General features: G+C 53.6%; 2 protein-coding genes, 1 long non-coding RNA gene and 2 other non-coding genes across 5 annotated transcripts; 1 reads left to right on the top strand and 4 right to left on the bottom strand.

The window, feature by feature from the left end:
* Positions 1-24,773: 24,773 nt before the first annotated feature.
* Positions 24,774-28,131, bottom strand: LRRC3 (leucine rich repeat containing 3). Its single transcript, XM_002830764.5, has 2 exons — positions 27,979-28,131; positions 24,774-27,139 (listed from the first exon to the last, which is right to left on the bottom strand). The coding sequence occupies exon 2, from the start codon at positions 26,990-26,992 to the stop codon at positions 26,219-26,221; it is 774 nt and encodes a 257-aa protein (XP_002830810.1). The 5' UTR covers positions 26,993-27,139; positions 27,979-28,131; the 3' UTR covers positions 24,774-26,218.
* A 12,900-nt stretch (positions 28,132-41,031) lies between these two features.
* On the bottom strand, positions 41,032-132,541 carry TRPM2 (transient receptor potential cation channel subfamily M member 2). The gene is made up of 32 exons (XM_024239278.3): positions 132,287-132,541; positions 131,416-131,504; positions 118,330-118,498; positions 115,793-115,973; positions 113,456-113,622; positions 107,442-107,622; positions 105,720-105,781; positions 104,296-104,496; positions 100,502-100,604; positions 92,346-92,467; positions 91,746-92,099; positions 87,819-87,956; positions 85,858-85,987; positions 84,051-84,196; positions 83,125-83,237; positions 81,543-81,759; positions 77,714-77,832; positions 76,925-77,057; positions 76,270-76,441; positions 69,589-69,772; positions 66,680-66,861; positions 66,234-66,366; positions 59,624-59,711; positions 58,417-58,504; positions 57,525-57,682; positions 56,582-56,658; positions 56,208-56,309; positions 48,282-48,368; positions 46,542-46,647; positions 44,564-44,665; positions 42,846-42,962; positions 41,032-42,048 (listed from the first exon to the last, which is right to left on the bottom strand). Exons 1-32 carry the CDS (start codon positions 132,449-132,451, stop codon positions 41,923-41,925), a joined length of 4,512 nt encoding a protein of 1,503 aa, XP_024095046.3. The 5' UTR covers positions 132,452-132,541; the 3' UTR covers positions 41,032-41,922.
* Positions 44,622-44,697, bottom strand: LOC112130562 (Z6 small nucleolar RNA). Its single transcript, XR_002912809.1, has one exon. It is a non-coding gene; the product is annotated as a Z6 small nucleolar RNA (small nucleolar RNA).
* Positions 46,534-46,588, bottom strand: LOC112130561 (Z6 small nucleolar RNA). Its single transcript, XR_002912808.1, has one exon. It is a non-coding gene; the product is annotated as a Z6 small nucleolar RNA (small nucleolar RNA).
* Positions 57,789-69,097, top strand: LOC112130481 (uncharacterized). Its single transcript, XR_002912730.3, has 3 exons — positions 57,789-58,202; positions 59,874-59,979; positions 68,748-69,097. It is a non-coding gene; the product is annotated as an uncharacterized LOC112130481 (long non-coding RNA).
* Positions 132,542-141,963: the final 9,422 nt, after the last annotated feature.

Raw genomic sequence — 141,963 nt, 5'->3', positions numbered from 1 at the left:
CTTCCTAAGAGGAGGCGCACTGACACAGAAACCTGTAACATGCTGTGGTGACCGGAAGGACGGAGCCCCCCACCCGCACCTGGTGTGGGGGAGAGTGGTTTGTGGCAGACCACCAAGCTCTGCCAATCTCGATTCAAGTCTGGGCATTGCTACTAATTTGCCGTGACTTTGAACAAAGTCACTTGTCTTCTCTGGGCCCGAGTCTCTGGGTCTGTAAACTGGGAAGAAAGACTGGGTGGTCTCCAAAGTCCCTTTGAGCGCAGGCTCTCTGTGGGCTCGGGGGACTGAGTGAGACGGCTGAGAGCGCTGGCATGGCCAGGCTGAAGAGCCCCGGGGTCCTCTCCCCTCCCACTGGTGCCGAGGGAGGCATCGCATTGAGCTGCACTTTTGCTCACAACCCTGGCCCAGTCTCATGGCCTGAGTTCAAGTCCTGGCCCTTGTGACAAACAAACTCACCTGTCCACACCCAGAGAATGGACTCACAACCCGGAGAACAGCGAGAGTGAGACTTTTAATGACAGTCTTGCGAGATCGGGTGTCTGATGGAAAGGCACGCCCAGCCTGGTTTTGTTGTTGTTACTGTTGTTTTGAGATGGGGTCTTTCTCTGTCGCCCAGGCTGGAGTGCAGTGGCAGGATCTCGGCTCACTGTAACTCCGCCTCCCGGGTCCAAGTGATCCTCCTACCTCAGCTTCCTGAGTAGCTGGGATCACAGGCACTCACCACCACGCCTGGCTAATTTTTGTGTTTTTAATAGAGATGGGGTTTTACCATGTTGGCCAGGCTGGTGTCAAACTCCTGACCCCAAGTGATCCGCCTGCCTCACCTCAGCCTCCTAAAGAGCTGGGATTACAGGCGTGAGCTACTGCACCAGCCTCCAGCATGGTTTTAACAAGCACTTTATCCCCTAGTGTGCAGGTCCCTCCCCCAGTTCCTTATAGGCTGAGCACTATGGGGCCACAGTCTTCCCAGATGTCACCTATTGGTTGTTGGGCAGGGGCTGTAGGTGTCTTTTTAGGGTTGTCTTGCTGCATTTTGTTGCAGCCCACAGTGCATTGCAATCCCAGTTAGCCCTGGGGCTCTTTAAGTATTTGACTTATGACCTACGTAGCTGGCAGGCTGATAAGAACAGACAAAGCCAGCTATTTTGCAGGCTGGTAAACTTTTATCTTAGACTAAACTTCTTTGGTTCAGGTGAGGGCAACTATGGGGGATCCTGACAAGCAGGCATCGGCTGTCTGAGCAGGGGCCTGGGATATCCTGTTTCTTCTGTATTTTGCAGAGCTAAGCCAATTCAAGGCACTTTGTCTTGGAAATGGACCACCGTAGACATGATCTCCTTCAGCCCTGTTGTAGGTTTGCGATGTGAACTTGGGCAAGTCATTAGCCTCCCTTGAGCCTCTGTTTCCTTTTCTGAGAAATAAATAAATGAATGTGTCAATGCCCTCCAGCCCGAGAAAAATAGAGGGATAAAAACGAAAAAGTTGAGGGAGCTGGCTTCCCATAAGTATGACACTATCACTATCAGGCTAAGCAGGTTCCTTTGCAAAAGGAAGTAAGAAAAGTTAGATACAGAAAAACAGATTTTGACATACACACTCAAAAGCTAGTGGCATTGTGCAGTTTTTGACAATAGCTTAGGCCTTTGACTGTTTTATCAAGCTATATAACAAAGCACAGCGCTTATTAACCCCAGAAGTGTGGAAAGGAAGAACAAAGGAAGAAGCAGCTGTGTCTCATCTTGAATTGTAAGCCTCATAACCCTCATAATCCTCACGTGTCACGGGATAGACCAGGTGGAGGTGACTGGATGATGGGGTGGTCCCCCCATGCTGTTCTTGTGACAGTGAGCTCTCAGGAGACCTGGTGGTTTCATACACGCTCGGTAGCTCCTGCGTAGCTTCTCTTTCCTGCCGCCTTCTGAAGAAGGTGCCTTGCTTCTCCTTCCACCGGGATTGTGAGTGTCCCTGGGGCCTTTCCAACCATGCTGAGCTGTGAGTCAATTAAAGCTCTTTCCTTTCTAAATTACCCAGTCTCAAGCAGTTCTTCACAGCAGTGTGAAAATGGACTAGTGCAGCGACCACTCCCAGCCTGTTCCTTCTCGGTGCAGGTCCACATCTGGGATTTGAAGACTAACCAGACCCTCCTAGTTTCCAAAAGCTTTGATTTTTCCAGAGCCTCCTTCAGGCCAGTAGGTAACCAGGAGCCCTGAGAGGGCTAGTGGGGGCTGACCTGTCACAGCCTCCTCAGGGAGCCAGAAGAGCAGGGCCAAGGGGCCAGGCCAGAGGACCTGTGAGCATGAGGAACCCCAGAGGCTAGGAGAGCCCAGGGAATTCCATGACCTTAGAGGCCGCCCCCATCGCCCTTGCACGCACGTGGAGCATGGGGATGTGCCCAGCCCAGCCCAGCCTGCAGCAGAGGCCCCCACCCCCACACATCCCTGCTGTCGCCATCCCTGAGGCCTGGCCCTGCCCTTGCCTCTCCTTGGCCGGCCCTGGGCAGCCAGGGGCTCCAGTGTGTCTGGCCTGGAGTTGCTGGCCTCAGGAGAGGTGGGGCCAAGAATGCCAGATAAACATGCAGGGTGCCTGGTGAAATTTGAATTTCAGATGAACAGAGAATACGTTTTTTAGTGTAAGTATATCCCAAATGTTACACGGGACGTACTTACACTGAAAGACAACTATCGATCTGAAATCCAGATGTAACTGGCCAGCCTGCATTTTTATCAGCTCCATCTGCCCACCTCACCCATGGAGGAGCAGCCACACCTCTCAGGGCTGGGGCGCTCTGATTTCACTGGGGTTGCAGGTGGGGCCTGCGGGGCCAGGAAGGATAGGGGCAACTGGAGGAAGTGCAGAGACCATCAGGGACCTGGCCAGGCCCGTGGGGAGGCAGCTTCAGGCAGGGCAGGCTGGTCATCCTGGGGTACACCTGCTGGCAGAGCCCCTGGAAGTACCCTCAGAGGCAAGGTGGCCACACGGGGAGAAGGGGAGAAACCACCCAGGTCAGGTGCGCTGTGGGGACCTCTGAGAGCCCCGCCTGACAGCTGTGATGGTTAGTTTCATGGGTCAATTTGGAGTGTGTTTTTGGATGAGATTAATTTTTAAATCTGTGAACTTCGGGTAAAGCAGGTGGGTGGGCCTCATCCAATCAGTTGAAGGCCAAAATAGAGTAAGAAGGCTGGCCCCCTGGGCCAGAAGGCCTTCTCCTGCAGCCTGCCTTTGGGCCTGGCCTCACCATGGGCTCTTCTGGGTCCTAAGCCTGCCTGCCCACACTGCACAGGAGCCAATGCCTCATGCAAAGTCTCTGCTCCTCTCCACACATCCTAGTGGCTCTGTTTCCTTGGTGAGTCCTGATGAATGTGAGGCCCAAAGAGGCAACAGTCCCACACAGGAGTCAGGACATCTTGTGTTTAGTCCCACTGGCCAGTTCCCCATCCCTGAGCCTCAGTTTACCCATGAGGGAGGGGTGAATGGGTCATCCTCCCCGAGCACCTGAAGCTACACAGCTGTGCTCCGTGGAGGGACCTGGACATCCACGCACTTCCTCCCTGTGCTGTGGGTGTCACTGGGCCTCTGATTACGTCAGGAGCTGGCGCCAGGGAGGAAGGAGGCAGACAAGGTGCTGCCAGCACCCGGCACACGCAGGGGGCCACATGCACTCCTGCCCAGTGCACTCTGCTCTGTTTACGATCAAAGGGCACCAGCACTGCTGGGTGGAAACAGAACTAAAAACACCAGAACTTGTCAATCAAGATTTTAAAAATTCAGAATACAAACCAGAGGGGAAAATGCTGGGAACATCGGAATATTTAGCTCTTTCCAAGGTTGCTCTTCTGGTCTTTGTCTCTGCTGATAAACATTTACGTGGTGACAAGATGTGCCGTGTGAATCACGTGCAAGCCACTGTGGCCACATGCTCCAAGTTTCTGAAAACTGCAGGGAACCCTCGTGACAGCACTCTGGAGTGTCCTCGGCCAGGTGTCTTTTGTTCACTCGTGGGAGTTCTTTTCAACAGTCTCTAAGGAGCAAACACTTTAAGATCATTGTTGTCTATATTAGTTTCCCATTGGAGTTCCTTCTTTGGGTTCCTGTTTTCCCACAGGATCTTGGCAGCAGTTTTTGCCTCCACTCCTTGCTCTTCCATCTCCTCCTGCAAACCTGCTGGAGTCTCCAACCAGCTGGGCAGAGCCCCACTCGTCCCCTCAGCTGACAAGAGTGCCCTTTACCCGTTGCTGGTCATGCCAGGACAGGAAGCAGACGACTGCTAACAAAATGTTTTCACTGTGATCACTGCTACCTGCGTTGGGTGCAGGTGCCCAAGTGTCACCCAAGCCTCTCCCATGGTGCAGGTGCTCAGGTTACACCCAAGCCTCCTGTGAGATGCAGGTGCTCCAGGTGTTCCTGAAGCCTCCCCTATGCTGCAGGGGCTCAGGTCACACCCAAACCTCCTACGAGATACAGGTCCTCAGGTGTCACTCATGTCTCCCCATGGTGCAGGAGCTCCAGGTGTCACTCACGCCTCCCCTCTGGGGCAGGTGACTTAAGAGCACCTGTTATTAGAGTCCTATACTGATTATAAAACCACCTTTTAAAGGGGATTAAAATGAAGCAACAATTGTCTGTGTATGAGAAGTCTTAGGGCAGCCACAGTTAGACACAATTGACAAGGAAATTTGTTAATTTATACAATGTCTGACTTGGAGGCCAGCTGAGCAGACAGTTCCTTCAGCTCAGAGTCATCAGGGGTTGAGAATCTGTCCCAGGGCCCTTCAGCCCTCAGGGCAGTCCTGTTCCACTGGCCGAGTGTGGCAGAGGGGGCCAGCTGTGTGGCGCTTCCTCCCGTTTGTCCGACTGATGCAGTTTGCCTTCCAGTGGCCTGGCTTCCTGCAGCGATGGTGGTTACCTGGGAGGGTGTTCTGAGGGCAACCTGGAGGGGCGGGAGGGCTTGTAAAACAGCCAATAGCTGAGCCTGCCTCTTGTCCCTGCGTTTCTCCTTCTCCTTAGCCCTGTCCTCCTTATTCTGCTCTCAGTTATAAACAACTGAGGAGGCTGATTTGAGGATTTTTCTGCACAGGGACACTGGGTTCTAAGGTTGACTCTTATAATTTTCTCCCAGTTCCTTGTTATTACAAAGGAAAATGAGTTTTTTGTTTTAAGCTTTGGAGGATCAAACTTTTCCCAGTTCTTGGGGATGTATTTAAGGGGTGTGTCCTGTGGTATAGAGATGTGATTATCCAGAGAGAACAGAGGAGGAAAAAAAGGAAAAAGAAGGAGTCCTCTGTTATTTCCTTATTATCCTTTCTGGAACAGGGCATCCTCCATTCATCCTTAGAGTTCCAGAATGAACCCATTTTACCATGTACCCTTAACCTTGGTCCCATTTTGTCACAATTACCTGCATGAGAACAGGGAAAATGCCAGAATGAACAGGGGGCCCCGTGTTCATCCTTGGGGTTGTGGAATGAACTGGTCTGTGTATCCCTCACCTTGCCTTCATCTCTGTTCTAATGGTAATCTGATAGCCTGGGGAAAACCTTCATCTCTGTCCTATGGGTCTCTTGCACCTGCGGCCTTGGGCCGTCCCATATCCTCATCCCCATGACCTTATAGTGACTCTCACTTGGAGCATTCTAGCAACTAGGTGGTATCTCTTCTCAGACTCCCAGTTCCCATGTTCTTGAAGTAGATGAGGAGCTGTATTAGTCTATTTTCACACTGCTATAAAGAACGCCTGAGACTGGGTCATTTATTTAAAAAGGAAGTTTAATTGACTCACAGTTCATGACTGGGGAGCCCTCAGGAAACTTACGGTCATGGCAGAACATGAAGGGGAAGCAAGGCACAGCTTGCATGGTGGCGGGAGAGAGACAGCAGGAGAGGGACTGCCAATCACTTTTAAACCATTAGATCTCATGAGAACTCACTCACTATCACAAGAACAGCCTGGGGAAACTGCTTCATGATCCAATCACCTCCAACCAGGTCTCTTTCTTAACAGGCGGGCATTACAATTTAAGATGAGATTAAACCATATCAGAAGCCTTTTTTTTTTTTTTAAGCTAACTGCCACAGGGGATTGGACTCCCCTCCCTTCAAATATGACCTTGAAGGTCTTGGTGCATATTGAGAAGAACATGGAAGTGATTAGAGAAATGGAGGAAGATTTGTATTTGGGGTTCCTCGTCCTCCCGGGGTAACATGAAGAACAAAATGCTTAAGCAGATGGGACAATCCCTTGGCTATGGGAGGAAATGGGAGGAAGCGAGAGGAATATTCATGAAGGCAAAGCGTAGAGATCTCTTACCTCTAGGGAATGTATCCGAGTCACGGCACCAAAGTACGTCGGCACCAAAGTACGTCAGCAGCGTCAGCAGCGGCGGATCCATCTGGGCCTGAAGTAACTCAATTCCTCCCCCCTCAAAGGAAAGAACTCATCTGAGGGGCACAAGGCAGAGTGAGGGGCTGAGGCAAGTTTTAGAGCATGAGTGAAAGTTGATTAAACAGTTTTAGAGTAGGAACAAAAGGAAGTAAAGTACACTTGGAAGACGGTCAAGTGGGTGACTTGAGAGATTCAAGTGCACAGTTTGACTTTTGACTTGGATTTTTATACACTGGCATGGTTCCAGGGTCTGCGTCTCTTCTCCTGTGATTCTTCCCTTGGGGTGGGCTGTCACGTACGCCGTGGCCTGCCAGGGGCCTACATCTCTTTTCCTGTGATTCTTCCCTTGGGGTGGGCTGTCACGCGCGCCGTGGCCTGCCAGGGGCCTACGTCTCTTCTCCTGTGATTCTTCCCTTGGGGTGGGCTGTCACGTGCTCCGTGGCCTGCCAGGGGCCTGCGTCTCTTCTCCTGTGATTCTTCCCTTGGGGTGGGCTGTCACGCCTGCCGTGGCCTGCCAGGGACCTACGTCTCTTCTCCTGTGATTCTTCCCTTGGGGTGGGCTGTCACGTGCTCCGTGGCCTGCCAGGGGCCTGCGTCTCTTCTCCTGTGATTCTTCCTTTGGGGTGGGCTGTCACGTGCGCCGTGGCCTGCCAGCATGTGGGAGGGGCTGCATGCACAATGCGTGCCCTGAAATTGTACACACGCTCACTTGAGGTGCTCTTCCCTTGCCAGCCGAGCATTCCAGCGGAAGGTCACATACCAGTTAAACTTCACCACTTTGCTTCTTAATGTGCTTGAGCCCACTCGCCCAACTCCCGAGGTCTTACTGGGAAGCTGCAGATCACCAGCTTCAGGTGCTTTCTGTCTACTGGAAGACTGCCTTTTCCTAGTGTCAGCCGTGACCAACTCTTAACTAGTTTTTTTTGTTTGTTTGTTTTGTTTTTTTGTTTGTTTTCTTCTCTCTCAACTTTTAAAGGATAGAAGTAATCCGTCGGTCTTAGGAATCAAAAAATTGGTGCAACTCCAAATAAAAGTAATAAGTGTATTCTCTTTCATTCTAACTTCATGAATCTTATTGACTTTACCAACTGTGATAACTCAACCAGCACCTGTCGAGATAACACCTACCCAATTCAGTAAAGATGTCCACGGTGTGCAAACTTCATTACCAGAATTACCCCAGCTCTCATGTTTATTCACTCAGGCCAAGCAACTATTATCTAACACTGACCCTGAATAACTATCCAAACCTGAAAGCTCTCACTTAGTTTTAAACTCGATTATTACCAATAGCACTTTTTGTCACATGGTGATTTACAGAGTTCTCAATGTAACATATGCACTCAGATCCTAATACCAATCAATTCTTTAAATATCTACCCATATTTCTCACCATGCTGCTAATCCTAGTCACCGCCAACCATCCAGTTCAACTTTTATCAGATGGGAAGGAGTAGGTATTATATCATTTCCACCACCTGGCCGATGGTGTGGCCGAGCAGAGGCTAACGCAGCAGCCCTGCAAGCAGCTTCTACAACCTCATGGGAGACATCGGTTTCATTGTAGCATGATTTCCACTGTGCTCCAACACGGGAGAATTTCAACACACATTCATTCTCAACCCTAAGCTGATATTGTCCCACGAATCGGGCCCATGACCACCATCAGCCATGGAAGACATTCAAAAAAATGAGGGCCTATTCAAAGCCTCACCCTTGACCTCATCCTCGCACGTCACCGGCAGCCTCGTGCGCATGTGCGTGCCTTTCCTCGGGGGCACCTGCTCCAAAGACCTGATCGTCAAAACCGCAAACACACATATACCCACACCTGCACCCTCCTGATTCTGCCCCTCGCCTCCTCCCTCACAGCTGCCTTTGCACTCGAATGCTATCTTCCTGCTCTTAGAGCAACCTGGCTTCACAACCTGGTTGTGTCATCAAGGAAAGTGACCCCTTCTAATCAACTCAGTTGGTGGTGCCTCTGCCGGATTCTTTAGCTCCACCATCATGACTCCCATCTCTCTGCCCCACATCACCACACCCTCAGACCCACAATTCACAGCTCTTGCTGTGGCTCCTCAGCATTTACGGCGGCAATAGAATGCAACTTCGTCATACGTCATCTTAGATTTGAACCCCCCTTACACCCACATAAATTTCCAACCTATTAGAATATTTCCCAGTTGCAATTCACCTGGCCCGACACCACACTTGAATCTAACTGCCGGTCTAAACACAGCATCCCTCCAGCTAGACTTGATTTAATAGAACAACAATACCAACAAATGCAACGCAGCTCCAAACACTAACCTCAACAACTGTATCCAATCAAAAAGGCCTAATCAAACTTTACTTTCTCTCTTTCCTCACCCCACTTTCCTAGCCACACTCCTAATCACTTAATTCCCTTGAGTAACTTCAGTTACAATAAAAATCCTAACAAATAAAGATCAACTAGCCACCACCATCAACCAACTACCATAACTATATACCTGTATAGCTATACCTACAGTCTTCACCAAGAAGTCCTACTTCTTCATCCTCAAAAATCAGTTTCCTAGTTTTTTGTTTTTGATTTTTGTTAGTTTGTTTGTTTTTTGAGACAGAGTTTCGCTCCTATTGCCCAAGCTGGAATGCAATGGCGTGATCTCGGCTCACCACAACCTCCACCTCCCAGGTTCAAGCGATTCTTCTGCCTCAGCCTCCTGAGTAGCTGGGATTACAGGCATGAGCCACCACGCCCAGCTAATTTTGTATTTTTAGTAGAGACAGGGTTTCTCCATGTTGGTCAGGCTGGTCTTGAACTCCCTACCTCAGGTGATCCACCCGCCTCAGCCTCCCAAAGTGCTGGGATTACAGGCATGAGCCACCACATTTGGCCTGTTCTCCTAGTTTTTAAAATCAATCTCTACCTCATCATGCCCCGCTGTTCATGCAATTATAATTAACTCTAGCAACAGCTCCATCAATTAAAGCCCTCAAATAACAACATTAAACCCCAAGCCTCAGGATAACCCTCAGCAGCTGTTGCCATGGTACATCCAAACATCACTATCATTCCCCCAAATAAATTAAAAATACTCTTAATCCTATAAATGCACCACTGAACTTTAATACAATACCACAACCCACCCTTCCACTAATAATTAACCCAAACCCCCCAAAATTGGCAAAGGTTTGGAAGAAAAACCCACAAAACCTACAACAAACACTGTTCTTAATGAAAATATGGTGTATGTCATAATTCTCAGATGGCATTTAACCATGACTATGACGCAAAAAGTCATCATTGTATTTCAACTGTAAGAACTCTATGGCTGGGGCAGGCACAGTGGCTCATGACAATAACCCCAACACTTTGGGAGGCCAAGGTGGGTAGATCGTTTGAGCCCAGGAGTTGGCGACCAGACTGGGAAACACAGTGAGACCCCATCACTACAAATTTTTTTTTAATTAGCTGGGCGTAGTGGTGCATGCCTGTGGTCCCAGCTACTAGGGAGGCTGAGGGGAGAGGATCACTTGAGCCTGGGAAGTCGAGGCTGCAGTGAACTGTCATCGTGTCATTACACTCCAGCAACAGAGATACACTCCATCTCCAAAAGCAAAAAACAAAAAACAAGAAGTCTAGTGGTCAATATTTGAAAAACCCACCACCTAATAAAAATTATCAACCACTTCTTCACTGACTTCCCAGCACCATCAACTATCTCTGCATGATGGAATTTCGGCTCATTTTTGGGGTCTGCCTAGCCCTAGAAATCATTGCAGGACTTTTTCTAGCTATACATTATACATCAGATACAGTAACTGCATTTTCCTCTGTTGCACATATCTGCTGAGATGTAAATTATGGCTGAGTTATCTGACATTGACGTCAATATTCTCATCTGCCTATTTATAAATGTAGGAAGAGGCTTATCCCAGGGGTCCTACACTTTTCTGGAAACCGGAAACACTGACATCATTTCTGCTATTGGCAGTGATAGCAGCAGCATTTATAGGCTATGCCCTACCATGAAGACAAACGTCTTTTTGAGGAGTGACATGTTTTGGATTTGTGTCCCCACCCAAATCTCATGTCGAATTGGAGGAGGGGCCTGGTGGGAGGTGATCGAATCATGGGGGCAAATATCCTCCTTGCTGTTCTCATGACAGTGTCGACAAAAAGAGTCAAACTCTGTAAAATATCTGAAGAGATTTGTTCTGAGCCAAATATGAGTGACCATGGCCTGTGACACAGCCTTCAGGAGGTCCTGAGAACATGTACCCAAGGTGGTCAGGAGGTCCTGAGAACATGTACCCAAGGTGGTCGGGGTACGGCTTGGATTTATAGATTTTAGGGAGGCACGAGACATCAGCCAAATACATTTAAGAAATACACTGGTTTGGTCCAGAAAAGTGGGACAACTCAAAGTGGGGACTTCCAGGCTTTCGGTGAATTTAAACATTTCCTGGTTAACAATTGGTTGAGTTTGTCTAAAGACCTGGGATCATAGAAAGGAAATGTTAGTTAAGCTAAAAGATTGTGGAGACCAAGGTTCTTTTGAAGTCTCACAGTGGCTGCCCTTAGAGACAATAGATGACAAATGTTTCCTATTTAAATCTTTAAAAGGTGCTAGACTCTTAATCTCTTCAGGATTGGGAGGACTTGGAAGAAAAAGATCTAGCTATGTTAATACAGATTCTTTAGAGATGCAAATTTTCCCCCACAAAGGACAGCTTTGCAGAGCAAAGATATGTCAAAGAAACATGTTTTGGGGTAAATTATTTTGACTTTCTTCTTTGTCACATAATGTCATGGACTGGACAGAAGTCACAACATGTAGGGTTAAATAAAACCATCTCCTGAGAATTTATGGTTTGTAGGACATGTACATCCACATAGGATTTAGGACCATCTACATAGGAATTTGGGCAAGATAAAAAATAATAATAATAATAATGAGAGCTTAGTCCTCAGTAGTGAGCAAGTTCCCATGAGATTTGATGGTTTAAAAGCGTGTGGCACTTCTTCCCTTGTCTCTCTTTTTCCTGCTCCGTCATGTGAATAAGGTGCCTGCATCCTCTTAGCCTTCCTCCACGAGGCCTCACAGCCATGCTTCCTGTGGCTGAGGCAGGAGAATGGCGTGAACCTGGGAGGCGGAGCTTGCAGTGAGCCGAGATCGTACCACTGCACTCCAGCCTGGGCGACAGAGCGAGACTCTGTCTCAGAAAAAAAAATACAAAACATTTTAGGCATGGTTCTCCTCCCATGATGATTACCTGTTGCAGTCCTGTTTTAACCTGACCTACTAGGAGACCTAGATAATTGTACCCCAGCAAATCCCCTAACGCACCACCTCACATCAAACATGGCTGTTCACATCAAACAGCCCACAGAACTGTGAGTCAATGAAACCTCTTTTCTTCACCCATTACCCAGTCTCAGGTAGTTCCTTATAGCAGTGTGAGAACGGACTCATACAAGGAACGCTCACACACAGTAATCACAACCCTGCGGTCAGCTATTCCATGCACCGGCACCTATCTAGTGGAGTCAGTTGGAGACAGATCTTCAGTTGACAAAGCCACCCTGACACGATTCTTCACTTTTCACTTCACTTTACCCTTCAGGGTCGCTGTCTTGGTAGCTGTCCACCTTCTCTCCCTTCAGGTAATGGGATCCAACAACCCATCAGGAATTTCATCAGATGTGGCACAATCCCATTTCACCCATACTACACAATTAAAAACATTTTAGGGCTGGGCACGGTGGCTCATGCCTGTAATCCTAGCATTTTGGGAGGCCGAGGTGGGCAGATCACAAGGTCAGGAGATCGAGACAATCCTGGCTAACACGGTGAAACCCCATCTCTACTAAAAATACAAAAAATTAGCCGGGCGTGGTGGCAGGTGCCTGTAGTCCCAGCTACTCAGGAAGCTGAGGCAGGAGAATGGCGTGAACCTGGGAGGCGGAGCTTGCAGTGAGCCAAGATCGTATCACTGCACTCCAGCCTGGGCAACAGAGCGAGACTCTGTCTCAGAAAAAAAAAAAATACAAAAACATTTTAGGCTTGGTTCTCCTCCCATGATGATTACCTGTTGCAGTCCTGTTTTAATCTGACCTACTAGGAGACCTAGATAATCATACCCCAGCAAATCCCCTAACGCACCACCTCACATCAAACCAGAACGACACATCAACCCTATGCTCCATTCCCAATACTCAGGAGGAATTCTAGCCCCTGTCTTCTCTGTTCTCATCCTGGCCATTGTCCCAACACTTCACCTGTCTAAACAATGGAGCATCCATAATATTCCACCATTCAGCTAACGTCCATTTGAATTCTAGGAGCAGATTTTCTCACACATACGTGGATCGGGGGTCAGCCCATTGAACAGCCTTTCATTATGGTTGGTCAAGAAGCATCCATTATGTATTTCCTTCTCACTCTCCTTTTAATACCACTCACTAGCTGAATCGAAGACAAGCTACTGAAAGGAAGAAGTCCTTGTGGTATATTTATGTGACTCTGGTCTTGTAAACCAAAAATGGACAGCACTCCTCCCTATGCCAATTCGAGGAAGAAGCTACCTGCTCCACCACTGGTACCCAAAGCTGTGATTCTACTTTACCCCCTGACATTCATACTTGAGGTGCAATTAATTAATATTAACTGCCATGTCAGTATTGGAAAAACTCCTATAAATTATTACGATAACTATGAACATTGTGCATTGCCACTTTTAATTATGTACTGTGTTTGATCACACATTGTATGTTTATGTATTATTGTACATTAAATTGTGCCCTGCATGAATATTAAGCAAGAATATGAACTGTCATGACAACCTGTCGTACGTCAACCAGGCCAAAATCCACAAACCCAGTTCTCAAGTATGTGAGTATCAGCCAGTACAGATAATCCTTAACATTACATAGGACATGTAATTATAGATCATACATAGCACACGTAAGCCAGATCATTTCCCAACAACAGGCTTATCACCTCCAAATAAACTTCTTAACTACCAAGCGTCTAGAAATTAGCCACCATTTGGCAAGTATCCTCCTCCTTAGTCCAGGCCCGTAAAACTTGGGTCTTTTAGCCATCTGCAAAGTTCACCGCACTGTCCCCTTCCCCTCGTCCTACAGGAAGAGGATCTGGTTAAAACCGTCCACATGCCCTAGAAATAAGCAAAATCGGACTGCAGGACACAAAGACTTAGACAAATCTTCAAACTGATGTCCTAGCATTGTAAAATGTCCCACGTTAATATGGAGTTTCTATGCAATTCCAATCAAAATCCCAATGCAACCCCTCCCCTCCCCTCCTTTCCCCTCCCCTCCCCTCCCCTTCCCTTCTCTTCTCTTTTCTTTTCTTTTGAGATGGAGTCTCGCTCTGCCACCCAGGCTGGAGTGCAATGATCTTGGCTCACTGCAACCTCCACCTCCCATGTTCAAGTGATTATCCTGCCTCAGCCTCCCAAGTAGCTGGGACTACAGGCATGCACCACCACGCCCGGCTAATTTTTGTATTTTTAGCAGAGATGGGGTTTCACTGTGTTGGCTAGGCTGGTCTCAAACTCCTGACCTCAAGTGATCCGCCAGCCTTGGCCTCCCAAAGTGCTGGGATTACAGACGTGAGCCACTGCGTGCTGCCAATGCAGCCCTTTTCAATAAATGACATGAGTCACAAGAGAATCTCAAAGAATTACTAGGTAAAACTACTTAGGAAGGAATACTTGGCCTCCAGGTATTAAATTACACGAAAATGCTCAGTAAACAAATCAACCTACCATTGACATAATTTTTGGAAAGGTTAAAGTTACAAATGTTGGAAATAAAAAGATTCTAGAATAGAACTGTGTTTTTTTTTCATTTTAGGGAAAAACATTCTAAAGGTAAAACAATGGAAGTAAATGAAAATGGAAGATACCTATCCAGTGTGATCTATTTGTGAAATATATAGTTTTATATATTTTAAAATATAAGTAAGTAGATCTGGGCTGGGTACCGTGGCTCATACCTGTAATCCCAGCACTTTGGGAGGCTGAGGTGGGCGGATCACCTGAGGTCAGGAGTTCGAGACCAGCCTGGCTAACATGGTGAAACCCCATCTCTAGTAAAAATACAAATATTAGCTGGGCGTGGTGGTGGGTGCCTGTAATCCCAGCTACTTGGGAGGCTGAGGCAGAAGAATCACTTGAACTCAGGAGGCCGAGGTTGCAGTGAGCTGACCATTGCAATCCAGCCTGGGCACCAGAGTGAGACTCCATCTCAAAAATAAATAAATAAATAAATAAATAAATAGATCTGAAATACCAGCACAAATGCTGAAGCTACGGCACACCAAGGGCTTGGTTCACTCCAGTGGCTACACCCAGGCATGAAAGAGACCCAAGTGGTAGAAAACAGCCTTAAATCCTAAGTGATACCCACGAGGTACCAAGCGAATGCAACAGCAGCAGCCGAGCCCCGCAGGTGCGCCCGGGGCTAGACTCTGGACAGAAGTGTCCCTTCCCAGTCCTTGTCCCTGGGCTGCCAAACACCTGAAGACTGATGAGGCATCCCCTTTCTGGTGATGATGATTCGAATGACTTGCTCAGGAAACCTGTCTTTACGGCCCAATCATCGTGACTTCCACAGGCTCTGAATCCACGTGACTTCTCAGCTGAGGCCCAGGGCAAGGACTGGAGGTTGCAGTTTCCACCCCGAGCCTTGGATCTCGTCACCCCTGCCAGTGGCTACAGGGACATCAGAGGCACCCGGAGCCTGCGGAGACCTGGGTCCCGCTGACCGGGAGCAGAGCTGCTCTCGGGCGGCACCCTGAGCCCATCACCTGCGCCCGCCCACCCGCCTTGGCTGGGACTCAGAAGTGCAAGCTGTGCCCAGGAGGGTCAAGATGGCAGCTTCCACAGCATGCTGCCAAGCTGAGTGTGCGGACAGGAGACAGGGCACCCGTCCCGGGGGGCTACCTCCAGCTCAGCTGTGCGCATGGAGGGGGCTCCCTGGTGCAGCCTGGTAGGGGTCACATCGGGAGCTGTTCTGGGGCCCATCTGGCACCCAGACCCTTCGAAGCCGCGAGCCCCTGGGGTAAGCGCAGAGTGAGGTGACCACTGCTCACAGAGGCCTGTAGGGTCCGCCACTGATCGCCTAAAATCTGAACATGTATGCGGCCGGGGAGGCAGGCAATGGAGGGAGGCAGCAGACCAGGGCCCCAAGTCTGGTCCACTTTTGTCTCGGGCTGGCTGGCACCTGGAGCTGAGCACCTTGACACAGCGAGACTTCCCCCTGGACGTCTCTCCATCTCCTGCCTGGTCTGCGTGCTGCACCTGCCACAGTTACAACTTGGGCAAATGTGCAGTCACCGCATCGTCAGGTGAATGATACTTAGTCTTCTCGGGGGTTCTCACGCCTTGACTCTCTGGCGTCATCGCCCTGGCTGCTGAGTCCTCGCAGGTGGCCACTGGCCAACCTCCCTGTCTGCATCCCCACTCCGGCTCTCACAGCTGGTATCACCTAGGGTGAGTCATCAGGTGTACCTCAGTCTCCCCATCCAAAGGGCTTGCTGGGATCAGTGTCCTGACCTGGCTGTACTGGGGAACGGGTGGCTGCTCTCCATCTTGTCCCAGGCCATTGCTCCCTCTGCTGCGTTTGTGGCCCTTCCTCCAATGTCCCCACCTCTCTGTGACAGCAAGGCTCTGGGGAAGGTCAGCCTGGGTAGGCCTGTCTCCACAGCTCCCTGTACCTGAACTCAAGAGGTTGTGAGTCCACCCTGCTGACCTCTAGCTGGGCCTCAAAGCTGCAGGTGACCGGCATCATCCAGCGGCACCTGAGCGTCCACTCCATCTCCAGCCAGCATCGTTGCTATGGCTACGGGTGCAGAGCCCAATGCGCAGGGCTCCCAGCATAGGCAGCCCCGCTCCTAGCCAGCGTGGCCCTGGACACTGCTCCGCCTGGCACTGGCCACTCTCCCTTCTGGGGCTCCATCAAGGACTTGCCGATTTGTTTTGACAACTGCCATGGCCCAGGTTGCCGAGAGAGGGTCTCCAGGGCTGGGTGTCAGAGACCCCGACTCCAGCCCAGCTGTGCCCCAAACAAGCCCCGTCCTGAGTGCGTCCTTTCTCCCCTCTGGACCTCAGTCTCAAGTTTCTCATCTGAAAATAGAAATACGACCGGCACACCAGGCCCATGTGAGGATGAACTGAGGCCCCTCTCTAGCAAGCTTGGCCACGTGGGGCCATGGCTGCTGTCCCCTCCCAGGCGGGTAGCCCTCCCTGAGCCCTGTCACGAAGCTGCGGGATTTTGCTGTCACTGAACTGAGTCTCATCGGTCAGTCTATCGGTCCCCAGCTCAGGCGTGTAGGACAATGTGTGTAAGCGCGTGTGCTGGTGTGTGTGTGCAGTGAGATCAAGTGTGTGTGTGTGTACAGGGAGAGTGAGCATGTGTGTATGTGTGTGTACAGGAAGAGTGAGCGTGTGTGTGTGTACAGGGAGAGTTAGTGTGTGTGTACAGGGAGAGTGTGTGTATGTGTGTACAGGGAGAGTGTGTGTATGTGTGTACAGGGAGAGTGAGCCGTGTGTGTGTACAGAGAGAGTGAGCGTGTGTGTGTGTACAGGGAGAGTGAGCATGTGTGTGTGTGTACAGGGAGAGTGTGTGTGTACAGGAAGAGTGAGCATGTGTGTGTGTGTGTACAGGGAGAGTTAGTGTGTGTGTGTACAGGGAGAGTGTGTGTGTGTGTGTACAGAGAGAGTGAGGTGTGTGTGTGTACAGGGAGAGTGAGCATTGTGTGTGTACAGGGAGAGTGTGTGTGTACAGGGAGAGTGTGTGTGTACAGGGAGAGTGAGCATGTGTGTGTGTGTGTACAGGGAGAGTGTGTGTGTACAGGGAGAGAGCATGTGTGTGTGTTTACAGGGAGAGTGAGTGTGTGTGTACAGGGAGAGTGAGCGTGTCTGTGTGTGTGTACAGGAAGAGTGAGCGTGTGTGTGTGTGTGTACAGGGAGAGTTAGTGTGTGTGTGTACAGGGAGAGTGTATGTGTGTACAGGGAGAGTGAGCGTGTGTGTGTGTACAGGGAGAGTGAGCGTGTGTGTGTGTACAGGGAGAGTGAGCATGTGTGTGTGTGTGTGTACAGGGAGAGTGAGTGTGTGTACAGGGAGAGTGAGCATTTGTGTGTGTGTGTGTGTACAGGGAGAGTAAGCGTGTGTGTGTGTGTACAGGGAGAGTGAGCATTTGTGTGTGTGTGTGTACAGGGAGAGTAAGCATGTGTGTGTGTGTGTGTGTGTACAGGGAGAGTGAGAGTGTGTGCGTGTGCCTGTGTGTGTGCCCAAGTGTGTGTGAGGATCCAGGTGGCCAGCAGCATTGAGCCACCCCACACCACAGCCCCTGTCTCATCTGGGAGGGACGCTCCTGTTCTGCAGGGAAGCAGGAGAGGCTGACAGAGGCAATGTGAACTCCCCATGGTCACTGGGCCTTGGCGTTAAAGACACACTCACCCCCAGAACTCAGCCCTGGGGATGGTGCCCGGGGTGCCCAGAGGACGAGGGCCATCGGCTCTGCCCACGTGGGCAGCTCTCACTGTGGGGAGGTGGCTGGTGTCCTGTGGCTGCTGAAACAAATTGCCAAAAACTTGGGGTTTGACCGACGCCATGTATTTTAGAATTCTGGAGGTCAGAGGTTGGACACGGGTCTCACGGGGCTACAATCAAGGTACTGCCAGGGCTGGTTCCCTCTGGAGGCTCCAGGAGAGAACCTGTTTCCTGCCTTTCCCATGCCTGGCTCGGGGTGCCCCCCTCCACCTCCAAGGCAGCCGCACAGCACCCCGACCCCCTGTGCTCACAGCTCCCACCCCCCACTTACTAGGACCCTGTGAGGACATCGCCCATCTCTGGGTCCTGGATTTAATCCCATCTGCAAAGTCCCTTCTGCCACGTAAAGTAACATCTTCACAGGCTCCCAGGATGAGGATAGGGACATCTTTGGGGGCTGCGGTTCTGCCCACCATGGAGATGGCCTTGAAGAGGGAGGTGAAATGAAGGCGGAACCCTCTGCCTCCCGGGTGCTTGGAGCTGAGGTGAGGTAGAGATGCCACCGAGGGGAGGCGAGGGTGGGAGGACGGCACCTGAGTCCTGGGCCACAAGAAGCATCCACGGGCTGTTTGACCTTTCGAGGAGACAGACCAGGCAGGCCTGAGGGTCAGGGCTGGCTCTCGGTGAGCACCTGTCAAGTCCAGGCTGCGGATGCCTCTCCTCCCGAAAGAAATCAGGGCTCCCCAGGGCCAGGGCAGGAGGAGACAAGACAAGGACGCCTTGTCCCACCCAAGAGCCATGAAGCTGCGAGGACAACCAGGGCTGGTCATAAAGACAGAGCAGACACGGAGGCGCCACTGGTCACAGACGGGACGCTGTGGCTGCATTAGGGAAAGTAAGGCCACCAAATGTGTTTAGAGCCACGCAAAATGATGCTTACAACATGACTGTCACTGTTAGAGGAGGCAGCTCTTCACCCTGCACGCGGTGAATCAAGGAGCGTAGCCAGTGACCCTCCCGCCGTCCCGCAGGAACCAGGCACAGGGAAGGAGGCACCGATGCGCTTCCTGGAAGATTCTAGCTAACAAGTGAAGGGGGCTCATGGCCCAGCGGATCCTGCTCAATCACCCCGTGAATGAACAGCAGCTGCAAACATCCCTGGGAGATAACCGAAGACACAGCTGATGGGAGAGCGTGGCCAGCAAGCCCTGCGGGAAATCCAGCAAGCCCACGCATTCACAGAGGTGCGTGCACAGTGCCGTGGGGACGCTGTGGAATCCAGGCACGGTTTCCCCGGGCCAGCGGCCAGGCTGCTTCGGCAGAACCACGCGAGGGGAGCTGACAGCAGACAAACGGGGCCCATAAGCTAATAGACCTAAGAGGCCTTGGCCAGCGGCCTCGGTGGAGCACTGGGGAGACTCTGATTCCAGCCAGCCCAGAAAATACGATGAGACCGTCAGGGAGATGTGAGCACCGAGCGAGGAAGACTCAGGAACCGCTGGAATGTCATTTTCAGGTGGATGGTGGTTTTGTGGTTATATATTTAAAACAAAAAAGAGGCCCTATGCGTGAAGGGTTCCTGCTTATATTTACAGATAGGTTTTTTTCGTTTGTTTTGTTTTTGTTTTTGAGGTCTGGGATTTGCTTTTACTCGTTTGGAGGGAGAACGTAGGCAGGTGTGAGGATGGGAAGCCAGGTCGAGCAGGCGTGGATCCCGGCAGGAGGAGGCGAATGTAGCCCGGTACAGCACTCTCCACTTATTCCTGTGTGTGTGAAACTCACTATGATTGGATGTTACGATTTACACATTGATCGTGGGGACTAGGACACACTACTGCATCCAATGGAATATCAATGAACAGCTGCCACACTCAACAGAGGTCTCATGTACGACATTTCCCGAAAGAAGGTAAAACTACGGAAAACAGTGTCCTGCTTGGATAAAACTGCTCCCTTCCCACGGAGAGACGCCACCGGCTGCCAAAAGGGGAGCTGGTTCTCCGCACTCCGAGGTGAGCAGCCTGGCTTCTGCAGCGAGGCCCTTCTTGAGGGGCGGGACCCAGGATCTGCATGGCTGTCCCGTCCGTCTGCTTGGGAAAGGGCAGGGCCTGGTGGCGCTGCAGGGGGACTCCGTGACAGGTGGGAGTCGTTGCAGGCAGAAGGCGAAGTCTCCCCTCCCCACCCCAGGAACTGAGGGGCAGGGCAGGCTTGGAAAGCAGGTGGGCTGGCAGGGGCCAGCAAGTGGAGGCAGCCAGGCTATCCTGAGGAGACAGAGGGACGGGCAGGATGGCCGGGAGCACCAGGTGGTCAGGAGGACAGTGGGGACAGGCCAGCACCCGTGACTCTAGGACAGGCTGGGGCCTGGAAGTGGGGGCCGGGCTGTCGGGGGCCACCAGGCACCAGTGGGAGGTGGATCTAGTGAGTCACAGCCCTGGAGAAGCAAATTACATCCTGACCTGACCTGGGGGTGTGGAGGTCACACGGAGAATGTGTCCCCTGGCGCGAGCACCACACTCTTTTGACCAAGAGCCTGCACAATGGTGGTCTCTGGAGACCCTCGCCGCAGCCTGGGAGGCAGTCACACAACAAGGCCCCCCGCAGTGTGGGCTGGAAGACACTGACGGCCTTGGGGGGCAGGAGTGAGGGCACCCAGCGTGTTGACATTTGCCAGTTTCCTTGATGTAGAGACTGCTGCCATGGTCACGTACAGGCTACCATCATGATGTCAGCTGGTGCAAAAATGCCTGAAACCTTAACAGTTGGCTGTCAGGAGCTACATTTAACCATCCGCTGTCATGAGGCTGCTGGGAGCCTGCACAAGCTGGCTCTGCACCCTCTGCGGGGCTCACGCAGGTTCAGCTCCTGCAGCCCTTCCGGGGCCACAGCTGTGGATTCACAGGTCCCTCAGCTCCATGGCACTGCAAGGTCTGGGAGAGGGGGAGGCTCGGGGTTTGGGCCGGGCCGCAGAGTTGCCGACGACAGAATCCACACTTGCTGACTGAAGCACGAAGAGCTTTATTGAGGGCTCACAGAAGGGCTGAGAGACAACAGAATCAGACACTGGCACAGGCTGGGCCAGCAGCATGGCCCGCTCACACCTGCCTCTCCAGGTTACACAGTTCAGGATCCAAGTCCTGTGCAAACGCATCTGACTGGCGAACAGAAATCCCATCGAGAACAGCTGCAGGGAGCCTGGGGTCACGGTTTTCAGCTCCTGGCCACTGCGATCCAGGAAGGCTAGCCAGACGAGGCCTAAGCCAAGCCCCCACATCCCCCACGAGGGGACCTGCCAGGAGCGTCCAGGACTCTGGGCCGCCCTCCGTGCTATGTGCTGTGGGGCCAGCTGCCTCCCAGCTATGGGCCACACCTGCTCAGAGTTCCTTAGAAGCCGGGCTCCTTGCCTTGCTGCCTTGGCTCTGGCGACCTCGGCATTTTGCAGACCCCCGGGAAGAGCTGCCCAAGACGGCAGCCCCACTCCAGACCCTGTCTGATGGGCCGTACATGTCCGCACATTCCACAGAATGTGACCAGCTGTGGAGCTCAATGTGAATGGCCCTTTGCTGGCCGGGCCCTGCCTTCAGCCTGGACACTCGTCCCCATGTCCTGCCCAGATGACCTCTGGGCAGAGCCGGAGCTTCCTGGCTGCTTCGGTTACGAAACACATGTCCAGGTTTAGCCCAGCCTCATGTGCAGTTTACACCTCTCATCTACACTCCCTGTAGGCGAGGCTGGGGGCCCCAGGCTCTGTGGCGGGAGGTGGTCCCCGGTTCCCCTCCTGCGGGCAGCCCCTGCAGAGGAGGCCGGGGGTCTCTAAGGGCCAGATTCCGCTTCCCCAGGGCCCTTCATGAGAGGAGCCTCCTCACTCACCCACAGCTGCCAGCACGACCCACTCCCCACTGCCTGCCACGCAACCCCCAGCAGGCCCACGCTCTGCACCCATAGCCTCCAGCCAGCTCCCGTGGGGCCTGCGCCGTGAGTGGGCCTGGGAGTCTCCCTGCCCTCAGTGGCCTTCCTGCTCCAGAGGGCCCCACCCCACCAGGGACGGCCGTGTGGATCAGGATGGTTCTGCTGGTGGCTACACTGGCTCCGGGCCCATCCCCCACTGCTTGACCTCACCCCACACAAGGGAGCCTCTTGGCAGGCATCTGGGGCTCCAAACCCAACAGGAAACCAGCAGGGGGAGGGCCCCTGCCTGGGCTCGTCTCCTAGGGTTAGGAGTTAGCTTTAGAGTTAGAGTTAGGGCTGGGTTGGGTTAGGTTAGGGGTTAGCATTAGGGTTAGGGTGGGGGTTGGGTTAGGGGTTAGCTTCAGGGTTAGGGTGAGGGTTGGATCAGGGGTTAGCATCAGGGTTAGGGTGAGGGTTGGGTTAGGGGTTAGCATCAGGGTTAGGGTGAGGGTTGGGTTAGGGGTTAGCATTAGGGTTAGGGTGAGGGTTGGGTTAGGGATTAGCTTCAGGGTTAGGGTGAGGGGTTGGGTTAGGGGTTAGCGTTAGGGTTAGGGTGAGGGTTAGGTTATAGGTTAGCATTAGGGTTAAGATTGGGTTGGGTTAGGGGTTAGCATTAGGGTTAGGGTGAGGGTTGGGTTAGGGGTTAGCTTCAGGGTTAGGGTGAGGGGTTGGGTTAGGGGTTAGCGTTAGGGTTAGGGTGAGGGTTAGGTTATAGGTTAGCATTAGGGTTAAGATTGGGTTGGGTTAGGGGTTAGCATTAGGGTTAGGGTGAGGGTTGGGTTAGGGGTTAGCTTCAGGGTTAGGGTGAGGGGTTGGGTTAGGGGTTAGCGTTAGGGTTAGGGTGAGGGTTAGGTTATAGGTTAGCATTAGGGTTAAGATTGGGTTGGGTTAGGGGTTAGCATTAGGGTTAGGGTGAGGATTGGGTTAGGATGAGGGATGGTTTAGGGGTTAGCATTAGAGTTAGGGTTGGGGTTAGGGTTAGGGTGAGGGGTTGGGTTAGGGTTTAGCATTAGGGTTAGGGCGAGGATTGGGTTAGGGTGAGGGATGGTTTAGGGGTTAGCATTAGAGTTAGGGTTGGGGTGGGGTTCAGGCTCTGCCCTCCATGATGCCCAGGTAGGTTCCCGGGGTGAAAGTGGTGAATGGCCGGCATCGGGAAGCTAAGCCCTGCCCAGCCAGTCTGGCCGGAAGATTCTGGCTCCCCGGGTGGCCCAGGAGTCACAGAATACCCCCAACTTCCTATCCCCTCCCCTTTGCCTTGTCTCACAAGGCGGAGACCTCCACCATGTCCACACTGGGAACTGAGACATTCCCTTTGTCCCCGCCTCACCGCTGTCAACACTGGTGGCCTGGCTGGTGTGGGGCTGAGCCCACGGCCTCTGCAGATGTGGGAAACTCTTGCAATCAGTGCAGCCTGGAGGCAGAGGGGCTGATTTGGCCTGAGCGTCCCAACGGGCAGCAGGTCCCAGGGTGCACATGCTCACATGTGGGCTGCAAAGAACTGAGTCACAGGGAGAGGCGGGGTGCTCTGGGGCCAGGCAGCGAGGTCATCTCAGGGGTGCTCCGCCGCCTCTCCTTCTGCAAGTGTCCATCATGGGCTCCAGGCCTCGCCAGTAAAGAGGCTGCAAGATGGGAGGGGAGGGAATGGCAGAGAAAGGAAGTGGAGGGGAGAGCAGGAAGGGGAGGGCTGTACCCTGGGAGAGCTGAGGACTTGCAAGCACCCAGGGTGGGAGCTCCAATGAGCATGAAGGAGCTTTGGGGTCCCACAGTGTTGGGGTCTCTATGGTCTTCCTTAGAGGGGAGGTGTTTCCCCCTATGTTGGTGGGGCAGGGGACACAGTAAGGCCAGGACGGTAGGCAGCTTATGGACCTGACTGAGCTCACAGTGCAAGGGACAGGGCCTCTGGTGTCCTCCTGGTCCTCTCCCCATCTCCTCCTCCCAGCAGGAGGTGGGCAGGGGCCCAGCAGACCTTCACCAAGGGGAAAGCCAGATCCTGGGCTGGGGCGGCCCAGCAAATTGGGGCAGGGAGGGACGGGCCTGCCCCTGCCCTATGCACCTCCTGAAGGGCCACGTCTGGGTGATGTCCAGTCTCTGGGCTGATTCTAGGGTAAGGACAAATGAAGAGTCCCCCGGCAGCAGGGAAAGGGCCCCCCAAAATGTGAGATGGGACTGGCCACCACCCACAGGACACAGGGCTGAGAAGAGGCCCTGCCTTCACCACCCGGGCCTCGGTCCACACTCTCCTTGGGACCTGGAGTCACGCGTACTGGGCAAACACACCACAGGCACCCTGGCATGGAGAAGGGGTGGCAGGAGGACGCCAATCACCATGTGACCCCAGGCCTGCTGGCCAGGCCAGCAACAGTTCACCTGCTCCACCTGCATCTTTCAGAGAGTCAGGGATGGCACCAGTCATTCACCCACACATCCTTATCCTATGCTTTCAGCCACGTGTCCTCTGGAAGGAAATCCCCACGGGCCTAGGGCACTCTGCTGTGTCAGCACCCGCTTCCTCCAAACAGTGGAGCCGGACACCCCGCCACATGCTGGCCCTGTCTGAACCACGAGGACCACGGGGCCCCACACCAGCACGGGTGCACTCCCGGGGCTGGCACCTGGTTCTAGCTCTCACTGGAAGGGTGAGCGGCGCTGGCAGTTTCCGTGGAGGTCTCTGTCCTCCAAGCACGGCGACACTCAGGCAGCGTGGCGTGAGGGAAGCAGGCGGGACCTGGGGCTGCCTCTACTCACACACTGGGCCTGGCCCCTCACCCACCCCGCGTCTGCACGGTGGGCAGAGCAAAGCCTACCAAGCACCTCACAACACAGACACCCCCGGGACTCACACTGCACACTGGGCACATCAGAACCAATGCACACACCCTGGACAGGCTCTCACCTTCCAAGTCACCTGATACTTTCCAAACAGAAACCACTCGCAACTTCCAGTCATTTTTAAGCATCTGTTTGGGGAAGCATCTCTACATACCTACACTTCAGTCCACACACAATGTACACTGATCACTCATTTACACCCCCCCAAAAATACTCAAAGTACTTTAAAATATAAACACTCATAAAAAGGACAATAAAAAATAAAATTAGGAATTACTATCATATAGGTGGAGATAACATCTAACCTGAATGTGAAGTAAGGTTAGTAAATTGAGCACTAAATTATCTCTGAGATTCCTGGCAGCAAAGGTGAAAAGAGAGAGTTCCTGTTGCTGGAGAAAATGAAGCATCCCATTGACTGGCCTTGAAACATCAATCCCCAGTACTCCGGGCCTCGGAAAAAGAGCTGTTTTATATCTTAGTGAGTAGAAAAAGCAAGGCACAGGGCCGGGCGCGGTGGCTCACGCCTGTAATCCCAGCACTTTGGGAGGCTGAGGCGGGCGGATCACTTGAGGCCAGCAGTTCGAGACCAGCCTGGCCAACATGGTGAAATCCCGTCTCTACTAAAAATACAAAAATTAGCCGGGCGTGGTGGCACATGCCTGTAATTCCAGCTACTAGGGAGGCTGAGGCAGGAGAAGTGATTGAGCCTGGGAGGCGAAGGTTGCAGTGAGCCGAGATGGCCCTGGGGCAGGGCCTCCCGCATCAGGCACAGCCAGAGGGGCAGGAAGCAGGCGGGGCCCCAGGTGTGTGGCTGCTGTCTTCCCCTGGGCAAGCTACCCTGGACTTTTCCCAGGTCTCTCTCCATATCGTTCACCCCATTACTGAACTGAAATTTTGGCACTACGGTTACTCAAAACAAACATTGTGAGAATAAAAAAGGACAGGACAGTTTGTTTGAGCTACACATCCCACTTAGCTCTCTAGAAAAACCTGGTCTCTGCTACTTTGCTCTGGAAACAGGGCTCACGTTCCAATGTACTTGGAACATTGGAACAAGGCTCATGTTTACCTACAATGCACTTTGTAAGTAAACAAGGGCAAGTCAGCTCCTCAGCACAGGACTTAATCAGTGCCTTCAGCAGGTGAACCTGCACCCAAGCTCCCTCTGGTGAACCCTCACGCTCGTGGAGCACCCCCTTAGTCCTCTGAGTGCATATCCACAGCCTGCGGGGCCCTGTGTGGGAGACGCTCGCATGGTGGAAGGATGCGGAATGTCACGATGGACAGCCCGGGTTAAAGTCCCATTGGGATAATTTCCTGATGGTATCGTCACGGGCAGTCATTCCGTTCCTCTAAGCTTCAGGTTCCTCATCCGTCACATGGATGTGATGGCAAAACCACCCAGCCTGGAGGTGCTGCTGTGCTTGAGTGTAACAGTGGGGAGCACACATGGCTGTGACACCTGCCTCAGGGAAGAGCAAAAGCATCATCAGTCACCACCTACTACAAAAGTGACAGCAGCCACCGGCAGGGGTCTGCCAGAACAGGCGCTAGGGCCCCGGGCCGATGGGGTCCTTGGAGGCGGGGGCGCTGGGCAGAGACTTCAGGTACTCCAGGTGCCTCCGGGCATCCTCCTGGTTGTGGCGCACATAGTACACGACGTAGGCGATCACCATGGCGAACCAGCCGAACATGGTGACCAGCATGGCCACGTCTGTGGTCCTGTGGGGGACGCTGCAGAGGCTGGCACCCGCATCCAGAGCCTGAACCAGAGGCTTCCCCACAAACTCCTCCTGCACTGAGGTGTGGCAGGCGATCTCGTCCACGGAGTCGGGGTCCAGCTTCAGCTCCCACAGGGCCTCCTGCAGGGCACACTCACAGTGCAGGGGGTTGTGGGACAGGCGTATCTTGGCGCTGAGTTTGCCCAGGGCGTCCTTGGGGATCCTCTGGATGCGGTTGTAAGACAGGTCCAGCAGCCGCAGGCCCCCGGCCAGGCCCGTGAAGGTGGCAGGGCCGATGGCCTCAATGGCGTTGTGAGACAGATCCAGCTCCCTGAGCCGGTGCAGGTGCTGGAAGGCCCCGTCCGGGAGGTGGGAGATCTTGTTGGCATCGAGCTTCAGGAGCACGGTGTTGGCCGGGATGTCCTCGGGGACCTCCTGAAGGTCCCGCAAGCTGCAGAAGACAGCCACAGCCCCTGCGTGGTCAGGGCACCGGCAGGGCTGCGGGCAGGCGGCGCCCAGGCGCAGGCAGAAGAGGAGGAAGAGACAAGACCCCCGGGTGGAGACCAGCAGGAGCGAGGGGCGAGGTGGGCGCACGGTGCCCATCCTGACCTGACCTGGGGACGGGGACACGCGAGCCTCTGCTCGGGCCTGGGGATGGAGCTGTTTTCCGCCGGCAAGGCCTTATCCAACCAGACATGAAACCGCCATCCTGCCCCGCTGGGAGAAGCAGTGCACTCCACTCTGGCAGCTCTGAAAGGGAAGACGCAGGAGGGAGGCGAGAGGGAGGGAGGGTGGTCAGCACTACCGGCTGCGGTCACCTGGGAAACGCATCCACTGGTGGGGAGGGTCTTGAGGGCCCACTGAAGGGTCTGGGGTGGGGAGCACGCCTCCTTAAACAGCTCTGCCTGTAACTTACTCCTGGAGACTCCCAATGCGCCCCGGAGGAGCGTCCCACAAGTGCAGGGAGCTGGCACTGCCAGGGGGCTCCGCGTGGCCCAGTGGGTGGTCACTGCGGCCAGCCGTGGCCACCTACAGCGCCGCTGGGGACCAAAGGCCGGGCGGCGGGGTGGCGGCGGCTTGGGACCACCCAGCCCCTCCTCAGGGTGGACGCCAGGAGGACGGTGACGGCTGCAGCTTCTCCCGAACCTGGAGCGCGGGTCAAGCTGGGCACGTGGCCGGGCACCAGCGGGCGCTCGCGCGCCAGGGGCTACTCCCGCAGCCAACGCCTGGCTGACTCCGACAATCCCTGAAAACTGTAATACCCCAGCAAGCCCTTCCCTGCCAGCCCTAAAGGAGCCGCGGCTCGCACCGGGCACAGAACCGCGCCTTTTCTTTCAACTGCCTGGAGAAGGACACGGAGAAAACAGAGAAGCCAAGCCCTGTGCGCGCGGCCCGCGCTGGGCGTGGACGGCGGGGCCGCGCGCGGAGCCGGCCGGGAGAGGCTCGGACCCCCGGGACCTCGAGCCTTTAGACCCTCCGGCCCTAGGACCCCCGGAACCTGGGACCCCCGAGATCCCAGCACTCGCGGCGGGGGGACGGTCATGGGGTGGGGGGGGATCCACGCTCCCAGGGCTGGGCGGGGGCTTTACCTGCGCGGCGGCGGCCGGAGGCTGCTCTGCGCGCCGTTCCCGGGCCTCTCGGAGCCCGCCAGACCCGGCTCCACGCCTGGCGCGGCGGCCACCCCGCTGCCCCTGCGCCCGCGCCCGCGACCACTAGCTGGGAGGCCGCGACTCCGGCCTGCGCGGGCGAGGGGCGGGGTGGGGCGGGGCCTGGAGGGGGCGGGGCGAAAGGCGGAGACGGGCTGTGTCGAGTCCCCCGCGGGGGCGGGGAAGGGGCGGGGCATGTAAGGAGACCGGAACGGGATTTGTGGTTAGGCGGGGGCGGGGTTTGAGGGCGGGATCTGCGGCAGGGCGGGGCCTGGAAGAGACGGGGGCGGGGCATGGCAGGGGACGGTGGTGTGGCTTTAGATGGAGCTGGTACTAAGAACCAGGTCGCAGGGGCTGTGGGCGGGTTGTGGGCGTGATTGTGGCATGCTGGGGGCGTGGTTGTGGGGCTGAGGACGAGGTGGTGGGGGCTGAGGGCGTGGTTATGGATGTGGGCGGGGTCTGCGCTCCGGGAGGGGCTGTGGGTCCAGCCCCAGCCCCTCACTCTGAGCAAATCCCCTCTTCCCTCTGGCATCGGGACTTCTGGGGCTTGAAGACCCTGGGTCTGCGGGAAGCCCCTGCTGAGCGTCCCTCGCTTACCCCGTGGCCAGTGGGTGAGTAGGGCTAGGTCTCCGCCCATCTAGGTCGCCTCCTGCTCCAGCTCCGGCGTCTGACATCCCAAGGAAGGAATGCAGGGTGGGGGCATTTGAGCCGAACCTGAGCCATCCTCATGGTTTGCAAAAAGTAGCTTTATTGTGGTGTAATTGATAGACGGTAAGCCATATATTTTAATTTGATACCTTTTGACACTCGGATACTCCTGTGAAACCATCACCACAATCAGCCTAGTAAACACCCCGGGTTTCCTCTTGGTCCTGTCTCCCTGCCCTCCCTCGTCCCCAGGCACGCACTGATCTGCCTTCTGTCACTACTGATTAATTTGCATTTCCTATGATTTGCACAAATGGAATCATATAATATGTACTTTTTGTGTAGCTTCTTTCACTCAGCACAATTATTTTTGAGATTTGCCTGTGTCATTTGGTTTGTCAATGCGTATTTCTTTTACAGCTGCATGGTAGTCCAGTGTATGAATGTACCACAGTTTGTATCCATTCACCTGCTGGTGGGCATTTGGGTTGTTTCTGGTGTTGGCTGTTACAGATAAAGCTGATCCGAACATTGTGCACAAGTCTTTGGATGAATGCTTTTCTTTCTCTTGAATAGATGTCTAGGAGTGGAGTGGCTGGATGCCACGGTAGCCATATGTGAAACTTTTTAAGAAACTGCCAAAGCGATTGTATAGTTTTACATTCCACATCCTCCCCAGCACTTGGTATGGTTGGTCTTTTTAATTTCAAATACTCTAACAGGTGTGTGGTGATAGATGGAATTGTGGTTTTAATTTGCATTTCCCTGTTGGCCAATGATGTTGAGCATCATTTCATCTGTTTATTCTCCATCTCCTGTAGTAAGCGTTGAGTTCAAATCTTTTACTCACTTTTAATTGGGTTGTTTATTTTTTTATTCTTGAGTTTGGGAGTTTGTTTCATATTCTGGATACAAGTCCTTTATCAGATATGTGATCTGTAAATGTTTTCTCCGAGCCTTTGGATTGTGTGTTCATTCTCTTAACAGTTTTTTCAAAGAGCAGAATTTTTTAATTTTGAGGAAATCCAATTTATCTATGTTTTTCTTTTATGGATCCTGCTTTTGGTGTCATATATAAGAAATCTGCCTCACCCAAAGTCACAAGGGTTTTAGAGTTTTAAAGGTTTGCATTTGGGTCTATTACCTATTTTAAGTTTATTTGGGTTTATGGTATGAGATATGATTCAACATTTATTTTTTGTGTATGTGGATACTCAGTTTTTTCCAGACTGTTGAAAGGAATATCCTTTCTCTTGTTTGCTGAGAGTTTTTTTAATCAGGAATGAAAGTTGGATTTTGTTTTCTCTGCATCTATTGAGAATATTTTTGCGTGATGATCTGTTAATATGATAGAGTATAATGATCGATTTTAAAGTGTTAAATCAATCTTGTATTCTTGGGATAAACCCCACGTGGTCATGATGTATTATCATTTTTATATGTGGTTGAATTATTTAATGGATATACAACTGCTGAGTTTATTTTATTCTTGACTGAATGTATGTAGTTTGTATCGCTCAAGAAACTGCCCATCGCATATAAGTTGTTGAATTTATTAGCATAAAGTTGTTCATAATATTCCTTTATCCTTTCAACATCTGTGAAGTATGAGGTGACGTCATCTTTCTCATTTCTGATACTGGTAATTTGTGGCTTTTTTTTAACTGAACAATCAGATAGCAGTTTATCAATTGTATTGATCTTCTCAAAGAAATAGCTTTTTGGTTTCATTGATGCACTTTTTTTTCATTGACTTCCACTCTTATCTTTATTCTTTCGCTTGTTTTGTTTGTTTATTTTTTTGTTTTTGTTTTTGTTTGAGACAGAGTCTTGCTTTGTTGCCCAAGCTGGAGTTCAGTGGTGGCAATCTCGGCTCACTGCAAACTCCATCTCCCGGGTTCAAGCGATTCTCCTGCCTCAGCCTTCTGAGTAGCTGGGATTACAGGCATGTGCCACCATGCCCAGCTAATTTTTGTATATTTTTAGTAGAGATAGGGTTTCACCATGTTGACCAGGCCTGTCTCGAACTCCTGACCTCAGGTTATCCACCTTCCTCGGCCTCCCAAAGTGCTGAGATTACAGGCATGAACCACTGCACCCAGCCTCTTTTGCTTACATTGGGTTTGACTTTCTCTTCTTTTTTAGGTCTCTTAAGGTGGAAGCTGGGGTCACTGATCTGTGACCTTCTTTTCTAGTGTAAGCATTCAGTACTATAAATTTCCCTCTAAGTCCAGCTTTAACTGCATCCCAGAAATTTTGATGTATTGTATTTTTGTTTTCATTAAGTTTAAAATAATTTATAATTTTCCCTCTGATTTCCTTTTTGACCCATGAGTTTAGAACTATGCTATTTCATTTCCACATATCTGTGCATTTTCCAGAGCTCCTTCTGCTGTTGATCATTAATTTAAAGCCATTGTTGTCAGAGGACATATTCTATGTTTTGGATCCTTTTAAATTTATTGAGACTCTTTCATGGCCCCGAATATGGTTGGCGGTTGTTGCATGCACACTTGAATTTGTGTTCTGTTGCTCCACGAAGTGTCCTATAAATGGCAATGACTGTGTTATTTGAGTAGTCTATATTATCATCGACTTTCTGTCTACTTGCTCTGCTAATTATCGAGAGACCAGCCTGGGCAACAAAGTGAGACACCGTCTCTACAAGAAATCAAAAACTTAGCCATGCATGGTGGTGCATGCCTGCAATCCTAGCTACTTGGGAGGCTGAGGTGCGAGGATTTCTTGAGCCCAGGAAGTCAAGGCTGCAGTGAGCCATGATTGTGCCATTGCATTTGAGCCTGGGTGGCAGAGCAAGACCCTGTCTCAAACAAACAAATTCTTGAGAGCGGTGTTGAAACCTCTGACTGTAATTGCAGATTTGTCTGTAATTTTTCCTTGCAGCTCTATCAGCTTTTGCTTCGTGTGTTTTGAGACCCTGTGCTCACATCGTGCATGCTCCTGACTGGTTGACCCCATGTCATCATGAAATGACCCTCTTTATCCCTAGACTCTGACTTGAAATCGACTCCTGCTTTCCTTTGATTAGTTTAGCACGGGATATCTTCTTTCACCTTGTTACTTTTTACCTAGTGTGTCTTATACTTACATTAGCTTCCTTGGAGATTTCCGTAGGATCAAAGTATCTGCTTTGACATATTTATTAACCTAAAAAAGTAATAACAGCTTTTCAGTGGAGAAACTACCTTATCCATGTGACAAAGCTCAGGCCATCAGTGGCAAGGGAGATTGGCATCACGTACCCTTGATACGACAACCTGAGAAGGACGTCACTTCTGTGATATTCCTGCCAAAAATGCATCTCCCCATTCCAATCTGAGAACATCCTGGGCACACCCAAACTGACAGACACCATACAAAGTGACTGGTCAGTGCATTCAAAGGCAAAAAGCTCATGGAAGACAGGAGTAGACAGGAGAAGTGACAGCTAAAAGCAGTGTGGAATCCTGGAAGGGACAAAGAACATGAGCAGAGAAACTGCAGAAACTGAGTGAGGGCAGCAGTCTGGCTTGCGCTGTTTTGCCAGGGTGACTCTGGCTTTGATGACCTTGTTTTGAGGTGACGAGTGCTCTGGCCGGGTCCGGTCTGTGCTGATTCTTCCCTGGCTGCTCCACACAGCCCTGTTCCTCTGTCCTCTCTTCCAGTCTCAGGTTTTCCTTAGGATTCGGTGTGTGCTCCCCGCCTGGCCCCTCCGCAGCGACTCTGCTGTCATTTCAGTGGCTGCCCCAGGGTGGACAGTGGCCTACCTCCAGCTTCTCCTGTCCCAGCTTCTCCTGTCCCAGCGGGTCAGGCACGCCGTAAGATCCCCACAGTGGGGCGCCACCACCCTCACCTGGACCCTACACCGTCACCATCACACCTTCTCGTGTGTCATAAACCCCACAACACATTGTTATGATTTTTGCTTTAAATCAATTATCTTTTAAAGGGATGAAAATAATGTGAGCTGTGAAGTTGGTATGTTAAAAGTGGAAGAGATGCCAAAGCCAAACCCAAACGTTACGGTATATTTTCAGTGAATTCATGCAGTTGCCACTGAACACTGCAGTGTAGACAGGAATGAATCCGCAGACATTACCAAGAGTGAAGGAGGCCAGGCACGCAAAGCACACCTGGCCAGGTTCCGACTGGGGAGGTTCAAGAGCAGAGGAGACTCGTGGGGGGTGAGGAGGTCAGAAGCATGGGGACAACAATGCAGGGGCTCCAGGGCTCTGGGGGCTGGAGATGACTGGGTGCTGGTTGTTGACATAAGTAACCCATCAGCTGCTCACACCTAAGAGGTGTGTGCATGACTAAGTGTTGGTGATGCCACTGTCAAGACAAGGCAGATGTGCGGCGTGCTCGCCGGTCACAGAAGCTTCCCGGTGTTCACAGTGTATGCAGTGATCGACCGATTGTTGAGTCAGGGGCACTTGCCTGAAGCCGCGTGGTGAGTGCCTTCTTTGGGTCCCCTGGGTTCTGCGCGTGTGGCCTGCCCCATTTGGTGAAGACGTCAGCCGTCTCCAAGGGCCCTGCACACAGCCTGGGCCGCTGTCTGCTCCAGACCGCAGCCTGTGCTCTCAAAAACACCAGAAGCCTCCTCCTGCCTCCCTGCTCTGAGCGCTGTGGCCCCCGTCATGGCTGTGATTGAGTTCAGGGCTGAGCATCTCACTCCCTTATCTGCCCAGGACCCAGCCTTGTGGTCTGGGGGTAAAATGCAGCTGCTCCACTGGTTAATCACTCTCCCAGCCGCGAGGGCAGGAGAGGTCTGAGTGCGTCTTGCTGGGGACTGGTGTGGAGGAGCTGCACTTGCAGCATCCACGGGGCTGGGATGCCATCAGGCAAATGAATAAAACATCCTGGGTGAAGGAGCCGGGGTTGCCCACCTCACACTCAGAGAGACAGAGTGGCCTCGGATGAGCCCTGCCCCACTGCCACGGCCGGCCACTGGGTGCAGGCTGACCACCCTGCTGCCCTCCGGGGCCCTCTGCTGCCCTGCCTCCACACTCGTCCCTCCTGACCCGGCCCCTGCCCCTCACCCAGCGTGGGGACCCTCAGACAGAGCCCCCAGCCATCTCACAGGCAGGGCAGCGGCAGCACCGTGGTGAGGGTCAGGGCTGCCAAGAGAAGTCCACGAGGGCTGGGTAGAGCAGCCACACCCTCCAGGGCGTCCGCCCTCATGAATTGCCTTTCAGCCTATTGGCCCTCAGTGGCTTTGGCCAGACCGAGCCTTCCCCTGAGCTCACTGAATTCCTGGATTTCTCTGTCAATCTTGAAAATCTGGACCGGTTATGTTCCCTCCTGGGCCCGCGAGCACGGTCTGTGCAGCCAGGCCATCCTTCCCCAAAGTCCCCCTAGCCACCTGAGCCACCTCCTCGCCCCTGGCTCCCAGCCTGTCCCATTTCCCGGGGTCCTCCCTTGGATTCTGGAGCCCCCCTCGTTGTGGGCTCTCCTGCAGGCCACTCCCACCCTCATCTCTGGCTTTCCCTTGCTCGTCTAAGCTTCGTCGTTTCTGTTGATATCTTCCAAGAACTGGTTTTTGAATATATTTATCATACCAGTTCTTTATTTTTTCCTGTTTCATTAAAATCCGACATTGTCTTCATCTTCACCTCTGGATTTATTTTGTAGCTATCTTTTTAGCCTCTTGAGTCATAAACTTAGAACATCTATTTCAGTCTTTTTATTTTCAAACAAGTGCATTTAAGGTTATGAATGTTCCTTTGAAAGCCCTCCAGCCGCGCCGGAGAGAGGCACCCACTGGGTGGCATGCACCCTCTCATTCTCTCAGAGAGAGGCGCCTGCTGGGTGGCACACACCCTCTCGTTCTCTCTCATGTCTCATTTCTCCCCCACTGGACCTGCAGGGCATCCCAGCTGGAGGCAATGTGAGGGGGGCTCTGGGGGAAGCTGCTTCAGCCCCTCTGGCTCTCCGGAGAGAATCTCTACTTTGTTAGGGAGGACAGCATACCCAGCTCAAAGCCCTCACTTCCTTCCCCCAAATCCCCGTGGCTGAGTCGCAGGACAGCCTCCACTCTCCCGGTGGCCCTGCCCTCCCCATGATCACCCAGCATGGGAAACAGAAAGAGGTGAGGCCTCCTGCCACAATCTGATGGTTAGGACAGAAGCCCCTCACAGGGGGCAAAGGGCAAGGAGGGCTGCATTCCCAGTAGGGCCCGCTGGCCAGCCGACAGTGCCATTGCTGAGCTGGTCAGGGCTGGGCGCTTAGGGTCCGAGGGTGCCTGGAGATCCACTCACGCCTGCTGTCCTCTCACGGAATGCCCCCACTCCCCGTCCTAGCATGACTCTCCTGAGGTTGTGGCTGGAGGATGTTTCCAGCAGGGTGGGGGTGCTTTGGAAACTTGCTGGGACCCCCTCTCTGCGAGGCTGTGCATGTTCCGTCTGCACATGCAGATGTGTCTGAAGATGAAGTGTCTCCTCAGGACCTGTTTGCAGCGGAGCAGGTGCAGAATCACACACTGTATGGCTCCATAGTGTTTGCTCATGTATCGTTCATGTGTGTGTTCATGCATATTACACGAGTTACATGCACAATATGTAATAATCCATAATCCATCAAGATATGTGTACATATAAATGCAGACAGGCACACAGACGTCCATATCTGTAGGTATACACACGCATGTACACATGCCCGCAGGGCAACCGCAATCTCCACAGCCTACATTCCAATTCTGCCCTGTTCTCCTGGTGCTTTTTTTTTTTTTTTTTTTGAGACAGAGTCTCGTTCTGTTTCCCAGGCTGGAGTGCAGTGGCACGAGCTCAGCTCACTGCAACCTCCGCCTCCCAGGTTCAAGTGATTCTCCTGCCTCAGCCTCCTGAGTAGCTGGGATTACAGACACGCACTACCATGCAGGGGTAATTTTTGTGTTCTTAGTAGAGATGGGCTTTTGCCATGTTGGCCAGGCTGGTCTTAAACTCCTGACCCCAAGTGATCCACCGGCCTCAGCCTCCCAAAGTGCTGTGATTACAGGTGTGAGCCATGACGCCCGGCCTCCTTGTGCTTCTTGATTGCTTTAATTTCTGAGAGAAATCTGCAAAGACTTCAGCAATGGCTGTGAATTTGCCAATTTCTTCTTGAATTTCCATTTCGCCTTATAAATTTAAGAATTTTGCCTTATATATTTATATATAGTTTTTGCCTTATATAATATTATAATATCCATGTTACATAATAGACCATGATCATAGTATCTTCTTAATGCATTTGTACTTTTATCCAATTACACTTTCCTCTTTGTTCCTTAAAAGGACAAACTTAGCCTTCAGTTCTGTTGGTCTGTGATGACTGTTTCCACGTCCTGCTTTCTGAGAGCATTTGCCTGGTGTAGACATCCCCATTTTCAGCGGTTATGTGTCCCTCTAGTTTTGGGTGAGTCTTTTGTAGATGGAAAATAGCAGGAACTAGTTGTGTTACGTTTTTGTCCCAATATGAGATTCCCCACTTACATGTGTGGTCATTAGTGTCATGGTTTGACTGTTTCCTGCCATTTTGTTTCATATTAACCATTCTTTAGCGATATTTTTTCTTTCCTTGATTTTGTTGCTTCATTTTATTCCTCCAGTGGTTTAAAGTCATTCTTCTATTTCTATCCTTCTAGGGATGCCCTGAGGTTTACTTCCTGCATTTTTTTTTTTTTTTTTTTTTGAGATGGAATCTCGCTCTGTCACCCAGGCTGGAGTGCAGTGGCGTGATCTTGGCTCACTGCAACCTCTGCCTCCCGGATTCAAGCAATTCTCCTGCCTCAGCCTCCCAAGTAGCTGGGATTACAGGCATGTGCCACCATGCCCGGCTAATTTTTTTGTATTTTTAGTAGAGACGAGGTTTCACCATATTGGCCAGGCTGGTCTCGAACTCCTGACCTTGTGATCCATCCACCTCGACCTCCCAAAGTGCTGGGATTACAGGCGTAAGCCACAGCGCCCGGCCTACTTCCTGCATTTTTAAGCCCACGTTTCCCCAGCACTCATGTGTGGCCAGCGTCTGATTCTTCCTCCAGAGCAAGACAGGGAGGCCACTGCACTTCAGCTGCCTTCACAAGTCTCCTCTGCCACCCCCATTGAGGCTGTCTGGGATTTTAATTCTAGGCTACTATTAAGTTTCTATAAAATTGTTTCAACTTTACTGAGATATAATTCACAAATAGGAATTGTGTATAGTTAAGGTGTACGACTTGATGTTCTGATACACGCTGTGAATGATCACTGCAGTCAAGCTATTTAGCATGTTCACACCTCACAGTCACTACTAAGTTGGTGCAAAGAGTAACTGTGGTTTTGGCAATTAGAAGCAATTACTTTGCACCAACCTAAAATATTTTCTTTTTTTTTTTTTTTTTTGTCGCCCAGGCTGGACTGCCGTGGTGAAATCTTGGCTCACTACAGCCTCTGCTTCCCAGGTTCGGTCAATCTTCCCACCTCAGCCTCCCCAGTAGCTGGGACTACAGGCACATGCCACCATGTCCAGCTTATATATATATATATATATATATATATATATATATATATATATATTTGTATTTTTAGTAGAGATGGGGTTTCGCCATGTTGCCCAGACTGGTCTTGAACTCCTGGCCTCAAGTGATCCAACCCCCTTGGCCTCCCAAAGTGCTGGGATTACAGGCATGAGCCACCGCACCAGCTTCTTTTATTTTCTTTGTGTGTGTTGAGAACACTTAAGATCTATCCTCTTAGCCCATTTCCAGCGTCCAGTAGAGCATTGTTAACCGTGGCCACCGAGGACAGCCCTCCCCAGAAACTGAATTTGCCGGCAACTTCATGGTAGACTTCCAGCCTCCAGAACAGTGAGAAAAATAGCTTCTAGGTTTAGACTAGCCGGCCTGTGGCATTTTGCTACAACAGCGTGGGCAGCCTGCAGTGGTCTGTGCTTTGTTCTGTTTCATTTTGTTTTGTTTTCTGTAATTCACCTTTGAGAAACTCGTTCAGGAAGGACGCGTGGGTGACATTTTCTGCATCCTCACATTTTGTCACTGGGTGCTTCCACCTGAAGGCCTGCGTGGCTCGGTCTGTGACTCTAGACACAAAGCCAGTCACCTGGGGACTCTGGGGCCCCTCTTCTCTCACCCCATTGCTGTGGGGAAGCCTGGTGATGGGTTTTGTTGTTCTGGTTTTTTATCATGTTGGGTTTTTTTTTGTTTTGTTTTTGAGACAGAGTTTCCCTCTTGTCTCCCAGGCTAGAGTGCAATGGCGTGATCTCGGCTCACTGCAACCTCCGCCTCCTGGGTTCATGAGATTCTCCTGCCTCAGCCTCTTGAGTAGCTGGGATTACAGGCACCCGCCACCACACCTGGCTAATTTTTGTATTTTTAGTAGAGACCGGGTTTCACCATGTTGGTCAGGCTGGTCTCGAACTCCTGACTTCAGGTGATCCACGCACCTCAGCCTCCCAAAGTGCTGGGATTACAAGCGTGAGCCACCGTGCCCGGCCCATGGTGGTTTTTAAATCTTTCCTTTTGCCCTCATTGTTCTAAAATTTTATGAAGATGAAGACGTATCTCGTGTCTCATTCACGGAGAGCCAATTCTGTAACAGCCGCTGCTCTGGGCGCCGGGAGAAACCGTGAGGAGCAGGCAGAGCTTCCGTCATGGGGCCCACGGGGCCCGGGTGTGCATCATTTCCCTCCCATCAATCCTGTTCTTCTTCTGAAACTCTCAGTGTGCAGATGTTGGAATGTCTGGCTTCGTCCTCCATTTCCTTTTTTTTTTTTCATACTTTCCCTCGATGTCTCTCTGCTGTGCACAAAAAAACTTGGGCATTTTCAAGTACAAAGCAAAGGAAGCAATAAAGCATCCCCAGATATTTGAGGAAAGTCGACATGACAAAGTGGAGAATTCCTTGACTGTGTGTTCCAAGCACAAGTTCATTCTTCAGCCTTTTCTTCCTGTTATTCACCCCATCACTTTTTAATTTTTTTTTGGATGTCACATTTTTCATATTTATATTTTCAATTCCGTTTTTAAGCCTGTATCTTCTCTATGGATAAATAAACCTGTGAAGACGTACTGCCCTTTTCTCGAGGGTGTTGTTTGCTCTGCTTCCTTGATACCTGCTGACTTTGGGGGCCCCTTTTTGGTAGTGATTGGTTTTCCTCAAACATTTGATGGTTCTGGGTTGTCTAGTGATTCCATGAAAATTAGTTGGCTGCATATTTAACCAATTTTAGGTTAAAATTGGTTGGCACCCAAAATAACCGTGGCTTTAACACACAGTATTCCCTTCTCACATAAGAAAGGACTCTGGAGGGCAGGTCCCTAAAGAGCCTGTCACTTCCCACTCCACCACACCAGGCTGGTGCCTCATCCTCATGGCCCCAGAAGGCTGCTGGAGCTCTGGCCATTGTGTCTGCATTCAGCCAGCTTCCGCTCACCCTCCCGCCAGACCCCACCCAGATCGTGCTCACTGTGAGCTCTTCCCTTAGAGGACAGTGGCCTCTAAGAGACCATGGTTCATAGCACCCTCGCTTCCTTCAATGCTGCAGTCCTGGATGAGGGCACTGCCTGCTGCACACTGCCCCCAGAGGGCTGGCCCACTGCCCCATCTGTGCTGTGGAACATGCCCCTGCCTGTCTCCCATTTGCTGTTTGTTCCGCCCTTGGAGTCTTCACTCTCAGCCGCCTCACTGGAGAAGCCACCTGACTCCTCTGCTGGAATGCCTGCTCTTCCCCGGCCTGGCTCCTGCAGTCCTGAATGGACTTCATCCAGGATTGTGAGCCCCTCGGGCAGGGATGGGTTTTATTCCATCACTGCACCCCTCAAATCCCAATCCCCAGGGCACAGACAGGCTCAGCAACCAGGTAGGAGGGGATGAGTGAATGATCAGAAGGCCTCATACCTGACTCGCAAAAAGTCTGTGGTCAACCAGGCATGTCATGGTTTCCCATTTGGTTCGAAGAGCCGCTGACCTCTGTGGCTGCTGCATGACACAGCCGAGGAGTGCTGGGTCCAGGCCTGGCTTTGCCAGCGGCTGCTGAGAGGACTGAGCAAGCCCTCTGCCCTCTCCGCACCCCAGGTCCCTCTACAAAGGGAGGCAAAACTTCCTCCCACAGGGCCGCTGTTGGTGTGTGGCTGGGCCCAAGCATGCACCCACAGACAGCTCAGCCACAGGGACCCCTGGGGATGCTGCTGGAGTAGGGAGCAGCCCTGGGTTGGAGGAGCAGCGCTTCTAGGAGTGGGCAGAGCAGGGGGGACGGTGGTGATGGGGGACAGCTGTGTGAGTGTCTACGACCACTGCACTATGCAGCTGAAATGGTTCCAACGGCGAAGTTCGTGTCATGGGTGTTGTAAGTGAGCGGAGCAGACGCCCATCCCCTTGGTGGCGTCCCACTCTGGTCTGACCCCCAGGCACAGCCCCCACCCCTTCCCTGGGTGCCACCTTCAGCATGGGTGTTTCTAGATCCTGCAGACACAGAGCCGAGACCAGCCCTAGACAGTGGGAACTCAGCCCGATGGTGCAGCCAGAAACAGGAGCACTGAGCACAACGTGGTCTCTGGCAGAGGTCTGGACCCATGGCCAGTAACCGAGGAGTCACAGGCCTTCCCTGTGGCACCTGGAGGCTGGATTGCACATGGAGGCTGCATTGCATGTGGAGGCTGCATTGCACATGGAGGCTGCATTGCCCATGGAGGCTGCATTGCACATGGAGGCTGCATTGCAGTGGGAGAGGGAGCTGGAGAGGGGTGGGGTGGGCCACATCCAGGCTGTATTGTGGTTCAAACCTGCCACCTGCGAGCCCCTTGGAGGTGGTGGATGCTGACCACAGATGCAGCTTCCAGGATCTCCCAGCCCTGCTGCCTCTGAGCTTCAAGAGGGGCCTGAAGATCTACATTTTTATCAAACCCCAGGGTGACTCCGTCACAAAAGTTGGTGACGGGACTGATTCTAAGCAGGGCTTAAGGGGTCAGTTGTGTCCTTGGTGACGCTGATGGGGTGAGGGGGATACCTGGGGACAAGGGGGTGGCCAGAGAGCTTCGGGTCAGGTGGAAGACAGAGGCCTATCCAGGGAAGGGTGGGCGTCACCTCAGCCAGTGCTCAGTGGCCAGGCAGCCCCAGGCTCCATCCGAAGCCCCTGCAGGGGTGCCAGAGTACATTGGCACTACCACACAGGGGAAGCAAGGAGGAGGGCATGTGGATGCCCGCATCCTGGCCTGGTGGGCTTGGGGACGATGCTGGAGCCCAGGTTTAGGAAAATGAAGACAGGGAGCTGATGGGTCAGAGGAGAAACTGGGGGTGTAGGGCTGAGGGGCTGCAGGATATCCACAGGCCTCAGGAAGCTCACCCGGGGATCGAGGAGAACTTCAGGCAGCCATCACACAGCCCCAGGCCCTGAACGTGTCAGGAACTTTATTTGTGGAAAGCACAGAAGAGCCAGCCAGGCCTGAGATGGCAGATTTCACATCTTGGGTTTTACCACATTCCCCTCCTGAGGGCCCTGATGGTTCACGCTCCTGTGAGCTGTTGACACCAAACCAGGAGGCCCCCACGTCCCCGCCTCCTGCCCATGCCGTCCCTCCTTCCTGGGCGTGGCCAGCACGTGGCTCCCAGGGAGTAGGGAGGGAGAGCTTCTGCAGCCTCGTCCCAGGGTCCCTGGGGCCAACCCTGGCAGGGGCCCTCTGCGTCTCTTGACAGGCCCGGGCTTTCTCTGGGCTCCTGTACCCCCACAGAGCTTATCCTGACAGCCAGGAGTTCAGACGGTGCCCCTAGCCCAGGCCAGGCAAGGATCCATGTTGAGGCACCTCGAAACATGGAGGCCCTCTTGGGGAGAGTGGCAGGGCCCCTTCGTCACAGACATAGGCCTGAGGGGGCCACAGGGGACCCCGACTCTCCGGGGAACTTGCCTCGGGCTGATGACCTCCACGGTGAGCTGCTCGGGGTGACACAGCCAGGAAGGGAGTGGACTCTGGCCAAGGGCCCAGCTGCACAGGCCCAGCCCCTCGCCTGATGGCCAAGGGTCCCAGGGGCCCCTCAACTCTGAGTAGCCTGTGCCCTGTATTGAGCTCTCCTCCCGTGTCACCTGGACCCCGTCCAGTTCATGCGGTCATCTGTGGCAGACTTGCAGCGGCCGTGAGGGGCAGTGGGTCCACCAAACCCCATCATGTGCAGGGCCCAGGATCAGCCTGAGTCCTGGACAGGATCAGGAGAGAGAAGCCCTGGTTTCTGGGGGACCGTCTATGGACTGGAGCCGCCCGGCCTGAGTGCACAGTCAGTAGTGAGCCCCGAACTCAGCCACCACCTTCTGGAGGAGGGTCTTGTGGTTCGCATATAGCGGGACGCGCCTGTCCACCACCTGCCATCGGATGGAGGCCCCTAAGTCGCAGGCGTGCAGGTTCTGGAAGAACAAGGGCAGAGCTGACCCTCCCCACCAGCCCTGCCTCTGCCCAGCTGAGCCCTACGGACTGTAGCCTTCGAGGGCTTGGGGCCTGCACACCCTCCCTTTACTCCTCTGTGAAATGGGAGGCAGGACCCCTGTGTCAGGTGCACCAGAGATGCACCCGCAAGGCCCTGAGGATCCTTCAGGGGAAGAAGATGCAGGTACAGCTTTGCCGGGAGCTGTTTAGCCTGCATATAAAGCCCGGGGTTATTTATGGAACTTTCCCATCCCAGTTCTGAATTAGGAGCATGTAGGAGCATGCAGGATTGATCCAAGTACTGGGAATCCACATCCCCATAAAGGGCTAAAAGCCGGCAGCGGGGGGCGGGGGGGCCTTGCCAGCCTCACCCCTGGATGCCATCCTCGAGGCCTCCCCAGAGGACCCAGATCCCAGAACTACACAGGGCCCTCATGGTCGCCTGGCCAGCCCTGTCAGCTCTGGCTGTCTGCGTTGGCTCCCTGGCCTCTCCCTGGTGCCCCCTTTGTCACTTTCTGAGCAAGACTCTGACCCTGTAGCCTCCAGTTTCTGGCCCTGGGCCCCAGGAGCATGGCCAGGGCCCTCCCTTGGAAGCTCCTGAGGCACATCCAGAATCCAGACCCCGGTCCCCGCCTTCCCCCTACCCGGAGGCCACGCCCATGCAGAGTTCAGCCTGCTAGAATCCAGACCCCCATCCCTGCCAGCCCCCTCCCCGGAGGCCACGCCCATACCCGTCCCTGCCTCCCCACTCCCGCCTCCCGGGAGGCCAGGCACATACAGAGTTCAGCCTGTTCAGCTCCACGTCGTTCTGGTCCTGGAAGTGGATGCTGACGGCCACCGTCTCGATCCAGGCATTGTCCGTGTTCCTCGGGTCGTCCATGTAGCCTTTGTACACCTGGATGGGCAGAGCAGGGTAAGCCCGACAGCGAGGGACACCTGAGCGGTGCCCCGGCCCACCTCGTGCCCTCCATCCTGACCCAGCTCTGAGCACAGCTTCCAGCACACACAGGACCCCGGCCCAGCTCTCCCAGCCCCCGCCAGCCTGCACAGCGGAGCAGCCCAATGCGGGCTTCATCCTGGACAGACACGTCCTTGCCCTGCAGAGATCTTGGAAACATCTGCTCAGTGAAGGAAGACAGTTTCAAAGGCCACCTGCTGTAGGAGTCCACTCATAACAGACACCCAGAACTGGCAAATCCAAGGAGATGGGAAGCAGATGCGGGAGTGCTGGGGAGGAGCTGGGGGTGACTGGGGTGATGGAACGTTCTGGAACCAGATAGAGGTGGTGGCTGCACAATGTTGTGAAGTGCTCCACACCATGGCACTGATCACTTTTTTTCTTTTTTTTTTTTTGAGACAGAATCTCACTCTGTTCCCCAGGCTGGAGCGCAGTGGTGCAACCTCGGCTCACTGTAACCTCCGCCGCCTGGGTTCAAGCAATTCTCCTGCTTCAGCCTCCCAAGTAGCTGAGATTACAGGTGCATGCCACCAGGCCTGGCTAATTTTTGTATTTTTAGTAGAGATGGGGTTTCACCATGTTGGCCAGGCTGGTCTCGAACTCCTGACCTCAAGTGATCTACCCACCTCAGCCTCCCAAAGTGTTGGGATTACAGGCGTGAGCCAGTGCACCTGGCCCATGTAGCCTACTTTTATAAAGGCGCGGTGGCTCACGCCTGTAATCCCAGCACTTTGGGAGGCTGAGGTGGGCAGATCACTTGAGCCCAGTTCAGACCAGCCTGGGCAACATGGCCAAACCCTGTCTCTACTAAAAATACAAAATATTAGCCAGGTGTGGTGTCTCACCCCTGTAGCCCCCACTACCTGGGAGGCCGAGGCAAGAGGATTGCTTGAGCCCGGTAGGTGGAGGCTGCAGCAAGCCAAGATCACACCACTACACTCCAGCCTGGGTGACAGAATAAGACCTTGTTTCCAAAAACAAAAATTAAAAAAAAAAGTGTGCGTGCATTCGTATGGGAGAGCTGGAGATGGAGGCTTTCTAAGGAAAGATCGAGGTTTCTAAAGAAGTAAATAAAAAGTCCTGGTATAGTCAGTCCCCAGGCTGGGTACGCACATGGGAAGGGCAGAGCTTGGGAGTCGGGGCGAGGTCTGAGGGAGGGGCTGGCTTCCCAGCACCCTTGGGCGCAGCTGTGCTCGAAGCAAGGGTGGATGTGGGGAGAAGGGCAGCACCAGGCCTCCAAGCAGCTGTCACACTCGAAGGCAGCAAGGGTCCTCAGCCCAACCCCCTTGATTTAGAGAGGAGAAAATGGAACAGAGAGGGAGGGCAAGATGTCTGAGGGGCCCTGCACACAGCTATGCTTCCGGGTCCTCCGGGAGCTGTGCAACGTGGGGGCAGGGGCTGGGACCACCGTCACCTGGTGAAGCTGGGTGGGACCGCTGTCACCCAGTGGGGCTGGGGCAGGTCCCCAGTATCACACTGTGTTCGTCCTGCAGCCCTGGGGACACACAGGTGGAACAGAGCAAACAGGCCAGGAATACCTCCATGCCGCGCTTTAGCAAATTCTCAAAAGACGGCCAGTGCTCCTGCTGGAGGATCCGCTTCAGCTTCCGAGGCAGCGTCTCCCCTGGCTCCCGGGAGCCCTGGACAGACAGAGGACAGAGGCAGGTCAACAGGGCACCGAAGCGGGACCTCCGGCTGCCCTGGCACCCGTCTCCACTGGCCTCCTGCCCAGCGTGGGCAGCGGCCCAGCCCTGGGAGCCACAGGCAGGCGGCGTCTCGGGCTGCAGTGACATTGCCCAGAACCCGCCGTCCACGTCAGCATCTGTGAGCCCTGCTGTGGCCCGAGCAGGGGGCACTAGGCTGCAGGCACAACCTCTGAGGAGCAGGGACAGCCCCCACGGTACCCAACCTGAGCTCAGGCTCCCCAAGGGTGACAGGGCACCCCCTTCCCGCTCCCCTGGCGCCTGCCCCAGCGTCGCTCCTCCCAGCTCCCGCCCAGTGCAGCAGGCTGCCACGGCGGGTTCCCATCTCTCCTAGTCCCACCCCAGCCTGTGCTGCGGCTGGCTGGGCTCCCAGACGCTCCCGAGCGCCACCTGCCTCAGGGACCCAGCTCCGGCCTGCACCTCCTCCTCCCCACACCCATCTTTCCCACCCTATTTGTCATTCAAAGTCCCACTGAAACACCCGTGGGTTTCTCATGAAGACTTTGCAGGTCACGTCAAGACGGTCCCACCTCAGCCCCATGGCACTCCCACCCTCAAGCGTGCGTGCCCTACAGAGCCAGGAACCCAGGAGGCCCCTCAGAGTGCCCCTCTCAGTGACCAGCCAGAGCTGACAGGGATGCCGGTGAGTGGGACCCCAGACCCAACCCCACACACCCCGCATGGAGAGGCCAAAGTGCCAGAGAGTGGAGGGTGACTCGTGTTCCAGGGCTGGGTGTGCACAGGCAGAGAAGCCACTGGGTGAGAGCAGCGGGGCAGCAAGGGGACCCCAAGGCCAAAGGCCCCCTCTGCTGCAGGGGTGGTTCCAGCTGTGGAGACAGGCCCCCAAAGCACTGGGACCCAGCAGCTGGGCCTGGGCTCCTGAGTCCCCTTTCCTGCCCAAAGGCGTTCGTGGCACTGCTGCCCTGCACACCATGGTAGCACACACACCCCCACACCAGCAGAGGCAGCCACCAGGCCGTGAGCTCAGGGTCAGAGAAACGCAACAGCTTCTTGCTGAGTGGTTGTAAGTCACAGACTCCCCGGATCAGGTGCAGAGGAGAGGCCCTGCGGGGCAGGCTGTGCCCCAGAGGCCGTGCGCCACGGCCAGGCCTGGCAGGACTCAGACCTCCTAGCAGGACCAGCCTCTTCTATCCCCTGCAGTGAGGGGGCTGGAGGGCTGCGGAGGCCAGGCTGGCCTGGGAGGAAACAGGCTGTTGGAGGCACTTGAACAGGAAAGGCCCGGCCATCTGTCCCGATTGTGTCCACCCCTCCCCACAAGATGCTGGGGTGCGCTCAGCTTCAGCCCCACAACCAGCCCCTGAGCTGAGGGGCCTGTGCACACCCCTGGGTCCTGCCTGCCCCTGTCCCTGCCCCTGCCCCTACTCTTGTACCTGCCCCTACCCCTGGATGACACCGTCCTAGCTTTATGGCTCAGCACCTGGCCCTGAAGGTCAGGAGCAGGTTGGTGTCTGAGACACGGGTGAGGAGCTACCTCTGCCCCCAACACCTTGAACTCCACAAGGGGAGCCCAGGTGGCCTCCAGTCGCAGCCCAGCCCATGGCTGGGACACAGTAGGTGCCCCATTAGTATTTATGCACCAAAAGATCCTCTGATCCTGGGTTTTCCTAACTGCAACATGAGGAAAAGGGAGGAGTGTCTTCTACAGACAAAACAGGCTGGGGTCTCGAACCCTCCCTGCCCGGGGGCTGCAGGGGGCTGGTGTTCAGTCCGTGGGTGGAATGGATGAATGGACAAGTGACCCACAGACAGCCCAGTGGACAGAGGTCCCACGCGTGGCAGCCAGCAGCCTTACCCCAGGCAGGGCCCAGTGCTCGGAGAGAGGGAGCTTCACCACCAGCACTTCCAGCATCTTCTTTATGCTCTTCCTGCAGATGACTCCGTCCTCGTTCCGCCTCCACCTGCAGAGAAAGCCGCCACGGCTGCCCAGGACCCGCTGCGGCCTCCACCCTCCCCTGCGCCGCGGCGGGGATGGTCCTGCCTAGGGCGGGGCGGTGTCAGGCCCACTGCAGGCTCAAACCGTGTTCCTTTTCAAGTTCTTCATCCCCAGGGAAAAGACTGAGATAGTAACCACTTAGGGGACGTCCTTCTTCACTTCCATCAATAAATAGCTGGTAGGACTCGAAAGCGCCCCAGCCTTCATGGAGAATTTTTTAAACATTAAAACCCTTAGAGAGGTACCTGCCCTTTGACCCAGCTTTGCAGTTTGACCACTCTTAGAAAATGCCAGTGGGAGTCCAATGAGGTGACGTGGGGCGCCGAGTGCCTCCCGGGGGTGACGTGGGGTGCTGAGTGCAGCCTGGGGGTGACATGGGGTGCCGAGGGCCGCCTGGGGGTGATGTGGGGGTAACATGGGGTGCTGAGTGCAGCCCGGGGTTGACATGGGGGTGACGTAGGGGTGACGTGGGGTACCAAGTGCCACCTGGGGGTCACATGGGGTGCAGAGTGCAGCCCGGGGGTGACGTGGGGGTGACGTGGGGTGCCGAGTGCCACCCGGGCAGGCCAAGGAGAGGCCAAAGGACTGGGGAGCAGAGGGTGACTCACACCCCAGGGCCATGTCTGCACGGCCAGAGAAGCCACTGGGTAAGAGTGGCTGGGCAGCAAGAGGACCCTGAGGCCAAAGGCCCCTCCGCTGGGGGAGGTCCCGGCTGTGGAGACAGAGCCCCCAGAGAGCACAGCAGCTGGGCCTGGGTCCCAGAATCCCATTCCTGCCCAAGGGCAGCAGCAAGAGTCCCTGGCAGCTTCCTCAGGGACGGAGGCATCTGCACCCGCACGGAAGGCGGCCTGTGCCTTGGGTGAGAGCAGTGGGCCGGCTGCTGGAGTGCAGAGGAGTGAGCCTGAGGGGGTGAGTGTGGAGCTGTGTCCCTGTCTGTGAATGGGTGTGGAGGAGTGAGCCTGTGGTGGGGGTTGAGCGTGGGGCTGTGTCCCTCTGGATGAGTGTGGAGAGGGTCTGAGGGGGTGAGTGTGGGGCTGTGTCCCTGTGGATGGGTGTGGAGAGTGAGTCTGAGGGGTGAGTGTGGGGCTGTGTCCCTGTGGATGGGTGTGGAGAGTGAGTCTAAGGGGTGAGTGTGGGGCTGTGTCCCTGTGGATGGGAGTGGAGGAGTGAGTCTGAAGGTTGAGTGTGGGGCTGTGTCCCCGTGGATAGGTGTGGAGAGTGAGTCTGAGGGGTGAGTGTGGGGCTGTGTCCCTGTGGATAGGTGTGGAGAGTGAGTCTGAAGGGGTGAGTGTGGGGTTGTGTCCCCATGGAGGGGGCCCTCTAATGGGCAGGGACCAGCGGGAAAGTGAAGGCAGCCCCGGGAGAGGGGATGGGTCCTGGGATCTTCCTCCAGGATGGGCAGCACGGACATTCCTGCCCCGTTTCGGGCGTATTCACTTTTATCCACAGACTACCCCCGCATCCCCCTGATGGGCACCAAGTGCCGAGCACCAAAGCCGCCCTCCCGGCCCCTGAGCACTGGGCAATGGCAGCCGCCCCTTGTGAAGGTGGGAGCGACCGCGTTGCTGAGGTGCTGGTGCCCGGCGCACATGAACTCACCGCGTGACCATGGGGTACAGCGTGTGGTTGGGTCCGAAGCAGCTGAGGCTCCCGCGCCCACGCAGTCCCGTGCGGCCCATGGGGTTCCTGGGATGCAGAGGGGTTGACTCAGTTCACCGTCCACCAATGGGGGAGCAGGACAGGGCAGGGAGGGCGACTAAGGGGACGGCGGGCGTCAGGAGCCGGCGCACAGCGGGACAGCATGCAGGCTTCTTTAGGGACTTGCTCTGGCCTAGGGAGGAGGATCCCTTTGGGACCCCCAAGGAGTGAGACCAAGGCTCTGGGTTGCCTTGGCGTCACCTGGTGGGGGAAGGGTCTCCCTGGGAGCAGAAGTCTGGCCACTGCAGGCCAGCGAGGGGCTAAAGTGGCCACCTTCTCCCCACGGAGCGTGGAACTAGCTGACTGCTCGGGCCAGCACTTTGCATCCAAAGGCCCCAGCATGCGAGAGCATGGCCTCCATCCTGGCAGCCTTCCGAGGGGCAGCGTGGGAGCCAGGCCAGACACCCAGAGGCCCGTCTGTGTGGCCACAGATGACAGGCCACACAGACCCCCAGCAGAGTGTGCTAACCACGGGCAGCAGGAGCCACAGACGCTTCCCATTGGGCCAGGCTGGTCTCCCTGACACCATCAGGTCCTATATGAAACAGGAAGTTCTAGAAACGGGCGAGTTCCTGTGAATGTACCACTAAAACAGATGGAAGAAATGCACCACCGCTATCATGCGGTGGGGGCGGCCTCCATATCTACAGAAGGTCCCCAGCAGCATCCCCGCCATAGTCCCCGACAGCGTCCCTGCCACCGTCCCCGCCACCATCCCCGCCACCAGCGTTCCCAACACCAGTGTACCCGCCACTGTCCCTGCCACAGTCCCTGTCACCATCCTGCCAGCGTCCCCGCCAAAGTCCTCGCCACAGTCCCCGTCACCATCCTTGCCAGCGTCTCCGCCACAGCCCCCACCACAGTCCCCACCAGCATCCCCACCACCGTCCTCACCACAGTCCCCACCACCATCCGTGCCACAGTGGGGACAGTGGTATCGTTCCTCCACCATTCTGCTCTGACCTCCAGACGCCACCAGAGCTGCAGCCTCTGACCCACCCCTCACGGCCTCCACACAGCCTGGACTCCATCCTCCTGAGTCTGCGCGGCCATGCGTGGCTGCCCCGGGACAGCTGACCACCTCTAGCACCGGTGGCCACCAGCCAGGCCTGCGCTACCATCCCCGACCCTGCCTGGCGTGGCAGCCTCCAGCTGGCCTCCCTGCCTCCACCCAGCCCCTCCTCTCTGTTGCCCCCCAGCAGCCACTCTGCTCCTGCCCCAGCTGTCAGGGGCCCCAGCTCTCGTCGCACCTCTGCGCAGACCTGCCTGAGCCCACAGCAATCAGAGTCCACACCGGAACCTGCCAAGTGTGTAGGGCCCACCTGGCCAGGCCTCTCAGACAGCCCTCCCAGCTCACGCTGTGGTCTCCTCTGTAGCCGGGGGGCCTTGCACGGTGGGGCCCAGGCAGTCTCCCCAGAAGCTGCTCAGAAACCAGAGCCCCGGCCCCACCAAGCTACAAAGCTGGCAACACATACAGCAAGGCTTGGGGACCTCAGCTCAAAGGCCGGGGCTCAGTCAGGGTTCCTGCGAGGGCCACTGCTGCCTCCCCTCAACCCCAAGCCCGTCTCTCACTCCCGTCCACCCCGCCCTTGCCAGCCACCATTCTCCTTCCTGCGCTCACGCCATTGAGCGGGCAGAACCCAGAACCAAGGCCACGGACAAATTTGGCACTGGGCAGAGCTGCACTGAGCTCCAGAAGGAGAGGAAGGCAGCGGGTCCTGCTGCTGGGAGCAAGGCTGCCTCGTCTCCCTGTAACTGCTGTTCATGCTGAGTGCAGTGCATCAGTAAAGAAACTCACAGAGGAGGCCACACGCTCTGCCTGGCATGAGTCCACCCCCACAGGAAGCTCTGGGCCCCAGGGCCCTGCTGTCACCTCATTGTCCCCAGCCCTAGTCGGCCAGTGGCAGAGCCAGGAGGGAGGTCAGGGGCCTGCCAGCTCCTACCATATGCACACTCGCTCCTGCCAGGAGGGAAACAAACATCTGCACCCTTGCTTCTCAGTCAGCCTAAGTGGGCCAGGCAGCAGGGGCTTCGGACCACCATGCTGCCCTCCTCCGACCGCAGCCCCCACCCCACACCTGAGTCTTCAGCTGCTCTCACTGTGCCCTGATCTCTGAGCCCCCGGTCATAATCTCGTCCATACGGCTCTCAACCCCTCATCTCCCTGCCACATGCCCGGTAGTTCCATCATGACGTCAAGGCATAGGCCCATCCATATACCTACCCACACAACCCCAAAGTGCAAAAACAGTGACAGTCCGGCTGCAGCAATCACACATTCATTCATTCATCCACTCAGCTCCGGAAATGCTGGTGGGTTGAGGGGTGGAGAGCTGGCCTATGGGTTGAACAAGGCAGAATTTTTGCGGACCTGACCTCAATCCATCTCAGAAAGAGGGGACAAGCCAAGCCCAAGTGGAGTGGATTTGAAAGAGGAAGGGACTTGCGTGCAGGGGCAAAGGAGAAGACTTGTTTAAAGAGTTTATGTCAGCAGGAGCAACGCAAGAGGGCAGGAGGACCTGGGTGCAGGAGGACCAGGACATTCCCGGGATGAGGTCCTTGAGAGGCAATGGGAGACGGGTCTAGCACAAAGATGCACTGGGGTGAACAATGCCCACAAATGTATGTCCTTCCCAGAACCTCAGAATCTGGCCTTGTTCAGAAATAGTGTCTGCAGGTGTAATTAGTTAAGATGAAGCTACACTGGAATAGGGTTGGCCCTAAACCCAGTATGATTTATAATTCTAAGAACAGAAGAGACGCAGACAGATGCAGGGAGAGGCTATGTGGCTAGGGAGGCAAAGATCACAAGCCAAGGAACACGTAGGGCTGCCAGGAACACCAGGAGCTGGAGAGGCAGGAAGGGGTCTCCCCTCAAGCCCTCAGAGGGAGTGTGGTCCTTGATTTCAGACTCCTGGCCCTCAGAACTGTGAGATAATCCATTTCTGTTAAGCCCCTCAGTTTGTGGTACTTAGTTACAACAGCCATAGAAAACTAATACAGTGAGGGGGCTGGCCCCAGACAGACGTGGGTACAGTCACTCCTATACCAGAAAGGGCATCTGAGTGTGTGAGTGACTTGAGTCAGACAAACTCACACAGGCTGCTGTTGTGAATAGGCCAAGAGGGTTAGGGTTAAGGTTAGGGACTAGGGATTAGGGTTAGAGTTAGGGGTTAGGATTAGGGTTAAGGTTAGGGGTTAGGGTTAGAGTTAGGGGTTAGGATTAGGATTAGGGTTAAGGTTAGGGTTAGGTGTTAGTTTAGGGTTACAGTCAAGCAGCTGCAACAACCTAGTGTAGAGACTAGGGCCACGGAGGACATTTCAATTTCAAGAATCAGCGTGTTGCCAATCCCACTCCAACAAAAACGCAATAAAACTAGAAGGTGATAACAAAGAATGGCTTAAAAACTATAAGTACATGACCAGGCATAGTGGCTCATGCCTGTAATCCTAACACATTGGGTGGCCAAGGCAGGCAGATCAAGAAGTCAGGAGTTCAAAACCAGGCTGACCATCATGGTGAAACCCCATCTCTACTAAAAATACAAAAGGAATTACCTAGCATGGTGGTGCATGCCTGTAATTCCAGCGACTTGGGAGGCTGAGGTACGAGAACTGCTTGAACTGGGACCTCATAGGCGGAGGTTACAGTGAGCCAAGATCACACCACTGCACTCCAGCCTGGGGTACAGACCGAGACTCCGTCTCAAGATAAAAAAAACTAAAAGTACATCACTAAATAATCAAATGAAGATTATGCTGGGCATGGTGGCTCTCACCTGTAATCCCAGCACTTGAGGAGGCAGAGGCAGGAGGACAGCTTGAGCCCAGGAGCTTAAGACCTGCCTGGGCAATAGAGCAAGACCTCATTCTCCACAAAAAGAAAAAAAAAAAAAAAAGAGCAAAACAAAAGTGTAAAATGAAGATTATAATGAAATTCATAAAGTAAAAAATAAAATCCCTATACATCAAAACTTAAGGGATACAGCCTACCAGGTCTTAGAGAGAATTTGTAGTCTTAGTTACCCTTGTTAGAAAACCAGGAAAGTTGAATAAAAATGAGCTCTAACACACACACAAATCAAGAGCAAATCCATAAGAAGTAGAAAGGAAGGAAAGATAACAATAAAAGCAAAAATGGATGAGATCGAAAAATTAAGATAATCAACAAATCAAAAAGTTAGTTTTTTGAAAAGATTATAAAATTAAACCACTGGCAAGAATAATCAAAAAAAAAGAAGAGAAATACATAATAAATATCAATGCTCAAAAGAGAAATTACTGTATATTTATATTAGAGATTTTTTAAATCATAAAAGAATATTATGGACATCTGTGACACAATACATTTCAAAAGTTAGATGAAATTATAATTTTCCAGAAAATTTACAATTACTAAAAAGGACCCAAGAAGAAACAGGAAATAAGGTTCCAAAAATCATTATGGAAGATAAAGTAGTTAGGAATCTACTTGCTCAAAATATGTTAGACCTGACAGTTTTATAGGTGAGTATTATCAGATTTTAAGAAACAAATAATTATCTCCACCTCATTCAAACAGTTCCAAAGAATAGAAAAGAAGGAAAGCTGACCAGCTCATTCATTGAGACTGGTATAACCTCATACCAAAACCAAAGTAAGACAGTACAAGAAATATAAATTATAGGCAAATTCCACTTTTGAACACAGATTTTTTAAAATCTTAAATGTTAGTAAATTAACTCCAGCAGTACATTAAATATAACAGAAGAGTTTATTCCAGGAATGCAAGGATGGCTCAACACTGAAGAAGCTATAAAAATAATTCACACACTAATTGGCTAAAGGGGAAACATCTTATAACTGTGTCAATCAATGGCAGAAAAACCATTTAGTAGCATTCAGCTCCTGACAAATTGGGACTAGATAGAAACATTCCTAATCCGATAAAAGGTATTTATAAATTTCTTCAGTAAATACCATACTTAATGGTGAAATGTTGATAGCATTTCCATTAAGTCAGAAACAAGGAAGCCTGTTAATATTACCAATATTCTAAATTACACTGAAGAATTTACTCAGCACAATAAGGCAAGAAAAAGGAATGAGGCCTGATTATTGTAAGGAGAAAGATAATATTGTTATTTGCAGAATATATATTATTTACATAGAAAATCTACAAACACATTTATATAATTAATGAGAACGTTTAATAAAGTTGTTATATACAAAGTCAGCAAACAAAATTAATAATGCCCCTATATATTTTTTAAAAATTGAAAATAGAAAAAAATGTTATAGGCCAGGCGTGGTGGCTCATGTCTGTAATCCCAGCACTCTTGGGAGGCTGAGGCGAGTGGATCACCTGAGGTCAGGAGTTCAAGATCCACCTGGCCAACATGGTGAAACCCCATCTCTACTAAAAATACAAAATTAGCTGGGCATGGTGGTGGACGCCTGTAATTCCAGCTACTCAGGAGGCTGAGGCAGGAGAATTGCTTGAACCCAGGAGGCGGAGGTTGTAGTGAGTCACGATCACCCCATTGCACTCCAGCCTGGGCAACAAGAGTAAAATTCCATCTCAAAAAAAAAAAAGAAAAAGAAAAAATGTTATAATTCCCCCAAATAACAAAAGTTATCAAATATCTGAGGAATAAATATTATTTAAAAATGTAAGATCTTTATGAACAAAATTATAAAACTTTAGGGAAGGACAAAGAGAAGACATAAATAATTGTTGACAAATACAGTCATAGAAGATTCATTATCATAAAAGTGTCCATTGTCTCAAATTTTTCTATAAATTTAATACAATTCTTATCAATGGATTTGTCATGGAGCTAGAAAAACTGGCTTTTAAACTCACAAAAAAGCTAAAGGCTCAAGACTAGAAAAGGCAAGTTTAAAGACATGCTATCCCAGAGTCAGGATTACTGCAGCGCTGTGGCAAGTACTGGCATGATCTGCTATGAGATGAGTGGGGCAGAGGCATACAGAGCTATGAAAGAGGAGCCACACCTCAGGGAGGAGCCAGACCTAAGGGGAGGAGCCACACCTCAGGGAGGAGCCACACCTCAGGGGAGGAGCCACATCTCAGGGAGGAGCCAGACCTAAGGGGAGGAGCCACACCTCAGGGAGGAGCCAGACCTAAGGGGAGGAGCCACACCTCAGGGAGGAGCCACACCTCAGGGGAGGAGCCACATCTCAGGGAGGAGCCACACCTCAGGGGAGGAGCCAGACCTCAGGGAGGAGCCAGACCTAAGGGGAGGAGCCACAACTCAGGGAGGAGCCAGACCTAAGGGGAGGAGCCACACCTCAGGGAGGAGCCACACCTCAGGGGAGGAGCCACATCTCAGGGAGGAGCCAGACCTAAGGGGAGGAGCAACACCTCAGGGAGGAGCCAGACCTAAGGGGAGGAGCCACACCTCAGGGAGGAGCCACACCTCAGGGGAGGAGCCAGACCTCAGGGGAGGAGCCAGACATCGGGAAGGAGCCACACCTCAGGGAGGAGCCAGACCTAAGGGGAGGAGCCACACCTCAGGGAGGAGCCACACCTCAGGGGAGGACCCAGACATCAAGGGAAGAGTCACACCTCAGGAGAGGAGCCAGACAGCAGGAAATGAAGTCAGGCAGCTCACTTTCTGTGTGAATTCACAAAATAAATCAGGCCCCTCCTCACACCTTATACAATCAGCCTTCAGCTGTATTAAAGACTCAGTGAAAAAAATTAATTTTAAAATGTATCAAATGAATATAGGAAGGTGTGTCTTTATAATTTCATAGAAAGAGAACACACCTAAGGAAATATAATGAAAATATGATTCGTAAGTCCACAACAGAAGCATGGTGCATATAGAAAGTGCTCTTCTGCGCTACTAAAGACCGCGTGTACCACGTCCTGCCAAGTCCTGACACACCTGCCTGTGTGGCAGCCGCCCGTGAGAGCAGGTGCTCGCGCCTTGTTGCCCACGCCAGGCACCTGCTGCTCTCCTCGTCAGCTTCCCACAGCCACCAGATGCACCTCCCTAAACACCCACCCTTGCCCGTCCCACATACCCCCAACACCAGAGCGGGCCGCCTGCAGCTGCAGCCACCCGGCCAGGACCTCTGCTCTCAGGCCCCATCACCTCCTACCACCTCCTTACTCGACCTCCGGCTCCAGGCAGAGGAGCCCACACCCTGTTCCAGAGCATTCCACAAAGGCCTGCCACGCAGTCCCTCCGTCCTTCAGACCCTTCGGCTCCTCTGCTCCATGGTTCATGTCCCACATCCCGGCAACCCCCCAATCCCAGGTTCTGGCGGCCCCTCCTCCACCTCCTCCTCATGGTAGGGTCCAAGATCCCCAGGATCCTTCCTTCCAGGGCACTTGTAGGCGCTCGCGGGGCACTTGACACCTTTACTTTGGGTTTCCTCACCTGTGTGATGGGTGCAGCGCCGATCCTGTGGGGAACAGGATGCCAGGCAAGGCCACCTTCCCGGCCAGGTGAGCCTGCAAGCGCCCATCTCCATGTCCCCTCCCTGCCGCACAGCCCCTGCCTATCCTCTGAGGCATCGCCCTCTCCCAGCACAGCCGTCCCCACGTACACAGACAAATCCACGTCCCCAGCTTATGGCAGGGACTGTGGGGCAGGGCCTGCGGGAGGCCAGGGGGCAAGTCCCACCCCCCCATGCCCAGTCCTGGGGGCTACGGAGATGCCGTGAGTTGATGTTTTCTTCCTTTCTGTGGTTCACGTGCTTTTTTTTGTTTTGTTTTACGAGAAAAATGCTTCCTTTGCCCAGAGAGGAAACCTGCCCCCCCAGGCAAACCCCAAAGGCTGACGGGGCGGGGCCCGCGGGGGGCACACTCACAGGGGCAACCCGGCCTGCACTGTGTACGGCCCGTGGAAGCTCCGGCGGTCCCTCAGGCCATCCACCACGTTGTACTGGATCGTGGACAGCGGCTCCAGGGTGCTGGGAACAGAGGAGAAGGGGTGTCTGTGTCCCCATGTCGCAGGTGGGACAGAGAAGACAGGCAGAGGGTTCACCCCCCACCAAGGGCCCAGCCGAGTGGCTGCAGGCTGGGTGTACACAACAGTAGGAGCTGGGCCCCCTCAGGCCCCCACGGGCCCCTCCTGCTCACCTGGGCCTCCCGGGGCTGGGCTCTGACTGGGATTCTCAAGGGAGCCCCTAGGAGGCCCTGGGTTTGGGGCCAGCTGGGAGCACGGACAGCAGCTCATACTCACTCTCCCACAGGGTCAGTGGCGGCCGCATCCTTCCTCTCTGCCGTGTAAAAGGGTGGGTCATAGATCAGGAACTCCGTCTGTAGCAAAACAGGGAGTTTTCCCTCAGATTTTTACCCCCACTGCAAAGCTGGCCCAGGCACCAGGGTGAAAGGGCTGCTCAGCTGGGTCTGAACCCGACCCCAACATCCCAACATGCAGGGCAGAAGCTCCAAGCTGGGCAGAGCCGGGTGCCAGGCAGAGCTGGGGGCTGGGCAGAGCCGGGTGCCAGGCAGAGCTGAGGGCTAGGCAGAGCCAGGGGCTGGGCTCAGGGACCCCCACCGTGGGGCCAGCTGAAGGGCAGGTGGCCGTGACTTGGGAGCCTTGGGGGTCTTCCCAGAGTGGGGCAGGGGGCTAAGCTGGACCCTAGAGGCAAGGAGGATTCTATGTGGTGGAGACTGAGGGGAGGCAGCAGAAGCAGCAGCCTGGAATGTTCTGGATAGGCCAGAGAGAAGCCCTGCACCAGGAGGGCGGGGGTCTCCCCGGGGCCATTAGCCATCGCCCTGTCTCTGTGTCTCTGTCTCTCTTCCATGCCTGGCACCTGGAAAGGGGCCGGAGCCATTCACCAGGGTGGGTGGGGTCTAGGACCAGGGCTTGACCTGAGGGAATGGGACCAGGGGGCTGGGCCCCGGGACAGTCATGGGAGGAGCCCAAGCCTTGAGCTCTGTGGGGGTCAGTGTGCGCCCCCCAGGCCCCTCCACCACCCCCAGCTGTGGGGCCCCTGTGACTTGACTTCTCTGTGCCTCAGTTTCCTCAAATGTCAAACAGGGGCTGCCAGACACACAGATCCCCCTGTGGCTGCAGTGGCTGGGAGCCAGGATTAATACCAGATGGATGGGGACAGGGCCGCCCTCCCCTCCCCAGGGGCCCCGCCACTCCGCCTGGTTGGGCTTGGGCAGGCACTCACCTCCCAGGGCACCTTCTCGTTGGGCACGGGGAAGCGCGTGACGGGGCAGTTGGGGTAGAGGAGGTGCCGGGCATTCACGTGGTAGCTGTCGCCCGGCTCCTCCGTCTTCTTCCTGCCTCCCAGCTCAGCATCCGGCTCCTCTGTGGCCTTCTGGGAGGCTGGGGACAGTCAGGAAGCCATGACGCAAGGCGGAGCCCGGGCTCAGGTGCCCGCCCGCAGGACAAGGACTTCCTCTGTGGTCCTTCTGCCAAAACATCTGGGCTCCTCCACCTCCCCAAGCCCAAATGGCCATGCAGGTCGAACACCAGCTCTGAAGTGGGCAGGGCCCCCAGGGAGGACGGCCATCGGAGCCCAGGCAGCGTCCCCGCCAGCACCTGCCTCTTTGTGCAGCGGCAATCAGGGACCTCGGTAATGAGCTGAACTCACAGTGCAGTTACAAGGGCAAATATGCTCCTTGAGGGCCAGCGAAACTCAGTGGCCCGAGGAAGGCTACTTATGTCCATTTCATAGCCAGCTGCGAATTTAGGAAAACAGACTTTGCTTCTCGTCACTCAGCCCACGTGACCAGGTTCGGACACAGTCTGCAGCTGCCCGGCTCGCACCCCCACTCTGCAGTGCAGTATATGGGGAGCTTAGGGCACAGCAGGCCAGGCCTCCCCGTGGACGTCCAGGAACCAGGTCAGGTCAGGGATTGGGCGGGGCCTCGGCACCAGCGTCGGTGGGTGGGCTGAGTTCCTGAGGGCACTGGCCCTGCCAGGCCTGGAACAGGCTGCAGCCAGTGCCTTCCTCCTGGACAGAGCCCCCCGCCCAGCTGCCTCTCCTCCCAACTGACCCCAGACCCAAAAGAACACAGGCGGGTAGAGACCAGCTGCTGGCCTGGCCACCCACTCACCCAGAGTGGGGATGTCCGCCTCCGAGCTGAAGCCGCTGGCCCGCAGCGTCCTCACGATCCAGTGCAGGGCTCGGGCTGTCTGGGCCATCTGGAAGCCATGGCCCGAGACACAGTGAGCACCTGCCACCCGCACGCATGTTACACACCCCACTGCCCACCAAGACTTCACTCCCTCAGCCAGGAGCCCCACCCCTGTCACTCAGCCCCTGCGCCCTTTGAAAGTGAGACACCACCTCCTCCCCAGGCAGCCACCAAGCCAGCCAGGACGCTGTCCCAGGCCCACCCGGCTCCCCCCAGTGGCTGCCAAGTCACACATCTGATGGTGCAGCCTCCCCAAGAGACACAACAGTGGGACTGTCACTGGACTGGACAAGCCAGAGGATGGAGCCAGCATGAAGCTGCAGTCAGGCAATTCTGCACCACAGGGAGAGGTCACAGGCCGCCAAAGCCAGAGGCTTCCAGGGTTCCTGCACCTCCCAGGAGGAGCCTCCCCAGAGGCCGATGCACCCCCCACAGGGGACAGTGGGACATGTCTCACTCATGTGGCTCAGTGCTGGGCACCCTGGCAGGGGTTCCAGCATGGCCAAGACCGGGGGAGAGGGCGGCCTGGGCAGACCCCTGGGTGTAACGGGCAGGACTGGTGGATGGTGGACGCCCCAGCAGCACAGGGCCCAGCCCTGCCCCACAGAGCAAGGCTGGGAGCAGCAGCACTGGGTGGCTGAGCCATCCATGGGGCTCAGTGCTGACCGCAGGGGCTGCCGTGGCCGCAGGTGCTGTTGTTGGAAAGCACGGCCCGGCCCAGCTGGTGGATGTTGATGGGGTGGGGCGGGCAGACCCTGAGAGGCCATCTCTAAGTCCTCCCCACCTCGGTCTTGTGGCCTCTCCAGGGTTCAGACACAGAGTCCCGCAGCCTCCTCGGAGGCCGGGAGGGGACAAGCACTCTGTTTCCTGGGAGCAGCGAGGAGCACAGCCGGGCCGTGGAGGCCTCAGTGCACACAGGAGGAGCTCAGTCACAGAAACCCTTGGGCGGGGTTTTCTGGAGGAAACACAGGGTGCCTCTTCCAGCTAGGAACAGCTGCCCCGACGTTCTGGCCTCCTCCTCACCATCACTTCTCAGAGCCCTCCTTCTCGGTGCCACCACATGGCAGAACTGCCCGCCAGGCCCAGCAGTGGCACCTCCTGACGGAGGCCCAGAACTCGGACCCACCTGCTCCTCCAGGGAGGCCAACCTCTGCTCCATGGAGCCCGACCTCTTCAGTGGGTCCAGGTCCAGCAGGTCCACCATGGCATCAACCCTGAAAGAGGAAGCAGTGAGCTGGATGCACACCACGCCTTGGGGCCCTGGGAACACCACAACGCTCTGCAGATGGCCCTGCCAGACGCAGCCACCAAGGCTCTGTGTCAGCCTTTGCTTCCTCTTAATATGAAACTATTTCTAACATGCATTTCTCCCATAGAACCAAACTGCCCAGGGCCCCAAAGGGGAAGACGTCTCAGCAGACGGACAGCCGAGGCTCACACGGCAAGCTCTGGCAGCCTGTCGGTCCCAGGAGAGAGGAGCAGGTGAGTGAACTGAGGGAGGGCCAGGTGACAGGTCACAAACAATGAAACTTCCTCTGGGCACAGCAGAGGTTGGTTTTGCTTTGGGGGTGATGTGGCACGGCACTGTTGCTTGGGAATATTTGGTTTCTGTCTTATTTTGTGGGGGTTGTGGAGCGGTGCTGCTGTTCTAAGGATGTTTGGCGTCTGTCGTATTTTGTGCGGGTTGTGGAGCAGCGCTGTTTTTCTGGGAGTATTTGGTTTCTGTCTTATTTTATGGGGTTGTGGAGTGGCGCTATTATTCTGGAAATGTTTGGTTTCTGTCTTATTTTGCTTCGCCCAGCCTTGGCCTGCTGTGTTTATGGTTAAAATAACTCTGTGGGCAAACCCGAGTCTCCGGCTCTCATCCGCTGTCCCCTGGGCTCCCTCACTTCCTTTCATCCACAGCGCCCACTGCAAGTGATATTCTTATAATACACTGAGCAACTATTTTAGTAACACAGAAATTTTCTGGGGATATGACCCACTTTAAACAGTTATCTAGGGAAAGGGAAGAAAGTGATTTCGCTCCAGGCCTGGGCGTCTCCTTTCACCCACATTTCATTTTGTTTAATCCCACAAAAGCCGCTTAACTGCACCTGCCATGTTTTCCCAGACAGCTTGCAAACATGCGAGGGTGGTTACTGGAGCCTTCTCGGGCCCGCGTGATTCCACCACCATGAGAGGCAGGAACTGTCTAGATTTGCAGACAGAGCTTGTCCTTGACCCCCAAAGCTCCAGCCCTGCCCCGTGGGGGAGGAGCTTTGGTGAACTCAGCTCACCTCAATGCTGCAAGGTTATGGCACCCCACACTCATGCGCCTCCCGGGTCCCCAGCTTCCTCACTGGAGGAAGGGACAGTGACCAAGTTAGGGCCCTTGGTAAGGGCTGAGGAGCTCTTTCCTCACTTTCCCTGGAGCCCGTGTTCTGCAAGATCGGGTCAACTGAAGCACATCAGCTTCTGTCCCAGGCCCCTCTGCGGATGAGCCAGAGCTGCTGACCAATGGGAGTGACAGCTGAGCACACCAGCCAGCGGCCCAGCGGAAACACGTTCTGCAGGCTCATCTTGGGAAAACTACTCATATACGAATATGCATTAGAGTCGGGGTCTCACCCTGTCACCCAGGCTGGAGTGCAGCGGCACCATCATGGCGCACTGCAGCCTCGAACCCCTGGCCTCAGCCTCCTGAGCAGCTGGGACTCTGACCCCATGTGCACCACCACACCTGGCTACTCTTTCCTTTTTTGTTGTTTTTTTTTTTTATTTTTTGTAGAGATGGGGTCTCACTATGTTGCCCAGGCTGGTCTCAAACTTTTGGTCTCAAGAAATCCTCCTGCTGTGGCCTCCTTAGTAGCTGGGATCACAGGCATGAGCCACTGTGCCTGGCTAATTGTTATTTTTATTTTTTGTAGAGACGGGGGTCTCACTATGTTGCCTAGGTTGGTCTTGAACTCCTGGGCTTGAGCAATCCTCCCACCTCAGCCTCCCAAAGTGTTGGGATTACAAGCGTGAGTCATTGCTTTTAAATATATTTTAAAATATATTTTAAAATATAAATTTTAAAATATATTTTAAAATATAAATTTTAAAATATATTTTAAAATATAAATTTTAAAATATATTTTAAAATATAAATTTTAAAATATATTTTAAAATATAAATTTTAAAATATATTTTAAAATATAAATTTTAAAATATATTTTAAAATATAAATTTTAAAATATATTTTAAAATATAAATTTTAAAATATATTTTAAAATATAAATTTTAAAATATAAAATTTCACCTGGCCTGAAAATGTATATTTTAGTTAAGCTTTTTCAACCTCAGAAAATAACTGGAGGTACCCAACTTCCACTGAGCACCCAGGCTGGGAAATAGGCAGCAGACCAGCTCTGAGCTTTAAGATGTCTGGGATAGGGCAGGAGATGAGCGGCATTTGGGACTAAATTTTTTTTTTTTTTTTTTTTTTTTTTTTAGGTGGAGTCTTGCTCAGAGCGTCACCCAGGCTGGAGTGCAGCGGCGCGATCCCAGCTCACTGCAACCTCCGCCTCCTGGGTTCAAGCAATTCTCCTGCCTCAGCCTCCCAAGTAGCTGGGATTACAAGCACACGCCACCACACCCGGCTAATTTTTGTATTTTTAGTAGAGATGGGGTCTCACCATGTTAGCCAGAATAGTCTTGATCTCCTAACCTCGTGATCCACCCACCTTGGCCTCCCAAAGTGCTGGGATTACAGGCATGAGCCACCGCGCCCGGCCTGGGACTGATTCATTTGGGGCCCAGCCCACTCCCTTAAGGCAGGAGGCTGCAAAGTTGCTGGGGCCTGCATTCCAGGCCACACTGCTGGCCGGTGGTCAAGCTGAGCCACCTCTCTTACTTTCCTGGGCCTCCACTTCCTCATGGGTAAAAGTGGAAGGAAAAATACCTCCCTCTGCAAAAGGGTTGAGAGAGATGATGCAGGTGAAGGGTGTGGTCCTCAGTGAGCCCTCAACACATGCCAGCCATCGTATTCCAGCCCTGACTATGTTGGTCATCAGCAGAGCTGTGGCCTTCCAGCTTCATCCTGACATGCGGAGGCTGCCTTTCAGAAACTCTCCCAAGCACCTTCCCCCAGCATCTGGGCCCTGGGCATGGCCATTGCTCAAAGTCCCAGACAAGGCCATCCATCAAAGCTGTGCTTGGCCACAGCAAGTAAGAGAAGGTTCTCAGGGCACTGCATGGCCCCAGGACCCTCCTCTGTAAGTGGACCATCAGAGCCAAATGTCAGGGCTGAGCAGGCCTGGAGACCAGCGACCCCAGCCTCCTGCAACCCTGCCAGGCCAGGAACTAGCAGCAGTTCCAGAATTGCATAGGATTTCCTCAGTGCCTTCTAGGCACTAGGCCTGCTCTATGTCCCAGGATACTATGGGGAACATGTGGGACTCTGTCCCTACTCTCACATGGAGCCTGGCAGTTAGACATGACCCAACCCACAAACCCACCAGCCAACCAACCAACATCCAGATTCCAGAAAGACAGGGGATGGGGACAGGGTGGGTGGAGGGCAGGAAAGGCCCTCCAATGAAGTGAGGCCTGAATAGAGAGAGACAGCAAGTCCTGACTCTCTCTGGGAGAAGATTGTTCTAGGCAAAGAGCATGCCAAGCGCTCAACTGGAAGTCATCATGCCCAGACTCAAGCAAACAGGGCACGTGTATCTAGTTCACTCAGAATGGGAGCTAGAAGGGGCTTTGACATCAGCTAGTTCATTAAGGTCCTCACATTGTCACCATCGTCATTACTATTGCCATCATAATCACCATCATCACTATCACCACCACCACCACATCCACCATCGTCACCACCACCACCACCACCACCATCACCGCTACCACCATTACCACTATCAGAAGCACCATCATCACCACCATCACCACCACTGCCATCATCACCATCAACATCAAAACTACTACCATCACCACCCACCATCACAACAACCATCAGAATCACCACTGTCATATCACCATCACCACCACCATCACCACCATCAGAAGCACCATCATCACCACCATCACCACCACTGCCATCATCACCATCAACATCACCACTACTACCATCACCACCACCATCACCAGCACTTCCATTACAACCATCAGAATCACCATTGTCACATCACCATCACTACCACCATCACCACCACCACCACCATTACAATCACCACCACCACATCACCATCATCACCAACATCACCACTACCACCACCATTACCAGCACAACCACCATCATCACCATCATCGCCACCACCATCACCACCATCACGACCATCACAATCACCACCATCACCATTACCCACCACCATGACTATCACTACTACCACCACCACCACCATCACCATCGCAGCCACCATCATCACCATCACCATCATCACCATCACCACCACCACCATCACCACCATCACCACCATCACCACCACCACCATCACCATCATCATCACCATCACCACCATCACCATCACCACCATCACGACCACTACCATCACCATCATCACTGTTACCACCATCACCATTACCCACCACCATGACTATCACTACTACCACCATCATCACTGTTACCACCATCACCATTACCCACCACCATGACTATCACTACTACCACCATCATCACCATCACCACTACCACCACCATCACCATCATCACCATCATCACCATCACCATCACCATCATCACCATCACCACCACCACCACCATCACCATCACCACCACCATCATCACCATCACCACCACCACCATCACCACCATCACCACCATCACCACCATCACCACCACCACCATCACCACCATCACCACCACCACCATCACCACCATCACCACCACCACCATCACCATCATCATCACCATCACCACCATCACCATCACCACCATCACGACCACTACCATCACCATCATCACTGTTACCACCATCACCATTACCCACCACCATGACTATCACTACTACCACCATCATCACTGTTACCACCATCACCATTACCCACCACCATGACTATCACTACTACCACCATCATCACCATCACCACTACCACCACCATCACCATCATCACCATCATCACCATCACCATCACCATCATCACCATCACCACCACCATCACCATCATCACCATCACCACCACCATCACCACCACCATCACCACCACCACCATCACCATCACCACCACCATCATCACCATCACCACCACCATCACCATCGCAGCCACCATCACCATCATCACCATCACCACCACCATCACCATCATCACCATCACCACCACCATCACCACCACCATCACCACCACCACCATCACCATCACCACCACCATCATCACCATCACCACCACCATCACCATCGCAGCCACCATCACCATCATCACCATCACCACCACCATCACCATCATCACCATCACCACCACCATCACCACCACCATCACCACCACCACCATCACCATCACCACCATCATCACCACCATCACCACCACCATCACCACCATCACCACCACCATCATCACCATCACCACCACCATCACCATCGCAGCCACCATCATCACCACCACCATCACCATCATCACCATCACCACCACCACCATCACCATCGCAGCCACCATCATCACCACCACCATCACCATCATCACCATCACCACCACCACCATCACCATCATCACCATCACCACCACCACCACCATCACAGCCACCATCATCACCATCACCATCACCACCACCATCACCATCGCAGCCACCATCACCACCATCACCACCACCACCACCACCACTACTCATAAGTAAGAGTGATGATAAAAGCACCACGCCATGTTAGCAGATCCCTGGTTATAGTTCAAGCGTATGTGCTCAATTCTTTACAGTCAGGATCCCACTGTATTCTGGAAACAACTCCAAGAGACAGGGACTATCGTGTCTCCATCTTAGAGACAAGGTGAGGGAGGTATGGAAAGGCAGGAGTACATACATGTCTCTAAGGGGGAGGGCACTCGGCCTGGTCTTGGCCATCCCTTGCCAGCTCCAGGATGCCCCTGTTTGTGGCTGCAGGAGCCTCCACACTGCCATAACTAGGTGGCACCATGTCCATTTCCCCCTCCTTCTCTCATGCCATGGCGAGACGCACACTGAGAGCAGGACACTGGGGGCAGCCCTTCCTGCTGCCCGCTGCTGGGCATTAGGCCCTGCTGACACCTAGCAGGGCCGAAGGGCTGGCAGTGGAGAGAAGGGAGCAGATCTTCCCCCAACACTGACCTCGCACCCTGGAAAGAAGCAAGGTGGGAGGAGCTGAGAGGGAGGACGGTGCTGAGCATGGCTGACCCCGAGGGCTGGGCTGCCGAAGCCCTGCAGAAGCTACACTAAGGCTGTGCACCAACAAGCTCACAGAGCAAACCACCCCCAAACCAGCCTGGACTCCGTGTGCGCATCCCCCAGGCCTCCAAGCTGGCTCCTGCGGGCCAACCTGCCCCTCCCCCAGCCGCCAAGGCTTCCCTCCCAGCCTCTGACCCTGCGCCCTGTGGGACCCAGCCTTCCTAAGGACCCCAGAGGGTCCTAAGTCAGCTGCGGGCACAGGCCCAGATGCCTGCAGCATTCCAGGGGCCACGGGATACAGCGCTCCCTCGCCGGTGAGGCATTGCTGGGCCTCCCCAGGTGGGACATGTACTCATGGTGCCTGTGGACCTGCAGGAGGTCCCCCAGAGGCTTCCCACCCCCAGGCCCACCCGAGCCCCCATACTTATTGCTGATGTCCTCGATCTTCTGCTCAGGCCGCTGCTTTTGCTGGAACTGCTGGTTCTGGAGGTAGTTCTCCTTCAGGTAGATCTCCCAGGATAGCAGGGCCGCCTCCTCATTCTTCTCCAGCTTGTTCTCTGTCAGGGTGGGAGGACAGACTAGGGGACCTGGAATCCTCAGGAGGTGGGCCCTGAAGACCTGACCCACCGGGGGGCCCCGTGGGAGGGGGCCAGTCCTGAGTGGCAGGAAGAGCCCATCGCACACCTGCTCCCAAGGGGGCCTCTGGGCTCGGTCCCCACCACTTGCTCAAGGCCAGCAGAAGGCCAGCAGCCTGAGTGGCCTGCACGCCTGCTGAGCGTCCAGGGTTCTGGGCAGAGCTGCCACGCCATCTCCACCCACTCTGCACCCAGGCGGCCAGGACATTGAGGAGAGGCACTGGGACTGGCGTACTGAGCTGCTTGTGCCTCTTGGCTGGAGTCTTCAGGACCACCCTCTTGATGAAGAGCTGCAGGTGGCTAAGGAGGATGAAGGGGGGCGGCGCGGCGGGGCGGCTGTGGTACTCCTCGATCAGGTCGTGGCGCTGGAACTTCCAGATCTGGTCCGTGTGCTCCTGCACCTGCTGGAAGGTGTAGCTGTCAGGGAGGAGAAAGCGACACCTCGAGGTCAGGGTGTTTACCCAGAACAGACCCCTCTCACCGCCCGCGTGCCCGCTGTGATGCCACAGAGAGCAGAGCCATGCCACACAGGAGGCCAGCTCCAGGCACAGAACTCAGCCCACAGACCTCACAATTCCAGGCTTCCTGGGAACCAAGGCAAGAAAAAAGGAGAAGCATGCAGACTTTCGATTTTATAAGCCTCACTGGTGAATAACATGAAGTGGGTGTTTATCAGGAGACAGACACTGTCTGGCATTGAACTCTGAGACCTGATCTGCGGATTCTGATGAGCACAAGAGCCAGACCCTCCAGGGGTGCATGTGGAAGGGGCAGGGCTGCAGGAGCCTCCTTGGTGTGTCTCAGGGTGATAGGCACAGAGCCCTCCGCAGCGGGAGCCAGCAGTGTGGGTGCCATACTTGCTGCAGGGACAGTGTCCTGCCACGAGCCCCTTGGCCTCGAGATGACAGCCCTGGCCCACACTCAGGTTCTCTCAATGTTCAGAACCCGCGTTCTGAAAGGTGGCAACCTCAGCAACCTAGCCAATGAAACAAGAAGAGAAACAGTTGGTTCCTAACAAAACCAGGAACACACGGATTTTCAGAGTCCCGGGTAGCACAGGGTCTGTCTGCAGATGCTGGGAAGGGCTGTGAGGGCCTGGGAGGCTTTCTGAATTATGGGGGCAGCATGGGGAGACTGGGCTTTCTGTGGGCCATGACAGCTTCGCAGCCGTGCTGGGCTCCTCAGCTCCACTGTCAGGGCCAGGAATTGGCCACAGAACCCCCAGAGCCAACGCAGGGGCCCACTAGGACCCCAAACACCTGCGTTTTCATTCTGCGTGGCCTCCTGGTTCCCTGGAGTTCTTTTTTATGCTGCCTCTGGTGTGAGATCCTCAGCATTTAATTTGTTCTAACTTTAAAAGCTGCAAGAGCAAAACAGAACCCCCAAAGCCTGGGGCCCACAGCTGCTGCGGCTGATCAGAGATACGACCCCAGAGGACCACGTCCACCAGGGGCCGGATGGACAGCCACCTATTTTGTACTTCTTGTTTCAAAAGCAACAATAGCAAATAACATTCCAAAAGTTCTATGATAAGACTTCAAGACACTAGGATCTAAACAAAATCCTAGACATTTTCAAAGAGAAGAAACAGCTACTGCGTGGGTCTCCTGATGCTGCTGTAGTGAACTGCCACGGCCTTGGCAGCTTAAAGCAATCAGACTCTCCTCTCAGTCCTGGAGGTCAGGAGTCTCACTGGGCTAAAACCAAGGTTCAGCAGGGCTGTGCTCCTCTCGTAGGTCAGGAGCCTCCATGCTTTGCCTTTCCTGCCTTCCAGAGGCCACCTGCATTCCTGGGCTGGGGTTCTCCCCTCCCCCCGACGCTCACTGCCACCGTCACATTCCTTCTCTGCCTCCCTCTTCCACAGCCCCTCGTGATGAGGTCGGGCCCATGCAGCTAACCCCAGATAATTTCCCATCTCAGGATCCTCCACTTAACCCCACCCTCCCCGTCCCTTTTGCCACATAGGGCCCCATAGCCACAGGGTTCGAATGTGGACCTCCCTGGGGCTGTTGTTCAAACTGCCACAGATGCCACAAACACCAGGCTCAGAGGAGGTGGACATGTGTGTGCAAATCCACAAAACCAGCAAAGCACGTGAAGACGTGCAGATGAGGAAGACCCTAATGGCACGGGAGGGCAGACACAGAGCTGTCCACAGATGGATAGGAGCTCTGGGGAAGGCACCGCAGAGCCAGCGCCGTCTGAGGCACACGGTGGGGGCAGCAGGAACACGTCTAGGGCTGGGGAACCGGCCCCAAAGAGCTAAAGAACCCAGCAACTAACAGAAATGCTCACACTTACAGATGGCAGACAGGAAAAGAAACCACCTGCTGGGATGCTGAGACTCGCTCGCAGGAGCTTTCGGAACTGGCTGAGGTCAGCTGGAACCAATGTGGCCAGCTAGAGTCTGCACAGCCGGAGTTTCCACCCCGGGGTCCCAGTAACTCCCCCAAATGTACACACGAGACCTATGAGGAGACACAACTTTCCAGAACCCCCTTTTCTTCCACCAGCCACTTACTAATCCAAGAACCCACCCCCGAACCTTCCCTAATAGAAACTGCATTAAAGCCAGCGCGGGGAGACAGACGTGAACTGCACCCCTGTCTTCTGGTGGGCTGGCCTAGAATAAAAGCTTTTCTTTTCTCAAAAACCTAGTGTCGTAGTATCGCCTTCCTGCACATCGGGAAGTGAGCCCTTTTGCTCAGTAACAGGGAGAAACAGGCAGAGTCCTCGGGGTGACGAGGGGACAGCCCTGAGCAGCAGCAGCCCCAGCACACTCCCCGGGTAGAGCAGTGAGCTCATGAATAATGCTGCTCCTGCGCAAAAGGAACGAGGCTGACACCAACATCCCTGCCCTGCGGGAGGAGGCTGCCTCCACAGCAGCACCGTGAGCAGGGCTATGTGGATCCGCAGCACCGCAGGTCCCCAGCAGCCACAAGGACAGACCCACACCAGCTCAAGAGATGCAGCAGTGACCACAGAGAGTGGCTGTGCACACTCCAACAGGATATGAGTGACGCGCCTCTGTGCACCAGCCCATCATCCACACTGTCCACAAGACCCTGGAGACAGCGTGGCCACTGAGGCCCAGGCACGCCGCCCACCCACCCACCTGCAAGCCGGCCCCACCCAGGCGCTCACTTGAACATGGCGATGAGGAGGTTGAGCAGCAGGATGTTGGTGAAGAGCAGGTAGAGGCAGAGTAGGAGGACCGTCAGCCACTCGGGGAAGGCCGGCCTCTGCTGCGTCGCGTCGCTCTCGGGGCACTTGGGCTTGTAGGGGTCGGTGCCGTTGGGGCTGCAGTGCTCCGGGTTGAAGTTCACGCCTGGCGTTGGGAATGGGGGTGGGTGAGCCAAGAAAACAATGCAGAGTCAAGAGGAGCCTGGCAGGAGAGGGACCTCGAGGCCTCCAGTCACTGCCAGGTCCCCCGCAGGCCTGATGCTGTTCATCTGGGTGACTGTGACTTCAGCTGTCACCTCTGGGCCGAAGTCCAGAAAGAGGCATCTGTCTCCAGCCAGTTGCAGGCAGGAGGCCCCGGGGGCAGAGCTGCACCCAGGCTGGCCCGTGCCTCCGCCCAGGGTGTGCCACCCACCAGGGCACTGCCAGGGTCCCAGCCAGGGCCAGCACCAGGTCCCAAGCCTGGGGAGTTCAATTTGGTGGGAAATAATTTAAAAGGAAAGGCCAGGAGCAGTGGCTCACGCCTGTAATCCCAGCATTTTGGGAGGCCAAGGCGGGCGGATCACCTGAGGTCAGGAGTTTGAGACCAGCCTGGTCAACATGGTGAAACCTTGTCTCTACTAAAAATACAAAAATTAGCCAGGCATGGTGGCGGGCGCCTATAATCCCAGCTACTCGGGAGGCTGAGGCAGGAAAATCACTTGAATCCAGGAGGGAGGTAGAGGTTGTTGCAGTGAGCCGAGATTGCGTCATTGCACTCCAGCCTGGGCAACAAGAGCAAATGTCTGTCTCAAAAATTAAAAAAAAAAAAAAGAATTGAAAAGGAAAAAAATAACAACTATCCCAAAGAGAAGGGAGACGTAGAGATGTGGAAAAGGGAAGATGCTGCAGAGGCAATGCATCGACAAGTGAAACGGGTGATTGTGAAGCAAAATAGCGTCCTGCATGCATAGAAAGTAAGGGCTATTGAATATGGAACCAGCTTCTACCTTAGACAAATCTCTAAGGAAACATAGCAAGTTGTTAACAGTGGTTAACTCCGGGAGGTGAAATTATGAATAGCATTCTTTCCTTATACTTATCTTGAATTTTAAAATTGTTCAACAATGAGTTGGGTAATCAAACCTATTTTGAATGTGTTACTAATTTTCTAAGATAGAAACCCACTCTGATGGCTATAAATTCCTATATTAAAAAAGAAGAGCTGAAATTATTAATGTAACTTTCTACTGTAGCAAACTAGAAAAAGAAGAGCAAACCACCCTTTCACAATAAAAACACTCAAGAAGTTAGGAATCAAAGAGAACCTCTTTGATTGAAAGGACATTTACAAAAACCCTGCAGCTAACATCATACCCAGTGGGAAAGACTGCATGCTTTCCCCGAGACAAGCCAAAAGCAAGCAGAAGGAAGGAAAGAATGAAGATTAGAATATAAATGAGATCGAGAAAACAAAAACGATGAATGTCAACAAACCAAACTCAGTTCTTGAAAAAGAGCAACAAATAAATTACCACATTGTAGCTAGATTGATCAAGGAAAAAAAGAGAGAAGGCTCAAATTGCTAAAATCAGAAATGAAAGAGAGGATGTCACTACTAATCTTACAAAAAGAAAAAGAACTCAAAGGAAATCCTAGAGAAAATCGTATGCTAAAAAATTAGATAATCTAGACGAATGGACAAATTCCTAGAAAGACCCAAACGACCAAATGTGACTGGAGAAGAAATAGAAAATATAAATAGACCTATAACACATAAAAAGATTGAATTAGTAAGTTAAAAACATCACACAAAGAAAAATCCACACTCAGAGGAGTTCACTGGTGAATTCTACCAAATGTTCACGGAAGAATTAAAACCACTCTTTTACAAACTCTTCCAAAATATAAGAGGAGGAACTACTTCCTAAGCCATTTTATGAGGCCAGTATTATCCTGATGCCAAAACTAGGCAAACATATTACAAGAAAAGAAAACCACAGACTGATAACCTTCATGAATGTAGGTGCAAAAACCATCAAAAAACAGCTAGCAAAGTGAATCCAGCACCATATAAAAGGGATTATTCACCAAGACCAAGTGGGACGTGTCCCAGGAACACACAGTTGGTTTAACATTCGAAGGTCAATTGTTGGAATGCACCATATTAATAGTAAAAGGATCAAAGACCATCTGAACATTTGAATAAGTGCAGGAGAAGCAGCTGACAAAGTCTACCACTCCTTCACAATAAAAACACTCAAGAAACTAGGAATAGAAGGGAACTTCTTCAACCTGATAAAGGACATTTACAAAAGCCCCACAGCTAACATCACACTTAATGGTGAAAGACTTGTTCCCTAAGATCAGTGGACTCGTCTTAAGACCAGGAGCAAGGCAAGGATGTCCCCCATCGTCCCTTCTGTTCAACATTGTACTGGAGGTTCTAGCCAGGGCACTTAGGCAAGAAGAAGAAATAAAAGGCAACCAGTTTGGAAAGGAACAAGTGAAACTCTCTTTTTGCAGATGACATGGTCTCGTATATGACAAATCCGCTAAAAAACTATTAAAAGTAATAAAGAAGTTTAGCAAGGTTTCAGGGTTCAAGATCAATCTACAAAAGACAATGTATTTCTATATACCAGTCATTAACAATTTGAAATGAAATCAATAGGACAATTCTATTTATAATAGCTTGGACAATAATAAAATATTTAGGAATTAATTTAACAGAAGTAGCATTAAGACTTATTACTGAAAACTATAAAACATTATTGAGAGAAATTAAAGAATTAAATAAGCAAAAAGACATCCCATGTTCACAATAAAAATCACAGGTGCCCTTTTTGGAGAAATTGATGAGCTGATCCAAAAATTCTTGTGAAGCCAAGGGACCCAGAGGCCAAAGCAATCCTAGAAAAGAACAAATTAGGACTCACACTTCCGAATTTCAAAACTTACTACAAGGCTACGCTAACCAAGACAGTGCAGTCAAAACTTACTACAAGGCTACACTCACCAAGACAGTGTGGTCAAAACTTACTACAAGGCTACGCTCACCAAGACAGTGAGGTCAAAACTTACTACAAGGCTAAGCCAACCAAGACAGTGCGATCAAAACTTACTACAGGGCTATGCTCACCAAGACAGTGCGGTTCTGGCACAAGAACAGACATCAGTGGAGTCAAACTGAGACTCTAGAAATAAGCCCTTATGTTAATGGTCCACTGATTTTCAACAAGGATGCCAAGATGCTTCACTGGGGAAAGAACAGTCTTGTCAACAAATAGTGCTGGGACAACAGGAGAGCCACAACGAAGACTGACCCTTACCGCACACCAGGCCAAACAAAAAGCGAAAGCTATAAAACACTTAGTAGAACACAGGCATAAATCACGGCAGTGGTTTTCAGTGAGGACACCAAAAGCACAATGATCAAAGAGATTGATAAGTTGAACGTCATCAAAATTTCAAAAGTTCATGCATCAAATGACACCATAAAGAAAATAACAAGTCAGCACACAGATTGACAAAAAAAATTCAAATCATATATTTGGTAAGAGACTGGCATCCTTATGTAAAGAACTCTTACAACTCAATAACATAAAAGACAACTCAATTGAAAAATGGGCAAAGATGGCTGGGGGCAGTGGCTCACACCTGTAATCCCAGCACTTTGGGAGGCCAAGGCGAGTGGATCATGAGGTCAGCAGATCGAGACCATCCTGGCCAACATGGCGAAACCCTGTATCTACTAAAAATACAAAAATTAGCCAGGCATGGTGGCGGTGTGCCTGTAGTCCCAGCTACTCGGGAGGCTGAGGCAGGAGAATCACTTGAGCCCAGGAGGCAGAGGTTGCAGTGAGCTGAGATCACACCACTGCACTCCAGCCTGGGTGACAGAGTGAGACCCCGTCAAAAAAAAAAAAAGAAAAATGGGCAAAGGAGAGGAACAGACATTTCTTCAAAGAAGACATACAGATGACCCAGTTAGCACAGGAGGAGACGCTCAACATGGCGGGTCCTTAGAGAAATGCCAGTCAAAGCGACAAGGAGAGCCACTTCTCACCCACTGGGATGCGAGCTTTTTGTTTTTTAATGGACAATAACAAATGTTGGCAAGAAGGTAGAGAAATTGGAATCCTGGGACTGGGCAGGCAGGAATGTGGAAAGCGGCCGGTTCTTTGGAAAACAGCCCAGCATGTCCACAAAAACTTAAACATGGAGTTCCCATATGAGCCAGCCGTGCATTCCTAGGTGTCTAAGAGAAATAAAAACATACCCACACAAAACCCTATAAATAACTGTTCATGCTACTTTATTCACAGCATTTGAAAAGTGGAAACGGCCCTGCGTGGTGGCTCACGCCTGTCATCCCAGCACTTCAGGAGGCCGAGGCAGGTGGATCACCTGAGGTCAGGAGTTCAAGACCAGCCTGTCCAACATGGTGAAACCCCATCTCTACAAAAAATACAAAAATTAGCCAGGTATGGTAGCAGGTGCCTGTAATCCCAGCTACTCGGGAGGCTGAGGCAGGACAATTGCTTGAACCCAGGAGGCAGAGGTTGCAGTGAGCCGAGATTCTGCCACTGCACTCCGGCCTGACTCCCTCTCGGGAAAAAATATATATATATATATTAATTAATTTAAAATTTTTTAATTAAAAAATTAAATTTTAATTTTTTTAAAAAGGAAAAGTGGAAACAACCCATATGTCCACCAACTGATGAATGGATGAACAAAATGTGGTGTGTCCACACAGCAGGGTCCTTTTCAGCCGTAAATGGGAAGTAAATACTGATACACAGTGACGAATCTTGAAAATGTGACGTCAAGTGAAAGAAGTCGGACACCAAAGACTGCCTATTACATCATCCAGTTTCTGTGAAACACCCAGAAAAGGCAACTCACAAGTAGCTTCGTGGGTGGCTGTGGCTGAGGGGAGGGGAACAGGAGTGGCTGTGAGTATGCAGGGTCTTTTCAGGGTGATGCAACTGTTATAAAATTAGATTCTGTAAAGATACTGAAAACCACTGACAGGTGCACTTTATCCAGGTGAACTTTCTCTCAATGAAGCTGTTAAAAAAAAAACAAAAAAAACCTTCTATATGAAAAGTGTTCTCTCTGGCAGGCATGGTGGCTCATGCCTGTAATCTCAGCACTTTGAGAGGCCAAGGGGGTGGATCACTTGAGCTCAAGAGTTTGATACTAGCCTGGGCTACATGGTGAAACCCCCATCTCTACAAAAAATACAAAAATTAGCCGGGTGTGTTGGCGTGCACATGTAGTCCCAGCTACTCAGGAGACAGGTGGGAGGAGGACTTGAGTGCAGGAGGTGGACGTGCCACTGCACTCCAGCCTGGGTGACAGAGCAAAACCCTGTCAAAAAATGGAAGAAGGAAGGGAGGAAGGGAGGGAGGGAGGGAGGAAGGGAGGAAGGGAGGAAGGGAGGGAGAGAGGGAGGGAGGAAGGGAGGGAGAGAGGGAGGGAGGAAGGGAGGGAGGAAGGGAGGAAGGAAGGAGGAAGGGAGGGAGGAAGGGAGGAAGGGAGGGAGAGAGGGAGGGAGGAAGGAAGGGAGGGAGGGAGGGAGGGAGGGAGGAAGGGAGGAAGGGAGGGAGGGAGGAAGGGAGGAAGGAAGGGAGGAAGGGAGGGAGGGAGGGAGGAAGGGAGAGAGGGAGGGAGGAAGGAAGGGAGGAAGGGAGGGAGGGAGGGAGGAAGGGAGGGAGGGAGGGAGGGAGGGAGGAAGGGAGAGAGGGAGGGAGGGAGGGAGGGAGGAAGGGAGAGAGGGAGGGAGGGAGGAAGGGAGGAAGGGAGGGAGGGAGGGAGGAAGGGAGGGAGGGAGGGAGGGAGGAAGGGAGGGAGGGAGGGAGGGAGGAAGGGAGAGAGGGAGGGAGGGAGGAAGGGAGGAAGGGAGGGAGGGAGGGAGGGAGGGAGGAAGGGAGAGAGGGAGGGAGGAAGGGAGGAAGGGAGGGGGGAAGGGAGGGAGGGAGGGAGGAAGGGAGGGAGGAAGGGAGGAAGGAAGGAGGAAGGGAGGGAGGAAGGGAGGAAGGGAGGGAGGGAGGGAGGGAGGGAGGGAGGGAGGAAGGGAGGAAGGGAGGGAGAGAGGGAGGGAGGAAGGAAGGGAGGAAAGGAGGCAGGGAGGGAGGAAGGGAGGGAGAGAGGGAGGGAGGGAGGAAGGGAGGGAGGGAGGAAGTGAGGGAGGGAGGGAGGGAGGGGGGAGAGGGGAGGGGAGGAAAGGGAAGGAGGTAGGGAAGGAGGGAGGGAGGGAGGAATGAATTCTTTCCATCAAGAGAAGAAGGAAGTTATTTCTGATTGAGGTGAGAGGGAAAGGGGAAACAGGGTGACATTCCATTTCAGGGGGCTGTCAGCTGATGCCCCAGGTATCCTCGGCCCACTCTGACCTCTGTGTGGCACCACCCACCCCCACCCCCACCAGGCCCACCCTCCTCCCTGCCCTGGTGGAGCCCCTTCACCAGTGGGAGCCCCTTCTACTTCCTGCCACAGGAGCTGGGGAATGAGTGCCCCCAGGGAAGACACCAGCCAGGTGGGAACCGCAGGACCCCCTGACGGAGCCAGCCTCAGTCCCACTCAGGCTGCGGCCCCTTTCCAGCCTCTCTCCTGCTTCCCGGCATCACCACCCGAGCTCCCATGGCGCCCGGCTCCTACCGTCGATGTAGCCCGGGATCTGCCCGAAGATGGTGAGGTAGGAGTGGTAGACGGCCCCTCGGAACAGCCAGTCCACCCGGCGCTCGTTGTGGATGAGGATGGCCTGCTTGGCCACTCCGAAGGACACCACCCACACAGCCAGCAGGAAGAGGAAGAAGAAGACGTCCTTCATCTGCAGGACAGAGAGTGCATGGGCTACACTCTCCTGGCCCCTGACGCTCACTGGGCCCAGAGGCAGGCCCAACAGCGGTGGAGATGGCACTGCCACTCACAGAACAGACACGGCATGCAGGAGGCTCCCAGGAGCAGTCCTAGGGCTGCCTCCACACCCTCGTGGACTGCCGACATCTTTGTGCTGGCACCACAAAGTGCAAGAGGGGTCAGACATAACCGTGACCCAAGGAGGAAAGCTCCTAGAGCTGAATCAGAGGTCAGGAATGAGTGGGGATCAGAGGAGAAAGAGGGAAGGCTTCCTGGAAGAGGTGACATACAGGCAAAGATACGAGAAGAGCATTCTTGGGAGCCCAAGGGGCAAAGCAGGGACGGGGAAACTGCAGGTGTGTTTAAGCCCCGGTCCGAGCCACTGGCAAGGGGCGCACCCTGGGCCCACCCTGGACTGCAGGCCGCGATGGAGCCAGTGCCCCCGCTCCCTTACCATCCGCTTCACAATGATGATCTTGGGCCCCAGCGTCTTACTGATGGTAAAAATGTGCATGAGCCGGAGGCAGAACAGGATGAAGTCCAGAGAGAGGATGACGCGCCCGGGGTACAGCGTCGCTGGGATGAGCCTGGCCGCCAGGCAGAAGCACACGCACCTCAGCCACCTGCTCACAGCGGCCCCCAGAGCTGTCCCCTGCCACCCCTCCACCTGTCCTAGCCCAGGTGGGCCCTGGAGGCAAAGGGGTCTGGTGGGCCCTGCATCCCAGGTGTTCAAAGCCAGCATGAGATTGAGGAACAGAGCCTCCCACTTTTCTTCAGAAAGGTCCGGACGCCCAGCCCCACAGGGCAGCCTGGCGTGGAGGCACCTGGAGAGCCAGCAGGTAGCCAGGGCCCTATTGCCTCAGAGAAAGGGGGCCATGGCCTCGCAGAGACACGAGACCATCACAGGCAGTGCAGTGACCCCACAGTAGGGAGGCAGAGGGAGCAAGCGGCAGCCGCGTGTCTGTGGAGCTGGGACAATTCCAGAGGTTGCCATCCATGGCCCCTTGCACATGGACAATCTCAGCTCTGCCAGGAGCTCTCATGCCCCTTCTGTGCTCCCTCAACAATCCCAAGGGTAGGTGGGACGCTGTTGCCTGGACACCCATTGGACAGATGACAATCCAGGGTTCACAGAGGAGCTGAGCCTCACCCGGTGCAGCTGGCTCCAGGCCCGGCCTGTGCTCATCCCCTGTGGGGCTGGCTGCCTCAGACAGGGGCCAGCCATCGGGGTGAGGCCACTCACCTGCAGGTCAGCCCTGCCACGAAGAGCAAGATTGCGCCGACGTCCAGCTTATTCCAGAAGTCACTGAAGTACAAGGCTGCCTTCTTCATCAGCCCGCACTCATCAGGGTCATAGAAGAGCTACTGGGAAGAGGGGCGGTGGGAAGCAGACAGGCTGTCACTCTTACTATCCTCACTGTCACTGTCACATCACTATCCACTATCATCATCACAGTCACTGTCACTATCATCACTATCACTGTCATCACTATCCTCACTGTCACTATCATCACAGTCACTGTCACTATCACTGTCACTATCATCACTATCCTCACTGTCACTGTCATCCCAGTCACTGTCACTATCATCACTATCCTCACTGTCACTATCATCACAGTCACTTTCACTATCATCACTATCCTCACTGTCACTGTCATCCCAGTCACTGTCACTATCATCACTATCCTCACTGTCACTATCATCACTATCCTCACTGTCACTATCATCACAGTCACTGTCACTATCACTATCACTATCATCACTATCCTCACTGTCACTGTCATCCCAGTCACTGTCACTATCATCACTATCCTCACTGTCACTGTCATCCCAGTCACTGTCACTATCATCACTATCCTCACTGTCACTGTCATCCCAGTCACTGTCACTATCATCACTATCCTCACTGTCACTATCATCACAGTCACTGTCACTATCATCACTATCCTCACTGTCACTATCATCACAGTCACTGTCACTATCACTGTCACTATCATCACTATCCTCACTGTCACTATCACTGTCACTATCATCACTATCCTCACTGTCACTATCATCACAGTCACTGTCACTATCACTATCACTATCATCACTATCCTCACTGTCACTGTCATCCCAGTCACTGTCACTATCATCACTATCCTCACTGTCACTGTCATCCCAGTCACTGTCACTATCATCACTAGCACTATCATCACTAGCACTATCATCACTATCACTGACGCTATCATCATGGTCAGCAAATCCGAACATTGGTTCTGATCTGAAGAGAGCTGGGTCAGTGAGGGAGATGGGAACAGGACATGGAGGAACAATGAGGAGTAGTGCTGGTAGCAGCTACTCTGGCCCCCTGCTCACTGAGCACCTGTGTGTGCATATATGTGTATGTACATATATTCTGCATGTGTGTATATGTGTGAATATGTACATGTGCACGTATGTGTGTATATATGTATTGTGCATTCTGTATGTGTGTGCATGTATTTGCATGTGTATGCTCATACGTGTGTGCATATATTGTGTATGTATGCATGCATGTTTGTGTGTGTGCATGTGTGTATGTGTATATGTGTCTGCGTGTGTATATGTGTATTTGTATGTTTTTGTGTGTACATGTGTATATATGTGTATGTGTCTTTGTGTGTTCATATGTGTATGTTCATGTATGTGTACATATGTATGTGTGTGCTTGTGTGTATATGTATATGTGTGTACGTGTGTGTTTGTTCATGTGTGTATGTATATGTGTATATGTGCTTTGTGATGTGTATATTTGTGTACGTGTGTGCATGTATGTGTATGTGTGTATGCATGTGTATGTATGTGCATGTGTGTATGTATGTGTGCATATGCGTACATGTGTATATTGTGTACATGTGTATTTGTGTATGCATGTGTGTGCTGTGTGTGCATGTGTATGTATGTGTATGTGTATATTTGTGTGTATGCACGTGCGTAATGTGTGTATGCATGTGTATGTGTGTATGTGTATGCATGTATGTGCATGTGTGCATGTATGTATACATATGTGTTTATCTGTGTGTACATTTGTATGTGTGTATGCATGTGTATGTGTATGTGTGTATGCATGTGTGTGCATGTCTATATGCATGTATGTGTCCATGCATATGTGTGTATGCATGTGTATGTGTCCATGCATATGTGTGTATGCATGTGTATGTGTGCATGTATGTGTGTATGCATGTGTGTACATGTGTGTATGTGTGTATGCATGTGTGTGCATGTGTGTATGTGTATGCATGTATGTGTGTATGCATGTGTGTGCATGTGTGTATGTGTGTATGCATATGCATGTATGTGTGTGCCTATGTGTGTACTGTGTGCATGTGTGTGCATGTATATGTGTGTGTATGTGTGTACATATGCATGTATGTATGTGTACATATGCATGTATGGATGTGTGCCTATGTGTGTGATTTGTGTGCATGTGTACGTGTGTGCATGTACCTGTATGTGTATGCATGTGTGTGCACATGTGTGTGTGTGTGTGTGTTGGAGCAGCCCCCTCCTCAATGTCAGGCACCAGCTGCCTTCCCACAAGGATCTTTGTTCTGTCAGAGGCCACACTGCTTCTTCAGCAGGCCAAGAGTGCAGGACCCTGGCAGGGGCTGTGGGAGCCCCCATTTGGCCTACTTGGCAGGAGTCCCCACACCCTCCCTAGCCCCAGGCCCCAGGACCCAGCAGCTGGACAGGTGGGGCAGGTGACCAGCAGGACCAACCAGGGCCCTCCCTGGATCACAGACTGATGCAGGGAGAAGGAAGTGCCCCCTCTGCTCTCAGGCTGCTGCCCATGGGGCTGGGGCTGGGGGTGCATGGAGGCCTCTGGCCCCTCGTAGAGAGGGTCCTGGTGGCAGAAGCCATGCAGCAAGAGGAGAGCCAAGGAGAGCCCAGCAGAGCCAGGGCCACAGCACAGCTCCCAGGCCCCGTCGAGTCCTAGACCTGATCTTCCTTCCTGGGGACGCCGGTGCCTCCCCCAGGGCCCCAGTAGGCAGTGTTTATACAGTGCACACTGCTTTCTAACTGGGGGCCTGCTGGTCCACCAAGGTTAGAGAGCAGAGGTAAGTCTAAGCCAGGACCACCGCCCCGTGGGCCGACCCCACCCCCTCACCACTGCCCTGAGGGTCCCATGAACCTAGTTCCCATTCACCGGCTGCCAGCAGGTGCAGGCACCGTGGGGGCACAGTGGAGACCCCACACAGTAAGGGATTCGCCCCACCTGGAGGGCAGCTTGGCCTCACCCAGCTCCAGGGAGGTAGCCTCTGAGCCCTTGGAATGTCCGCCTGATGAGAGTGTCTTTGTTCCTGGGGCCTGGGCCACGCCAGGTGGTCCCACAGTGTGATTTGGGGTGGGGCCCCAGGCAGTTTTCAGTTTGACCTTTGGAGGGCTGGAGACTGAGGTCAACCATGTGGTGTCAGCCGCGCCTCTGTGACTGACCTCCAGTAGACACCAAGGCCCGCGAGCCTCCCTGGGGACAGTGCCTCCATGCATGAGGCCACACATCATCACTGGGAGGATGGAGTGCCACCCACACCTCCACAGGGAGGCACTGGCTGGATGCCCTGGGCTCAGAGCTGTCCTGGGTGCAGCTGCATCCCTCCCCCCGGCTGGTTTAGTCTGTAGACTTTTGCTTAATAAACCATAAGTGAGCATCGCCACTCCTCAGCGTCTGTGGGTCCTTCTGGCTCGTTACTGAATGTGAGAGGGGTCTTAGGGACCCCACACCTTGCACTGTTCTTCCCGGGGGAAGGGACACACTCATTCATAGTCCACAAGGTCAGGGCATCCACCTTGAGCTGATCAGCCGGTGTCTAGGAGGGAAGGATGTCTGGGCCGAGGGAAAGCAGGGAAGCAGGCGCAGGGGGCATGAGGAGGGAGGGGCTTAGAGGGCAGGGCCCCAGCCACCCATTTTGGGGAGGAAACACCAGCTCTGCTCAGCTTGCAGGGAGCTGGGCAGGCTAGATGGGGTGGGCTCTAAGCCCTGGGTCCCCTATGAGAATGCAGCCAAGTGGGTGGCCCGGGGCTGGGGCGTGGAAAAGCGGGTGGGGCTGTACCTGCCGCATCTCCTCGCACACCAAGGAGAAGAGCCAGAGGTAGATGGCACACTCGCACCAGGAGGGCACAGGCTGGAAATCCACCATGAGCACATAGGCGAACAGGCAGAGGAAGGCAAAGTAGGAGAGGATGTTCAGGTGGAAGACCACCACGGGCGCGGTGAAGAAGGCACGGGCGCGGGCCGCGGGGGCGCCCACCTCCTGCAGCCTCTTCTCCCTGCGGCCGTCGCAGCGGAGAGGAGACAGTGACCGCCAGGGTCAGCGTCCTGACCTCCACAGGCTTTGGCCACCCCGTGATCCCCCGTGCCCCTCAGAGAGATGTGCTTTTAGGGGCAAAAGCACTCAGGGATCCAGGGCCATAACGGCAGATACAGGCAGAGCTGTCACAGTGCAGCCTGGGAGCCTCACACGCAGCCACTGGGGTGGGGCTGGACCCCACAGCCCAGCAAAGTAAGGACACAGGGATGCCCGCGGATGCCCTGCCCAAGGCCATGACCTTCACGGCTGCAAACGGGGAGGCCCAGCCTGCCCCAAGCCCAGCCTTGGATGGGCCCCAGCTTCAGAGCTCCCAGTGCTCAGTGGACGCTCAGGCCTTAGTTGCCCTCCTGTAAATGGGGACAGGCTTTCCTTGCCATCCTCAATGGGGGCAGGGCTGACCACACTCCCCCTGTGGTGTGCCCTGATCCCAGGTCCCTATCCCAGGGCCGCTGGAACGGGAGCAGAGGTGGCCATCAGTGACACGGCTCTGCCATCCTCGGGATAGCAGGGGAGGAGCCAGCACTGCTTTAGGACACCTGAGCCGCTCCTCCCTGCCTCAGTTGCCCACCAGGATTCCTAAGCACTCAGGTACCCATCCTGGCCGTGAGGAGAAATGGAAGGAGGCGGGCAGTGTGGCCTGCGGGTTGCAGAAGGGGCTCAGCCACCTCGCTGGGGTCTTGAATCTGCCCTGACTCCCAGGAGACCCTGAGCCTCCATCCAGCCCTCAGTAAAACACAGCAGACCCCACAACGCCCCAGCAAGCCTCTGAGGAGGTGCAGGTGGGGACATCAGGCCAGGCCAGGTCTTCAACCATGGCCAGCCGTGTCCTCCTCCTTCAGAAGGGAAAGTGATTCCATCAATACAGGCTCTGCGGCTGCAAGGACAGGGAGTCACTCAGCCGCAGCTCGCTGCCCGCATCCCAGACCTGCACTAACTGCCCGCGCCCCAGACTGGCTCAGGTCTGCAGTGCCAGCAGGAGCAGGAGACCACCTTTCCTGGCCTCCCTGACCCCAGGCTGCTGTGGCCGAGGGACGGGCTCATCAGCATCATGAGATCAGGGCTGGGGCTGGGGCAGGGCAGGTGCTTCTAGCATGTGGGGCCCTGCTCTGCTTCCCACCCCCATCTGTACGGCCCCAGGATCCAGGGACGATTTTGAGGACACGCGACTTGCTCCCAGCGAGGGGATCTAGGGAAGATCCTGAGCCCCCAGGATCCCCTCCCGCAGCCCCGCAGTCCCGCAGCCCCGCAGTCCCGCAGCCCCGCAGTCCCGCAGCCCCGCAGTCCCGCAGCCCCGCAGTCCCGCAGCCCCGCAGCCCTGCAGCACCTGAAGGAGATGAGGCCGGTGAGGAGCAGCGGGAAGGCCAGCATGCACAGGGTCACACGCCACAGCCCATTGTCCACGGAGAGCTGGCCCCACCACACCTTGGTCAGGAAGGCCTGTGGATGGGGCAGTCTCAGGACGGCGGTGCCCAGCCCTGTGCCCCCGATGGTGCCCGTCAGCTGTCTGCTGAGGACTCGGGGTGCCTAGTGGACAGAGCTGGCCTGCAGTCTCACAGCAGAAAGTGGTGAAGACACAGAGCTTGCCCTGGGGCTTTGGGTGCCCAATCCCACCTTTCACCTGACCTCAAGCTATGGGACCCCATCTCTGCTGGCTTCGAAGGCCCCGCAGTTGCAGGCTGTAGAGCACTGGCCCCTCTGAGCTCTGCAGTGGGCGACAGGACCCCTCCCCAGGCCTCCCTAGGCCTAGCACAGCCCAGGACACAATGGGAGCTCATGGACTTGGCAATAGCTCGGAGCTCCAAGGAAGCCCAGCGTGCAAGGGGCACTCGCTGCGAGCCAGGCCCTGCCGGGGGTGCCAGGGCGATGCTGAGGGCAGCCATGCCTGGGAGCCCCTGCTGCTCCAGGGAAGACACGCCGTGTCCCGCTTATCCCTCCAGGGAGAGAGGGTGGGTGCTGTTCCCAGAGCCACCTGGGCTGCTGCCTGCCGCCCCCAGGTAGGAACATCCATGGGGAGGTGAATGCGACCTCCATGGCCACCAGCTCCTACTTTTGCTTCATGTTAGTTTCCCCATCTGCAAAATGGGAGGCCAGAGCCTGGAGCAGGTGGCCGAGGGGTCAGGCTCTGTCCCCGAGCTGCTGAGGGCCCTGAAGCCCGTGTGAGTATGTGTGCCAACTGCACGAACAGGAGGCTGTGTCCGCCCTGCAGGCACCACAGGCGTCTGTTTCTGGAAGGGGCCCTTGGGAGGTCACCTGGATGCCCCCGTGAGACACAAACTTCATGTCCTTGGCCTCCAGGGCGAGCTGCAGGCAGGTGGTCTTCCCCCAGGCCTCGGACACGCGGGTGAGCAGTTTCTGAGCTCTCTCTTCGTCCTTCCGGTAGCACTCAGTGAAGACCCCTGGGCAGAGACATGAAAGCCCCGTCAGAGCAGCAGGTCACAATCACTGAGCCCTGGGGACCGGTCAGAGGGCGACCATTCGGGACAGTGAAGACCCCTGGGCGGAGACACAAGAGCCCCGTCAGAGCAGCAGGTCACAATCACTGAGCCCTGGGGACCAGGACACAGGGAAGGGCACAGGGCAAATGTGGGGCTGATGTCTCAAAACACCCAGGCCCGGGGAAGAGGACCCCAGGGAGAGGGCACGTAGGGCTGGAACTGCCTCTACAAAAATGACAACGGGGAGAAAATTCAGACAGGGACCGAGAACTGACCTAATGGACTCCATCTTGCTTCTAACCTCCAAGCTGCCCTTGTCCATTCCTGGGCATATGCCACACTAACTTTGAGAGGAACTTCGTTTACAGCTTAACTTCCAAACAAAGATGATAGCAGCCCTTTCCCGAAACGAACCCCCTTCTCGCCTGGGACCAGTCTGCGTTTGTAAGACTAACAAAGTAGGCACAAATTAGAAATTACAGTTTAGGAGTCATGCAGCCAGAGGCCACAAGATTCCAAACCTCCCCAACTCTTCCTAGGAATAACATCACTATTGGAAAATCCAGGATATTTTGAAAGCCTGCGTTCTGATGTATCACTGATGCCACCCCGACTGGAGATCTGGCTCAACCAGTTCTGTGACCACACCCAGGAACAGCAGACAGCAAGAAGAACCTACTTCGACCCGCTAGGAACAGCAGACAGCAAGAAGAATCCACTACTTCAACCCGCTGTGATCATGCATTGCAGACAGTGAGAAGAACCCACTTCAACCCGCTAGGAACAGCAGACAGCGAGAAGAACCTGCTTCAACCCGCTGTGATCATGAATAGCAGACAGTGAGAAGAACCCACTTCAACCCGCTGTGATTTCATCTCTGGCCCAACCAGTCTTCCCCACTGCCTGGCCCCCTACCCACCAAATTATCCTTAAAAAACCCCAGTCTCACCAGGCGTGGTGGCTCACGCCTGTAATCCCAGCACTTTGGGAGGCCGAGGTGGGTGGATCACCTGAGGTTAGGAGTTCGAGACCAGCCTGACCAATATGATGAAACCCCGTCTCTATTAAAAATACAAAAATTAGCCAGGTGTGGTGGCATGCACCTGTAATCCAGCTACTCAGGAGGCTGAGACAGGAGAATCGCTTGAATCCAGAGGGCAGAGGGTGTAGTGAGCTGAGATTGTGCCATTGCACTCCAGCCTGGGCAACAGAGTGAGACTCTATCTCAAAAAAAAAAAAAAAAAAAAAAAAAAAGTCTCCAAATTTTCAGGGAGACTGATTTCTGTGATGAAACTCCAGCTTCCCATTCAGCCAGCTCTGTGTGAATTAAACTCTTTCTCTATTGCAATCTCACTGTCTTAACAAATGGGCTCTATCTGAGCAGCAGGCAAGACGAACCCACTGGGTGGTTACAGGGCTGAGACTCCGGATGAGGACCCCAGGGTGAGCGTGCAGGGCTGAGGCCCAGGGACAAGGACCCCAGGGTGAGGGCACAGGGGACTGAGATCCAGGGATGGGAACTCCAGGTGAGGGTGTGCATGGCTGAGACCCAGGGACAGGGACCCCAGTGAGGGCATGCATGGCTGAGCCATGGCCTGCAGCCCGTGCCTGGCAGAGCTCACCGATGGCTCTGTGCTCATACTCCTCTGCCAGCGCCAGCATCTCCTCCGAGCTGTCCGTGTCCTCCTCCTCCTTGGACAGCTCCTTCAGGATCTTGCTGCAGGCCAAGGCTGCTGCGATGCAGTCCTGGCTCTGGGGACCGGAGGAGCCACCGTGAGACTAAAGAGCCAGGCTCAACCCAGCCTGAGGAACCCAACACACTGCCCCAGGTGATGAAAACGAGGCCCGGGGACAGTGCGGGCCACTGGGCAATCACTGTGTGTGACCACATCTATACAGACAATTTAAGCCCCACCCCAGTCAATACACAACCTCTGATAGCCCAGGCTCCTGTGTGGCCTGTGGGAGGGGTCTGCTTGCCCTGCAAAGCCTAATGGACAGCACGTGCCCAGCACATGCACCAACCCCCACCAGAACCCATGTGAGCTGCAGAGGGCGGCACCACCCGGCCTGTGCGTGCCCAGCGAGACTCGGCCCTGGACATAACCACAGAACCAGTTTTTTTGGCAAAACTTTTAATTTAAAAATTCCGTTCCTGGGCCCGACACAGTGGCTCACGCCTGTAATCCCAGCACTTTGGGAGGCTGAGGCAGGCGGATCATGAGGTCAGGAGTTCAAGACCAGCCTGGCCAATATGGTGAAACCCCCATCTCTACTAAATTATGAAAAATTAGCCGGGCGTGGTGGCACATGCCTGTTGTTCTAGTCACTCAGGAGGCTGAGGCATGAGAATCGCTTGAACGCGGGAGGCGGAGGTTGCAGTGAGCCGAGATTGTGCCACTGCACTCCAGCCTGGGCAACAGAGCGAGAGTCCGTCTTAAAAAAAAAAAAAAAAAAAAAAATTCCTTTCCTGCCTAGAACTAAGTTCTTTGTTCTCCAACTCCAGGTGCCCCAAGTCCTTCCCGGTGTTGGAGACACCCCCACCCCTCCACACCCCTCCACACCCCTCCACACCCCTCCACAGCTTCCACACCCCTCCACACCCCTCCACAGCCTCCACACCCCTCCATAGCCTCCACACCCCTCCACAGCCTCCACACCCCTCCACAGCCTCCACACCCCTCCACACCCCTCCACAGCCTCCACACACCTCCACAGCCTCCACACCCCTCCACAGCCCTCCACACCCCTCCACACCCTCTACAGCCCCCCACACCCCTCTACAGCCCCCCACACCCCTCCACACCCTCCACACCCCCCCCACACCCCTCCACAGCCCTCCACACCCCTCCACAGCCCTCCACAGCCCTCCACAGCCCTCCACACCCCCCCACAACCCTCCACAGCCCTCCACACCCCTCCACAGCCCTCCACACCCCTCCACAGCCCCCCACAGACCTCCACACCCCTCCACAGCCCTCCACAGCCCTCCACAGCCCTCCACACCCCCCCACACCCTCCACACTCCCCCACACCCCTCCACAGCCCTCCACACCCCTCCACAGCCCTCCACACCCCTCCACAGCCCTCCACACCCCTCCACAGCCCTCCACAGCCCTCCACACCCCTCCACAGCCTCCACACCCCTCCACAGCCTCCACACCCCCCCACACCCCTCCACACCCCCCCACACCCCTCCACACCCCCCCACACCCCTCCACACACCCCCACACCCCTCCACACACCCCCACACCCCTCCACACCCCCCCACACCCCTCCACACCCCCCCACACCCCTCCACAGCCCCCCACAGCCCTCCACACCCCCCCACACCCCTCCACAGCCCCCCACAGCCCTCCACACCCTCCACACCCTCCACACCCCCCCACAGCCCTCCACACCCCTCCACACCCTCCACACCCCCCCCACACCCCTCCACAGCCCTCCACACCCCCCACACCCCTCCACAGCCCTCCACACCCCTCCACAGCCTCCACTTGCACTTGGCCTCAGGCTCTCCAGCCACACTCCCCAGCTGGCCGCTGGCCTATAGCTGTGTCTGCTGAGAAGCCGGTCTTATCACCTGAGCCCAGATGATTCCTGCCAGCTCCCGACGGTTCTGGACGATGGCCCAAATGAGAAGGTCGCGGATGGGGTCCATGGTGAAGGTCACATGGCCTGAGGAACGCTTGTAGAGGGACCGGAGGCTCACTCCCTGCACCTGGTGAGCAGTGGACTGTCAGAGCCCCAGCTGGGCCCCCCTGGCTCAGAGTCACCGGCGGAGCCTGTCGGAGGTGCAGGCCCTGACCCCAGCCCCGACCTTCTCAGGATCTCACTGTCCCTGGAGAACTACAGCCTGCATTTTCAGCAACACCCTAGATCATTCTTATGCACACTGAAGTTTTTTAAAACACTGTTCTGGAGACATCTAGAAAGTGAAATGCCCATCTAACTCCTTTACCAACATGTGTAGACTCTTGTTTCATTCCAGGCACTTCAAGGTTCCCCAGTCTTATCTGACGGCATCAAAGCCGCTTTCAATGAAGCAAAATTCTAGCACAGTGGAGTGTGTTAATAGGTCAGTGACTGTCTTCTCCCTGAGGGACTCCCCTGCAGTGTCTCTGGTAGAGAGGCCACTAGGAAAGATCTGCCAGGTGGGCAACAAGGCTCACTCACGAGCAAGGACAGGGCACCTCGCCCAGACCCACCTCCCTGCATGGCTAGGCTTTTCCCTGGACCAGGAAACGCGTACTCAGGTAGCTGGGAAACGCTCCCCAGAAGTAGAAAAAAAACCATCTCCCACATCACATACTGTACCAAACACACCTCAAGTGATCCTAGAAATTTCCTGAAGGTTTTTCATTATAAAGAAATGTGTTTTTCTTCCTAAACCACAGGTACAGATAAGCCTGAGCTTCTGCTTTGGACCTTCCTAAGCACATTCCAACCGAGTGTCTTAAATAAACGCACTGGACTTAAGAAGCGCAGATTGTGAATGTATAAAACCAAGCCATACCCGGCCTGGCACGGTGGCTCACGCCTGTAATCCCAGCACTTTGGGAGGCCGAGGTGGGCGGATCATGAGGTCAGGAGATCGAGACCATCCTGGCTAACACAGTGAAACCCTGTCTCTACTAAAAACACAAAAAATTAGCCGGGCGTGGTGGCGGGCACCTGTAGTCCCAGCTACTCAGGAGACTGAGGCAGGAGAATAGCATGAACCCAGGAGGCAGAGCTTGCAGTGAGCCGAGATCAGGCCACTGCCACTGCACTCCAGCCTGGGTGGCAGAGCAAGACTCCGTCTAAAAAAAAAAAAAAAGAAATGTGTTTTTCTTCCTAAAGCACAAGTACAGATAAGCTTGAGCTTCTGCTTTGGACCTTCCTAAGCATATTCCAACTGAGTGTCTTAAATAAACACACTGGACTTAAGAAGCGCAGATTGTGAATGTATAAAACCAAGCCATACCTGGCCTGGCACAGTGGCTCATGCCTGTAATCCCAGCACTTTGGGAGGCCAAGATGGGTGGATCCTAAGGTCAGGAGTTCGAGACCAGCCTGGCCAACATGGTGAAACCCCATCTCTACTAATACAAAAAATTAGCTGGGCATGGTGGTGGGCGCCTGTAATCCCAGCTACTTGGGAGGCTTAGGCAAGAGACTCAATTGAACCCAGCAGGCAGAGGTTGCAGTGAGTGGAGATTATACCATTGCACTCCCACCTGGGCAACAAGAGCGAAACTTTGTCTCAAAAACAAAAAACAAAAAAACCAAGTTACACCCATGTCTCTCTCAAGAGTCAGACAGAACTCACCTAGAACAATGGAGCAATTGGAAAACCTGGAGGAAACAGACAATTTTCTAGCAGGAAAAAAACAAAACCAAATGTGATCTTAGAAGAGATAGAGAACCTAAACAGAAAAATAATCAGAAAGGAAACTGAGAAAGTTACTAGAACTATTACCAATTTTAAAAAAAAGGCACTGGGCCCAGATGGACTCACAGGGGAGTCAACCAAGCTTATAAGAAGCAGTTAACTCCAGCTACATAAACTGTCCTGGAGTGGAAAAGGAAAGAAAGCTTCCCAAATGGTTTTTACAAAACTAACATAAAATTGATATCAGAGCCTGACAAATACAGCCCCCCAAATAAAACTGCAGTCAAAGCCTTAAGCATTCTGATTCAAACATCCTGAAAATGTTGCCAAGAGAATCCAGTATATTAAACTTGCACTGAGGCCAAGCTGAAATTCAAAACAGGAATAAAAACATGTTTCACTATCAGAAAATCTATTAAAATAATTCACCAAATTCATAGGTCAAAGAAGAAAAGCAGCTCAATCTTCTCAAAGGCATCTGATGCTTTGCTTTGTAAAACCTTAATGAATCAGAGATAAATACTCCCAAGAGGAAACACAAATACAAAATCCAGCATCATTCCTGACATTGAGTCACTGCAAGGTTCCCACTGAAAAAGGGTACACAGACTAGGGCAGGATTCTCATTGAATCAGGGTGGAGATTACAGCAGGGTTCCCATTGAATCAGGGTGGAGACTAGGGCAGGGTTCCTATTGAATAAGGGTGGAGATTAGGGCAGGGTTCCCATTGAATAAGAGTGGAGATTAGAGCAGGGTTCCCATTGAATAAGGTTGGAGACTGGGGCAGTCTCACCATTAAATAAAGGTGAGACTAGAGCAGGGTTCCCATTGAATCACAGGGTGCAGACTACAGCATCCACTCTCCTACAGCTGCAGTGCACGCTGGGCATCTCACAAAAATACGGTGGAATGTTACTGACCTGAGTGTAGGAAACAACCAGCACACCTAGTGGGCAGGAGTGGGGCTCAGGGCAGGGGGATCATGCTCCCTGCAGAATCTTTTGTACTGTTTGGAACTTTTTGAAAAGGTATATTATGGCCTGAACTGTGTTCCCCTAAAATTCATATGTTGAAGCCCTAACCCCTAGTGTGACTATAGCATTTGGGGATAGGGCCTTTAAGAAGGTAACTAAGGTTAAATGAGGCCACATTGTGGGTTCCTAAGTGAATAGGTGTGTTCTCTTTATAAAAACAGGAGTGAGGCCAGGTGCCGAGGCTCACACTTGCAATCTCAGCACTTTGGGAGGCCAAGACAGGAGGATCACTTGAGCCCCGGAGTTTGAGACCAGCCTGGGCCATATAATGAGACCCCATCTCTATAAAATATTTTTTTTAAAAAAAAAGCTGGGTGTGGTGGCACGTGCCTATAGTCCCAGCTACTCGAGAGACTGAGGCAGGAGGATTGCTTGAGCCCAGGAGACGGAAGGTACAGTGAGCCATGACTGCACCACTGCACTCCAGCCTGGGTCACAGAGCCAGACCCTGTCTCAAACATAAAAATAGACAAGGCACGGTGGCTCAAGGATGTAAATTCCAGCCTTTTGGAGGCTGAGGAGAGCGGATCACTTGAGGCCAGGAGTTTGAGACCAGCCTGTCCAAAATGGCAAAACCATCTCTACAAAAAATTAAAAAATTAGCCAGCTGTGGTGGTGCACACTTGTAGTCCCAGCTACTCGGGAAGCTGAGGTGGAAGGATTGCTTGAGCCTGGGAGGTTGAGGCTGCAGTGAGCTATGATCACGCCACTGCACTCCAGCCTGGGCGACAGAGATCCTGTCTCAAAAAAATAAAAAATAAATAAAAGAAAAAGAAGAGGAAGTGGCACCAGAGACTTCTCTCTCTGTCATGTGAAGACACAGCAAGAGGGCAACCACCTGTAAGCAGGAAGAGGCCCTGGCCAGAAGCCAGCCCTGCTGGTGCCTTAATCTGGGACTTCGGGCCTCCAGAACTTCGAGAAAATAAACTGGTAGTTTTTGCCCCATCTGTGGAATTTTGTTACAGCAGCCCAAGCAGCCTAAGATAGAGCATGTGTCTTTTCTAATAAAAATAAAAGCTAATTTTAAAAACAGAGAGCTCTGACAACATAGCAGTAGCCCGCGAAGACGAAGCCAGGCTGGGCCCCGTTACCAGCACGCACGTTGAGCTTGACGTGGGGCACGGGCAGCAGGAGCCGCGGCCGGTTGCTGTGCCGGGGCCGGGGGTAAAGCGGCTGCGTGAAGTCCCCCAGCAGCTCCCGCAGCACCTGGGCCACGTGGTGCATCTGCAGGCAGGGCGCCGCGGGCGCGCAAGCCAGGCGCTCGGTCTCCTCGGCCAGCACCTTCTGCAGCTTGCTGTGGAACAGGCAGGAGGGCTCCAGGTTCTCATACAGGTAGAGCAAGGTGTCCCAGGTGACGAACTCCTTCAGCTGCACCCCATTCTCCAGGAAGAGTTTCACGAACTCAGGCTTGTTGGAAATGAGTGCAGCCGTCATCGTGGGGTGCAGATCTGAAGGCTGAGAGCAAACATTGTGCAGTGACGGTTGCATTTGGTCATCACCCCATGTCATCCTGATCTCAAAGACCCTGGAGATGGGGGCTGCTGTTGTCCCCAACCTGGGGAGGATGAAAGCTGCCCGGGTCACCCACCCTCAAGGGAAGGGCTGGGATCCAGACAATGAGACCTTTGCCTGCCCTTGCTTCGGTGGTGCAATGCATGTGGGCCCAGTAGGCCCCTCCATGGGGTGCTCTGGAAGACTTACCTTCCACGGCCACTCATCCGTGAAGATCTCACTGCGGGCAATGTCCACGCGATTCCATGCCACTGCCAATTTCAGCTGGTGGTCCCAGTTCTCGTGGCCAAAGTGGTCTTGGCTCCGTGAGGCTGCAGATGAACAGGTGCACATCGGGCCTCGATCTGGGGCTCAAAGCCATTTCCCTCCAGGGAAATGCCATCAGAGTCAAGGATGTGTCATGAGCCCTTGCCTCTCAACAATTCAAAGTGATAGGTGCAATCCTCCCATACACACAGCCTTGCAAAAGCACATTCCATTTCGGGGTCAGAATCAGTGAATCTTGGGGCTTTGGTCATCACGTCCACTCACCCCTGTTTTCCCTGCCCTCCTCCTGGCCATGCCCTGGACCCTGAGCGACAGGTGGGCAGTGAGCAAGAAAAAGGCCTCCCTGTTTTAAGAAGACATAGGTCTCTGGAGGGCAGGCATCTTACACGAACATCCAAAACTCAGGACTCAGAAGCCATCACATTTCCTTTCCTGCCTCAACTGCCTGTAAATGTTCAATGGTAACAACCACCTCATTGGTTCTCAGGACAAGTTATTTTGCTCAAGTAGTTTCTGTGCTCCCTTTCTGGTTTAACTTTTTAAAACATAGGTTGTTATTTGGGGAAAAAGAAAAAAGAACTTTGACCCTTACCTCACACCATAGACAAGAATCAACCTGAAGCGGTTCATAGGCCCAAACATAAAGGCTATGTCTACAAAGCTGCCATCAGAAAACAGAAGAAAATATCTGCAACCTTGGGATGGGCAGAGATCTCTTAGCTATGACACAAAGAATATGAAACATAAAGAAAAATTGATTAAATTGGCCAGGCGCGGTGGCTCATGCCTGTAATCCCAGCACTTTGGGAGGCCGAGGTGGGTGGATCATGAGGTCAGGAGATTGAGACCATCCTGGCTAACACAGCAAAACCCCATCTATACTAAAAATACAAAAAATTAGCCGGGCGTGGTGATGGATGCCTGTAGTCCCAGCTACTTGGGAGGCTGAAGCAGGAGAATGGCGTGAACCCAGGAGGCGGAGCTTGCAATGATCTGAGATCGCACCACTGCACTCCAGCCTGGGCAACAGAGCGAGACTCCATCTCAAAAAAAAAAAAAAAAAAAATTTAAGCCTCCTGCTCTTCAAAGACATCTTGAAGAAAATATGAAAGCAAACTACATACCATGAGAAAATAATATCTGACAAAGGATTTGTATCAGAATATATAAATAACTCTTACTAATCGAAAACTGGAAGACAAATAATCAAATAAAAATGGACAAGAGATCTGAAAGACATTTCAGAAGGAAGACAGGCAAATGGCCAAAAAGTCCTTAAAATGATGCTCCACATCAGTAATCCTCAGGGAAATGTAAATTCAAACCACAATGAAATGTCACTTCACACCCACTAGGATGGCTACAGTTTAAGACTGACAACACCAAGTGTGGGCAAGGATGTAGGGTAACGCTCATGCATTGCCAGCACACAGGAAAAGGAATGCAATCTTTTCAGAAAAGTTTGTCAGTTTTTTACAAAGTGAAACATACACTTACCATAAAGGCCAGTAATTCCACTCCTAGATATTGACCCAGGAGAAATGAAGACAAATAGCAGCTTTATTCATAATAGCCCCAAACTGGAAACAACCTAAATGCACACCAACAGATGAATGGAAAAACAACCTGTGGTGTATTCACACAATAGGACACTCCTTCACAGACAAAAAAGAACAAAGTTCTGACACATGCAACAACATGGATGAATCTCAAAAACAATGCACTGAGCAAAAGAAATAAGACATGAAAGAATGTATCATGTATGACTTCATTCATGTGAAGTTCTAAAATGGGCAAATCTAATCTAGAGTGACAGAAAGCAGACAGATGATTTCCAGAGCCAGTCTGGAGGGAGGCTTAACTACAAAGGGCCATGAGGGAATATTCAGGGTAGGGGAGATGTCCTGTATGGAGACTGTGGTGGGTCACGGTGTCTATGCTTGTTATACAGTACATTTAGAATTGAGGGAGCTTATTGTCTCTAAGCTGAACCTTCATAAAGTTGATATTTTAAAATTCATTATGTTTTTAAATTGTGGTAAAATACATGTAGCATAAAATTTACCATTTTAACTTTTTGGGTTGTTTTTGGTTTTGTTTTTGAGACAGGGTCTTCCTCTGTCACCCAGGCTGGAGCACAGTGCTGTGATCATATTTATAATCATAAGGCTTATTGCAGCCTCAACGTCCTGGGCTCAAGCAATCCTCCCACCTCAGCCTCTTGAGTAACTAAGAGTACAGGTGTGCACCACCATGCCTGGCTAGTTTTTTTTTTTAATTTTTTGTAGTGACAGGGTTCTCTATGTTGCCTAGGCTGGGCTCAAGTGATCCTCCCACCTCAGCCTCCCAAAGTGCTGGGATTATAGGCATGAGCCAGCTCACCCAGCCAAATATTTTTAAGCATACAGTTCACTGGTCTTAAGTACATTCATAATGTTGTGCAGCCATCATCACTGTCCTTCTCCATATATCTTTTTATCTTGGAAACTAAAACTCTATCCCCACTAAACATTAACTCCCCATTCGCCTCTCCCCCAGACCCTAGCACCCACCACTCTACTTTCTGTCTCCATGAATTTGACTACTCCAGGGACCTCGTGTAAGTGGAATCATATAGTATTTGTCCTTTTGTGACTGGCTTATTTCCCTTAACATAATGTCTTCAAGGCTCATCCATGTTGCAGCACGTGTCAGAATTTCCTTCCTTTTTAAAGATCAGTAATATTCCATTGTAGGTATAGACCACATTTTGCTTATCTATTCTTCTGTTAATGGACACTTGGGCTGCTTCCACTTTTTAGCTATTGTGGATAATGCAGCTATGAATATGAGTGTACAAATATCTCTTCCAGACCCTGCTTTAAATTTGGGGGTAGGGAGTGGCATATATGTCTAGATGTGGAATAGCTGGATCATATAGGAATTGTATTTTTAAATATTTAAGGAACTGTCATCCTGTTTTCCATGGCAGCTGCACCATGTTACATATCCACCAGCATTGCACAAGGGTTCCAGTTTCTCCACACACTGGCCAACATTTGTGATTTTCTGTTCTTTTTTATAGTAGCTATCCTAATGTGTTTGAAATGATATCTCTTAGTTTTGATCTGCATTTCTCTAATGATTAGTGATGCTGAGCATCTTTTCATGTGCTTATTGGCCATTTGTACGTCTTCTTTAAAGAAATGTCTATTTAAATCCTTTGCCCATTTTTGAATTGTGTTTTTTTTATTGTTGAGTTATAGGAGTTCTCTATACATTCTGCATACCAATCCCTTACCATATGTATGATTTGCAAATATTTTCTCCCATTCCATGGGTTGCCTTTTTACCCTGTTGATAATATCTTTTGATGAACAAAATTATTTAATTTTCATAAAGCCCAATTTATCTATTTTGTTTCCTGTGCCTTAGGTGTCATGGCCAAGAAACCACTGCCAAATCCTTTGTCATGAAGTTTTTGCCCTGTGCTTTCTTCTAAGAGTTTAGGTCTTATATTCAGAAGTCCTTGTTCTACTTCGAGTTAGTTTTTGTATATGGTGTTAGGTAGGGGTCTAACTTGATTCTTTGGCATGTGGATATCCAGTTTATCCAACATCATTTGTTGAAAAGACTGTCCCTCTCCTCACTGAATGATTTTTGCATTCCTGTCAAATATCATTTGACCATATATGTGAGGGTTTATTTTTGGGCTCACTATTCTATTCCATTGGTCTCCATATCTTTTTGGGATTTTTTTGAGACAGCGTCTTGCTCTGTTGCCCAGGCTGGAGTGCAGTGGTGCAATCATAGCTCACTGCAGCCCCAACCTTCTGGGCTCAAGTGATCCTCTCCCCTCAACCTCCCACGCAGCTGGGACTACAAACATGAACCACCTTGCCCAGCTTTTATATTTTTTATAGAGGCACGGTTTCACCATGTTGCTTGGGCTGGTCTCAAACTCCTGAGCTCAAGCAATCAGCCCACTTTGGCCTCCCAAAGTGCTGGGATTACAGGCATGAGCCATCACACCCAGCCCTCTATGTCTTTCTTTACACCATTACCACACTGTTTTGATTACTATAGCTTTGTAGTGAGTTTAGAAATCAGAAAGTGTGAGTCTTTGAGCTTTGTTCTTCCCTTTCAAAATTATTTTGGCTGTTTGGGATCCCTTTAGACTCCACATGAATTTTAGGATGGGCTTTCCTATTTCTGCAAAAAAAAAAAAAATCACTGGGGTTTTGATAGGAATTGCATTGGATCTGTAGATTTCTTTGAGTAGTATTGACATCTTAACAATATTAAGGCTTCCAATTTATGAACATGGGATGTCTTTCCATTTATTTATGTCTTCTTTCATTTCTTTCAGTAATGTTTAACAGTTTTCATTGTACAAGTCTTTCACCCCCTTGGTTTAATTAATTCCTCAGTATTTTTTTCTTTTTGATGCTACTGTAAATAGAATTGTTTTCACAATTTCCTTTTCTGATTATTCATTTTTAGTGTATAGAAATGCAGCAGATTTTCTTTTTGGGGGGGACGGAGTCTCACTGTCACCCAGGCTGGAGTGCAGTGGCGTGATCTCAGCTCACTACAAGCTCTGCCTCCTGGGTTCACACCATTCTCCTGCCTCAGCCTCCTGAGTAGCTGGGACTACAGGCACTTGCCACCACACCCAGCTAATTTTTTGTATTTTTAGTAGACATGAGGTTTCACCATATTAGCCAGGATGGTCTTGATCTCCTGACCTCGTGATCCGCCCACCTTGGCCTCCCAAAGTGCTGAGATTACAGGTGTGAGCCACCACACCCAGCAAATGCAGCAGATTTTTGTGTATTGATTTTGTGTCCTGCTACTTTGCCGAATTCATTTCTTAGTTCAGGGGTATGTTGTGGAATCTTTACGGTTTTCTGCACAGAAAATTGATATGGTTAGGCTCTGTGTCCCCACCCAAATCTCATCTTGAATTAGAATCCCTATCATCCCCATGTGTCAAGGGAGAGACCAGGTGGAGGTAGTTGGATTGTGGGGACGCTTTCCCTTATGCTGTTCTCATGATAGTAAGTTCTCATGAGATCTGATGGTTTTAGAAGTGGCTCTTCCTTCTTCATTTGGCACCTCTCCTTCCTGTCACCTTGTGAAGACAGTGCCTTTCTTCCCCTTCATCTTCCACCGTGATTGTAAGTTTCCTGAGGCCTTCCAAGGCATGCTGAACTGTGAGTCAATTTAACCTCTTTCCTTTATAAATTACTCAGTCTTGGGCAGTTCTTTATAGCAGTGTGAAAATGGACAAATAAGAAAGTCATATCATCTGTGAACATAAATAATTCTACTTCTTCCTTCCCAATTTATAAGTTTTATTTCTTTTTCTTGTCTAATTGCTCTGGCTTGAACTTCCAATGCAATGTTGAATAGAAGTGATGAAAGTATGCATCCTTCCCTTATTTCTATCTTGGAGGAAAAGATTTCATTTGTTCTTATTTTTCTAATTACTTAAGCTGTAAAGTTAGGTTGTTGGTTTAAGATCTTATTTTTTAATGTAAGCATTTATAGCTATAAATTTCTCCATTAGCACTGTTTTTGCTATGTCCCAGTCTTTCACCATTGAACATGATATTCGCTGAGTTTTTCATATATGGCTTTTATTACATCAAGGTAGTTTCCTTTTATTCCTAATTTGTTGAATGTTTTTACCATGAAAGGGTGTCAAATTTTGTCAAATGTATCAGTTGAGATAATTATGGTTTTTTCCCCATCATTCCATTAATGTGATGTATTGATTAATTTTCATATGTTGAACCATCCTTGCATTCCAGGAATAAATCTCATGTAGTCATAGTGTATAATCCTGTTAATGCTACTGAATTTTGTATGCTAATATTTTGTTGAGGAATTTTGTATCAATATTCATAATGGATATTGGTCTGTAGTTTTCTTTTCTTGCAGTGTCTGTCTTTGGTATCAGAGTAATGCTGGCCTCACAGAATGAATTAGGAAGTTTTCCTTCTTGAATTGTTGGGGAAAGTTTGAGAAGGATTGGTGTTAGTTCTTTAAACATTTGGTAGAATTCACCAGTGAAGCTATCAGCCCTAAAACTTTTGTGGGGAGATTTTTTATTACTGATTCAGTCTCCTTACTACTTATAGGTCTATTCAGAGTTTTGATTTTTTTATTATTTAGTCTTGGTAAGTTTTATGCTTCTAGAAATGTGTTCATTTCATCTAGTGCTATGGCTTGAATGTTTTCCCCAAAGTTCATGTGTTGTAAATGTAATCCCCAGTATAACAGTGTTGGGAGGTGGGGCCTAATAGAGGTGATCCATTACAGGGCAAAGCCTTCATGAATGGATTAATGTCTTATTTTGGGAGTGGGTTAGTTATTGCAAGAGTGGCCTTGTTATAAAAAGCAAGTTTAGCTCTCTCTTGCTTTCTTACTCTCTTTCATGCGTCTGCGTGCTCCCTTACCCTTCTGCCTTCCACTGGAAGGGCATGTGTGTGCTGTCATTCTGGAATGACAAAAGGCAGGCCCTTGCCAAATGCTGGCCCCTCAATTTTGCCAGATGCTGACCATCCTCTGGGAAGGCAAAAATGGTCAGTGATTGATTTATAAAGTACTAGGTAGTTTATAAAGTACTTAGTCTGTGGTATTCTGTTTTAGTCACATAAAACAGACTAACACATCTAGGTTATCCAACTTGTTGGCATACAATTGTTCACAGAATCCTTTTTATTTCTGTAGAGTCAGGAGTAATGTCCCTACTGTCATTTCTAATTTTAATAATATGAATCTTCTTTCTTTTTTCTTAGTCCAGTTAGCTAAACGTGTGTCAATTTTGTTGATCTTTTCAAATAACCAATTTTTTACTTTATTGATTTTCTCTTCAATTTTCTATTCTTTATGTCATTGATTGCTGCTCTAATCTTTACTATTTCCTTCATTCTGCTACTTTTGGATTTCATTTGTTCTGATTTTTCTAATTACTTAAGTTGTAAAGTTAAGTTGTTGGTTTAAGATCTTATTTTTTAATGTAAGCATTTATAGCTACAAATTTCTCCATTAGCATTGTTTTTGCTATGTCCCATAAGCTTTGATATATTGTGCTTTTGTTTTCATTGGTTTCTTGATTTCCCTTTTGATTTCTTCTTTGATCCATTGGCTGTTTAAGGTAGTGTTGTTTAGTTTCCACAACTTTGTGAATTTTCCACTTTTACATCCATTATTAATTCCTAACTTCATCTTTTTGTCAGAGTAGATAATTTGCATAATATCTATCTTAAATCTATTGAGAGATAAATTAAGACATAATTTGTGGTCTAATATGTAGTCCATCATCTTGCTGTTGCTGTGAGGTTTTATGCACAACATCAAGTCCTTAATAAGGGGAGTCTCAAATCAACACAGAAACAAGATGAAAGTCTGGCCTTTATCACAAAAGTTCCCTGCTGATCCCAGCCTGGACCCACTCTCCTGAGCCCTTCAGAATCAGCCTGGGGCCTCCAACCCTGGAGGGTGAGAAGCTCAGCATCGGGTGGGAGGAGCACATATAAGACCAAGGCTTCCTGGTGTCAGGTGCCAGCTGGGTAAGACAAGGAGGCATAAGCCTTCTCTCCTGTGGCATGAGAAGAGGACAGTGATGTTTGTGGTCTGGAGAATGGGCCAGGCTAAGCAACAGAAGTTACACAGACAGCCACTACAGCTCGACTCCATTGCACCATTCCTGAGGCCCTGCTCTGCCTCTACACTCTTTCCTGCATCAGAGGTAGAGAAGCTAAAGTAGCCAGCAAGCAGGAAGTTGAGAGAGGCAACTTCTGCAATCTTTCTTTCCACCCTGAAGTTTTATGATAAATTATGATCACCACAAAGGTAAAAATGACACAGGCTGCACTCGGATTCCAGTTACAAATAAAGGAGCTCATACCTCTAACATCAGGTGACAGGCAGGCGCCCACCTACCCATCGCCAGCTGCCCTCTGGCCAGGGTTTCTGACCAAGGAGGAATATTCTGGTTCCCAGAATCATGGCACTTCAAGACTAGAACTTAGGGTCCTCAGAGCCCATGTTCTGGCCACCCCATTGCCCCCATGTTCCCTGACCCTCACCTTTCAGCAAGGCCTGCAGGATGGCCACATCCACGTCCTGCTGACCATCCTTGCCTTCCCGGAAGACAGTCAGCAGCTGCCGCCTCCGGACGATATCTTGGATCTGCAACAAGCATTTTCTAAGTGAGACACACAGTGACTCCTGAACCCCTGCCTCCTCCAGGACACATAGAATTGAGGCCCTGGACACAGCCAGAGCCCTGGGTCCTGCCTGCCCTTGTGGCCAGGACACCACCACATCTCCTCTTGCCTTAGATGGTGCAGATGAAGATCCATGGGGACCAAATACACCATGTTTGTGAGAGTCTGTTGGGTGGAAAACACAATCCAAGGGCAACGGATCTTCACCCTGATGATAGTGCAGCTTCATGCAAGGCTGCTCCTCCTAACCCTCCTGCTAAGCCCAGGCCACTCCTCACCACCTGCCTACCTGCCTATCTATCTGTCTACTTATCTATCTATCTGTCTGTCGATCGATCAATCGATCTATCTATCCATCTATGCATCTATCCATCTATCTACCTAATCTGATCTATCCATCCATCTATGCATCTATCCATCTACCTATCTATGTAATCTATCTATAAATCCATCTATCTATCCATCCGTGTATATATCTATCCATCCGTGTGTGTTTCATCTATGTATATATGTATGTATCTATCTACCTATCCATCTATCCATGTATCCATCTATCCATCCACATGTATGTATCTATCTATTGTCTAGCTATCCATCCATCCATCCATCTTTCCATCCATCCATACACACACCCACCTACCAACCATTCATCCATCCACTTATCTATCTACCTCCCACCCACTATCTATCTATCATCCATCTATCTATCTGTCTATCTATCTATATCTATCCGTCTATCTATCATATCAATTCATTCATCTTTTTTTTTTTTTTGAGTCAGACTTTTTGCTCTGCTGCCCAGGCTGTAGTGCAGTGGCACGATCTTGGGTCACTGCACCCTCTGCCTCCTGGCTTCAAGCAATTCTCCTACCTCAGCCTCCCAAGTAGCTGGGATTACAGGCACCCACCACCATGCCTGGATAATGTTTGTATTTTTAGTACAGATGTGGTTTCACCATGTTGGCCAGACTGGTCTCAAACTCCTGACCTCAAGTGATCCACCAACTTCAGCCTCCCTAAGTGCTGGGATTATAAGTGTGAGCCACTGTGCCCAGTCCATCCATTTTATCACCTATCTGTCTGTCTATCTATCTATCCATCCATCCATCCATCTAATCTACCTATCATCTAGCTACCCATCTATCCATCCATCCATCCATCCACATGCCCACCCACCCACCTACCATCCATCCATCCATCTATTCATCCATCCATCTTTCCATCCATCCATCTATTCATCCATCCATCTTTCCATCCATCCATCTATTCATCCATCCATCTTTCCATCCATCCATCTATTCATCCATCCATCTTTCCATCCATCCATCCACACACCCACCCATCATCCACCCATCTAGCTACCACCCACCCACCATTCATCCATCCATTCATCCATCCATCTTTCCATCCATCCATCTATTCATCCATCCATCTTTCCATCCATCCATCCACACACCCACCCATCATCCATCCATCTAGCTACCACCCACCCACCATTCATCCATCCATTCATCCATCCATCCATCCATCATGGCATCCCTAGCAGGTACGTCCACTATAGTTACTCCTCCTTGAAGCGCCTTCCCCCTGTGTCCAGGGCAGGCAACTCCACAAACACACCTTCCCATGGCTCCCGGTACTCCCAAAGTGAGCCTCATCCTTGTCCCTCTGGCTCCCCAGGCCAGCCACACCTGGCCTCCCCTGCTTCTCTCCTCATCCCCAGCCTGGGCCCATTGCCTCCACATAGACTCTGCCCTCACCTGGAGGGCTCCTCACACTCCACCTCCATGCCTAAGACCCCAACACTGCCCCATCCCTCGGTGTCCAGCTTTCGTGACAACTCCAAAACACATCCTGGGCTCCCTGGCGAACTCCACCCTCATCCAGCAGCCGAAGGTCTCCTGGCTTTCAGCACCCCCATCCTCATAGGGCGAAGCAGCTCCCAGCGTCTGAGCCCATATGGACACCAGGGCCTCGTTTCCTCGTCGGAGTAGAGCACTCAGTACCCCTACTTGACAGATGAGAAAGGCAAGGCTGAACAAGGGTGGGCAACTTCTTCCTGGCCACAGCTGTGGGCCCCTGCAAGGAGGCCCCCGGACCCCTCTGACGGGGCCGCCCACCAGTGGCAGCACCCGAGGGTGGCTCCGCAACTCCTCCACAGTGTAGACGGACACTCCGAGAAGGCATGTTAAAGGAGCGCACTGACCCTGGCTGTGTGACTGGGCCCCTCCCCACTGAGCAGGAGCATCAGCGAATGCCGAGCCCCTGCTGAGGCCTGACGGCTGTGTGTGAAAGCACTACTTTCAGGGCCTTGGCGTGGCTATGGAGAGTGCATTAAAAATAAGCACCTTTCAACAACAGCAGATTAAACTCAGTTCTGAGAATTGCCTGAATAATTTATCAACCAGCAGAGAAAGGGCTCCAGGGCCTGCCTGAAAAGTCCCAGTGGCACCGGGAAGGAAAGAAAGCCGCCCTGACGTCGGGAGCTGAGCGGCCGCTCACAGCCGGACGGTGATGTTTTCACAAACTGATCTGACGCTTGCAGCTACATCATGTTATTCTCCTGACGGACAAAAATGGTCTCAGAAGACATCTGTGCAGAACAAGGTCACTCTGAGACCATCACAAAGCACAGAAGAAAACAAGGTCACTGTGCCACCTGCAAATCACCAGTCACAGAAACTCTGCTTCTGGATCGGCCTACAGGGCCAAGACCTCCATCCAGCCCTTCCGACACCCATGGTTCCTGAGGGTGCTCATTTTTAATCCACTCTCCACAGGCCCAATCTGGCCAAATACGTGTGTCCCTGTGGCCTGCAGCTGGGGGTCACCACTGCCCACAGAGCCCAAATTAAACACAGTGGGAGCTGTGGAAAGTGCATGTCAGCCACTCAGAACCTCGGGATGTCCAGGGTCTGCAGGAAAGACACAGACAGAAGGCTCCGCCGGCCCCGGCTTGCTGGGAAACTGAGGATGAAAAGGCCCCAGTGCCAGCCCCTGCAAAGAATCCTGCCAGGAATTGAGTCAGGTGACCCTGGAACCAGCAGGCACAGGGAGGGGAGGGGCTCTCCACTGGAGCCCGCCCCCTAGGTAAAGGGCTTGGTGGGGTAGCCAGGGCTGACCAACCATGGCCCTTCACAACTGACCCCCTCTGGAGGCTGGGGTCATGGCAGGGGCCACCCAAAATCTGCCCCTGGACTGGGGCGATGGCCCCTCCTGAGGCCACTCTCCATGCCTCCATTAACTCACCTATGAGGCTATGATCTGGACTGGACCCTGCGACCCACAGCCATTACTCAGCAGCTGCCCTGCTGCCCGACTCGGCTGAGGCCTCCCCGGTGCCTGCCTCCCACCCCTTCAATCCAGCAGACCCTTTTCACAGCACCGCTGAGCCCAGAAGTGTCCCCATCCCGCCCTGGTGCGCTGCTAGTGAGGTCCACACCCTCCTTTCACGTGCTGTCATGGGATCCGACCTCCGGAACCCAGCCAGGAGGCTTCCCACCTGTGCCCCGCCCTCTGCAAATCGCTCTGGCACCCGCTCAGACCCGGTGGGTTCTCCGCATCGGTCCGTGAGTCCTGGTCCTGCCCACCAGGCTGACAGTGTCTCTGGGAAGCAGCCACATGCTGGTGACCGTCGCGCCCGTCAGCCTCACCTTTTTGGTCCACTCGACAATCCTGCTTTCCGTGAAGGTCTCAAACATCTCCTGGAAGAACACGCTCAGTTTCTGCTGGATCAGGGAGATAGTGATGTCCGAGACAGGCAGGTTGGCCACCTGGGCAATGACGTCGGCCACGCGGCCCGAGCCCTCCACGACCACGCAGGGGGTGTCGTTGGTGGTGGCATTGTAGATGGTCTGCAAGGCAGGTGGGGGTGTGAGCCCAGGACTGGGTCCTCGCCTCGTTCCGATGCTTTCTGAAATGGAGAATTCTCCAAGGCCAGCTAAGGGCAGGGCTGGCTAACACTACTCCGAGATCCACTGAAAGCACTTATTAGTTTGGTGGCATCCCCTGCTCTGGGGGAAGAGGGAGCTGCCCCAACACACTGGGGGCTGCACACCTGGCACCTCTCAGGCCTCAGCACCAGCAGAATCAAAGACTCCCAGCATTTTTACCCATGGACCTGCAGACGTGAGGGCCTCGCAGCAAAGGGGACGCTGCATGGACCTGGAGTCACCGACCTCATAAAAGCCCACAGTAAGCGCAGGGCCATGAGGAGGGCCCCTGGGCTCCAAGGTATGCTGGACTTCGGGAAGGGACTGGCCACAAAGCCGTTTGGCAGGAAGGACCCTGCCGTGTGCATGAGCATCAGCCTGGGGTAAGGAGGTGGGTGCAGCCGCCCCAGCAGGAGAGCCGTGAAGGGTACTCGGCACGCACAGGGAGTGGGGACCCAGTGCTCTATGGATTCCTGTTCAGCCTCAAGCCCCCAAGGCTCTGTTTTGACCTCCTGCAATCATGAAACATGAATGGGACATTGCCTATGATCCCATCCTTCACAAAAGCCCATACTCTTGCTCCAGATCCTCAGGCTATATGTCCTCGTACATTCCTACAGCAGGTGAGGTCGCCTCGCACCCTGCACGCCGCAAAGCGGTTAGGGTTAGCGTCGGGAAGGAAGGCCGGCAAAGCAGCGCGTTCAAGCTGCCTGCCACATCTGCGGTCACACAGCTGCTGGCACCATGGATCTGGAATGGGGGCCATGGCCCTGTACTTTGAAAAATGCTTCCTGGAGGAGTCTTGGAGACAGAGTTGTAGAAACCCCCCAGCCTCCCCAGCGCGTCCTGGGAGCAGAGGCTCCCCACTCACTCCAGGCCCTGGGGCCCCACCCTTTCCTTCCATGCCAGTCAATGGCCGGTCACAGCCAAGCCCAGCCTCCTCCCCCAGGCACCTTCCTCTGACCCTCCTCCACCCAGCCGGAAGCAGCCCCGACACAGCGTAGATGCTCTTTCTCTTCTCCTGGTGGGCAAGCTCATCGCCCTCTTGCCAACAGTCTTGAGTTCTGAGACAAGCACTTTTGGACAGTCATCTGCCTGCAGCGGGACGGGCCCACACATGCCCCCTCCCACCCGGCCATACTCACGTGCAATGTGCCCGGGCCGCCCTCCAGCACCACGCACACGATGGGGATCTTGATGGCCACGCCTAGAAAAAGCACAGAGCCAAGTGAGGGGACAGAGGTGGGGGGCAAGACCCTGCACTGGGGGCACTCTCCCCTGCCCCCTGCCGGCTCCAGCCTAACCACACACTGAAGCACCTGCTGGGAGGCCTCTTGCCAGTGCTGAGTTGCCATTGAAGGTCAAAGCTCCACATTCCCAGGGAACCTGCCTGTTCCACATCAATGAGCAGACTCAAGAGCCCCCCGCCGCCCACACCTTCCCCGCTCGCTTGCATCCCATCCACCCCTGCTTGCTTTCTTGGGAGGGAGGGAGAGGGGCCATGGACAATCAGAGCTGACGCCCCAAGCAGGTGGGCATAACCTATCACATGTGGATGGGAGCAGCATGCAGCAGGTCCATCCTGTGTCCATCCGCCCGGCCCCACCCTGAACTTCATCCAGCCCAACAGCAGTGGAGCCGGAGAAGGACTTAGCAACCCCTTTCCCCAGGCAGCAAACTCTGTCTGTGAGCCCCCCATGGGCCCATCGTCTTCACACACTCACCCACACATCCCACCCTGGGTGTTCTAGTCAAGCAGGGTTCTCAAAGTGTGGTCCCCTGATCCCTGAACCGCAGCATCGTCCTCACCAGGGAACATGCTCCTACTAGTCAAGAAGGGTTCTCAAAGTGTGGTCCCTGGTCCCTGAACCGCAGCATCGTCCTCACCAGGGAACATGCTCCTAATTCAAGTTCTCAGCCCACCTGGAGCTGCTGAGTTGGACCCTGGGGCTGGGGCCCACGAGCTGGTGAGGAACCCTCCAGGGGAGTCCGATGCACAAGGAAGCTTGCAAGGGACCCCAGCCCACCCGGGCACAGGCCAGACACCTCCCGTTCACCATCTCCTCTTTGAACCCTCCTCAAGTGATGTGCAAAACTCCGCATTTGACCTCCCGACGTCCTCAAACCCATCCCATCCCACCTATGAGGAAAAAGGTATCAAATCCTAAGTTTTGACTATCGTACATTCCGATTTCTGAACTTGAGACCAGACCATGATCAAGGTTTAAAATAATTGTAGGGCCAGGCACAGTGGTTCAAGCTTGTAATCCCAGCACTTTGGGAGGGTGATGGGAGGATCCCTTGAGCCCAGAAGTTCGAGGCTACAGTGAGCTGAGATCACACCACTGCGCTCCAGACCCTGTCTCAAAAAAAATAAAAAAAAGTAGGTTGGCCCATTATCTGTGAGCACACAGGTGAGCTGCCAGGCCCCCAGACCGCCCTCCCACTGGCTGAAACGGGCAAGAGAAGATGACCCTCCTGGAACAAAGTATAAAGAGACACAGGAAGGAAACCCAGGTGTGTTCTGAGGACGCTCTGAGTACCAGGAACATCCTGGTCGTGACCAGCTGTACCTGACACTCTGACCAGCCCACTGCACTCTCTGCTGAGCCCCACACCTGTTGAACGTCCTGGTCATGACCAGCTGTACCTGACACTCTGACCAGCCCACTGCACTCTCTGCTGAGCGCCACACCTGTTGAACGTCCTGGTCATGACCAGCTGTACCTGACACTCTGACCAGCCCACTGTGCTCTCTGCTGAGCGCCACACCTGTTGAACGTCCTGGTCATGACCAGCTGTACCTGACACTCTGACCAGCCCACTGTGCTCTCTGCCCAAGCACCCTCGAAAGCAAGCTCCCCTACCTCCTCTTTCCTTGGTCTGCTCCGATATGAACTTCTCCAGCCTGGTCCTCAGAGGAATCTCCACCCCGTACTGGCCATGGGTCCCGTCGTCCACGAGGATGAAGTGAGAGTGGTTGCTGTCTAGGCAGGTCAGATTCCCTTGGCCGTCCTCATCCAGTATGTACTCAGCGGGGAAGCTGCCCTGGGATGACCAGGAAGTGTCAGACACCGCTTCTGGAAAGCTCTGCCTCTCTAACGCGAGCAGGCTGAACACCGGCCCCCAGAGAGACCAGGTCCCAATCCCTGGAATCTGTGGATGTGGCCTTATTGGAGAAAGCAGTTTTGCAGATGTGATCGAAACATGAGAAGATTAACCTGGATGATCCGAGTGGGCCCAAAGTACCATCACAGGTGTCCTCACAGGAGAGAGGTGGTGGGAGACACAGGCAGGACAGGAGGCCAAGGGGCCACAGAGGCAGGGACGAGTGACGTAGCCACAAGTGGAGAAAGCCGGAGCCCCCAGGAGCGGAGGAGGCAGGGAAACAGACCCTCCTCCCAGGCCTCAGGAGGCGTGTGACCCTGACTTCAGAGTTCTGTCCTCCAGACACGTGAGAGTCCACAATGCTGCTGTTTCAGGCTTGAGGTCATTTGTTACGGCAGGAACAGGAAACGGATACAGGTGTGGGGTGAGGAAGCGGGGTGCTGCTGTAACAAACACCTCAAAATGTGGAAGTGGCATTGAAACTGGCAATGGGGAGATGACGGGAGGATTTGGAAGCACCGTGAATGGGAAACGTCTCAACGTCCTTGAAGAGAATGTTGGTGGGAATGTGGTATTAAAGGCCTTGCAGAGACGGGCGCAGTGGCTCACGCCTGTAATCCCAGCACTTTGGGAGGCCAAGGCGGGAGGCTCACCTGAGCCCTGGAATTCGAGACCAGCCTGGACAACATAGCAGATCTCATGTCTACAAAAATAAAAAAATTAGCCAGGCATGGTGGTGCACACCTGTAGTCCCAGCTACTTGGGAGGCTGAGATGGGAAGATCACTTGAGCCCAGGAGGTCAAAGCTGAGGATTGCATCAACACACTCCAGCCTGGGCAACAGTGAGACCCTGTCTCAGAAAAAAAACAACTCGCAGTAAGGGCTCAGAAGGAAGCGAGGAGCAGGGTAGAGAGGGCTTTGTTGCCTTAGAGCAGGGGTCCCCACCCCCTGGGCCATGGACTGGTAATGGTCTGTGGCCTGTGAGGATCTGGGCTGCACACAGCAGGAGGTGGGTGGTGGGTGAGCAAGCGAAGCTTCATCCCTATTTACAGCCACTCCCCATTGTGTGTGTGAGACTGTCCGAGCTCCACCTCCTGTCAGATCTGCTGCGGCATTAGATTCTCATGGGAATACTAACCTTACTGTAAACTGTGCATGCAAAGGACCTAGGTTGTACACCCCTTACGAAAATCTAATGCCTGATGATCTATCACTGTCCCCCAACACCCCCAGATGATGGGACCGTCTAGCTGCAGGAAAACAAGCTCAGGGCTCCCACTGATCCTACGTTATGGTGAGTTGTATGATTACTTCATTACATATTACAATGTAATAATAGAAATAAAATGCACAATAAACATAATGTGTTTGAATCATCCCCAAACCAACCACTTACCACCCCACCCCCATCTGTGGAAAAACTGTCTTCCATGAAACAAGTTCCTGGTGCCAAAAAGGCTGGGGACAACTGCTTTAGAAAATATATATATGGGCCAGGCACGGTGACTCATGCCTGGAATCCCAGCACTTTGGCAGGCCAAGGTGGGCAGATCAGTTGAGGTCAGGAGTTCGAGACCAGCCTGGCCAACATGGCGAAACCCCATCTCTACTAAAAATACAAAAATTAGCTGGGTGTGGTGGCACATGCTTGTAATCCCAGCTACTCGGGAGGCTAAGGTGGGAGATTTGCTTGAACCCGGAAGGCGGAGGTTGCAGTGAGCGAGATCGCGCCACTGCACTCCAGCCTGGGTAAAAGAGCAAGGCTCTGTCTCAAAAAAAAAAAAAGAGAGAGAGAGAGAGAGAATACATATACTGACATGAACAGAATTTTAGCAGAAAAATGAACATCACAGATGCTCCCGGTAAGGGCTCAGAAGGAAGTAGGAAACGTGGCACTGGAGACTGGAGGGAAGGCCACCTTTGCTGCAGAGTGACAGAAAGCCTGGCTGAATTGTGCTGTGCAGTTTTGTGGAGAGCAGAACCGTAAATGATGAACTTGAAGATTTAGCCGCAAAGATCTCCAAGCAAAGTGTTCAAGTTGTGGCCTGGCTTTTTTCTTGCTGCTTCTCACAAAATGCAAAAGGAAAGAGAGAAATTGAGGGAAAAACTGACAGACAAAACGGAACCAGGACTTGATGATGTGGGAAATTCTCAGCCTATCCAGGTCGCATATAATGCAGGTCGCATATAATGCAGAAAATGAAAAGAGATTCACTGTTCAAAAGGCAGCCTCTAAAGAGAAGGCCAAGGGCCCAGTACGGTGGCTCACGCCTGTAATCCCAACAATTTGGGGAGCCGAGGCGGGCGGATCACTTGAGGTCAGGAGTTCGAGACCAGCCTGGCCAACATGGAGAAACCCTGCCTCTACTAAAAATACAAAAATTAGCTGGGTGTGGTGGTGGGTGCCTGTAGTCCCAGCTACTCGGGAAGCTAAGGCAGGAGAATCGCTTGAACCCGGGAGGCGGAGGTTGCAGTGAGCTGAGATCGCGCCACTGCACTCCAGCCTGGGCGACAGAGTGAGACTGTCTCAAAAAAAATAAAACAGAGGGAGGGCCAAGGGTGTGTCTAAACAACCTCCTGCTACTGATGAAGAGACTAGGCAAGGAGCCTGCGATTCACTCAACCATCTCAGAAGCCAGGAGTGGAGACGGCATCACATGAAAGGTCCGCAGAGCCCTTTTTGTCTACTGGCAGAAATTCCTATGGCATTCACAGGAGGACCGCAAGGTTTTCACAAATGTTATATCAACAAAAACAGTGCAAATTTGGACTGAAAGGGACAGAGATGGGATAAAATGAAAGGTTGTCAGACTCCTTAAAATCTTCAAGCAGAAAAAAAGCTATAACCTTCAAGGAAAAGGATCGTCCTGAAGGCAGGGCCGTGGACACAGAGCAGGGTAGGGGGTGCCCAAGCCACAGAGGGGTCTCCCCGGTCTTATCACCTAGTGCATTCTGCCTGCTGGGTTTTGGAATTGCCTGGGGCTGGTGATGCCTTCGTTCCTCCCGTGTTCCCCCTTTGGGAATGAGAGTGTCTACAGCTGTGATGCTACACCTGCTCTTCCCTTGTATTTTGGAGATAGGTGACTTGTTTTCTGGTCTCACAGGTGTACACATGAAGAGAAATTCTGCCCCAGAATGGATCAGATCCAGAGTCTTCAGCGTCCTTGACTTAAATGATGACATTTGGGACTCTTGAGCTGATGATATTTTTGTTTGTTTTGTTTTGTTTTGTTTTGCTTGAGACGGTGTCTCGCTCTGTCACCCAGGCTGGAGTGCAGTGGCACAACCTTGGCTCGCTGCAACCTCCGCCTCCTGGGCTCAAGCGATTCTCCTGCCTCAGCCTCCCAGTAGCTGGGATTACAGGCACCTACTACCATGCCTGGCTAATTGTTTGTAGAGACAGGGTTTCTCTATGTTGACCAGGCTGGTCTCGAGCTCCTGACCTCAGGTGATCTGCCTGCCTTGGCCTCCCAAAGTGTTGGGATGACAGGTGTGAGCCACTGCACTCGGCCAAGCTTATGATATTTACATGAGATTTTGATTTTGGAGTTTCTGCTGTAACGAGTTGGTAGTTGGAGGGGATCATTTTGTTTGGTTTGGTTTGGTTTGGTTTGGTTTAGACAGAGTCTTGCTCTGTCAACCAAGCTGGAGTGCAGTGGCATGATCTCGGTTCCCTGCGACCTCCGGCTCCTAGGTTCAAGCAATTCTCCTGCCTCAGCTGGGATTACAGGCACCTGCCACTATGCCCAGCTAATTTTTGTATTTTTAGTAAAGACAGGGTTTCACCATATTGGCCAAGCTGGTCTTGAACTTTTGTCCTCAAGTGATCCGCCCACCTCAGCCTCCCAAAGTGCTGGGATGACAGGTGTGAGCCCCCACACCCAGCCAAGATCTAGCAATGGTGTGAACACATTTTGCCTGTGGAGTGGACAGGAATCTTTGAGGTCAGAGGGACAACCGCAGTTGGCTGAATCATGGTCACCCAAAGACATCAAGGCCTGCTCATGGACCCGGTAAGTGCTGCTCCTCATTTCCTTGTTTGGAAAAGCATCTTTGCAGATGTCAGTTAAAGATCTTGATATGAAGGCATCACCCTAGATGACCCTAGTGGGTCCTACACGCCATCACGAGTGTTCTTACAGAACACTTGGGGGAGATTTGACACAGGCACACAGAGAAGGCCACGGGACACGGAGGCAGAGACTGGAGGGAGGTGGCCACGGGACACGGAGGCAGAGACTGGAGGGAGGCGGCCACGGGACACGGAGGCAGAGACTGGAGGGAGGCGGCCATGGGACACGGAGGCCGAGACTGGAGGGAGGTGGCCACCGGCCGGGGAATGCCCATCAGCACCCAGATGCTGGAGGCAGGAAGGAATGCTCTTTCCCCAGGCCCTGGGGGGAAGTGGCCCCGCCAACACCGATGGCTGGATGATGGCCAAGCGACGCGGATTCCAGATCTGATAGACTAAGTTTCTGCTGCTTTAAGCCACCAGGTTTGTGAGCCTGGGTTACCGCAGCCCCGGGAGACAGACCCAAGGGAGGGCGGCAGCCGGGCTGGGACACACACCCTCCGCCGTCCACAGAGAGGGAGCGTGGCTGAGTGGAAGCAGCCACAGTCCCATTCCTCCACCAACGCCACCAACGGTGGTGTCACAGGAAGTCGTCTGAACTCAGCGTGGGGAGGAAAGTAAGGAGTGACCTGGGACGTCACCCAGACGCTCCTGGCTTCAGCTTTTCAATTTGTAAAAAGAGCAAGCAAAGCCCAACAGCTGGTCCAGTCCGACCCCGCCAGACACATTCATGATTCTGATGCAAAGGAAGGCGAAGGCCGGGCTGGGGCTGGCCACTGCTTGCTGGGCCCCTCGTGGGAATCTGGGAGTGTCCTCTGCCCGCCCTGGGGAATGGATGTACAGTGTCCGTGTCGCTGCCAGAGGAGTAAATCACCCCTGGGGTGACGAGGGAACCTGCTCAGTGAGTCACAGGTCAGTGTTCCCTGGGCTTTCCTGACCACGTGGATTCAGGGGCACACACACGTTATGCCAAAGTTAGTGTGTCCTTGGAAAATCTGGTTGAATGACTCATTATCTGTCCCAACTCAAGGCTCCAGATTAAAGCAACTGCTTCTCCTGCGTCTACTTAATCAGAGGCAGGAGTGCTCCATCCTCAACCTTGACAGAGAAGGTGGGGGTGTGTGCTGGCTGCCAGAAACCACGGCACAGTGGGATTCCCGGCTGCAGGAGACCTCTGAGTACAGGGACTCAAAGTGCTAAAATTTCCGGTTCGGGGTCAGATCACCCTGGCTCAGCCCCCCCCAGCTGCCTGCTGGCCATGCCTCCTCCCTCCCCTGTGTTAGTGGAGCCCTCACAGTGAGTGACTCTCACATGGACCCCTCTTACAACCTTGAGGAAGATACCAGAGTCCAGCCAAGTTAGCCATTTATCTGGGGTCACCTGGGTGAGGAGTAGGCCGGGAGTTGCGCCCAGTCTCCTGAGTGTGCCCGCCTTCCCCGCACACTCTGCCTGCCCCCCACAGCGCCCGGCCAGACGTCACCCACACCCTGGCCCCTGCACACTCCACCTGCTCCCCGCAGCACCCAGTCAGACCTCACCCACACCCTGGCCACTGCACAACCCTCCTGCCCCCGACAGCACCCGGTCAGACCTCACCCACACCCCGGCCCCTGCACAATCCGCCTGCCTCCCACAGCGCCCGGTCAGACGTCACCCACACCCCTGGTCTTAGGCTCCCCTCCCTTGGGGGCCGCACTCACCGTGGGATGGATCAGGCCCTCGCGGCGGTGGACAGTGCCCCAGGTGGCGACTCCGATGGTGATGAGCTCGCCTTCCTTGTAGCTGCTGCTCAGGCTGAAGTCCCGCACCGCCTCACCTACCTGCTTCATGACGCCGGTGTGGGACCCCCCTGTGATGATCCAGGCCCCTGGGGAAGGAGCACGGGTGGGCAGGCCACGCAGCACTGAGGGACACCCTGACACCCAGGAGCCTGACGCCTGAGCCCCTCTAGGCTCAGCGATGCCCCGCCCCCATCAACGCAGAACTCCTCCCTCAGGGGCTTTCAAACCAGCATCAGGTGTAAGGAATCGAGGTTCCCACCTGCTCAGGCAGGGTGGGAACAGGAGCAGGCCCCACCCCTCTCCCTGGTCCCTGCCGCCTCCTCAGGCCCCAGTCTCAGGATCACGGTTCTCAGCACGCTCACTGCATTCTTCTATTTTGCTTTCCCTCTTCCTTCCAGCTTTCAGGACCCAGGTGCAGCAGAGTGCTTCCTGGCTCCCACCACTCAGCCTGGTCCCTAGGAAGGATGCCCCTCACCTCCCACCCACCATCTGCTGCCGGTGGTTTACAGCCACCCTTGTAAGAAACACACCTCCGGCAGGGCACAGTGGCTCATGCCTGTAATCCCAGCACTTTGGGAGGCCGAGGCGGGCAGATCACCTGAGGTCAGGAGTTCCAGACCAGCCTGGCCAACATGGTGAAACCCTGTCTCTACTAAAAATACAAAAATTAGCCAGGTGTGGTAGCACACGCCTGCAGTCCCAGCTACTCAGGAGGCTGAGGCAGGAGAATTGCTTGAACTCAGGAGGCAGAGGTTGCAGTGAGCTGAGATAGCGCCACCACCACTGCACTCTAGCCTGGGTAACAGAGCAAGACTCTGTTTCCAAAAAAAAAAACAGCCAATTGGCCAGGCACGGTGGCTCACGCTTGTTATCCTAGCACTTTGGGAGGCCAAGGCAGGAAGATTACTTGAGCCCAGGAGTTCAAGACCAGCCTGGACAACATAGACCTTGTCTCTACAAAAATTAGCCTGGCATGGTGGCATATGCCTCTAGTCCCAGCAACTCGGGAGGCGGAGGCAGGAGTATCACCTGAGCCCAAGAGGTCGAGGCTACAATGACCTGAGATCGTGCTACTGCACTCCAGCCTGGGGAACAGAGCGAGACCCTGTCTCAAAAATAAGTGGATGGATGGATGGATGGATGGATGGATGGATGGATGTAGATAGATAGATAGAAAGATAACAATTGAAAAGGTGGTACTGGCTTTGGGCCAGGAAGGTGACAACAGGGACACTGATATTGAAAGCTAAAAAAATGCAACATCAAGACCTGGAGCAGGTGAGACCTGAACACATCCACGGCATTATTTGAGGCGGCAAAGCTTCAGCAAGTGCCTGTGGGATGGTGACCTGCGTTAAACCGAGTCCCACGAGACCAGGCTGAGAAAAGGTCTGGTCATTTTACAAGCAGGGCTGTGGGGCTCACAGGTCAAAAGATGCAGCCGTGCCTCACGGTCACCAGGCAGACAATGAAACTGAGGACTCTGTGAGCCGCGCAGGCCAAGTCAGGCTCAGTTACGACTCCACTTCGAGGCAAAGACCAGACCCCGGGAAGAACGGGGTGACTCTAGGCCCATCTGGACGCAACATTGCCGAGTAATCACCTCAGGGCCTCACTATTCATCCACAGTCCCCTCCAGGGAGGCCCGGGGAGCCTTGAGGACTTGGGGCCCCCTCCCTATGGAATTAGGGTGGGGCGGGGCACCAGGTCACGGCACCTGGGATCTCACACCATCCACCAGGACTGGGTCCCTGCCTGGCTCTCACCAGTGGTGCAACCTTGGGAGGTGATTTGACTCCAACCAAGCAGTTGCCTCAAGTGAAAAGATGGAAATAATAATGCTCCTTGCCTGATTTTGATGGAAAAACGTGATAATGGAAAGCTTGATGACCGGGAACTCTCGCTGACCCCCTACAAATGGCCCGCAACGCTGGCCCCAGCCGTGCACCCAGGCCGCCGAGGTTCTCAGGCCACCGAGGTTCCCAGGCCACCGAGGTTCTCATCTCTGCTTGGCCCTGGGTACCAGCAGGGCCACGCACTGTGCCATCTCCAGCCCACAGGCAAGCCAGGGGCAGCACCGGGCATCAGGGAGCAGCTGTGCCCAGGTGAGGGGGGCATGGGTCCAACTCAGGCTGGGGCACAGCCTCGGCGGCTCCCAGGGACTTTTTGGGTCCTGATGGCCCTGACTGCCCCGGCACTGCCTCCACAGCCCACCACACCCACCAGGGCCTCATGTCCCTCCAGCCTCCGAGTTACCTGTGGTCTGAGCCACCTTGACCAGTCCTCTGCGGAAAATGCTCTTCAGCCGCGGCTTCATGTTGAAGTTCTTGGCCCCCCCGGTCACCGAGATCAAGAGATTGGGGACGTCCAGCCCCCAGTGCTGGGTCATGAGGTGGTAGATCACGCTGGAGGGCGTGTCCTGGGAGACTCGGACGTACTACGGGACAGAGAAGACGGCGGAGGGAACCCGTGTGTCAGTGGTCAGGGACAGCACCGACCCACACAGGCCACGCAGAGAGGCCCCACTGGATGGCAGACACCGCACACCTTTCCGGCTCAGACCCAGAAAAGGGGTCCCCATGTGGGCAGGGCACGGATCATGCAAGAAGAGGGAGGCAGAGAGGCCCGAGCCAGGAGCAGCAGGCCGTCCCTTGGGGACCAGGATCGCCCTCAGCAAACCTCCCCCAGCCCTCGTGCCCCCACGGCACCCACTTTTTCCTCTTCCTCTCGATTTTGGGAGTGCCTCTCAAACATGCGCCCCCACAGACTCCAATTCCCGCCGTAGCGCCTGGGCCCTGCCTCCCCGGGGTCTAATCAGCTCCTGCACCGGGGTCTCTGCCCTCCTGTCCTTGTGCACCCAGCACTGCCCCCTCTCCTGTCCCCTTTCCTGTCCCCTCTGCCCTGTCCCCTCTGCTGTGTGGCCCCTGTGCCCTGGCCCGTCCTGGGGACTCAGTGGGCCCAGCTTCCTCTGCCTCCCGTCTGAACACAGCTCTCCCAGGCTCTGTCGTCACTCTGGCCCCCGTGCTCCAGGAGACCCTCACAAGTACACAGTGGACTTTCCCTGTTCCGCTAGGCGGGCTGTGTCTGAAGAGACCCAGCCGGGCCTGCAATCTCCGCCAGGATTGGCCTACCAGAGACACAAAGGTGATGGGTGAAATCCAGAAATGCCATTAGGTGCCCTCAAAACAAACATGTGGTAGCATTGTCACTAAAGAAGGTCCAGTTAACCCACAACCACGGTGCCTGTCACCATCAGAACGTGGGTCCCACTGGGTCCACCAGGCATCTGGAGGTGCTGATCTCCCTGGGAGGAGCAGGGCTGTGGCCTGCATGGTAGACGCTCCCTGGCTTCGAGGCAGACCTGCTGCACCACAGGGTCTGTGTCCCTGGTGTCACTCATTGTCAGGCCACAGGCGTTTTTCCCTCACACCACCGGCCCCTGTCGGCAGCTGCAGGGAGGGGGCTGGGAGAAGCCAGGGGGGTTGGGGCAGGGATGCAGCCAGAACCCCAGGCTCAGACGCAGCTGGATTCAAACCCACCACTGCCACGGCCACGGTGGCCTTACACAAAGGGTGGGGCCCCCCGTACCTCAATCCCTCATCTGAAACCCAACAACAGGACTGTCCCCGTGACCACAGCGACAGAGGGGCCCAGGGGCCTGGAGAACACCCACGTGTCATGGTGACACAGGGTGGCTCAGGGGCTGTGCCAGCCAGGAAGCCTGGGGCCACACGACCCCGTCTCCGGGACCTGCCCCACTCAACCTCTTTGGCCACCTCATGGCATCACCACGCATCGAGTGGACAGGTCACACTCAACAGGTACCAAGTTCAGGGCTCCAGACCCCAGCACAGAGATCAGTGCCACCCCCCACCCAGGACAGTGGCACCCAATTGCTGTCTCAGAACCCTCCAGAAGGCTGGTCAACACGCACGTCTCAGAACCCTCCACAAGGCTGGTCAACACGCAAGTCTCAGAACCCTCCAGAAGGCTGGTCAACACGCAAGTCTCAGAACCCTCCAGAAGGCTGGTCAACACGCAAGTCTCAGAACCCTCCAGAAGGCTCGTCAACACGCAAGTCTCAGAACCCTCCAGAAGTCTGGTCAACACGCAAGGGGCCGAGCCTCTGACTCCATAGGCCTGGGATGGGGCCTGAGAATTGGTCAGAGATGGCTGGTCCAGGGACCTCAGTGAGGTTGTGCACGAGAGAACCCAACCCTGCACCTGGGCCTCCCTCCAGCAGTCTGCACCCTCACAGAGCTCTCCTGCAGGCCAGGCTCAGCCTGGATCCCGCCATGCCTGGCCCAGCCTCCTCACAAGGACTCTCACGTTTGCTTCCAGACTTGCCACACGGGCCTCCCTGCTATCCTGGGGCTCTTCCCTCTGCTTTTCCCTCCCTCCCCACACCCTTCCTACCATTCCGCCAGCACACCCTGAGCGCGTCTGTGTCCTGCATCCCTCTCCTTCCTCCCTACTCCCTCCCAGGTCCTGACGAATGCTGCCCAGGGACACCCAGCCAAAATTCACTCACCACTCCCGGTTTGCACCTTCCGAGAAAGCTCACTGTGCCCCACCCTGCTTTGCAGATGGCCAAGCACTCTGAGAGTGGGGTGCGTCTCTTGCTTGCCTTGCAGAGCCCCTCCCCGCCGCCTCCCTTGCTGTGCAGTGGGCTCTATGCCTCCTGGAGCTTTGCCAGCCTCCTGCTCTTGCCCCAGGAAATACCGACCACTGCGTGTCACTGTGGGGCCATGCAGCTCCACCTACAATTCAGAGCAAGAGTGACGGAAACCAACCTTTTTCACCTTCTGGCTCAGGCCCGTGAAGACGATGTCACCAAAGGCATCTGTTGGCATCTCCTGGACATGTTTCTTTGGGTCCCACTGTGTGCCCTGGAAGGTGTGGGGCTTGGTAGCCTCCTCCAAGTGCTGCTCACGCGTGTAGCCACACTGACACACCACCTTCCTGCAAAGACACAGCACCAGTCACCCAGGGAGTGTGGTGCCCTTCCTGCTCCCTGTGAAGGCATCAGAGGAGGCCCAGTGGAAAGCCGCAACCTTTCCCCACCCAGCAAAAGCAAAGCACCTGCCCTTCCAGCCATGGGGGAGGCAGCAGAGGCCTAATGGTGGGCTGGAGCTCTTCTCACTCTCAGCAGTAACAAGAAGCCTCCCCAGGAAGTGTCAGTGGATCAGTAGAGGCTACAGAAGGGCTTAGACTTCACCCTTCATGGGGCAGTGATGGGGGGACCTTCTTCCTTCACCATAGACATGTCAAGAGGACCAGCTAAAACTCAAGATCTTGAGTCTCTTAACATAAAATCTAAACTATCAAGGTTTCAATCAAACATCACTAGTTTTACAAGGAGACAGGAAAATCTCAACCAGGATGAAAAAAGACAGCTAACAGCCACCAATACCAAGATGACACAGATGTTAGAATCATCTGAAAATGATTTTAAAGCAGCCACATTAGAAATGCTTCAACAAGCCATCATGAACATGCTCAAAACAAATGAAAAAATATAAATTTCCAGTAAAAAAAAGAGAAGATATACTAAATGCAAACTTTAGAACTGAAAAATGCAGTAACCGAAATAAAAAACTCAATGGATGGACCCAAGAGCAGGATGGAGGAGACAGAGGAAAGAACCCAGGAGCAGGCAGATAGAACAGTAGACATTGCCCAATAAGAACAACAGAGAGGCTCTCCCTCTCCCTCTCCCTCTCCCTCTCCCTCTCCCTCTCCCTCTCCCTCTCCCTCTCCCTCTCCCTCTCCCTCTCCCTCTCCCTCTCCCTCTCCCTCTCCCTCTCCCTCTCCCTCTCCCTCTCCCTCTCCCTCTCCCTCTCCCTCTCCCTCTCCCTCTCCCTCTCCCTCTCCCTCTCCCTCTCCCTCTCCCTCTCCCTCTCCCTCTCCCTCTCCCTCTCCCTCTCCCTCTCCCTCTCCCCTCTTTTTTCGGTCTCCCTCTCCTTCTTTTTTTGGTCTCCCTCTGTTGCCGAAGCTGGACTGTACTGCCGGGATCTCGGCTTGCTGCAACCTCCCTGCCTCGGGCTCCTGTGACTCTCCTGCCTTGGCCTGCCGAGTGCCTGGGATTGCAGGCGCGCGCCGCCACGCCTGAATGGTTTTTGTATTTTTGGTGGAGACGGGGTTTCGCCGTGTTGACCGGGCTGGTCTCCAGCTCCTGGCCTCGAGTGATCTGCCTGCCGCGGCCTCCCGAGGTGCTGGGACTGCAGACGGAGTCTCGCTAACTCAATGCTCAATGGTGCTCAGGCTGGAGTGCAGTGGTGTGATCTCGGCTCTCTGCAACCTCCACCTACCAGCCTCCTGCCTTGGCCTCTTAAAGTGCTAAGATTACAGCCTCTGCCCCACCGCCACCCCGTCTAGGAAGTGAGGAGCGTCTCTGCCTGGCCGCCCATCGTCTGGGAAGTGAGGAGCGCCTCTGCCCAGTCGCCCATCGTCTGGGATGTGAGGAGCCCCTCTGCCCGGCCGCCCTATCTGGGAAGTGAGGAGCGCCTCTGCCCGGCCGCCCATCATCTGGGATGTGAGGAGCGCCTCTGCCCGGCTGCCACCCCGTCTGGGAGGAAGTGAGGAGCGCCTCTGCCCGGCTGCCCCGTCTGGGAGATGAGGAGCACCTCTGCCCGGCCGCCCCGTCTGGGAGGAAGTGAGGAACGCCTCTGCCCTGTTGCCCTATCTGGGAAGTGAGGAGCGCCTCTGCCTGGCCGCCACCCCGTCTGGGAAGTGAGGAGCGCCTCTGCCCGGCTGCCACCCCATATGGGAAGTGAGGAGCGCCTCTGCCCAGCCGCCCCTTCTGGGAGGTGAGGAGCGCCTCTGCCCAGCCGCCCCGTCTGGGAGGTGAGGAGTGCCTCTGCCCGGCCGCCCCGTCTGGGAGGTGAGGAGCGCCTCTGCCTGGCCGCCACCCCGTCTGGGAGGAAGTGAGGAGCGCCTCTGCCTGGCCGCCACCCCGTCTGGGAGGAAGTGAGGAGCACCTCTGCCCAGCTGCCCCATCTGGGAAGTGAGGAGCGCCTCTGCCCGGCTGCCACCCCCTATGGGAAGTGAGGAGCGCCTCTGCCCGGCCGCCCACTCTGGGAAGTGAGGAGCGCCTCTGCCCGGCCGCCCACTCTGGGAAGTGAGGAGCGCCTCTGCCCGGCCGCCCACTCTGGGAGGTGAGGAGTGCCTCTGCCCGGCCGCCCTGTCTGGGAGGTGAGGAGCGCCTCTGCCTGGCCGCCACCCCGTCTGGGAGGAAGTGAGGAGCACCTCTGCCCGGCCGCCCACTCTGGGAGGTGAGGAGCGCCTCTGCCTGGCCACTCCGTCTGGGAAGGGAGGAGCGCCTCTGCCCGGCCACCCCGTCTGGGAGGTGAGGAGCGCCTCTGCCCGGCTGCCACCCCGTCTGGGAGGAAGTGAGGAGCACCTCTGCCCGGCTGCCCCATCTGGGAAGTGAGGAGCGCCTCTGCCCGGCCGCCACCCCATATGGGAAGTGAGGAGCGCCTCTGCCTGACCACTCCGTCTGGGAGGTGAGGAGCGCCTCTGCCCGGCCGCCCCGTCTGGGAGGTGAGGAGTGCCTCTGCCCGGCCGTCACCCCGTCTGGGAGGAAGTGAGGAGCACCTCTGCCCGGCTGCCCCGTCTGGGAGATGAGGAGCACCTCTGCCCGGCCGCCCCGTCTGGGAGATGAGGAGCACCTCTGCCCGGCCGCCCCGTCTGGGAGGTGAGGAGTGCCTCTGCCCGGCTGCCACCCCGTCTGGGAGGAAGTGAGGAGCACCTCTGCCCGGCCGCCCCCTCTGGGAAGTGAGGAGCGCCTCTGCCTGGCCGCCACCCCGTCTGGGAGGAAGTGAGGAGCGCCTCTGCCTGGCTGCCCCATCTGGGAAGGGAGGAGCACCTCTGCCCGGCCGCCACACCGTCTGGGAAGTGAGGAGCGCCTCTGCCTGGCTGCCCCATCTGGGAAGGGAGGAGCACCTCTGCCCAGCCGCCACACCGTCTGGGAAGTGAGGAGCGCCTCTGCCTGGTCGCCCCGTCTAGGAGGTGAGGAGCGCCTCTGCCCGGCCGCCCAGTCTGGGAAGTGAGGAGCGCCTCTGCCCGGCCGCCCCCTCTGGGAAGTGAGGAGCACCTCTGCCCGGCTGCCACCCGGTCTGGGAGGAAGTGAGGAGCGCCTCTGCCCGGGCGGCCCCGTCTGGGAAGCGAGGAGCGCCTCTGCCCGGGCGGCCCTGTCTGGGAAGCGAGGAGCGCCTCTGCCCGGGCGGCCGCGTCTGGGAAGCGAAGAGCGCCTCTGCCCGGGCGGCCCCGTCTGGGAAGCGAGGAGCGCCTCTGCCCGGGCGGCCCCGTCTGGGAAGCGAGGAGCGCCTCTGCCCGGCCGCCCCGTCTGGGAGGAGAGGAGCGCCTCTGCCCGGGCGGCCCCGTCTGGGAAGCGAAGAGCGCCGCTGCCCGGGCGGCCCCGTCTGGGAAGCGAGGAGCGCCTCTGCCCGGGCGGCCCCGTCTGGGAAGCGAGGAGCGCCTCTGCCCGGCCGCCCCGTCTGGGAAGCGAGGAGCGCCTCTGCCCGGGCGGCCCCGTCTGGGAAGCGAGGAGCGCCTCTGCCCGGGCGGCCCCGTCTGGGAAGTGAGGAGCGCCTCTGCCCGGCCGCCCCGTCTGGGAGGAGAGGAGCGCCTCTGCCCGGGCGGCCCCGTCTGGGAAGTGAGGAGCGCCTCTGCTCGGCCGCCCCGTCGGGGAAGTGAGGAGCGCCTCTGCCCGGCCGCCCCGTCTGGGAGGTGAGGAGCGCCTCTGCCCGGCTGCCACCCGGTCTGGGAGGAACTGAGGAGCGCCTCTGCCCGGGCGGCCCCGTCTGGGAAGCGAGGAGCGCCTCTGCCCGGGCGGCCCCGTCGGGGAAGTGAGGAGCGCCTCTGCCCGGCCGCCCCGTCTGGGAGGAGAGGAGCGCCTCTGTCCGGGCGGCCCCGTCTGGGAAGCGAGGGGCGCCTCTGCCCAGCCGCCCTGTCTGGGAGGTGAGGAGCGCCTCTGCCCGGCTGCCCTGTCTGGGAGGTGTACCCAACAGCTCCGAAGAGACAGCGACCATCGGGAGCGGGCCATGAGGACGATGGCGGTTTTGTTGAAGAGAAGGGGAGGAAGTGTGGGGAAAGGAAGGAGAGATCAGATTGTTGCTGTGTCTGTGTAGAAAGGGGTGGGCATAGGAGACTCCATTTTGTTCTGACTAGGAGAAATTCTTCTGCCTTGGGATGCTGTTGATCTATGGCCTTTTCCCCAGCCCCCTGCTCTCTGAAACATGTGCTGTGTCAACTCAGGGTTAAATGGATTAAGGGTGGTGCAAGATGTGCTTTGTTAAACAGATGCTTGAAGGCAGCATGCTCTTTAAGAGTCATCACCACTCCCTAATCTCAAGTACTCAGGGGCACAAACACTGCAGAAGGCCGCAGGGTCCTCTGCCTAGGAAAACCAGAGACCTTTGTTCATGTGTTTATCTCCTGACCTTCTCTCCACTATTATCCTATGACCCTGCCATATCCCCCTCTCCGAGAAACACCCAAGAATGATCAATAAATACTTCAGAAATTAAAAAAAAAAAAAAAAAAAGAACAACAGAGAGAAAACAAACAACAACAAAGAAAAAATACACAAGTAAACAAACCTCTGGGACCTGCAGCACTATAACAAAAGATCATATATTCATGCTCAGAGTTCCAGAAGGAAAAGAAAAAGACGGTGATCCTGAAAATGTATGTAAGGAAGTCATGGCCAAAATTTCCCATATTTGACAAAAAAGACATAACCCTACACACTCCACAATCTGAGTGAACACCAGACAGGATAAACCCAAAGAGATACACACCAAGACATATAACAATTAAACTTCCGAAAACTAAAAGCAAATAAAAAATTTTGAAAGCAGCCAGGTGCAGTGGCTCATGCCTATAATCCCAGCCCTTTGGGAAGCTGAGGCTGGTGGATCACGAGGTCAGGAGTTCGAGACCAACATGGCCAACATGGTGAAACCCTGTCTCTACTAAAATCCAAAAAATTAGCTGGGCATGGTGGCAGCCGCCTGCAACCCCAGCCACTCGGGAAGCTGAGGCAGGAGACTCGCTTGAACCCAGGAGGTGGAAGTTGCAGTAAGCCAAGATGGCGCCACTGCACTCCAGCCTGGGCAACAGTGGGAGACTCCTCAAAAAAAAACAAAAAAAACCTCAGAAATGACAGGAAGTTGGGACCTTCTTAATTGAAGGAAGGCTAGGGAATTTGTCACCAGCAGACACACCTTAAAAGAATGGCTAAAGAACATTCTCTAAACAGAAAGGAAACAAGAAAAGAAAGAATTTTGGAATATCTGAAAGGAAGAAAGAATAACAAAAAGAGTAACCCCTTGAATTTCGTAACTGATGTTTGATGGCTGAAGCAAAAATTATAACACTATCTGACGTGGTTTTCTTTCTTTTTTTTTTTTTTTTCTTGAAACGGAGTCTCGCTCTGTCATCCAGGCTGGAGTGCAGTGGCACAGATCTCTGCTCACTGCAAGCTCTGCCTCCCAGGTTCACGCCATTCTCCCGCCTCAACCTCCCAAGTAGCTGGGACCACAGGCGCCTGCCACCACACCTGGCTATTTTTTTTTTTTTTTTTTTTGTATTTTTAGTAGAGACGGGGTTTCACCGTGTTAGCCAAGATGGTCTCCATCTCCTGAGCTCTTGATCCGCCCGCCTCGGCTTCCCAAAGTGCTGGGATTACAGGCTTGAGCCATCGTGCCCGGCCCTGATTTCAACATATGTAGAAGAAATATTTCAAGCAATTATATTATAGATTAAGAAGGGGACAGAGATGTAAAAGGAGATAAAGTTTCTATACTTCACTCAAACTGGTAAAATGTCAACATCAGTAGATTGTGATAAGCTATATTATATAATATACTATCTAGAGCAACCCCTTTAAAAAAAAGTGATACAAGAAGATACACTCAAAAATAGTATGGTGTAAGCACTGGCTCACGCCTGTAATCCCAACACTTTGGGAGGCCAAGGTGGGCAGATCGCTTGAGCTCAGGAATTTGAGACCAGCCTGGGCAACATGGCCAAACCTTGTCTCTACCAAAAATACAAAAATTAACCAGGCATGGTGGTGCATGCCTGTAGTCCCAGCTATTCAGGAGACTGAGGTGGGAGTATCACCTGAGCCCAGTGAGATGGAGGGTGTAATGAGCCGAGATCATGCCACTGCACTCCAGCCTGGGCAACAGAGTGAGACTCTGTCTCCAAAAAACAAAAATAGTATGAATAATCAAAACAGAATTCTAAAAAATGTTCAAGTAACCCACAAGAAGGCAAACAAACAAACAAAAAAAAAACAGAACAAACAGAAAACAAAAAATAAAATGGCAGACATAAGCCCTAACATACCAATAATTACACTAAATATAAATTTTCTAAATATGACAATTAAAAAACAGATTGACAGAATGTATTTAAAAAAATAGGACCCAATTATTTGATGTCTACCAAAATCTCACTTGAAGTGTAATGATACAGGCAAAGTGAAAGGGAAAGGAATATTCAGCAGTTAAATAATATTGACACAAGGCTGAGCATGGTAGCTCACACCTGCAATCCCAGCACTGTGGGAGGCCAAGGCGAGTGGATCACTTGAGGTCAGGAGCTCAAAGCCATCCTGGCCAACATGGTGAAGCCCCGTCTCTACTGAAAATACAAAAATTAGCCAGGCGTGGTGGCGCATGCCTGTAGTCCCAGCTACTCCCAGTCACCGGGAGGCGGAGGTTGCAGTAAGCTGAGATCGTGCCATTGCACTCCAGCCTGGGCGAGAGAATGAGACTCCATCTCAAAAATAATAATAATAATAATAATAATAATAATATTGACACAAGCAGCAACTTGGATGGATATCAAGCTCGCTGTGCTGAGGGAAAAGACACGGGTCATGTAGCGTATGATTCCATTGATGTAACATCCTCGAAATGACACAATGATAGGCATGAAGAAAGACTGGTGGTTGCAGGGATCAGGGATGATGGGGGAGAAGGTGAGCTGACCACACGGAGGAAGTACAGGAAGAGCTCGGTGGAGACAGACAATGCTGTGTCTTGACCACTCTGGTAATTACACAAATACACATGTGAAAAATGACATAAGGCCAGGAGTGGTGGCTCACCCCTGTAATCCCAGCACTTTGGGAGGCTGAGGCAGGCAGATCACTTGAGGTCTGGAGTCCGAGACCAGCCTGACAAACATGGTGAAACCCCATCCCTACTAAAAATATAAACATTAGCTGGGCGTGGTAGCACTCACCTGTAGTCCCAGCTACTCAGGAGGCTGAGGCAGGAGAATCGCTTGAACCCAGGAGACGGAGGTTGCAGTGAGCCAAGATCGGGCCATTGCACTCCAGCCTGGGCAACAGAGCAAGACTCTGTCTCAAAAAAAAAAAATATATATATATATATATAATATATACATATATATACACACACACATACAGATGAGACAGGAAAAAAATGGACCAATCAGCGCTCTGTAAAATGGACCAATCAGCAGGACATGGGCGGGGACAAATAAAGGAATTAAAAAAAAAAGAAACTCTAAAACCAGATGAAACCTGAACCAGATGGCACAGGGGAAAGACCACTGAGCAGTGAGAAAGGAAACAGATTTCCCCGCCACGTATTGACTGTGTGATCTCGGATGTTTCTACACTCAGTTTCTCAATCATTAAAATGGGACAAATAATTCCTCCTGGATGTGCACCCTACAAATCCAAATCCGTACAAACCCCTAAGGTCATGCTCAAGGCACTTCAGACTTGCAGGGATCTTGCAAGCACCTGATGTTGAGAGGTGAAGCCAGCTAGACTTCTGGGTTGGGTGCGGACTTGGAGAACTTTTCTGTCTTACAAGAGGATTGTAAAATGCGCCAATCAGCACACCGTAAAATGGACCAATCAGTGCTCTGTAAAATGGACCAATCCGCACACTGTAAAATGGACCAAGCCGTGCTCTGTAAAATGGACCAATCAACACACTGTAAAATGGACCAAGCAGTGCTCTGTAAAATGGACCAATCAGCACACTGTTAAATGGACCAAGCAGTGCTCTGTAAAATGGACCAATCAGCGCTCTGTAAAATGGACCAATCAGCAGGACACGGGCGGGGACAAATAAGGGAATAAAAGCTGGCCACCCCTCCAGCCAGCAGCAGCAAACTGCTCGGGTCGCCTTCCACGCTGTGGAATCTTTGTTCTTTCGCTCTTCACAATATATCTTGCTGCTGCTCACTCTTTGGGTCCGTGCCACCTTCAAGAGCTGTAACACTCACTGCTAAGGTCCCCAGTTTCATTCTTGAAGTCAGTGAGACCAAGAACCCACCGGAAGGAACCAACTCTGGACACAATGTGACCTCCACCGTTTATGGATGAGAGACCTGGGTCCAAGGTGGGGAAAGGAGTTCCCTGGACAAAGACCTGAGCTCTCCCGTCTTGCTCCAATGCTGCCCCAAATGTCCTTGTATGTTCCTAACAGCCTATCACAAGCTACCTCCTGTCCCTCTTCTCCTTGAACCATCACCTCTGATGAGACTGGAACTTGAACCTGCATGGCATTTGCAAGCCTGATGTGATGCTGGAAACTGCATTGTGGCCACTGATCCAGATATTACATCACCAGAGAGCTCGCTCGGAACTCGGCCCAGATAGGCGAAAACGGGACACCACTCCCAGCACCCCACAGGAAATGAGAGCTCTTGGAGATGTATTCTCTCCAACCTGGGCTCCTTCATTCTACCCGAGGGGGGCTCCCTGCCCCCCCCACCCCCATCGCATGTGCGCCTGAATTCTGAGGCATCCCCTCCAGTCTCTGCCCTTCACAGATGAGGATCGGTGGCCCAGGGAGGAGAAGTTGTCTGCCCAAGGTCATGAGATCCATGGTAGCAAAATGTGAGCACAAAGGTCTGGACCAGGGTGGCCACAGCAGACACGGAAATGAGAGGAGTCTGTGCAGAGCTGAGGAGGGTTACCAGGACATGGGGCTAAGCAGTGGGATTACCCGGGTGGGTGTTGAGGGGCTGCAGGTCTGGACCAGTGGGGTGGGAAGACCCTACCATGCTTAATGGAAACATGTAAGTCATATAAATAAATCTGCTTCAAAAGCTGTGTTTGTGGCAGACGATGCTCACCACTCGTTCCGCCCTGGTCTTTCCACAAGAAGGAGGGACATTCCATCCACTCCTCAGGAAGGAACAGCCAGGAACACACCTGGTCCCTCTTCCCATCCTGCTGCAGTGAGCACCGTGGTTGGTGAGATGAGACAGGCTTCTGTGTGGGACAGACTCGGCGCAGCAGATCTCAGGCTGCCTTCTTAGAGGGGCCTGCTTTCAAGGTGGTGTCTGGGAACGGGGATTTTGGAGCGTCTCTCCGTCCCCTGACTGCTAGGAGTGCTTTGCCAGGCCTGGACTGTTCCTGCAATGGGTTTATGCTGAACAGCTGCTTTCCTGCTGGGAGTCTGGGATTTGGGTGGTTGCCACGCAGAGGGGCCCACGTGGCCAGCGCAGGACGCACGTCCTGGGCTCTGAGCCTCGAATGGGCTTTGCGGGTTGCCACGTTCTTCTCGGCTGGAGGAAGGAGCATGCATGGCGCCTGCACAGGAGAGCAGCAGTAGCCTGCCCTCAGATTCTCCAGACTCGGCCTGTGTCTTTCTCCCTTGCCAAGCCCATCACGTAGGCCTTCACCATGATAAACCTTAGCTGTGTGCACAGCTGTGAGTCCCGGCAAACCCCTGAGCGTGGCGGATGGCTTTGGGGACCTCCAGAAGCAAGTCTGTCCTGCTTAAATCTGATCCAGGTCAGCACCCCGTCCTCTCTGGGCCCTGCTGCCCCAAGGGTTTCCACTTCCACGTGAGAAGCACGCAGAGCCGACCAGCAGAGGCCCCAGACCCACGGGGCCTCACCTAGGCTTCTCAGGACACAGCAGGTCAGGGTGTCAGCGGCGTTCAAACCAGAGTGAGTCCATCTTGAATAGGCGCTGGGTGAAATCAGGCTGAAACCTGCTGGGCTGCCTTCCCAGACGGTTAAGGCATTCTAAGTCACAGGATGATATAAGAGGTCGGCACAAGACACAGGTCACAAAGACCTTGCTGATAAAACAGGGTACAAGACACTGGCTAAAACCCACCAAAACCAAGATGGTGACAAAAGTGGGCTCTGGTTATCCTCGCTGCCCATTACACGCTAATTATAATATATTAGCATGTAAGAGACACTCCCACCAGCGCCATGACAGTTTACAGATGCCATGGCAACATCAGAAATACCCTATATGGTCTGAAAGAAAGAGGAAATCAGTTCTGGGAAATCCCTGCCCGTTTCCCATAAAACTCATGAATAATCCACCCTTGTTTAGCACATGATCCAAAACTACCATAAAAATAGCCAACCAGCCAAGCGCGGTGGCTTATGCCTGAAATCTCAGCACTTTGGGAGGCCAAGGCTGGTGGATCACGTGAGGTCAGGAGTTCCAGACCAGCCTGGCCAACATGGTGAATCACATGAACCTGGGAGACAAAGCTTGCAGTGAGCCAAGATCACGCCATTGCACTCCAGCCTGGGCGACAGAGTGAGACCCTGTCTCAAAAAAAAAAAAAAAAAAAAAAAAAAAAAAAAAAAAAAAAATTGCCAAGCAGCAGCCCTCAGGGCTCTGCCTATGGAGGAGTCATTCTTTTACTTCTTTACTTTGTTAATAACTTGGTTTCACTTTACTCTGTGGACTCGCTCCAAATACTTTCTCGTGTAAGATCCAAAAACCCGCCCTTGGGGTCTGGATCGGGACCCCTTTCCAGTAACAAGGGTGTGCTCCGAGGCTGGAGCACCACTGCTCTACAGACCCCGCTCCTTCCACATGGGGCTCTTCATCACTGTCTGTACATCCAGCCCTCCACGGCCGCGAGTTCTGCATCTGCAGATTCAGCCAAACGCAGACTAAAAATATTCAGGAAAAAAAAAACAATTAAAAATAACAGCCAGATGCGGTGGCTCACGCCTGTAATCCTAGCACTTTGGGAGGCTGAGGCGGGCAGATCACGAGGTCAGGAGTTTGAGATCAGCCTGACCAACATGGTGAAACCCCGTCTCTACTAAAAATACAAAAATTAGCCAGACATAGTGGCGCATGCCTATAATCTCAGCTACTTGGGAGGCTGAGGCAGGAGAATCCCTTGAACCCGGGAGGCGGAGGTTCAAAAAAGGAGGTTCAAAAAGAAAAAGAAAAAGAAAGAGAAAAAACCCACACAACCACAAAAATACAAATTATTATTATTTTTTTTTTTTTTTGAGACAGAGTCTCGCTCTGTCACCCAGGCTGGAGTGCACTGGTGCCATCTTGGCTCACTGCAAGCTCCGCCACCCGGGCTCACGCCATTCTCCTGCCTCAGCCTCCAGAGTAGCTGGGACTACAGGCACCCGCCACCACGCCTGGAGAATTTTTTGTATTTTTAGTGGAGACGGGGGTTTCACCGAGTTAGCCAGGATGGTCTCGATCTCCTGACCTCGTGATCCACCTGCCTCGGCCTCCCAAAGTGCTGGGATTACAGGCGTGAGCCACCGCGCCCCGCCCAAAAATACAAATTTTTTAAATGCAGTATAACTATTTTTGTAACATCTACATTGTATCAGGTATTATAAGTAATCTAGAGATGATTTAAAGTATGCTGAAGGATGTACATAGTTTATATGCAAATACCACACCATCTCATATCAGTGACTTGATATGAGATTTTGGGACTGATATGAGATTTTGGTATCCGTGGGTGTCCAGGAACAATTCGCCAGGGATGTCGAGGGACAGCTGTTATAATTGGTGACCGTGAAACTCTGATGATGTACCGAGTACACTAGAGGTACCCTGGGGCAACACAATCTTCTTCTGTTTCCCAAGCACAGGATGCTTCTCCCTCCCCATATTCAGTAAATATGAGCTGAAGGCCACTCTCTGGGAATTAATACAATACTCTGCTTTCATCCCAGCCCCCGAAAAGCTCAGCAGCTAGCAAGAAAGATGAACACAAAGCCACACAGTTACAGCACGACAGCTGGGATCAGAGAAACACACGGTGCGGTAGGAGGGAAGCTCACTTCCTGGTAGAGGTTGTATAGTCAAGGAAAGCTGCACGGCAGAGGTGGCATCTGCAATAGGCCTTGAGGGATAAGTAGGAGCTCACCAGGCAATGGAGTAAAAGGAGGAAGCATGTGGCCCATTTGTGGAAGAGCATGAAATGGGTGTTGCTCGGGGAGGGCACACAAACATGAATCAACACTCTGTTCGTGCCTAAAGGGGCGCCAACCGTGGGGAGCACCATCAGCTCTGGAGGGCCATATCCAGCCGCTCAGAGACAGTGGCCATGTTGCCTGGGCAGGGGTCTTGGCCACACCTGAGTCGTGGGCTCTGTGGCGAGGAGGGGCAAAGGGGGCTCTGTGGGGCCTGGGGGCAAGTCGGGCCTCTGGCTTTGGCAAGCTGTGCAGGGGGGCAGTCTTCTGGCCGTGGACTCTCCCTAAGGCCCTTCCAGTTCCTGGACCCTGGGACTCTCTCTTGGGGTGGGGGCAGGTGTGGAAATGAGAGGATTAGAGGATGCCTCTGTGTTCAAACCACGGGACTCACGTGATAGCACTGTTATGATCCTGAACAAGTCACCTAAACTCTGCACTTTGGTCCCCACACCTGTGAGGCAGGATGAGGGTCAACTGTCCCCGACAGGAGGCTTGTGAGGATTAGGTGGAAATGCTCTATGGACTCTAAGCCTCGTACAGAGACAGAGGTATCTCCAGTGACCCTTCACTGAGGCCCTGAGGGGTCTTGGCCTGATCAGCTACTCCATGTGGGATCGGAAAGGAAGAAGTCAGAGGCCTTACACACAAATCACGTCACTTACCCAGCATCAGACAGTTTGGAACTTTCCACAAAATACACGCATTCTTTCTTCTTGATGTTTTCAGGAATCCATGAACTGAGGCTTTCTCGCTGAAGGTAAAGACGGCACAATGAGATCCTCCAACATTCGAAAGAGCACACCCAACCCCCTGGAGACACATCTGAGCTCCTTGAGGAGCTTCCACACTATTTGCTTGAAGGAAGGAAGCCTGCGCGACCCCGAGCCAAAGATTAGAAGCATCTTGCCAAGACTCTCAGGTGGGGATTCAGGAGGGAGGAATGAATCTAAGAAATCATTTCCTCTTGGGACCATTTTGAATGTGCGTGCACTTTACAGTTTATACAACACCACCACCTTCCTTGGGAACAACGTGGTGTGGTAGAAAACATGGAGGCTGGGGATCTGGGGACCTGGATCTTGCACCATCGGGAAAAGGGCAGCCACCCTCCTGCCTGCCTGGCAAGGGGAATGCAAGATGCCATGTGCTTTCAACACACTTGTGTCTTTGTATCCAGGGCTTTGGGGAAAGCTAGCCCAGGCCCAGGCTCTCCCAATCAGATAAAGGATGTGAAATCATTATGCAACAAGGTAAGCACGGGTAACAGATTTCCAGTACCCTAGCGCAACATTTTTGAGTTAACCCAGTGATTTCCCAATTAGACCAACCATGGGAAATGATCATGCAACCCACAGAAGACCAGACACCCATCACCCTCCCCAGTTCTGTTCTCCCAAAGGTATGGTTGGGCAGGAGCCCCCAAGGTCAGCAGACCCTTTCCCACCCCCGTCGTCACAGCCTCAAGCTATGACCTGCCCAACGGTGACCTCTGTGGCCACGTGCCAGCTGCAGGCTGACCAGCAGAAAGCCTACCTTGTCGTTGTTGCCAAAGGGGCACTGCAGCCTCCAGCTCTTGAAGAGGCTGCTGTTGCTGCGCCGGAGATTAGAGACCATCCCCAGGTCAGTGACCCTTCTGGGCAGCCCCTCAAATCCCTCCTCCTGCTCCGAGCCAGCTTTCCTCAGGGCTGAAGGCTCCATCCTGAGACCGCCACACCAGCTGCAACCAGGCCTGCTGCCCTCAGGACAGTCCTCTCTCCAGCTTGCTACACTGGGGGTTCTAGAGACACACGGGGTGGTTGCTGAAATAGATCAGAGACAGGAAGATGAGGCTAATGTTCTGAGAGGACCCGGCCACATGCTTCCTCATGTGAAGCCCTCATCTGGTTCTCTTCATCAGCCTGCACATCTTCCCAGCTGCCTGAGCTGTGTCCCTTGGCTGGGGCCCCCGGACACTCTGGGGGAGTACATGCACATGGGGGGGTCCCAGCGGCCATTCATAATGGTAACAACCTCAGGTCACTGCAGAGCCAGAGAAAGAGCTCCCTCCCCCACGGGTCCAGCTGCACTGAGCACCGCACAGGGAAGTCTCCACCGCCAGCACCAGCTGCCGGCAACGTGGTTTCGCAACTGTGCAATTCTGCACAGCTCCTGCTTCCAGACACCAGTGACTACTTTCATATTCCAAAAATTTTTTAAATAGCCCTCACTGTCCACAAAGGAAGTTTCTTTTTCTCCTTGTTTTTTGAGATGGAGTCTCACCTTGTCGCTCAGGCTGGAGGGCAGTGACGCAATCTCGGCTCACTGCAACCTCCGTCTCGCGGGTTCAAGTGATTCTCCTGCCTTAGCCTCTCCAGTAGCTGGGATTATGGGCACCCATCACCACACCCTACTAAATTTTTTTGTATTTAGTAGCAACAGGGTTTCACCATGTTGGTCAGGTTGGTCTCAAACTCCTGACCTCAGGCGATCCACCAGCCTCCACCTCCCAAAGTGCTGGTTTTACAGGCGTGAGCCACCGCAACCAGCCTAAAAAGGAAGTTTTGGGGAGTACCACATCTCTCCACTCCAGGAAAATGACAATAATTCAAAGGAATCTTATTCTGTCATATCCTTTCTCCCTGACTCTGATGTGGCCTTCATCACCGAGGCCACAAGAAGCCACCGGATAACTGCCCTCCCTTTACAAATGAGAAACATAAGCGTGTTCAAGCCCTGCAGGGCCTCCCTGAACCCCTGACACCCACAGTGCGGTTCTCATGAGGTCATCCATGGTCATCCCCTGCCACTGCCCCAAAGGTGTGAAGGGGAGGGTTGCTGGGAGGCAAAAGATCTGACTGCAATTCCCCCCTCATCCCTGCCCTGAAACCCGATCTCTGGCCACGTCCTCTCCACTACACATGACGGTCACTGTCAGACAAGCCTTTGCTCTGCCGTCCCCTGATCACATTAGGTGACTGAGCCCCTCTTCAGGGCCACGCAGCTGGAAGCTCGGTGCCGGGCACTTGGGGCTGAGCTACTGGCTGCTGTCCTGGGGCAGACACTCTCAGGCAACCCCACCTCCCCTTCTCCGTCCTCCCCTTTGCCCCTTGGCCACACTCATTCTGAGACCCGTAAACTTCACTGGCAGGATGGCAGGGGTGCCCTGCCCAGCCTTTTCCTGCAGTTCTCAGAGCAGATGTTGTGCCGCATGCCAGTGGGGCCTTTCCAGGGCCATGAGCTGTCCCCGCAGCCACTGGCCCGGCTTCACAACCAGCTTCCAAGGGAAGCAGAGGGGCAGAGACGTCCCCAGTTGCAGGAAGAAGAGGAGGCTCTAGAAAGATCGCAGTGGCACCGCAAGGGGACCCAGACTGCAGGTGGCTCCCCAGGTAGGCAGTCCACCCTACACGGAATGAGGATGGCTCCATGCTGGAAACAAAGGCCCCAGCATCAGACGGGAGGGTCCACGGTGTGGGACTCTCGGCCTTGAGGAAGACCAGCATGTTCTGTTCACATGCTCATCTTTCAGGCAGCTGCCCACCTCGGCACAGCCCCTGGGGTCTTGTGCAGGTTCCTCTAATCCCAGCGGCAAGCAGGCCCCGGGAAGCAGGTCAGACCTGCTCCAGCACCACCCCAGACCTTGCAGGAGGCAGCCAGGAGCCCCCGTGAGCATCTGATGCCCGCTGTGAGGGGGCCAATGGCTAGACCCAGTGCCCAACAGGACGGGTGCCTCAGCCTCAGCCCAGGGGTGCAGAACCCTGAAAACCCAGGCCTGGCAATGACCTTCCAGGGGCCCAGCCAGCCCTTTCTGGGGTTCTTCTACCCAAAATTACAGGCTCAATCCCTTTCTCACAGGTCACCTGAGAACAGCTTGGGCCACCCTGGTTCACAGCTAAAATTCTCCACAAGCAACTGACAAAGGTATGAGTGTTGAGAACACTCAGGTAGGAAATGAACTTCCAGAAGACAGATGCATGAAGCAGGCCTGAGCAAGGCAAGGCCCCATGTGGGTGGATTTCCAAACCCAAGCCCTGCACACAGCTATTCCCCGAGAAAGGGGTGCAGTGGAGCCCCAGGGAGCGTGGGTTGGGGCGGCATTCCCTACCCTTCAGGGTTAGCCACTGAGCAGCCCCTCCCTCAGCCCCGGGGGACCCGCATGGCAGGGGTGGCAACGGGAAGACCATTACCACCATCACCTAGGCCGAACTCAAGAAGACTCGTTGGCACGCGAGCCCAGGACCAGGCGACTCAAGAGGATCCTGGTGTGCCCACCCGCCCCCAGCCAGCCCAGCCCAGCCCAGCCCAGCAGATTCCCTGGGAAATGGAAGGTTCTGTCTGGGCAACGCGGGCCTCTCGCACCAGCAGGACTGGGACAGGCGCGCCCTGCACTCCCTCGGTACACCGTATGGCCTCCCCGCCCTCTCTGGAGGTTGCTCGGGCATCCTTTGAAATCCCCGCGTGAAAGCAAGCGCTTCGGAGACTGGACAGGCAGAGGCGGGTGCGGGGACGGAGGAAGTAAGCGCCCCAGAAGCGGGCCCTGCGGGCCCGGCGGACGAGCAGGGCGGACGAGCAGGGGCACGAGGACGGCTGAGTCCCTCATCCCCGAGTCCCCTCCCGCCAGCCAGACAGGGTCACCCCAGCAGCAAGGCGTCCCGCGGACAGACCGCACCCGGCTCCGAGTCAGTGCCCCGCGCCTCTGCGCACACTGGGCGCTCCAGTCAGCGTCCCGAACCCCACCGGTGCCCCTGCACCAGCGCCCCGCACTCCGCCCGCCCCTGCACCCCACCGCGCCCTGCACCAGCGCCCGGAGCCCCTTCACGCCCCTGCACCCCACCGCGCCCTGCACCAGCGCCCCGAGCCCCACCCGCGCCCCTGCACCCCACCGCGCCCTGCACCAGCGCCCCGAACCCCACCCGCGCCCCTGCACCCCGCCGTGCCCTGCACCAGCGCCCCGAACCCCGCCTGCGCCCCTGCACCCCACCGCGCCCTGCACCAGCGCCCCGAACCCCACCTGCGGCCCTGCACCCCACCGCGCCCTGCACCCCGCCGCGCCCTGCAGCAGCACCGGGGCCGGCCGCCTCGGTCCCCGCACCCCGCACCCCTGCACGCACTCGGCACCCCGATCCGCGCCCCTGCACCCCGCCGCAACCTTCACAAGCTCCCGGGACGGCCGCCTCAGTCCCCGCACCCGGGCTCACGCCCTCGCCCCCGGCGGGCACCTACCTGCTCGGAGCCGCCCGCGCCCCGGCGTCACCCGCGTCCCCGCGCAGCACCGCCGCCCTGGCCCCGCGGGGCCGTCCGCATCTCGCCCGAGCGTGCGCCGCGTCCCCGGTGCAGTGAAGCCGCCCGCAGCGCTCTGCGTCACTCAGCCTGGAGAGCGTCTCCCGCGAAGCGTTCCGCGCCCGCAGATAGAGCCAAGGACACGCCAGGGAAGACTGGGCCCAGACACCCCACCTGCGGGCCCGCCCTCCCCAGAGACCTGGAACGGGACAGTCGCGCAGATGTGTACCTTCGGAGGGTTGGGGGCACGTGTCTCCTTTAAACCGGCGATTGCCGCGATTATCTTTAAGCCCTGAATAGCCAACGGGAGCGGGAACGGCAGGACAGGAGTCGCAGGGGGACCTGGGCCTGAGTGAGACCCCCCACAACGAGACTCAGGACCCCCTGCTCAAAGACCTCAGCAGCCCCCTCCCCAAGCACTCCAGATGTGACCCCAGAGCCAGGGACCATTCCCAGTGAGAGAGGCAGGACCCCAAGGCTGGGGCAGGCTCAGGGCCTGCTCCCTGGATTTGTCACAATGGAGGGGACAGGAACGGCCAGAAAGATCAAGCCCAGCAGTCCCCATCGCGGCAGGTGCTGGCCACGGGGCCCCACGGATGTCTAACTCCACCCTGTGTGCTGCCCACTCTCTGGCTTGGGGAGGGGCGGGGACTGCCTTCTGATGCCTGAGAAGGCAAATGCGCCTTTCCCAAATGGCCCAGACCACCCAGAGGCCCTTTCACCCCCCAAAGCCACACTGTCCGCCCCTTCCTTGCCACCAGAGGGCGATACCCGGCTGCCATTCCTGGGCCCTGCTGGCCTCCGTGTCCAGGGAAGTGAAGAGGTCCTGTGGCCTCTGATCTGGGAGGAGGGAAGCTGCCCCCAGACTCCTGCCTGACCCGCCACCCTCATTTCCTCCCTGGGTGTGCAGGCCTGCTGCCCGGACTCCTGCCCAGAGCACACGCCTCTGGAAGGCCCTCTGCAGATGAGCCAGCCAGCAGCGCTGGCACGCTGAAGGATGTCCACAATCTCACTAACCCACCATACTGGTGCCTGCAAAGTGTGGGAAAGCGGTCAGAGCCCCTGGTGTAGTACAGCACTCAGGACACTGTCACCTTTCAGGACACTGTGCTCTGCACAAGCATGGCCGGAAGCTGCCCTCCAGAGTAGCCAGCACAGTGTCCCCACACACCCGCAGCTGTGCCCTGCAGGATGGTACAGTCCTCTACCCGGTCCACCCTGCAACTAGATGTGCTCAATGAGCACCCGCTGCAGGAGTTGGGTTCTATGACAACCAGCAACATCCCCAGAGAGGTGTCTTAGAGCCTCCTTTACAGGCAAAGGAAGTGAAGACCCCCTCCCTTTCACCCGCTCCATGTCAGCAGAGCCCCATCCAGTGCCCCTGCCCTGGGTGCTTTCTGGCTAGAGAGCCATCTCGTTAACTAAAAACATACTGCAGGGCAGTTAATATTTTATAAGACAGTCATAACTGCAGAGCCTTCTGCGAGACGGGCTGGGCGCTTGTTTCCAAGCATCCCGGGGCCTCTGTGGGAACGTCATTTAAGGTGAAGTAGTTACCAAGCTGACCATCTCTGATGAAACAGCCAGGCCCACATTGCCCTGGGAGTGGCTCCTGCCTTTCTAGAGAAGAACCACACACTCCACAGAGGGCCATGTCTGTCTGCCCGGACACTGCTGCAGTAGCAATTATGCGATATTCTTCCCATAAAAGACAGGACACGTGGCCATAAAACCTGAGCAGGGCAGGTGCCAATCTCCATGAAGAGTCATCTCGAGTTCAGAGAGAGAAAGCACTTGGCACAAAGTGTTTCTCACGGTGTGGGCACGAGGCCCAGGTAAAAAGGCCCCTGCTCTGGCAGCAGGAGAAAACCACAACTGGAGAAAAAGGCAGTGACAGGGCCACAGGCACTGGCACACTCTGGTCCTGAGTGAGGCACGGGAGCAGGTGACAGGTGGCAGACTCCTCAGAGGAGACTCCAGGAAGGAGGGAGGCCCCAGCTAGAGCAGGAGCAGCAAACTCTCTGCATAAGGCCACATGGTCGCTGTGGCAGGCTTTGCCGGCCACGTGGTCTCTGTCCCAGCTCCTTGCCTCTGCCCTTGCAGTGGGAAGGCAGCCGTGGGCCATTCAGCTGACCCTGAACGACACAGGTTTCAGCTGCGGGGATCCACTTCTATGCAGATTTTCTTCCGCCTCTGCCACCCCTGAGATGCTAGACCACCCCCACCTCTTCCCCCTTCGCCTACTCATGGGAAGACAGCGAGGCCTTTATGATGACCTGCTTCTACTTAATGTAAATATATTTTATCTTCCTTATGATTTTCTTAATAACATTTTCTTCTCTCTAGTTCCCTTTATTGTAGGAATACAGTTTATAATATAACATACAAAATATGTGTTTATGCTATCAGTAAGCCTTCCTTCTGGTCAATAGTGAGCTATTCATAGTTAAGTTTCGGAGGAGTCAAAAGTTATACACAGATTTTCAACTTTAAGGGGTGTTGGAGCCCCCAAATCTTGAGTGGTTCGAGGATCAACTACATAAATGAATCAGTATGTTACATGGTTTGGCTCTGTGCCCCACCCAAATGTCATGTCAAATTGTAATCCCCAGGCTGGGCACAGTGGCTCACACCTGTAATCCCAGCTCTTTGGGAGGCCGAGGCAGGCAGATCACTTGAGGTCAGGAGTTCAAGACCAGCCTTGTCCAATGGTGAAACCCCATCTCTACTAAAAATACAAAAATTAGCCAGGCGTGGTGGTGTGCGCCTGTAATCCCAGCTACTCAGAGGCTGAGGCAGGAGAATCACTTGAACCCAGGAGACAGAGGTTGCTGTGAACTGAGATCGTGCCACTGCACTCCAGCCTGGGCAACAGAGCGAGACTCTGTCTCAAAAAAATTGTAATCCCCAGTGTGGAAGGTTATTGGATCAAGGAGGCATTTCTCATGAATGATTGAACACCATCCTCTTGGTGCCCATAATAGTGAGTGAGTTCTTGCGAGATCTGGTCGTTTAAGTGTGTGGCACCTGCCCCTGTCTCTCTCTCTTACTCCTGCCATGTGAGACACCTGCCCACTTTGCCTTCTTTCATGATTGGAAGCTTCCTGAAGGCTCCCCAGAAGCAGAAGCCACCATGCCTCCTGTACAGCCTGCAGGACCATAAGCCAGTTAGGCCTCTTTCCTTGTAAATTACCCAATCTGAGGGGTTTTTTAATAGCAATGCAAGAACGAACAAATACAGTATAGCTGGGCACTAATATTAATTAAACTTTGCGGACTGGGCACGGTGGCTCACGTCTGTAATCCCAGCACTTTGGGAGGCTGAGGCGGGCAGATTATTTGAGGCCAGGAGTTTGAAATCAGCCTGGCCAACATGGTGAAACCCTGTCTCTACTAAAAATACAAAAAATTAGCCGAACATGGTGGTGCATGCCTATTGTCACGTGTGTCCGTGTGAAGAGACCATCAAACAGGCTTCATGTAAGCAACAAGGCTGTTTATTTCACCTGGGTGCAGGCATGCTGAGTCCGAAAAGAGAGTCAGAGAAGGGAGATGGGGTGGGGCTGTTTTATAGGATTTGGGTGGGTAGTGGAAAATTACAGTCAAAGGGGGTTGTTCTCTGGCAGGCAGGGGTGGGGGTCACAAGGTGCTCAGTGGGGGAGCTTCTGAGCCAGGAGAAGGAATTTCACAAGGTAATGTCATCAGTTAAGTCAGGAATCAAGGTAATGTCAACAGTTAAGACCATTTTCACTTCTTTTGTGATTCTTCAGTTACTTCAGGCCATCTGGATGTATATGTGCAGGTCACAGGGGATATGATGGCTTAGCTTGGGCTCAGAGGCCTGACACCTATAGTCCTAGCTACTCAGGAGCCTGAGGCAGGAGAATCACTTAAACCCAGGAGGGGCAGGTTGCAGTGAGCCAAGATCAGACCCTTGCACTCCAGCCTGGGTGACAGTGAGACTCCATCTCAAAAAAAAAAAAAAAAGAAAAAAAAAGAAAAACCTTTATTTGCAAACAGGTGGCGGGCCCAATCTGGCCAGTGGGCTGCAGTTTGCCGACACCTGGTCTAGAGCAGGACTTCAGGCTGAGGGAACAGACATGTTTCTTTTCATCTCTGGAGTCCACAGAGTCATCCGCATTCTGGAAATATCTTATACAACAGAACTGTTCTTAAAATGTGAAAGGACAGCGATGGATGCCACGCCAGGGTAAAGACTGCAGCCAGCGTGGCCACCATGAACTCTGTGTGCCAGGCGCCCTTGCCCCAGTGGCTCCCAGAATGGCAATTACGAGAACGGAGCTGGAAATGACCACAAGGCCTGAAGACCTCTCAGGACACTGAAAAAATATAAATCACCACGTGCTGCCTGTCCCTTCTCCCAGGCCCGACTCTGACCTGCCACAGGGATCTGAACCATCTGCAGCACCAGCCGGGGGTCCTCAGTCAGCCGGGGGTCAGGCAGGCTACCCACCGCACTGGCTCCTGAGACCAAGGGAGAAGATTCGAGTTCCCAAGGGGATCTGGGAGGGGTGTGCCGCACCTGCCACCCAAGCAGTTCCAAAGTTTGCCTCAGGGATGTGGTGTGGAGTCCAGAGCCTCCAGCGTGGACCAGGTTCTGCCCCCAAGTGGTACTAGGTGGGTGGTGAGGCCAGCAACATGGGCAGGGAAGAGGTGGTTGCTCCGAGATCATGGAGACTTCAGCTCCAGAGCACGTTTGCTGACTCTTCATTTATCTCCCTCTCCTCCTCTCCTCCTCTCCCCCTCTCCCTGCCCGCCTCATCCGTCACTCCTTGGGAGGCCACGTTGTGAGAGACCATGTTGCAGGGAGCGAAGCCTCCCACCGACAGCTTGTGGGGCAGCTGGGAGACCCCAGCCAGGTCCTCAGAGACGGCCCCCCTCCCTCCCAGGAGGCTGAGCCCAGCCATGCAGCTCAGCTGCTCCAGATGCCTGAGCCTCAGAAACCGGGAGACAGCGATGTCTATTGTGAGCTGCTAAGTCTGGGGGTGATTTGTTATGCAGTGCAGGTGACTAGGGTATCGGCCTGGAGTGGGTCTGGACTGGGGGTGTCATCTACGGGGCAAAGGCGGTGGAGGAAAGAAGACACAAGGACGGGGCCTGGGGCACATGGGACTCGGCGCCAGGTGTCGTCAGGATAGCGTTTGCCCTGAGTTGGGGGTGAGCCTGCCCTGCTGAGCCCTGCAGAGCCCCCAGCTGTCAGGGCAGGAGGGAGCAGCGGTTGATCCATGGTACCTTGTCCTCAGCAGTACCCCTAGCTGCAAGCCAGAAACCCCGACCCACTGACTGAAACCACAAAGCGGGTGTTGGCCCTGTGTGCCTGGTGACAGCAGCGGTGGCCTTGCTTCAAAGACTCGACAGGAAGCTCCTGTGTCCCCCACTCTCCATGTCTCTGGGAAGCAGGATCTGTGTGTGGCCCCCTGAGATTTACTGGGGAGCAGCATGCCTAACTCACCGTCTGTAAGAAGGGACGCCCAGGGCTGGGTGGGGGGCCAAGGCTGTGACGTAGGTCTAGCGGAGCCTTCATGAGCCCACCAGAGCTCTGAGGCCCATGGCCATCACACTGTGCCCCCGCAAGCACCCACAGCCTGAGCCTGCTGGAAGCTTCCTACCACTGCTGGGATCCAGCTCCAGCCTCATTAGCACTGAACATTCTGCCTGCTTGGGGTAGAAGAGCTCAGAAGGCACTGCTCTGAGACTTCTATCATCCCACATCTTACACCAACCTGACGACTAAGCTCTGATTTTTTTTTTTTTTTTTTTTTTTTTTTTTTTTTTTTTTTTTGAGGTGGCGTCTCGCTCTGTCGCCCAGGCTGGAGTGCAGTGGCACGATCTCAGCTCACTGCAAGCTCCGCCCTCCAGGTTCACGCCATTCTCCTGCCTCAGCCTCCCAAGTAGCTGGGACTACAGGTGCCCACCACCACGCCCGGCTAATT

Source organism: Pongo abelii, chromosome 22 (genome assembly GCF_028885655.2).
Source record: "Pongo abelii isolate AG06213 chromosome 22, NHGRI_mPonAbe1-v2.0_pri, whole genome shotgun sequence".
In the NCBI taxonomy this organism is placed as follows: domain Eukaryota; kingdom Metazoa; phylum Chordata; class Mammalia; order Primates; family Hominidae; genus Pongo; species Pongo abelii.
This window is presented reverse-complemented; position numbering and strand designations above follow the sequence as displayed.

Excerpts from the sequence above, each read along its gene's own strand:
- LRRC3 (XM_002830764.5), bottom strand. The coding sequence starts at position 26,992 with ATGGGCACCGTGCGCCCACCTCGCCCCTCGCTCCTGCTGGTCTCCACC.
- TRPM2 (XM_024239278.3), bottom strand. The coding sequence starts at position 132,451 with ATGGAGCCTTCAGCCCTGAGGAAAGCTGGCTCGGAGCAGGAGGAGGGA. Across the intron at positions 57,683-58,416 it reads GGCGGACATCCCCACTCTGG|CCTCCCAGAAGGCCACAGAG; the intron begins GTGAGTGGGTGG and ends GACTGTCCCCAG. Across the intron at positions 42,963-44,563 it reads TGCTAAAGCGCGGCATGGAG|GTGTACAAAGGCTACATGGA; the intron begins GTATTCCTGGCC and ends CTGCCCATCCAG.